Source organism: Dipteris shenzhenensis, chromosome 12 (assembly GCF_047967505.1).
Source record: "Dipteris shenzhenensis isolate YYH24624 ecotype China chromosome 12, Dip_SZ_1.0, whole genome shotgun sequence".
Classification (NCBI taxonomy): Eukaryota; Viridiplantae; Streptophyta; class Polypodiopsida; order Gleicheniales; family Dipteridaceae; genus Dipteris; species Dipteris shenzhenensis.
In genome coordinates, this window is record NC_141607.1 from 33,316,597 (window position 1) to 33,460,775 (window position 144,179).

Genomic DNA, 144,179 nt, shown 5'->3' on the forward strand with positions numbered 1-144,179 from the left:
TATCTGTAAAGACTTCTAAATTCTTCTCGCTTTGCTATGGCAATTACTTAATCTCGATTTTTTGCTGGTTTTAGCTCCCTCCTCTCTGCATTTTATGAACATCGTGCTGTTCACGACTGAGGCAGACTGCCAGATCAACCCCACCATACAAGTCACGACTACCACTCGTGCAGGGATCATGCCGTAGCTTCCATCTGAGTAATGTTTTACTTGTGAGCGCCTTTGATGAGATCTGTGATCACGTGGCCGCACCTAATTTAGAAAAGAGGCAGGTAGGGATTCGGGAAGCTCGGGGCGATGGTGGACAGGAAGCAAATGAATTTAATGTACAACGTCGGTTACTGGGCAGATGAAAAAAAAATTTCTCACTTTGCGTCGTGGCGGTTACTCATCGAGTTTGATGGACAGAAACTGAACTATCGGGAACAGAAGTGTCTAGTACCCTCTGGGTAATTCTAGTATCCTCACATGTTGATCTGTCTTTCACATAAGGTTGTGACTTGTAGATAAGAATATGCTGCTTGCATGCATTGAGTTTGGTAATACTTAAAATTACGCATTCCGAATTTAAGAAAGGCAGCAACACGTGAGATCGTAGATCTTTTAACAGTCCGAATCGTTTGATTTACAGTGCCATAAAACGATAATACAAATTGAAAGGAATTTGACCCGACAGACCCTTAATCTCGATGATTCGGTTGATTTCTATTGCTATAACGAGATGTGCTTGCATCCTTTCAGATCGAGTGCCATCAACGATTCACACACACAGATTCGTCAATTGTCACAATGCAAACTTCATTGATGCTCAAAAGAAGACGGGACGATTTTCATTCAAAATATCGATCCCGCCATCCAGCTGACCTTTGCATAGTTGCAACGGTACTTGGCCTGGTCTATAAGTTACACAGCTGTGCTACGTGTTATCGTTAGATTCAGCCTCTCGTTCAGCAGCACTTGTCCGTCACGCGAGTATCTTCGGTGCAGACAGTTTGTAGTCCAAAGACCAAAGCTCGAACGAACCCTTCACGAAATCGTAATAGCCTCCATGAAGTGAGAGTTTCTGTTCCGCCACAGCGTTTTTGACGAAAGGGTACGTAATGCAGTTCGCTAGAGAACTGTTCACAGACTCCTGTACAGATCCATGGAAAATCAAGCATATCGTCACTATACACAGAAAAAGTTGTACGCTCTACAACAGACTAGATGCATGGCCTTAGCGGCTTGAGAGCAGGGGGTAGCTGAGCATCCGAGATTCTCTCTGACCTTCGCGCATGTGGTGCACTGATCGTCAAAGGGAACCGAACTGTGGTTCGTCTTGACGCTTTTGGAAGCGGGCTTGCCAATGCTGATCCAATCTTCGATAAATTCACTGTGGCAGGCAACAGTACTTAAAAGTTCAGGGGACTCCGCCGTTGGAGAGTCAAAATTAACGCCACCCAAAATGGTAAGTATTATGCGAACCTGAATCTGTTGGATCCGTCATCCTTCATACCCATGAGAGCCTTAATACCTCCGCATCGGCTGTGACCGATTACCAGAATATGCTCTACCTGTGTCCGCAGATCTTACTTGTCAACGTGGGATGGGGATGCGTCAAATGACTCAAAACTTAGAAGTCCAAAGTCCATAATCTATTCATTTGAGAATTGGGCGTACAATCTGAAAGTACCTTCAAGTGCAACACAGCATACTCGATGGCCGAGCCAGCAGAAGAGATTGGACCCTGCAAAATGTACTTGTTAAAACCCAGCAGTTTAAACTGCCAAATGGAACGCTATCGTTGAATCCAAAGCGAAGAATTCAGACGGCACAGTTCATCCAATCCTTCTCTCGTCTCCACTCTTACTACCTCAGCCGAATAAGACGGAACCAAGTTGGCTACGTTGCGCACGATGAACGCGTCGCCAAGGTCGAGGCCCAGAATTACAAGAGGATCGACCCTAGAGTCGGCGCATGCAAATATCATGAACTGGGGAAAAAACAGTGGACAATTAAGGCGAATGATCTTCGAATTAACAACATTTTCAGCTTGAAATTCTTCAGACTTTTACCTTAGGATGTTGAGATTCGGCGAGGGCCTTAAACAGGGCCTGTTCCTTCCTGCAAAGGATAGGCAACGATCGTGCTGTCAGACAGAGATCTTCCTACAATTTGCAACAGAGGAGAGATTGCGAGAGAAAAAGGGAGATACTTGAAGTAGAACTCTTTGAATTGCCAGAAGCCTTTCTCTATCTTCTCAAAGGGTTTCAATTCCTGCGAGACTGCTTTCCCCTTGTCGGCTGCCAGATCAACCTTGGCCTCCACAGAAAGCTCCTTGGTCAGCTCTTCAATTTTCTTTGCAGCAGTTGCTTTCAACTGAGGGACTTGCCTGTACACAATACAAACACAATTTCAGCCTCCATAATTCAAACACGCTCTGAACAGAAGATTACAGAGATGACATGGATTCATACTTCAAAACTGTGTTCAGGGACTCGATGGCTTCGTCATAGACGCCTTCGCTTTCGTAGCGACCCATGACCTGAGAAAACAACGCATCGCTCGTGAGCTTGTCAGCTGCGTAAGATTTGAGTTTAACACTCAAAAACCACAAACAGTTTAGAGAATCCTGGATGATCCTCAAACTGTTACATTTTCCGCACCGTGAGGAGCCATTATTTTAGAGATATGGTCAGTCAAGCAAAGCGTCAAGGATACACTTAACCAACAAGGCTGTAGTGGTGCACTTGGATGTGCGCGACAGAGATTAGCCACATTAGAGAAAGAGGAACAAAAAAGAAAGGGGTGCGCCGTGCGGCGAACATATCTGCATTGAGTGGCGTCAATCAGGCGATCAAAGGATCGACAAATGCAACCTACAGGGTCCAACATCGAGCGGAGGAGATAAATTTACTGCAATACAATTCGAGAGAGCGCATGCGGGGGCGTGTAGAGGGGTTACGCAGGAAGGTTACGATTCCTGCTGGCGGAAGGATAATAAATAACTAAGACTCGATGCGAAGAAAAGCTGCGAGAAAAACTAGATTCACAAGGGTGAGGAAAGAAATCATCCCATCCACTGAGTCACTAGAAAGGCAGAAGAACACTTGCAAACAAAGAGAAGGCAAGAAGCGTCAAGAAGGGGTGAAGGAAAAGCGAGGAAGGCGATGGGCTGATCGCTTTTGTGATGCGGGACAAGGGTCGCTAGGGCAAAGCGAGTGAACTGAGGAGGGCGAAGAGAGAGAGAAGTACCGTGGATCAGATGGCGATGGCGACCTCGATCAGGTACATGTAGACGAAAAACAAAGAAGATGAAGATGAAGATGATGAAGAAGAAGACGATACAGCTGTGGAAGACGAGACATGGAACAATAGCAGCCAGAAATTCTGGATTGATTTATACAATATTATTATAATTGACCTTTTCCTTTTTAAATCTACTTTTACTGTAAAATAAAAAGACCCCTATTGGAAAACAACCCCCTTATCTTCCTCCACCCCTTACTTATTATCTTTATACCATACATAGAATTCTTCCTTTCCAAGTATGTCCCTAAAGCTGTTGAGACTCGTACATCCGCCCCGGTGCTCGCCCGGGTGCTCTCCTCCGACGTAAGGATGCCTAGTGACGAATTATGTTCTCTCTCTCCTCTCTCTCTCTCTCTCACACACACACACAAACTAACTAACCAACCCCCCTCTCTCTCTCTCTCTCTCCATGTACTTCCTCTCTCTCCCTCTATATATGTATATTTCTCTCTCAGAAACACTTTTCCTCGCTCCTCCCTCCCTCCACCGCTCTCCCAAACACACAATTTTTCTTCCCTAGCAGATTTCGCGCCCGCACTATCATGGACGCAGATGTCCATGTATTGCGTATGTGTATGTGTGTGCATGTTTGTAGGTGCGCACGAAATACACACGTACCAAGATGCACAAACATACACGTAACACGCATGCGCGTTCCAAAATTCACAAACATTATACATGCGTGTGGCATCTTGTATATGTGCACCCGTTAGGCCATATAGCCTCGCTTTTCAACCACATCATTGCTCTCTTACATCTCATTTCCTGACTACTTTTTAAAACCTTGTGTATCTGTAATGGAACAGCCTGGAGGGAGATTCGCCACATTGGAGAAAGAGAAACAAACAAAAACGGGGGTGCGCTACAATTGAGTGGCGCAATCAGGCGAAACAATCAACAAATGCAACCTACACGATTCGACATCAAAGAGGAGGGGGGATAAGTTATCGATATACGATTCGAACGAGCGCAAGCACGGGCGTGCAGTGGAGGGGTTACGCAGGAAGATTATGATTCCTGTGGCCGGGAAGGTCGCATTACACGGACTTGATGCGAAAAGAGCAATGAGCAAAACTGGATTCACAAGGGACGTAAGTACCGAAAGTATACCATGCAGTCAGTCAGAAAGGCAGGAGCATACTTGCAAACAAAGAGAAGACCGTAGGGAAGAGAAGCGGCGGGAGGGAAGGCGAGGCCAAAAGCGACAAGAAGGGGTGAAGGAGGAAGACAAAAGCGAGGAGCTCATCGCTTCGCTCAAAGCGAGCTTGAATTGAGGAAAGGGGAGGAGTGAGGGAAGTACCGTGGAAAGGAGGAAGAGGAGAGAAGGATAGAAGGGCAATTGTAATGGAGATGGTCATAGCGTTGGCGAAGCTGATCCACTATTTGTAGATAGAAAGATGAGGAAGATGATAATGAAGACGAGGAATCCTAGCCAGAAATTCTCCATTGCTTAATTAGTTTTCATTTGTTAAAGACCCCTATTTTTATTGTAAGAGTTGCTTACATAATAAATACATTTCTTCCTTTTTGGCTCTTCTTCTACCCCTTCTCATACGTGTCGTCCCTGTGCTCGCCCTAGCAAGAGAAGCGGTAGGCAATGTGTGGTTACTTACACACATAGTGCCCATGTGTGGATTAAAAAGACACCTAGTTGTAATTAAGAGAAGAAGAAGAAGCTAGCCTAGTTGGTTAAGGAAGGAGCCTTTACATCGTCGGCCCCAAGGTCCAAAACCCAATGTTAGCATGACTTTTTGATGGATGAGGCTTGGGTAGGGATTAAAGCTACCCAGGCTGATGGGTGCTCTTGTTTGTTTGTAGACAATGTAAGGATGCCAAGTGGTGACCACGTCAAGGCACACCCTTGCTGCCCATACTTGGGCACTTGGTTTGTAGCCCGCCCTCACCTTTTTCTTCTACCTTCTCTTGTTCGCCCCCCCAGCCATGCGTCATCACATCCATCACAAACACCATACACTCTAACCTTATGCCCCTCTACCAACTCCCCTATAATTCCAACATTGACCGCATGCATGTGCACAATCTCGTGTGACCCCAATTTTATTACCCTCCAGCACTTGCTTGTCATGCAGTCGCTTTTGAGATGGTTGCAACCGATTCGCTTAGAAGGGACCATGGACTCATGGTTTTCTCCCTCTGCACATTACAATCACTTTCAAATTGACAAACCTCCTAGCTTCATTTTGCTCTCTCCTTGTTGCCAACATATGCATGTCATTCTAAAAACCCATCCCAATTTAATACTTCTCAACCCATAACTCTAAAAAGGCTCCGTGCCCCTCTATCCACTTAACATACCTTCCGCATCTTCCTTGCACTCCCTTCTCTCCCCTAGTCCCTTCTTCTCCCCTAGCACATCTCTCTCTCTCTCTCTCTCTCTCTCTCTCTCTCTCTCTCTCTCTCTCTCTCTCTCTCTCTCTCTCTCTCTCTCTCTCTCGGAAAGCATGGTAAGGTGTCTAGCTATTTTAGCTATATACATAAAAAGTAGCACACAATATCTATCATAATAAATCAAATTCTTTGAGTTTTTGATGCATCTTATGAAATAAAGATACTATCGAGTCTAAAAAAGCACATTTTAGTACTGAAACATTATATAAGACTCTAAAGATGAGTGCTTTACTACTCAAACAGCACATGTCTGGGTCACTACTATTTGGACACCTTATCATGCTTTCACCCCTGAGCTCTCTCTCTCTCTCTCTCTCTCTCTCTCTCTCTCTCTCTCTCTCTCACACACACACACACACACACGCACGCTTGCATAAGTACCCTCATGCACACACACGCACATGTACACGCACATGTGCATGCATACACACACGTGCATGTGCACACACACACACACACACACAAAGGGAGAGACAGGTAATTGCATGCATGAATTCACACACAAGTGCATGAATATACACATTTTGTGCATATACATGCAAGTTGTGTGCACTCATGTGTACATGTGCACTCAACATGCCTTATTATTGGTTCACTTTTGAACCACCAATTGGCCCGTGTCATTACTCTCTCCCATCTCCTTTCCTTATTACTTGTATTTATACATCACCCTATTGCCTTCTCTTCTCCACTCACATCTACTATTCAAGTTGATTGTTCTTCTCTTCCTTTTGAAAGCTTGGTTTACCATTTTCTTATCTCTTATGCATTTATTGAAAGGGTCAGTTATCACATTCTATGTATTGATAATTATTTTGTACAACTCCACTCTCTACTCTTTAAACACTGTAAGCTTTTTTGAATTGTGTGTACCCTAGGGGGTGAATACTAAGAATTCCTAGATATGACGAGTGTCCAAAGGGGTATTAGAATTACCCCCTACCTATAAAATTTTTAGGATGAAAAGACCCCTATCCATAAACAACCATGTGGATTTTTTTTTGAAATTTTAATTTTAAACACCATATGTAAATATATTTCTATAAGTTTACCTTACATATTTAACTTAAAAATCCCTCCATTTAAACCACATAGTATACTTAAGTATATAGTGAGCCCCCTAGGTGTACCTCAATTCAAGAAATTTCAATGATCATAGGTTAAAGAGTAGAGAAAGCATATAAATGTACTAAATAAATGTAAAAGGATACAAGAGCAATTGAGCCATCACTCTCTCCATCATTTTGACTTATCTAGCCCATTTGTCATGTAAGGTTTTAGTTTTAAAAATCTCTCTCCAAGTGGACCCATGGAATGGCTCACCCTCTCTATCATTTTAATGTATCTAGCCCATTTGTCATGTAAGGTTCATAAAAAATACCATCTCTAAATTTCTAAAAAGCTCTCTCAAGTGGACCCATGGAAGACAAGTAGATGAACTCCCCCATCCTCTATCAATTGAGAAAAGAAATAGGAAAAAACATACTTGAGGTAATGGATGTGGATGGGTTACTTAGGGGATGCACTTAAAGCTATGTAGCCATATGAGGGTTTCTTAATTAACCCAATAAATTCATAAAAATGCATACATAGAAAGGGCTTTTAATTCATAAAATACTTCAATTCAATTTTTTAATCATGGAAAGGAATGTAGTCTTGGTATGTAAGGAAAGATTCAAATATTACCCCTTGAACACATGTTGTATGCAGATTTTCCTAGTAGTCCCCCCTCCTAAGAAAGCTTAGTATAAGCACAAGGGAGTCATTCTTTAAATAAGCCCAAATAGCTTATCCATGCAAGCATCTTTTACATCAAATTTAAGTATTACGATTGTCTAAATCTTGTTCCTGTGAACTGCTGAATCATCTATTCTTATGAAAGTTTAGAATTTGTTAGTTAGAATTGACTTGAAAGGACCCATTCATCCAAGGAGGCTAGATGCATCATGGTGTGTATGTCCCCTCAATGCCTCCAATTCATGCATAGTATAGGGACTAGATTCTTCCCCTCTAATCATTCAAGTGACTCCATCTAATCTATTTTCCTCCAAATTCACAATATAGAGACTAGGATGCATCCCCTCTAAGAGGAACCATTCATTCAAGTTCTTGTACCTATATAATATTTGAGCGACCCCATCTAATCTATTCTCCTCCAATATGAGTCATTCTGCACAACTACATACGAGGTTGTGGAAAATGGCACAAGTGCCATTCTCGATATGGGATTATTGCATTGCAGTGGTGCCAATTTCCTTATCAATTAGTTATAAGGGATAGGAGAATAGATTATCTACTATTCTTAACCAAATTAATATGAGATGCACGCCCAGTACAGCGTACTTGAAGTTTTTCATATTGTATACAAGAGACAAGATGTAGCTATTTGCTTTAGGTGATTGGTGTGAAATCTAAACCTAGTGCAATGTCACAAGTACGTAGTACACAAGGAAAGCACGAGTATTATCACAAAAGCACACTTCTTTTATTGCATGAAGAAAGTGACTAGATAGAGATCTCCACGATGGATCCTCCTCATCCCTAAGGGGCTTGTTAAAGGATATACAACTCACACAGAAGACATGGTCCATGAAAACCTTCAGCGAACGATGACTACCTGACACCCTAGAATACTCATTACATCGAGCCATCACACAATTTAAAGAAATGATCACCGCCAAAGTTGTAACTAAAAATCATGCCATTGATTTTGGGGAGAGTGATACTAGTGACATTCTCCACAACTTCATATGAGTTCAATCTCCACAATCCCATGGGGAGAGTGGTACTACTGACATTCTCCACAACTTCATATGAGGTTGTGAAAAATGGCATTGGTGCCATTCTCTATGTGGGGTTGTAATGATTGGCACTTGTGTGAATCTCCACAATCACAAGGGAAGAATGGAACTAGTGCCATTCTCCACAACCTCATATTGCCAATCTTCACAACCCCATGGGAAGAATGGCATTGGTGCCATTCTCAAAACCCGTAAATTCCCAAATGAGGTTTAGGAGAATGACATCAGTGCCAGTCTCCCCATGGGGTTGTAGGATTGGCACTAGTGCCGTTCTCCATTAGGGATTAGAGATTGGTAGTGGTTCTCCGTTTTCCACAACCTCATATGAAGTTGCGCATAATGGCACCAATTCCATTTGCTAAGTTGGTTTGTGGATATTGGCATTTGTGCCATCTTCAATGTAGCGTTGTGGAGGTTGGCGACAGTTTCATTCTCCATGTAGGGTTGTGGAGTATGGCATTGGTGCCAATCTCCACAACCCCACAAATTGGTGCCATTCTCCAAAACCTCATATGAGTTTGTCCCTCCAAATTATATCCACATCTTTGAGAGTATATCTTTCACTTGAAGAGAATAATTCCTCTAAAAGAAAATTTTCAACACTTGGTCCATGTCTTTTTTGTGCTAGCTACCCATCTATGATTATTTGAAATATCTTCAAATCAACAAGCAGTGAGAAATGTTCAACAATTGTCTACTAGAAAGCGTAACTTTGGAGGCAGATAACTCTTGGAGGATTGCCCCTAGTTAACTCTTTCATTAGAGATGGCACCATTTCTTTCATTAGTGATGGCACCACTTGATTGCCATAAGAGGATGCATTACATGAATCCAAGCATCATCAAAGATACTCTACCCACACCTTTCCATCCCAATATACAAAGTGATTCATTCAAAGTATCCCCATCCATTTGAGTTGGAGTAAGGTTGAGGGTGTACTAAGGTGGCCATTTTAAACCCTACCAACTGGAGTCAGGGATACCGATATGAGAGCAATTCCTCCCACATGAAATACATTCTCTTCTCCATAATCTCGATGTATCATTTGAGTAGGGCGTACAAGCATCTAAATGTTACATGTGTCACTTTAAAGGTGCATTCATATACAAGAAATCTTTATCCTTAACCTCACGCACACAGTGTCTTAATAGTATGTGGCACCGCCATGTTCCTCCCTCCCTAACATGTGGCATGCACCATATGTGGAAGAGGGGGGAACATATGGCAGCTTGTGCCATATGTTGGGAGGGGAACTAATTAATTTATTGATTTTTAAAGTTAAGTATTCCATTAACTTATTTAATTAATTATTGATTAACTTGTTGATTCATTATTGATTTTTAACTAATTAATAATTAGCTTTTTAAATTATGTTTAATTAACTTTTATTAGTAAGTAGTTTTGATTAATTATTAATTACATCCTTAATCAATTAATAATTACTTTCTATTACTAACAGATTTCTTGATTAATTATTAATTTATTTTGACTAGTTAATAATTACTTATTATTATTAGATAATTATCAATTAATGAATATCTTAATTAAGAAGTAACTCTATAATAATGATTTTCTATTAACTTTTTTATTTCTTAACTATTAAATAAATTCTATTACTAATTGTTTTCTTTAGTAATTATTAATTAATTAATTAATTACTAATTCAATAGTAAACAAAATTACTTGATAATTCAAGAGTTGTTAATATCAACCTAGAGGTGGTATAAAAGACACACCACTTGTTGAAATGATATATAGGATATCTTATCTTTTGCTTCTGAATCTCTTTCTAAGTCATTAGACTCTATTATTGCTTTTCCATAAGGATAAAGTCTATGTAAATGATATTTAATATGTGTGAGGCTACTTTCAAGTATCGTTGTCTCACAACCAACGTGCAGAGACACAACCAAAAATGTATCTATTCTTGCTTTGTCTCAACCAATTATCAGCCTATATAGGCAAGATGTGAGATAAGCATCCACATGCATTCTCGACCTTTCGTATTGCTTTTATAATAGACGTCACCACTTGGTTCAATCCATACATTAGAAAATATTTAGTATTTGTGTATTAAGACTTCACATAGTGTGTTTTTAGTCCATGTTCAGCCTTCGATTGAGTTGGGATGCAGTTGCCATATTCTCATCCATCATCATCAATGGTGATGCACATAGGCTGATTGATACTTGAAATAACTTTCTCCCTTCAATAAGTATACAATTTTATTGCATTTTATACATGATATAAATGGAATGCTCTCCATTTTATATATCTTCCTAAAGTTTCTTGCATTTACTATGTTCAATGGCATTTTTAATTCATCACATATCTTGCATTTTGACATACTTTGCTTTAATGCTATTTTCACATTGCAAAATTGTCCACGCTAAACTTTGTAAGATCTCTTTCTCCTCTGTCTTGTAAAGCTCTATTAGCAAACTCTAGCATGCATTCCTAGAGTAAGATGACATTGACACACATGTGATACTTCCATCTAGCATTTTTTGTTGAAGATGAGGCTGTGGCAATGCATTGTCTTCAAAGATTTGCTTTAAGGCCACAGTATCCATTCAAGGTTCTTCTTTGTCCTTGTAACTTGTGTACCATGTACTTTATGAATCACTATACCTTTCACCTCTACCCAAAAACACCAGCAAGTACCATGTGATAACCTAGCTAATAATTGATATCCTCAATCAAATTAACCATTGGATAGCCTCACAATCTTTATTCTAATGCAAACTTGTATTATAGTTTCTTGTATATTCTATGTAGATAGCATTACATGCCTCTTGAGTTCCAAAATTTGTGCTATGATTTATCGCTTATAAACATTTATACAGTTTCCTTTTGAGACTATTTGACTCCTTGAAGGCGCTTTCTTTTACCATTGGTGGCACCATTGTCCATTGATTGCATTTCATTTGCATCTTCGTCTATAAAGTCAAATGCTCCCCTTGAGAACTATTTGATGCTTTGTAATATCTTGGAATGGTAATCTTTTAGACAAGTTCATTGGAGCCAATAGTTTTCCAAAATCATTGAATGATTGAGTATGCTATTGAATTGTTTCCATTTTAGTGCGAACATCAAGACCAGTATAACATATAGGTCTTGGGTCATTTATACTTTGATGACTAGTGTCACTAACATCATCGATCCTCCTACAAATGGCATCTTTGTCCTCCTCCCCAGTATGAACTTTATCGACAATCATGTTGTTATTATCATTGAACCTAGCTATCGCATCGCTTACACCACATATGGCATTGATATCCTCAACTAAGTAAGTACTTCATGAACAATATCACTACATTTACCATTGGTCCATGTTATTGCATCGCTTGTCCCACAAACAGCAGCGGTATCCTGCTTCAAACAATTTGATGGTTTCTTCTCCTTGTTTGAGGAAGAGTAACTTTCTTCCCAAAATATTTTTAGAGGAGTAATACAACTCCATAAGTTTTGAAAGTTCTTGATAACACTCTCAAAGTATCCATACAAGGGATGACCTAGTATCACTGGACATCGACCAAAGGGATCCGCTACTATGATCATTGATCAGACATCTAAAACATGTCTTAATTCAAGGAGATAAGGCATAATTTTTCTATGGGTTTAGCATTGCCTTGATTATGGCATGTTTGTCTAATCATATTGTCCTTTCCATGATTCCCACATGCTATAAAGTGGCTTGAATAATTCTTCTACATTCTCCTTGTCCGGTCTAAACAATGGAGGATTTTTCCTCTTATAACATTCCTCTTGTCCCCATACCATGAAGAAAGGCAACTTTTTATTTGCTACCTCTTCTAGTAATTCAATTCTCTGCTTCATATTCCGCCGCCTCAAGGCACAAGACCATATGCCCACATTAAAGTGTTCTAGAAGAATGTGGAGAAACTCCATGCATCCATTCCATAGCAATATCTTCTCTCTCCCAATGTTATAACACTTATTATCAGAGAAGCTCTTATCAACCTTGCATAGCAATAATCCATTTAAGTCTAGAATGATGGCTCGTTTATGAATTCTATGAGTCTCCTTTGTATGCGATGAACCATGTATGGATTCTCGCATTGAATAATTTGTTTTGGAGGACCATTCTATAGTTTCTCTTGAATCCTCTTTGGAAATTTCCATCTCAAGGTCCTTTTGTACTAGTAGAGTATTTGCATCATCCACATCATGGTTAAATGACTCATGTGAGCAACCACTAAATATATGCATAGATTCCCTTTGTTCATCTTGTTTCAATTGAATACATTCACTTAATGTGCAAGGTCCAATATGACTACTAAGGGTATTTCATTGACTCTTTTGGTCCTTTTTTGGGGAGTTCCATATGAGAAACTAACTCCCTTCCAGAACTCTAGTGCTGCCAAAAAGGTCCTCCTTGAAGGTCGGTATAATCATTGCATCCCAAAGTAAATTCCTTAGTTGTAAACATCAATCAATCTCACCAATATTAACTTGCCAAAGATATTAATCTGCAAACATGGCTGAGAAGTGCTCCAATTCACCTGGCACCATCACAACAAGATGCATTACATTATAGTTGTGGAAGCCATGCTTCACTCGTGGCACACAATTGTTATTCATGTCACTCAACTTAGATTAACAATATATAATCCTTTGGCATTCATAAGGCTATGAAAATCTATTGGTATTCTGAAAATTGAATGTGTTAAAATCACTACTACCATTAGGTCCTTTTATGATGCTTTTTTTCAACGCATATTAGTTAGTTTTTTGGCCAAGAATCGTTTCATCAATATTACAGCCAAAAAGTCATAACGTCCATACAAGCATCAATATTAGAGTCTATATTAGCATTATCTTATGAATTAGGGCCGATATAAGTGTCGCTATTTCAATCGAAAAGGCCTCTGAAAAAGCAGTGTCTAAAAAAGTGTCGAAAGTCATCCTTGGTAAACCTTCCAAAATTCAAATCAAATTAAAATGTTTCCACATTGTAATATATATTAGATCAATGTTGTTCTCCATTTCTTAATCAATTGAAGTGTCACTAGAATCCTCATTGTGAGATTGATGCTCATCCTCTTGATCATCCATGGCCAAGTATTTAAGGATCTCAAACTATCTTCACTTTCCAAAACTTTGGTAGAAGGGGTAGGCTAAAAGGCATCTATTTTTTGCTCTTCCATTTTATTCTTTACTTCCACATCTTGAAGTACATGTCGGTTTCTAGGTGCAACTTGAATCACAAACCACCACCCGATCAACTTGAAAGACCACCTAAAACAAAAGTCCATGATATGTTCATACAATCTTTGATGAAGTTGAGCATCAAATGATATCCATACAAGAAATTATTACTTGCTTGCAGTGCGTGGTAGCACAAATGTGTCAGATAGGTCATCCCAAGCTTTTTTTGAGTCAATGGCAAAACTTCCCTTGGATCCTTCCTGATCGTAGCCTGAGCATGTCTACAAATGACTTTGAACCATTTCACATCAAATATAAATACTTGGAATTTTTGAAAGTTCACTTGCAAAATGTCTTGCATGGTTCCAACATAATCCATTTCGCCTGTGATGAGATTTGTATCCCTTGCACTAGCTCTACTCTCTTGTGAAAAATTGGCCATGACTCCTTGATCAAATGTGTTGTGCCTCAATGTTTTCTACTCGGTAATGATTACCATACGCATTGTTATGGATAAATTTGACCAAGGTAAAAGGCATAAATATGTGTGTGTGCTTGTATGTGTGGCAATAGTATAATAAAATATGATGTGCATAGGGCCCAAGGTTGAGGTGGTAGGGCATGATCATGTGCCACCCTTCCACATAAGAGGACCCATAGGTGTGTTGTACATAATCCATGATAGTAATATTATAAAATGTTGAGGTGGCATGGTTCCTCCATATGCCACCCCTCCACCTAGGTGGTCCATGCCTACATTTAGTGAGACATGGCCCAAGGACCATGGGAAAAGTAATATAAAATAGGTGGAGATGGATATTATATTGGATTATTCCCTCCATGTAGGATAGGCCCATGTGGGTTCAAATGATCACATGAAGAAATGGATATGAGTGCCTTCAAATGATCACATGAAGAAATGGATCTTAATTGGAAGTTACAATGATTTAGTGCTTGATCGCCATGGCACTGGGCTATTCATTGTGTTGTGAATGTAACTCCTGCCTTTTTTGTTGCGGAGATGGGTTCGGTGAGAAGCATGTGAGAGGATGGAAATGGTAAAAGGCTTGCACCTCAAATGATCAATTTAAGATCATTGAAAATTACAACGGAGATGAAGAAGAGGAGATAAAATCCGATGCCAAAATGCAGACTAATTCGACTATACAGAAAGGCGTATATCCAATAGCCTAGGGTAGCAAAAGAGGCAGCGCGTTAATGCACTGCCTCTTTTGCTACCCCAGGCAGTCCAACTACCACCACTGCGAGCCACCCTAGGCTTTCTTGCTTGCACTCTTACTGTTACGCTTGCGTTCTTATGATTTGCCTCCCTAGGCTATGGTCGTTGAATTTCTAAAGAGAAAAGAGGAGTACTTACCTCAAAAGCTCTTTTCTTGCTCATTGAAGGCCGCAAGGAGGTCGATGTTGTTGAAGTTTGTTGAAAGCCGCAAGCAGGAAGTGGGGGTATGAGAAATGTAACAGCGATAATCGAGTACGGGGATGTCTACCAGGCAAGAACTCTTCTCTAGCAGCTCTATCACATAGCTTCGCCCTTCGGTGACTCCCTCCAACGCATCGCCTTCTGCTTTGCTCAGGGCTTAGAAGCTCGCCTCACCCAACATCTCGCCCCCTCGCATCACTGCCGCTTGCCTCCCCCCGTTTTGACAGTCTTCGAGGAGATGCAGCACATCGACACCTTCCAGCTGCTCTATGAGGTCTACCCCTACTTGTCGTTTGGCCACTTCATTGCCAACACTATCCTCCTGGAGGTTGTGGAGGGAGCAGACGCCATACATGTGATCGAGCTCGGCATGGGGTAGGGGACACACTGGCCACCATTCATTGAGGCTCTGGCAATGCGACCGGGCGGGGCACCATGGCTATTGAGGATAACAGGAGTGGGAGGGTCACAAGAGCGGATGAAGTGGGGAAGGAGCTGATGCAGGTGGCGGAGCAAGCCAATGTAGAGATGGAGTTCCGAGCTATGGAGCAATCGTTGGAGGGCATGGCAGCATCGGCACTAGCCTTAAGGGGGAGGCCGTGGTAGTAAACAGTGTGCTACAACTACATTGAGAGTAGGGGTTCGCTCAACTCGGTCCTGTGTGCCATATGCACGAGTTGGAGCCCAAGGTGCTAACTCTCGTTGAACAGGATGCAAGCCACAATGGACCCTTCTTCCTTGGTCGTTTCATGGAAGCCATGCACTACTACTCCGCCATTTTCGATTCGCTCCAAGCGTCCTTGCCCCGCTACAGCATGCAGCACATCAAGATCGAGCAATTCCACTTCGGGCCAGAGATCAAGAACATTGTGGCATGCAAGGGGCCCGGGCGGGTGGTGGCATCGGATGAGCCATGCGGGCTTCCAAGCTCTGCCATTGTGCCATGGTAGTAAATAGTGTTTCAATGCTTCATAACATATTATGAACAAGCAATAGGTTAGTGTCTTCTAACCAAAGCCGAGCTAGTATCAGGAGTTAGGCAAACAAAGGAACCTCATATGAGCTGCCGAATCTTCATCAACGTCGTTGAATTGAGAAGAACGTCAACCATCATGATACAAGCTAGAGATTACTTAAAGCTTCAGAATTAGATACTTGAGTTGGCAGTGAGGGGTAGATATGGTGTCATTAACTACATACACATGCTTTCTATATAAAAACATTTTTAAGGGAACGAAGTGACGCAATAATTAAGATATGGCAGGTAAGTGAGGCTCACCAAAATAAGGCAGGTATATGTGGTGGCAGTGAAGGGTATGGATCAATAGGGATGGGATGGTGGTGGGTAAGATAAAGTGGTGAGGTGATCACTTAAACTAGTGGGTAAAGGAAGGTGATTAGTAATTACACGGTGTTGCTTTTGATCATTAGTTTCAATAAAATAGATAAATTAAGAAGACAAATTGTTAGGACAGAGAGCTACAGTCAATAGCACCTCGGAAAGGAAGGAGTCGACATCGCTAAGCTTTTGAACTGTGGGAAGATGAGAGGGCAGGAATGGAAGAGGGTGGGCATTTGGGGGAAGCTTTTGGGGGAGGAGATGGAAGCATTAGGGAGGGACCTGTCATAGAAAGAGAAAAAAAATCACTTCAAGGCTAGATAGAAAGAGAGACAGAATCTGACCCAGCCCTTCCTCATAATATCTCCAGATTTTGCAGGTGATTTTGTAGTAACGATTTTGCAGGCGATGGCAAGCCTGGTCATTATTAGACGGTAGAGAAGACGTGGGTATGGGTAACGCCAGAAACCGCATAACCCTTGTAATAGTGAGGAGAACACCTTGTAATGACTCATGATGGAAATAGTAATATTGCTCGTTCATGCAAATGTGAAGTAAACTAACACATTTTGATAGTTTTCATTTTAGATATGGATTTGAAGATACTACTCATTCTAACTATTGCTAGTAAAATATAGTAATTATAAATCTTTAATTTTTTTCTTGATATTTTAGTCTTTCAATACCAATATATAAATTTGAAAGTTACTTCTCTTTTTATTCATTTATATTAAATGTACACCCTTACTAAATGAAATGCATGGAGGCATCATTCAAGTTACTATATGCATGAAGGCATCTTGTTCAAAGATTACCATTATTCTAAATTCAATAAAGACTTGTAGTTAAACGACCACCTTGGATGCTAATAGTGACATCCATTTGCATTTGACACTTACAGAGACGAACTTGCTTCTTCTCTTCTCTCCCATAATCCCTCTCAGTGGCTCTTTCAACACTTCTCTTTGCTCCATTCTCTTCGGTCTCCAACCCATCTATGCCATTTCTTCTTTTGCCTCCCTGCTTCTGAACCCTTTGTGTAGCTAGCTTTTCTCTTGTTCTTTGGTTGGTGTCATCTGGTGCTACATCTTGGCTCTAGCATTTGAATCATGGCTTTCTTAGTTTTCATTCGCTTTGGATAACAAGAATCATTGACCATTCATTTTGACACGCCTTTCCTGGAGGTTTCATTGGTGGAGCTTAAGGAACACTTTCACAGTGAGAATGAGGACATTGAGTGCATCAAGAAATCGGAATAGATGAGCTTGCCATTGTACTTCCAGTGGTGAACTTAGAGGATGGTCAAAAAGGGTTCAAGATTAGTGGTAGCCAACAATAAACCTTAAGAGTTCACATGCCCTATAAAAGAGGTACTCATGGTGACTTTATGAATTGTGAACTGAATAGTGTGGTTTCACTTATAGAGAGGATGCCTTTGAATAGTTCTCTTCATGTTGCGCTCAAATCTGCACTTCAGGTGGAGAAGGTTACTGAGCTTCCTCTAACTTATGATGGATATATTGTCTTCGAACTTCCACCTATGCCTAAGGGTTCACTAATGTTTGGAATGGAACAAAATGCTAATGGTCATGTTTGGACAAAATATTCCACTTGTTCGCAAGACTGCTTCAATGGTATTGTGAGAATGAGTAGATGTTCAAGTTATTTGAGATGTTGTAATTTGGATTGTCCTTTCCTTGAACGAATGGGAGTTTTAAATGATACACAATGGAAAGGAAAGCTTAGGAGACCTCCTCTACCTGGTCCCATTGATCCAGCCTTGGGGTCACTTGTGTGCAAGCATTGTGATGCAATACCAGAGTGTGTTTACCTATGCAGTGCTATTATATATTATTGATTTCCCCATGAATGAGTGAAGACAACGAGATGCACAGTGCATGTGGGTTTCCATGACCATCCAGTTGAAAAAGGTAGAAGTCAAGCAAAGGAAATGCAAGTAGAGCATCTCATTTCAATGCGTGCTAGGTTGAATGGAAATTCCTCTTGCAAAAATATCAAGGTGTCTGTGGCACAAGACCTTGTGATGGAGATGATGCTAGAAAAGGATGGGGTTGTTGTGGAGCCGCTAGATGATCAAAAGTTCAAAGAAGTGCTTGAAACCATTACACCAATGACCCAGAGAAGGAGGCTTCAGAGAGTGCTGCAGAGCGCAGGAAGTGAGGCTAGAGGAGGGGATGGTGGAATGGATTCAATACTTGATTTAAAGAGGAGATGTAAATATCCATACCTACAAAGTATCCTATTTCCTGAACAATTGCAAGATGAACAACAACCACATATCTTCAAAATGTCGACCATTGGTCCAGGATCAGGAGTTGATCTAGTGAATCGCATGTGGCCTGGTGGAAGCTTGGGATCACAATGGGTTCATTTTGACCATGTGCATCGAGTGAGGGGATGGTCAACAATGGGTTCTCATGTGTATGACCCATTCATAAGGGAATTATTAACTATAGCAATATGTGAATTCAAGGTAGAGGATAACCATGCTCAAGTTCGATTCTAGGAGCTACTGAACAATACAATGGAGAAGAATGGTTTTAAAAAACTTGAATTCCATGGATTCATGGCAGATGGAGCAGGAGCAAATTGGCTGGCTGTCCGCACTATTTACAATCGTGGACCTGAAAATGTGATGGATGGTAGAGAAAGGACTTGTGTTTTCCATTGGGAGATGAGCATGGTTGAGCACACCAGACGATGCATTAAGCCACAATTGCAGGAGGAGAATAAAGTTCTATGTCGGAAGTGGAGAGAGGCAACAACTTCAACTTCTGTAGACCAATGCAAACAAACATTGAATTTGTATTGGTCCCCGATTCATGTGAAGGAGGGTGAGCTACCAACATTGCATATGTGGCTTGCTTGGTGGGATGTTAGAGTCAACCAGTAGGGGGGAATGTTCTTGCAACAAGAAGAACACTCTGGATTTTTTCCTACAGTGAACCTTTCAGAGACAAAACATTCTAGCATGAGAGCAGCACATGGATATGCAAAACACATAACATTGTATGATGCTTGTGCATCAGATTTTGCAATGACTATCCTTCAGAGTGCCCACTATAATGCCATTATGAATGGAAGACACTTGGGTACACGACCAAATTTGGATGCTCTCCGGTGAAGAAGACTTGATGGTAGTGGGTCTGGTAAAGGGGACATAAATAGGCTTGTGGATTTATCACACAGTGGTTGAAAAGGCTAGGATACAATCTCCTGAGATGAATAGGCCAATAACAGAACTAGTGAGCATAAAAAGAAAGAGGGGTTCAAAATGTTCAACATCGGTCCATGCAAACGATAGTCACATCAACCAGAATACATGACAGTGAGCAAGGAGAGTGATAGGAAAAAGAAGACAAATTGATTTTAAAAGTCCATCATAGGATGTGGTTTGTAGAGAGATAGATATTCATGAAGCCAATTGGGCGATCAGGAGAACCAAACCACATAGTGTTGTCACATGCTTTCACTACTTGGCAAAGAGTCGGAGATGATGTGGGGCACTAATCAATTCACTTGGTAGAAGTGCAAGTTATGGTGTGCCAGCCCCTTGTTTTAAGGGAAGAAGGCAACATTCTCATGGAGTGACAGAGCAGTTTGTATGGTTTTGTAATACTTCTGTCACCCATACATGGAATGTGGATAAATCCATTCAAGGTGTTCCTGGGGTCTCTCCAGGTGTATGGAAGGTTGCAAGTGGGACATCAATGACTGTAGATGAGAGGGGTGCCCTTGTAAGGGCAGGGTTCATATTTAATAGTGATGATTCTATTGGTGTGATGGGACCTCCTTATGCACAGCAAATCCATACACCTAGCCATGTGCGCCCTTCTCATCATGATGGAAAGCTTGTTTCATGGAGAAGTAAGTTGAATAAAGATTTCAAGGAAAGGATACACAAGGTAGTTATAGAAAATGGGGAGGTGGTGAGAGAGAACATCATTATTCCACATGAGATGCATGTATTCCATGTTCGTACAACAGGATCAATGTCCAAGGGGCTAACATATAGTGTCTTGATTTCAGAGTTTCCACGTTGCACATGCCATGCTTTCACAGAAAGGGAAGCAAGAAAAAGTCCCTACATGTTGCAAGCACATATACTTCGTGTCTATTGTTGTCTTGGGCTTAACTGAAATGGTGCATCAGTTTATGCATCAGGCTACATTGACAAAAGTTGAATTGTTTCAAGTTTTGGGTGGTAGAAGAAACCCATCAAGTATGTAGTGTATGGCTTGGATGCCGTTTTTTTGCATTTCCTTCAGAATCGGATAATATATGTAGGTGTGCTTCCTTGCATGAAGTTGCACTAAGTTGTATTTTTTGAAGGTGGAAGAAACCCATCAAGCATTTAGTAGGCATCCTAGATGTCCCTTTTTTATATTTCCTTTGGAAGCAGATGATATACATAGGTGTGCTTCCATGTTTTGGCAATGCACGAAAAAACATTTTGTACAATCATTCCAAGGGTTGGAAGATATTTTGAAGCAACAAATTTTTATATCAATTTTTTTTTGTATGACATATGCTTTTTGTGCTATGAGTTAATAACTTTTAGAAAAAAGGTGTCTTCTGACAACATGAAGAGCAGTTAATGTAATATGTTACTATTCTCAATATTGAAAGCATTCAATGTTTTATTTTATCATTACTTTTTCACAGCAAAGGAAACATGATTTGAACATGTACTTCTGGAAACATGCTAGCCAAGATGCAGGCGATGTGGGTAAGCTTTCTTGGAGCATAAATTGTGGTAATTGGCTATCCTGGATGAATATGATGTGGTTGTTATTAAACAAATAACACCTTGCATTGTTGTTTGTCGACCGGCCGATTACATGCCTACCAGTAATTCCATAGTAGCAAATGACTAGCATAGCAAGTGATTCCATCGCAACAAATGAGTAGCTGCAAGTGATTCCATAGCAACAAACAACTAGCATGCTATTCCATAGCAAAAACCATTCCATAGTAGCAAACTATGACTAACAGTGGGACGACTATTTCAACTACACCAACAAACAACGACTCAACAATTTTGCTCAATCAAGGATGCATGAACTCACACCTACTCTCCCTACTCAAACGGGCAAAGCAACTACCATGCAGTACACTAGAACTAACTACCCGTGTGCCGATTGACCAAACACCTTCAAAGAAACACGCTTGCATGACTACACAATGCTCCAACCCAAAGCGACATATGACTAAGAGACCTTTACAAAGCAACGAGCTGCACTACAGCATTTAGTAGCATGCCAGCCACCTCCAATGTCAACTCCATTTCTAAACAATTAGCAACCATGGCATATGCAACTCTAGAATAGTCACCGATAATGATTAAGGCGGACCTTGCATTTGCACTCAAATAGGGCCACCTTAGTAGTGCTTGACATGCACAGTAATCTCTTTCTAGGCACACTATGCATGCTATGCATGTGCACCCCCACCTCACACACAGTGCTCCATAGGAACACTCCTTGCTAGGCATAGTTTTCATGTGAACATAGGTGCCACATCATCATTTTCAACCTTTTTTGCCCCTCCACATACATGAAGTTGTATCTCTTGATCCAGGAAGAATTTGAGGGTGCTCCAAAAAGGAAAATCACTCATTTTTTCTTGCTCTACGTTCTCGTCACATAATGTGCACATTTTGACACTTGTATCACACACTTTTCCACTTGTTGCTCCCATTCAAGCTGTTAGAATATGAAGCCAAGTTGAGTCAGTTTTGTGTGTTCTAGTGTGTTCTAGTATGAGTTCTAGTCTAGTGTGTCCTATGGATGCCATGTGTCACATTGGGAGTTATCCCATATGCATAGGTGTTCATATGTGTGTGTGTGCTCTTATATAAGAGCTATACTTGGTCTAGTTCAAATCAATCAAGTATCAAGGTACAAGCTCTTTGGTCTACATGTGAGTACTCTAATTTTTGTTCATTGCTCGTAATTTCATTTCCATTTCATTATGTCTCCTTTTGAGTATCACTTCCTTTCTTCGTAGCCTACCCTCTCTCTGTCTCCCTCTCTCCACCATGTTCCTTCATGTGGTATCAGAGCCACCTCTCCTACCTTTCGTCTTCCCTTCACCTAGCTCAACCTAGAGGATGAGGGACGCCCGCAAATGGAAGCTACCCTCTCACTCCAAGGTAGAGCTACCCTCCCCTTTCCTTAGCCTCTCCATTGAAGTCCGATGCTACTCCAGCCCACCATCACTTTGATCTTGTACTCGAACCATCTCTTCAGTGATTATCGCCCTTCTCTTTGCTGGTCCAGCCTTCTGGAGAGATTTTGGATGAGTTTCATTGCGAGAATCGCCTGCTGAAATAAGAAAACAACTTTTCAATTGGATGGTTTTGATCAACTCCAAATTTTCTCGCATATCTGTGGTCACTAGAGCAGGGCGCCTCATCCCGGTGCAAAAGCACCTTCAAAATCAGCTCCCATCCTCAAAACCACTGCTGGTATTGCCAAAACCACCTCTGGTTTTAGGGTTCTAGCCATCTTTTTTATGTTTTCTGCTTCAGAACTGGTCACCCTACTGAGGAGAAGCTTATCCAATACTCACAACAAGTTTCCAGGTTCATTTTGTCCTAATATCTGTGAAAAACTGTCAAAACTGTGATTTTTGACCTAAAAATCAACTTTTGCAATTGTAGCCCAGATTTTCAATATTTTTCGGATTTTGGCATATTTAGCCTGTTATGCACTAGGGCTTACAGTTTTGCATGTTTCTAAGAATATATCAAAAACCCTAATTTCAAAAATTAGGGCTTTTTTGATTCTTTGATTCCTATAGTTGTATTACAGCCTCCTCTATGTAAAACTCTTGAGGCTTGCCAAGAAATTTTGTAAAATCGTCACTATTTTGCAACATTTGTTCGGGGACATTGTAAAATCAAGTGAAGTTACTCGACATTTGTAAGTCCTTCCGACACATTGAGAGTCGTGACGTGATCTCCCTTGGTAGCTGCTCCTATGGCCTTCATCGACACATCATTCGAGGGCATTCTCGCTTGGTTCTTCACCGACAAACCTCTTTGCATCAGGATGTGTGGTAGATACTTCGGGCTCATGGGTTCTCTACCCTTGCTATGCATAAAATGAATGAAATCTTTTATATTTTTTATATGTTTGAGTTAAAGGTTCTCTGCCTTGAGTAGTCCCTCTAAAATGAATGTTTAGAGCGTCAATAAAGGTCCTATGCCTTGGATTGTCCTCCTAAAATGATGTATTATCTCTTATATGTTTAGTGTGTGACTCCATGTTCCTAGTTATTAGTCCCTGGAGTCAAGAGGGGGATGTATTGCAGGAGCCATGTATTGGCATTGTTAGGGTCTAGTTATCAGGCCTAGCATATGAGTTCCAGGATGTTGGTGCATTGGTCTTCTAGACCTCTGAGTTGTTCATGCATCCATGCTAAGACATGAGCCTCTGAGTCATGTTTGGGACGTAAATCCATGTGAGTGCTCAGTCCGACCTCTATACCATGCTCAGATTTCAACCTCTGAGTTGCCATGGGAGCCATGTCTAGTTCAGACATTGCATAGTTTAGTAGTCCTGTCACTGTCATGTTCTATCCTTGGTTCCATTCCAGTAGTCTCTCACCTTGCCCTCATGGGGGGATGTTAGAATATGAAGCCAAGTTGAGTCAGTTTGGTGTGTTCTAGTGTGTTCTAGTTTGAGTTCTAGTCTAGTGTGTCCTATGGATGCCATGTGTCACATTGGGAGTTATCCCATATGCATAGGTGTTCATATGTGTGTGTGTGCTCTTATATCAGAGCTGTACTTGTCTAGCGTCAAATCAATCAAGTATCAAGGTACAAGCTCTTTGGTCTACATGTGAGTACTCTAACTTTTGTTCATTGCTCGTCATTTCATTTCCATTTCATTATGTCTCCTTTTGAATATCACTTCCTCTCTCTGTAGCCTACCCTCTCTCTCTCCCTCTCTCCACCATGTTCCTTCACAAGCCTCTACATCGATGCATCTAGCCTCGCACTTAAAAGGAGCAAAAAAAAAGAAACTATTCGTTGCTTTTCATCGCTCAATGGTTAGTCTAGCTCTAGATTAGTGTATATTAGTTTGTCATAGAGGAGACAAGTCCAAAGTAGCCAATCGAAGCCATGCCCAAAAATTCTTGACTAGTTCCTATTTAGAGTCAGCCCCTACACTCACATGCGGTTTCACATCATCACATATCCTAAAACCTATGATCTACACATCAGTGAGCAAATTCTAGAGTAATCGAAGGTATTGATAGAATATTCAGTGGGCAAATTGCATGTCATTTCTTTTTGCAGATTCTAGAGTATTTAGAGGTATTGACAGATTGTTCAATGGGTAGATTGCACATCATTTCTTTTTGCACTCACATGGCACCATTGTAAAGCATTGTTTTCTATTTTCCCACATTTGTGCATATTAGTTTTAGCCTTATAAAGCCTCTTGACTATTCTCATATGATTTTTCGCACAAGCCTTGCCATAGATTGGATGATATATTGCAGCTCTATTCACCAATAGTTCAGATTGCCAACAGATTTAGATAATGTATTTCACAGGCACTTTGAGTACATGTATTGCATCATGTATACTACTAGCAACCTCAATTTGTTGGCATCTTCTAAGTTGGACAACTCTAATTATGACATATGGAAATACTGAATGGAGATCATTCTTGTACTTCAAGACAAATGGGAGTATGTTGATAGGTCTACACCTCGACCATGTAGTGCATGAGTGGCAACACCATGCCCACCATTGCCCAACCACAAGTAGAAGGGTCTACACCTATACCAATAATGTCCACACCTACAATAGATCCTGCCATTGCCCGAGCACATGTAGAATGGGACAAGAAAGACAAATATGCATATCATTTGATTAAACAAAATGTGTAAGAGGTTATGCTTGGACAGCTCAACACAGTGAAGACATCCAAAGAAGCATGGAATATGTTTGCAGCTCTTTATGAGTCTAAGAGTGCATCCAAGATTCTCACACTAACAAACCAGATCAATAAAATTTTCCACAACAGCTATGAAACCGGTCATGCTTATGCACTCAAGATCAAGGATTACAATAATCAACCTGCAGTACCAAGAGTGATCATAAATCTTGCATAAATGGTTCAAGTCATTGTGAATGGACTTGGAGAGGGATATGAGAATCTAGTCCACAGTATTGCCATCCAAAGACAAGTACCAAAACTCTTTAGCTACAGTCAGTGTTACTTGATGAAGATCTAAGGACTCAAGCCAGTCAAGCATGGAAAGATCAATCCAATGACCAAGCATTCGTAGCCTCAAATAGAGATAGAGATAGAGGTAGAGGAAGAAATAGAGGCGAAGGTAGGGCATCTCATAAAAGTGGTCAGCAGCATCAAAATCAACAACAACATCACTAGCATTAGCGTCAGTATCCAAGAGGAAATCACTCCAATAGAGGAAGATTTCAAGGAAAATGGAATGCATCCACCAATGTGTCAAACATTTAGTGTAACTATTGTCATAAGTTTGGACACTATGAAAGAGATAGTCACTAGAAGTAGTATGACCAAGGAGGTCAATCTAGCAACAATAGAGGGAATTTTTGTGAAGAGGAAATCACCATGGTGTACATTCAAGCCAAAGTAATTATGCCAATGAACCTCAAATAATGTATCTTGCCAGTGAGGATATGCAAAATACTGACAAGTGTACATTGACATTGATTGTAATTCCAAAGTGGAATGTAGTTTTAGAGTTGATCAAGCAAATTAAGATCCTTGGTACATCAAAAGTCGTTCTTCATCACACATAACAAAACATTAGGAATGGTTCATAGAGATAAAATCATTAGAAGGAGCCAAGAATGTTATCTACATGGAAAATAACACTCCAAATATAGTCCAAGGGAAAGGCATTGTCTCTATGAAAAGTTTCATTAGTAAGAAAGGATTGGTAAAAGATGTACTCTATGTTAGCTCTATGTTCCAAAGCTCGACAAGAACCTCTTGTTAGTTTGGAAAATGACGGAACACAACTATTGAGCCATATTAAATGGAGATGAATGTACAACCAAGGATAAATCTAGACGATATCAGCTAGTGGGAAAAGTAGTCAAGGAAGGACGCTTGTTTTGAATGCTTGCTTCAGTACCAAACTTGCATGCCATGTCAGCTTAGTAGCAATTGATGCTACTTTCAATTGTATGGCATAAGAGATGCACATGTCAATTTAAAAGCTTGATGCAACTAAGAAAGTAGAATGTGGACTTGGAATTCCTAAGCTATAATTTCTAGGAAAATTTTACAAAGCATTGTTGCTTTGGTAAACAAAAAAGAACCAAGTTTGGCAGAAGCACTTCTCAAGCAAGAGGTATTCATATAGATGTATGGGATTATGCACAGACCCATAGCATTAATGCTTCAAAGTGAAGTGCAATAGAAATGGAAGCATTCAAAGATACAAAGCCAGACTAGGTGCAAAAGGTTTTGCACAACAATATGGTCAAGATTATGATGAGAGTTATGCTCCAATAGCAAAGATGGGCTCCATAAGATTTTTTATATCACTAGTGACCCTCGGAAAATGGAATGTGTACCAACTGGATGTCAAAAATGCAATTCACAATGGTTACCTAGATGAGGAAGTCTACATTCAACAACCAATAGGGTCTGTTGAACCAAGGAAAGAGCATCAGGTTTGCCAACTCAAGAAAAGTCTCTACGGCTTAAAGCAAACACCCAAAATTTGGTGTATCAGAATTGATAAGTATATGCTAATATGGGATACTTGAATTCCAATGTAGATCATACTCTTTGCTACAAAGTTCAAGGGGAATACATTACTATCGTACTTGTATGTAGATGATCTGATTGTGATAGGAAGCTCTCATAGCTTCATCACAGCAAACTTAAACAAGACTTATCTGCAAAGTTCAGCATGAAAGATCTTGGACTTATGCACTATTGTCATGGTATTGAGTTCTAGATAGACTCAGACAGCACCTTCATGAACTAGCAAAAATATGTCCCTAGTCTCCTAAAGAAGTTTCATATGGCAGAGTGCAAGATTATAGCCACTCCCATGGAGTAGAGTTTGAAACTTACAAAAGATCCAAAAAAGCCTACATTCAATGACAAGTACTACCAGTAGCTCATTGAATCTCTTATATATCTGACTATCTTCAGGACAGATATTTGTTATGTAGTAAGTCCACTTGCACATTTTATGGAAAATCCAAAACAAACATCAGAGGTACAATACAGTTTGGAATAGAATATTGTAACTCTAATGTATCTAAAGGGGTGTTATCGAATGTAATGTTCATTACCTTATTCCATTTCCCCTAATCATCATCTTGAGGAAAGGCCTACTTCATGATGTTGATCTTGAGGGAATGTGTTGAGGATTCATCTCAACATCATGTGTTATCATATGTGCATAGCACTAAACATAGAGTGCTAAAAGGCACAAGGGTTGGAAACCCTAACCTTAACCCTAAAGGGGTTTGTATATATTCATTATTTTTAGTTAAATCTAGCTACAATTAGTCATTTGTGGTGTGCTCTCTAGTTGTTCCCTCTCTCCTCATCATCTCCACTCTTCTCCTCTCCCTCTCCATATTAATTCAGCATTTGTCCAAAGAATTAGCAATATGAAAGACGCTAAATTCCACTCATGAGAGCAAAACTTTAGTGACCTACCTTAACTAAATCTAAAGTTGGACACTATCAGAATGAGAGATGAAAAATCATCTAAACGACATGAAGTTATCAAAGGTAGAATGAATGAAAATGGAATTTATTTGGAAAGCACATATTCTAGAGTCTGTCCCGATCCTTTAAAGGCTTCAAGGTGGCAATATTGGCAAGGCATGGCTATCAAGTCATATAACTGATAAGCCTATCGATCTAAGAGGAGGATAAAAGAAAAGGAGCTATGGAAGACTCTGTGGAAGGTACATTGGTTGCAAAGATGTGCTACAAATAGATGCAGTTCAAAGATAAGAAGCCTTTAAAAAATGTAGGTATACTGGTAGCTCATGGTCTAATTCTAGACAAACCAAGAGCAATAAAAGTCAACAAAGATCACAATTTAATGCAAAACAAAAGTCACGTACAAAGATCAAGGTGAACTGTCTTATTTTTGGCAAGTTTGGTGACATTGCTAGAGATGGTTGCAACAAGCATAAGATGGGCAAGGCAACAAAAGGTAACATGCATCATAGGGCTTATATAGTGGAAGTTGAATGTGTCTCTAAAGGGTCAGGGAATGAAGATGCCTCACACAAGGTGTTGTCAATGGTAAAAGAGTCAATTAAGCCCAAAAAGTCAAAAAGGATCTAGGACATCTCCAAACCATTAGGACATGCACAAATTTGCTAGTATCAAAGGATTTTGTGATTGAGACATATGGTTTGTGGTTTCAGGCTAATCAAAGCACATGTATTGGGAAGGATTGGTTCAAGACACTTGATCTAATAGAGGTATTACATATTTTCATCTATGAGACAACCATTTACATCCAATTAAAAGGATTATTAATATCCCAACTCAAAGCTTCCAAATGATAACATCATCCATTTTTTTTGTGTTATTTGTGCTAGGACTAACTATGAGTCTCTTATCAATCTTTAGCGTGCTGAGATAACAAGACTTCAGTTTTATGTGATGACGAGAAGATCATCCCAATATGCTCACAAAAAATGAAACCATAACGCATGGATATTGTGAGATGGTGTTTGCTATACAAATTAGCATGCATGCACATAATAGTTTAATCTATGGCACCGAAGGTTTACCCTCACTTCATAGACATGCAATTTCTTGCATGTGAAAACATGGTCACTAGCTTCCTTTAGTCAAGGGTTCGATTTGGGTGAACGATGCAATGAGCTAATGAGTTGTTTATAGTGCATGTCATTGCTTGTAGGCTTTTCTTATTCTTTTGTCGATCTCAAATTCTATTGCATATGTGTTGCTACACTTTTGCATTCTTGCATACAAAATTTCTTCAGTAGATTATCTTTGTATTAACTCATGAAGGTGCTTTTTGAACCTGTCCAAAATTCTATGCTAGGACAATAATCCATGATTCCAAGATCTTTCACTTTAGTCTTGAAAAATACATCTTGTTTCTGTTTCCTGATGAGGTTTTCATTACTTCATGAGACTATCAAATTATCTAGTGCAACGTTGATATCTTCCCCTTGAACTTTGTATTAGAAAGTATGATCTACATAAGGGTTTGTGTATCCATGGTTAAGAAAATATTTCTCACATCTATTATACCAACTAGTTGAAGCATGATTCAAACCATAGAGACTCTTCTTTAGTCTGCATCTTGATTTGATTTTCAAGTTTCAACATATCATTGAGGTTGTTGCATGTAAACCTCTATCCAAATATCCATTGAGAAATTAATTCATAACATTTAATGACGCATATTCCATTTTCTATTGGTTCCCAATGAAACCAAATACCTGATAGTATTCATTTTGGCTACTAGAGAATAGATTTCTTCATCATCTTGTCCATATTGTTGTGCAAATCCTTTTGCAACAAGTTTTGCTTTATGTCTCTCAATGCTACCATCTATAATGTACTTAAGCTTTTATACCAATTCATCTGCATTTGCCTTCTTTCTTGGTGGCAAATTACACAATTCCTAAGTGGCTCTCTTATACAATGCATCCATTTCTTCATTCATTGCCTTGGACTGTTCTAGCTACTGAACTATATCTTCAAAATATATTGGCTCTTTTTTTTGCATGATTGTTGTGATAAGAGCACAACTTATCCTTTCAACTTGGATTGCTCTTTTCCATTCTAAATATAAGTCAAACTTGCTGCTTGGTTTCTTTCCTCTGGTTGATCTTCTAAGCTCTTATTATTCTTCTGGTTGTTCTAGTAGCTCTTTGGTATCTTCTTTTGTTTGTCCTACCATTCTTGGATCCTTCCGAAGTTTACATGTCTGTAAACCAAACATTATGTCTTATCATATGAGAAGATGCACCACTTTCAAAATACCGTGGACCTTGATCATTTTCTTCTGCATCGTTGGCATGCTAACTACAATTACATTATAATTATGTGGTGAACTACATTTGATACCCAAAGATGCTCAAAACTACTAAAATTTATGCGAAAAGAAGTTACTTTTTGTTTATTGAACCCTAGTTCAAATAAGATCCAAGTCGGATAGATATTCACCACGATATGATGCACTTAAAAAAGGTGGTTTTCAACTTCGAAAATAAACTTTCCATCACCACCACCTTGCCACTCTACCAACAGGCATCCATAACTAAGTACTACTGTCAATCTATATAATTGAAATTTTGTGAAGTTCATTCTTTAAACTGACCTAAGGTCTTAAAAAACTGGTAAATTTTCCAATTCACAATGCATTAAACAAAGCACAACATTTGAAGCAAGAAAATGATGGCAGGCACGCATTCCAGATTGATGAGATCTCCCCAACCTACCGCATACAGGGTCAGAGTATTCAGAGGATTGCACTCCACGAGGCAACCCCCGCTGATGCCCTAGCTCCTCCTTTCCCTAGGAAAGACACTGTTTGGGAGGTGGTAGCCAACATCACCGCTTGGAACATTTGGGTGGCTCGCTACAATCTCGTGATGGGAGAGCACCCGGTTTCACCCTCGGCTACCTTGGTTGCCATCTGGCAGGATATCATTTACACTCTACGGTCCACCTCGGAGCGTGGGACTCCAAGCTCCAAGGCGACTATTGACAGGCGTGCTCGTTTCTGCAAGGCTTCACCTGCAAGTGTTTTCTACATTTACACTCCACGAGGGATTCGCTGGCTGTATAGTCCCCCCACTTGGCTATTAGCCCCAGTTCCCGAGATCCCCTAGGCAATGAGTTGGGCTTCTCTGAAACTGGCCGATTTTTCTTTCAACCTTTTCTGATTTTTTTATACTCAACACCTTCGGGATTGTCGTCTTGTATGAAATCTTTCAAGCATTAATAGAAGGTTCCTTTCTTTGGAAAAAAAAAAAGAAAGAAAATGATGACAGGGCTTTCAAATATACGTGCAAATTGCTTGTTAGTAGAGAGGTGTGCCTAGTAAGCATAGTGTTGATGTGGCAAAGTACAAAGTGCAAGAAAATGATGACATGGCTTTTAAGTATACATGCAAATTGTTTGTTAGAAGAGAGGTGTGCCTAGTAAGCATAGTGTTGATATGGCACATTGTGCTAATGTGGCAATTAGTTGATGGGACTAGCACGTGTCTTATGATGTGACAAGATGTGGCTTCCTGACATGGCTTGTCGACATGACAATACTAACGTGGTTACTGGCCGTCCATGTGAGTTGGTTGCTTGCCGCTAACATGGCACTTTGACACATGTACCATATCCTATCTACCACAAGTCACTCGATCTGCCACATCAAAGACTTCATGGCTGTGGGTTGTCTATGCGGTTGACTTGCTACTTCTTGTTGATCTCCATCTTTGTGTCACTCTTTGCTTGGGTTTGCCTTAGCTTCCTATTAGCATTGCTTCTCTACGTTTTGCACACCGTCGTCATCATGTGCCTTTTGTTGCTTGGTTTGCAGGCTATTGTTGTAGCTCAATTCCTACTGTAGTAGTAGGTTTAGTCCTGTCTACATTGCTTGTTACTATCCATTGCTTGTTGATATCCGACATGCTTGTCTATTGCCTAGCATCTGCTCAAATCGACCATAAGAAAACAAAGCATCTGCATGGGACAAGGTAAGATAGTATTGGAAGTAACATCCAATTAGATCATGATTACCTCCATGCAAAAGCATCTCAATTGCTAAGCTAACAAACATCATAATCTAATTGATAATTAGCAAGGAGGGCAACCCTTGGTTAGTTCAACCAGGAGGAGATGCAAATTCAAAGTGCAACGACTCATAGCGCAAGGACTTCTTTCCCTCTTTTCACCATTTACAAAATCCGCATCTCATCTTCGCTAACGCAACTTAGGGTTAGGCCTCCTAGTCAACAATCCACTAGTATTACTTGCCTCATTACTGATTCAATTCACATTTCAGGTGAGTGGAACCGTAATAATAAAGGAAGACCAAGATAGTGACGGGCACCTTATTGGGATGACACATTGGAAAGCATGCCGAAAAAACTCAGCCTAGGGAGCCACTTCGAGCACAAACCCCACACCATCTGTTCCGAAAACTTCAAATTCCCCAAACAATGGGTAACCAATGTATTTGAGAGCGAGAGAGAGAGAGAGAGAGAGAGAGAGATTTAACAATGGTGAAAATCATCCAGTACCTATACCTAAAGCATGTGCGTTTCAACCGATTTTACCTACAAATAAGTGTCAATTCACACAAGTACATCCGATGCTAACCGCAAAGCATACAGGGTTCATCCTATCTTTTGCCATCACACAGCCCAATAAATGCACGTTATCCTTGGCTAGTCCATACCCGTGGGATGATATGGAGTCTGTCTAGGGTTTCATTTCAGATCTTTGTATAAAACTGTGTTTATCTTTAAGTCTGCCGGACCTTTTAATTTGCACCTTTCCTACCGTGTTGTATTATATTTTCTTCAAGGATTGAGCCATTGTAGCACTTTTTTTCAGCTCAGCAAAATCATTTCTACAGGGATTCTCTTCCAGGTCAACCCATGGTATCCTCTTCCACAGGTTTTACAGAAATTCTCTTCCAGAAAATTTCTCCAGCTGCGCAAAATTGTTTTCCCTACTCCAATACCCTTATTACATGCATAACAAAGAAAAAATGTGTAATTCAAACATTAACTAAACAATCAGACAGTAAACCACCAGACTTGGTCCTTTGATGGGGCTACATGCATGACCATTAACTTGCATGACAGAACTGAAATAGAAGAAGAGGAAACTAATTGACATCACCACCACTTAGGACTCCTAGAAAGTACTCAGCTACAAATATTAAAACCAGAGAGAAGAACCTTTCCAACATAAGCATAAAATTATACCCTGTTCTCTGTGGAAATGTTAAAAGCAAGTTGAGCTCATTCATGTATCTTAAACTCAGCTATAATTTACAAATTCCTCAAATTGCAAAAATGATCCATGTACAATAAGCAAATGAAAAAAACCCTCCCACTCCTGCCCCCCCCTGGGAAAGACGACTGGGACAAACTAAGAGACAAGGAATGGAAAAAAGGGACTTATCTTGGCTCCAAGCTAGTGTCTAAAATGCCTAACACCTGTGGTAAGCATAGTTACTTCATACTTGTTGCAGCAGTCTATTGCATCCTGATCCTTCACACTCCCACCTGGCTGAACTATGACACCCACATTTGCCTTGCATGCCTCTTCCACAGCATCATTCCAAGCTGCATAGCTCCCGAAAGCAAAGTCAATCAGAAGCTTTTATTGAGCCAGCACTCGGCATAACATTCCGTGATTGGAGTACAAAATTTCCACATCAATTTAAACTTAAATCTCACCAAAAGGGAAGAACGCATCACTGGCAAGGGCAGCGCCCTCAGCCTCCTTCCCGGCCTTTTCAAGGGCGATTTGCAAACTTTTAACACGGTTCGGTTGCCCACTGCCCATGCCTAGCATACGATTATCCTACAAAAGGCCCAGCATGTGATCATCATCTCTTCCACCCACTCATGTACAAGCAATTTGCAATGTGCTCAATTGAACATACTGTTGTGCTGCATGTGCAACATTGTCCTTTTTAACAATCATTAGCAGACACGGTCGTCTCAAGACTGAAATAAGGGGGCAGGAAGAAAGGTAAAAGGGAAAAGGGTGACGATGTATTCCTTTATGTATATATGTCCTTGTTTTACACAAGCGCAAGCGCGCGCCTCCGTGTGTGTGTGTGCGCGCATGCATGGGTGCACAGGTGCATGAAAGAGAGAGAGAGAGAGGGGGGGGGGGGGTTGTTCAAGTTCACGAAAAAACATCATTGTGAGATCAAACTGAAAAATTAAGTGCCCTAAATATGACGATACAATCATATTTTGCTTACTACACATCAGGAATGCCATTTAAAAAAAGCAATGACCACATGGCAGATGTCTTTCGTAAAACACAGAAGTGTACATGGATGCAGTAACACATGTTCGATAACATTATCGTGTTAGCTTCTCAACACAAAAATTATTACCTACCCATCCTTCTCTTCATAAGCCGGGAGGACACAGTAGTCCTATAACTATACTAGGAACAACGTTGGCAAGGAGCCAAGATCCGATTCTAGTACATGGAAAAAGAATGCACGTTACATTGAAGAAATAGAAGCCATTGCAACAGGAGTATTGAGACATGATTATTCATGGGTAATTCTAAGCAGTATCGCTCATCAAGTTTAACTTTCAAGTCCTGCCTATCGGAAGTACAATGCAATGACATTTTCACCCTGCGACAAAACCTGCTTACTCGTTCGTAAGTTCATCTTCTTTTTTCGTTTTCCAAAGCAAAGACCTTCAGTGAATGCGTGAGAGGAACCAACCGTACAAATTACTTACCCATGTGGCACTGATCCTGGAAGAAAGTACAAGAAAAAGTCTTGCCCGTTGTCCAGCCGGCTTCTAGAGAGCCCAACTCACTGCCTACGGAATCTCAGCACCTCCCATCCACTCGCATCTACTGCCACATGCCTATGGGCAGTTCCCAGGGCCACCATCCAAAAGAAATACATAATATTCCATGGACGAAGGCTGGTCTACATGTACGCCCAGAATCCGGTAATGACCTCCTCTGGCACATAATGCTCTACCCAATGCTGCTCTCTTGAAGGGATCAAGGCGGCCACATCTAGCTGTACACATTGATCGATGCGTGTAGTGAATAAGAAGAAGGGCACCTCTGTAATTCTCTTTAAGTGCCCTACTCTAGAAGGCCAGAACCACTCACTCCCGTCCAATGTACCTCTCGTAGGGGCAGCTCTCCCACAACCAAAGCCGCTATCCAGACTGGTCTTGCCCCAAAATGACCAGTACAGGGTCAATCGTCCATCCCGTACCGAGGTGACCCAGAACCCTGATCCGTTGCCACTCAAGCATATCGAAGGCCTCGTCCAGCCCTGGATCTCCCTCTAAATCTGTAACCAACCTTCAAAGAATTAAAGGGCAGTAGTCTTCATCTAAATGGAAATGCTTTACAGCAGGGGCTCACCCCTGCACTGATCTGTCTGCAAATCCTCTAACTGTCTTCAGAGCATCCAAACCAAGTGCACCACTAGAATCCAACTGGCAAGGCAGTCTCAACCATCCACTTCTGACTTGACCCAACTGAGAGGCATCCAGGCATCCAAACCATTGGCAAGCTGAGCTCAAGCAGCCTCAAGGTGCCACTCTACCATCCTGCATAAGTACCCCTCCTACGTTGTTCCGACATGCATCTGCTTGGACAGCGAAGGGTTTGTGAAGATCTGTTAAAATATTAACAAGATCTGAGCAGATTTTTTCCTTCAAAGGAAGTGGATCTCATGCATTAAAAACTCGCTTTTCTTGGCATTGACAAGCAACTTATGCTTCCACAGCTCCTCAAAAACAATTGCCAAGTGCTTCTTATGTTCAGCCTCATTCTAAGAGAACACGATGATGTCATCAAAGAAGGTGCCAACAAAGGCTCAGTGTTCTCTAAAAATCATGTCCATCATTCTATTGAAGGTGGCAGGTGTATTGAGGGCTCTGTAGTCAATGCAAATCCGCCAGGATCCGCCGTCCTTCTTCTGGACCAAGAGCACAAGTGACCAGTAGGGTGAAGAGCTGGGCTGAATCAACCCCTTCTCCAACACGTCCTTGACCTGGTTCATTATTTCCTCTTACTTGGCTGCACTGACCCTGTAAGGAGGTCGGTTAGGAGGGCTGCTACCAGGGATTATATCTATCGTATGGTCTTCTGGAGTTTCAGAGAGCAACTCTTGTGAACATTCCTTAAACGGAAAAAGAAAATCTGTCCGCTGTTTTTCCAGCTTAGAAAAATGAGACTCTTCTTCTACTGACTTCTTTTCAAATGCAAGCACTATGTACGCTGAAAGGTGCTTTTTCATTACGTTGCAATGGCAGAAGTAGATACAACAGGGATGGATTCTCCCTTCAGCTTAGCATCAAGAACGTGGGTTTTGCCACGGTGAGTGATTGTGATTGTTTTATTCTTTGTATCCAAAACAGCCCTAGCACAAAAGTGCCAGGGTATCCCCAGTAACACATCACAACCATTCAACGGCATAATATAGAACTCTTCCATGTCCACGTAGCTCTAAATATGCATCCTCAACTTGCATATCCCGACTAGCTGAGCCCCGGGCAAGCCATATCAGCATCACACAAAGGACCCATATCTTCTGTCTCTATTCCCGACTTTCTAGCCAGCTCTGGAGCAATAAAGTTGGCCTTGGCTCCTGGATCAAAGAACATCACAACTGTTTGGTCTTCTTATCTTGCCCCATGCCCCACATAGCTCTGTAGCATCTGTATTCTGAACAGCCCCAATCAAGTCTGGCAAAAGACTAGCAGTAGGTTTGGGCTTCTTATTCCTCTGATCATTCCTCTTCTCTTCCTTACGCTCACCCAACTCAATCAGAGGGAACTTTCTCTTCTTGTGTGGGCACTCAAAAGCCCTATGTATTAGAATTATTATTATATTCTAGGCAATGGCCAATGTCTTGTATTAAGTAGGTTAGGGGGACTTTTCTCTCATTGAGGTTTTTCCCCCTAACCACCAATCCCTAACTACGGTTAGTGGATAGGATAGGGTTTTGTCACTTAGACAAAACCCCTCACTCTCATTTTATACTCACTCATTCTATTCACTTATTCAGTACACTTACGTTTGCTCTCACTCTTGCTCATTGCTCACCTTTCTCTCACATTTAGTATCAGAGCGGGTTTTCCTTGCTCTTGCTCCTGCTACACAACTACCCGTCCTCCTGCTCCAGCTCGCGACCTCCATTCCGTACAGTCCGTAAGATTGTATGGATTTCGTACCACCGTACAATTTTGCGCGGCTCCATCGCATTCCTCACCTGTAGCTCCTACAAGCATTCCGTACAGCACCACCGTCCATACACCCGTACGGTTCCGTACCAATCCAACGCCACTGTCTATATTACAGTAGTGCAGGTCGCCCTACAAGCTTGCAGAGTCCGTACTAGCTTCGGTATCCACAATTCCGTACAACTCCGTCTGTCAGCCGTACTGCTTCGTACGTACTACCGTTCTGCATTCCGTATTGCACATGCCAACCATACAAGTCGTCGTACTGCATACCGTACAGCTGCATCAACGCCACCATTCCGTACAGGATGTACAGTCCATATTGTACTTTCCATACAGATCGTCCTTACTCCGAAGTACCCGCCTGCAGTCAACGTGCGTACAGCCGTATAGTCCGTACTGTACGGACTGTTGCAGTTTTTCACAATAGGGTGTCTTTACAGGGTACTCTAACAAGGTGGTTATTTGCCGATTCTCTTTGCATGTGGATCTTGGAAGGTTATTTTGTCAGGCATTTGTGCAAAGAGCCATTGTCTGGCCTGCATTTCGGGTGCACATTTGGGGCTTTTGCATTTTTTACAAAGAATTGTAAAAATTTGGGGGTTTTTCATTTGTTCCTTTCAGGTGCAATTTCTTGCAAAAATTTGGGGCTTTTGCATTTCAGATGCAATTTGGCAGTTGAAAGAGCATTAGGGAGATTTGCAAGCAGTTCTGGACTCAGTGTGAGTCAAATTGCAAACTTTTGCCACTTTTTGCAAATTTTCTTTACAGATTTTTGGGCATTTGCAGAGCATTGTGGTGCATTTCAAGCCTTTGATAGGCTGTAACAATAATTGTCACTGTGAGCATATTTTCTTTGGCAGACTCTGGTTGTGTATTTTACATCCCAAGAAGGGATTCTACTTATCCAGTTTGCTGTGTTTTCTTGTGTTTTTTGGCAGAAATGGCTCAGAACAACCCCAATGAGGTGTTTGGAGTCCTCACACAAGAGGATAAGTTGGATGGCACCAACTACTCCTTGTGGAGTTTTATGGTTCGCAACATCTTGGTTGGCAAACATCTTTGGAATTATGTCAATGGAGATGAGGCAAGGCTGGATTCTGTAGCTACACTTGTCACTCCTACAGCTGGAGGCAGAGGTAGAGGTCAAAATACAGCACAAGTAATTGGAGCAGCTGCTGCTCCAGTGGCTCCCATAGCAGAGCAAAAAAAAGATGGGATTCTAGGGATGCACAAGCTCTTTCTGTGATTTCTCTTTCTGTCAAGAGGTTCATTATTCCTCACATTTGGTCATGCAAGACCTCAAAGGCAAATTGGGAAATTTTAGAGAGTATGTTTGCAGCAAGAAATAATGCTAGAGTTTCCTTCTTGAAGAGAGAGTTATCTCATACGCATATGGTGCACATTTGGGGCTTTTGCATTTTTTACAAAGAATTGTAAAAATTTGGGGGTTTTAGTTCATTTGTTCCTTTCAGGTGCAATTTCTTGCAAAAATTTGGGGCTTTTGCATTTCAGATGCAATTTGGCAGTTGAAAGAGCATTAGGGAGATTTGCAAGCAGTTCTGGACTCAGTGTGAGTCAAATTGCAAACTTTTGCCACTTTTTGCAAATTTTCTTTACAGATTTTTGGGCATTTGCAGAGCATTGTGGTGCATTTCAAGCCTTTGATAGGCTGTAACAATAATTGTCACTGTGAGCATATTTTCTTTGGCAGACTCTGGTTGTGTATTTTACATCCCAAGAAGGGATTCTACTCATCCAGTTTGCTGTGTTTTCTTGTGTTTTTTGGCAGAAATGGCTCAGAACAACCCCAATGAGGTGTTTGGAGTCCTCACACAAGAGGATAAGTTGGATGGCACCAACTACTCCTTGTGGAGTTTTATGGTTCGCAACATCTTGGTTGGCAAACATCTTTGGAATTATGTCAATGGAGATGAGGCAAGGCTGGATTCTGTAGCTACACTTGTCACTCCTACAGCTGGAGGCAGAGGTAGAGGTCAAAATACAGCACAAGTAATTGGAGCAGCTGCTGCTCCAGTGGCTCCCATAGCAGAGCAAAAAAAAGATGGGATTCTAGGGATGCACAAGCTCTTTCTGTGATTTCTCTTTCTGTCAAGAGGTTCATTATTCCTCACATTTGGTCATGCAAGACCTCAAAGGCAAATTGGGAAATTTTAGAGAGTATGTTTGCAGCAAGAAATAATGCCAGAGTTTCCTTCTTGAAGAGAGAGTTATCTCATACGCATATGGATGAGGGAGATTCCATGAATGCTCACCTCACAAAGCTTCAGGATTTGAGGGAACAGTTGCTGAATATAGATGAAGTTATTCCGGATTCAAAGATGATAACCACCACTCTGAATTCCATTCCTCGGTCTTATATCATGGTTTCCATACCTCGCTAAATTTGTCATTAAGGGAGGGCAGCAATCCTCTCTCTTTCACGAGTTGGTAGGACTTCTGTTGCAGGAAGAGGAGACAAGAAGAAATATGGCAACACGGGCCGACGAGCATGCCATGCTTTCTAAGTTTAAGCCCAAAGAAAAAGGGTAGCAAAAGCAACATGCCAATCAGCCCGCACATCAGCATAAAGCTTATTCTAGACAGCCCTCTTATAAGGCTAACGGTGATGCAGATAAGCCTAAAAAGAAGGGCATTTGTCACTACTGCAAGAAGCTAGGTCATTATATTGGTGAATGCAAGAAGTGCATAGTAAAGAAAAGAAAAGAGATTCAGGTATGGCTGTGTCAGATGCATGAGCTCATAATGCACATGATGGAGGAGATATTACAGCCAACTTTGTGGAAGACCACTATGCTTTTTTGTCTTGCATTTCAGATTTTTCAGTGGATAGTTCAAATACTACAGCCACTATTGAGGATACACTGAATACTTGGTATTTTGATAGTGGTGTTTCTTAGCACATCACTTCTACGAAGAGCCTTTTTGCATCTCTACATCCACCACCTACTAAAAGGAAGGTGACATGTGCAAATAATTCTTCTTCTTCAGAGTGTGGAGTAGGGACATCATCCTCACATCCACGGATGGCACAGATTTCAAAATCACCGATGTTCTTTATGTGCCAGGTATAAAGAAGAATTTGCTTTCAGTATCCTCTCTTAATAGAGGAGGATTTCAGGTCATATTTGATGATGCTAAGTGTGCAGTCAAAGACAAAGAGAATGACTATGCTTTGATGTTGTCTGGCACTGTCTTTTTCAGCTTGACATATATGAGAAAAGATCCGATCTTGCAATTTCAGTGAGCACTCCCACTGCTGCGATGCAAAATGCGGAGTTATGGCATGCTAGGTATGGGCACATGAGCTATGGCATCTTAATGACTCTTCAAAAGCATGCTATGGTTGATGCATTGCCTCCTTTGGAGTCACCTCCTCCTCATGCATGTGAGGGTTGCATCCTTAGCAAGATGCATAGATTTTCTTTTAAGAAGGATGGTGCAGTAAGAGCTACTCGAAAATTACAGCTCATACACAGTGATGTCTACGGTCCCATGAGGACACCTGCTTTTGGTGGTTATCTCTATTATGTTACATTCATAGATGACTTCACCAATTATACTTGGGTCTATGGTCTTAAGGCAAAATCAGAAGTATTTATGCATTTCAAGCACTTTGTGGCTATGGTTGAGAATGAGACGGGACTCAAGGGACAGACACTTCGCACAGAGAGAGGGGGGGAATATATGTCTCATGAGTTTGAGGCATTTTTTAAGGAGAAAGGCATCACGCATCAACTTACAATGAGGCTTACACCTCAGCAAAATAGCAAAGCTGAGCGCAAGAATCACACTCTTATGGAGATGGATAGTACATGCTCACTAGTAAGAAGTTGCCTCACACGTTTTGGCTTGAAGGCCTCGTGTGCAAATTATGTTTTGAATCGGGCTCCCACCAAGGCTTTGAAGACAATCACTACCTATGAGGCATGGCATGGGAGAAAGCCTTCAATGGATCACTTCAGAGTTTTTGGTTATGTTGCATATGCCACGTGCCTGTGGAGTTTCGACATAAGTTGTCAGATGAGGCACTTAAATGCATTTTTGTAGGGTATAGTGCACAAAGCAAAGGCTATCATCTCTACAATCCTGCTTCTCGCAAGATTTTTGTGAGTAGAGATGTTATATTTTCAGAGAATTCAGCACATACACATGCTGAATTTACTATTCCAGCTTCTTCAGAATAGGTTTTTGAGGGGATGCTTCCTATAGCATTCGGTTCCCCAGCTGAGGTTCATGCTGAAAATCAGAATTTACAGCAACCTCCTCCTAATCCACATGCCATATGCTGATTTTGTTCCTCTACAGGGTGTGGATGAAGTTGTCAGGCAAGATATTCAAGAGATACACGCAGCCAAAACAATTCCGAATTGGTTGCTACAGACTCTCAGGGAGAGTAGGCTTGAGGCACCTTTGCCTAGCATAACTCGTAGTGCAGTAAGGCACGCAAGGGGGACTCTTTCTGTTGAGACAGCTTATGCAAGTACTCTTCTTGATGAAGAAGAACTTAACTCCTTTAAAGAAGCCAAAGATAATGTGCATTGAATGCATGCCATGCACAATGAATTGAAGTCCATTGAGAAAAATCAGACTTGGGATGTTGTGGATTTGCCACCAGGTAAGCGTGCCATTGGTACCAAGTGGGTTTTTAAAGTGAAAAGGAAGCCAGATGGGTCCATTGGTAGGTACAAGGCAAGGCTAGTTGTCAAAGGCTATGCACAGAAGAAGGGCATAGATTATGAGGAGACTTTTGCTCCTACATCCCGGATGACCACCAGCAGGTCAATTATTGCCATGGCTGCAAAGTTTGTTTGGAATGTCCATCAGTTGGACATAAAAACACATTTCCTTAATGGGGACTTGCAGGAAGAGGTTTATGTCAAACAACCTCCTGGATTTGAACTTTCTAGCAAAGCACTTCAAGTTTGCAGCTTAATAAAGCTTTATATGGGCTAAAACAAGCCCCACGCGCATGGTATGCCAAGATTGATGCATTCCTGGCAAGGGGTTACATAATAGTCCCAAACGTAAAGAACCCTCTACATCTAGAAGGATGGGGGGGATATTTTGGTCATCATTCTTTATGTAGATGACATGCTGGGGTCAAATGAGGAAATAATTGCATATTTCAAAGCTAAGTTGAAAGCTGAATTTGACATGACAGATTTGGGCATGTTAATTTTTTATTTGGGGATCCAGTTTATACAACACAAGTGTGGCATCATTATGTCTCAGTGAATCCAGGGCTGCAGCAGGCCCAGAAAGACGACATGGTAACTGGAGCAAATAGGTAAACGTGTGCACGTTCACATGCGAGAGAGAGAGAGAGAGAGAGAGAGAGAGAGAGAGAGAATCTTGCAGGATCCAGTAAACTACAAAAAATTAATTGTATGCTCATAACATAGGTTTTCAATAGTTCAAACTTTGACCAAATGTGCTTTCACAAAGCAACACAAGATGACATTTCTGAGGATGGGTCTAGAAAGCCTGTGAGTAAAATATCTCTACACCTCTGAAAGAAAAAATAGACAGTCAGAAACACTTAAGAAGGGCCAAGGGTCACTAACAAACTGACAGAAAGCTGAGGATGTACGGCTGTTGCACACAACATGCACACACATGTTATAGAAATCAAGTAGAGCATTCTTCATTTGCAAAAGCATCAACATAGATCAAACCATACCTACAAAACTGCATTGATTGGAATATAATCAGCAAAAAAGCCAACCTTTGCAACCACGATCGCATTGCTCTTCACATGTTTCACACATAACCATGCAAACCTTGCATCTTCAAGCTGTGAATCTGTTGGATCCTTGCCAGCCACAGCCTTAAAGCCTATCTCATCAGGAGTAATATCATCAGCTTCTTGCACTAACCAACCTCCTCCAATTTGTCGCAAACTGCGTCTTCCTTTTCTGCTTTTTTTAGCTTCAAGAATTCTTAAAGCTTTAGATTTCCCTTTCAAAATCTCTAACCCCTTCTCTGTGTACTTAGGAGCAACAACAATTTCATAAAACATCCGAGTTTCCCCATCCGTTGGACTTCGGAACTCCCTAATCTCACGTGCAAGTACCTGCACCAAGAATGCACTGATTAGTAGTGACCATTTACAAAAACATTCAGAGCCAGTAAGAAAATCCTGTCACAAAACTGGGCAACACACATAATTCTACAACTCATTTTTTTCAAAAAATGGGTGAAGAAAAACAGAAACATATTTTCCCAAGTCCATACATTTGCATGCGAAAAATACCTTTGAAACTTAAAAAACTTAAGCATGAAAGCTTAGTCTCAAGTAAAATTCCAGGAACAGGAAAAATAGTGCCACTCATAATCATAGTTACGGGAAACGCGCGTTTCAGGAGAAAAAATAGGCGAAACGGCATTTCGAGGTTGATCTGGAACAGAAACGGCGTTTCTGTGGGAAATGTTTCCCCTTGGGGGAAACAGCGCATTTCCCCGTTTCACCCCTTGACAAAACAAAAAAATTCCTGCGCAGCCCGTCACTTTTGTCGCCGCCTGTTCGCCGCTCCTTCCTTGCTTGCTGCTGCCCGTTTTGTGTCCTCCCCAGTGCCCAAGGCTCAAGCCTCAAGCCTCAAGCCTCAAGCCGTGTCCTCCCGAGTGCCCAAGGCTCAAGCCTCAAGTGCCCTCAGTCAAGCCATTGAGCCTGTTAAGGAAAAGTGGCACAAGTATGGAGTGACTTTGGTGGCTGATGGCTGGAGCGATGTACAAAGTCACTCATTGGAGGGCATTCTTGCATATTGTCGAGGGTCTTCACTATATATACACTCTTTAGAGTGTGGAGTGCAGCAAAAAACAGCCAAGGTATTAGTGGAAATGTGGGCAGAATCTGTGGAATATGTGGGGCCATCCAATGTTTTGCAACTTGTTTCAGATGGTGAAAATACCAACAAGGCAGCAGGCGCATTATTGGAACAAAGGTACCCTCATATTCAATGGAGTGCATGTGTTGCTCATTGTTTGAATAATCTTTTGAAAGACATTGGCAAATTGGATTGGGTGAAGAATATTATTGCAAGTGGAAGAGAGGCGGTTAACTTTATCACACGACATCACTTTTCTCTTTCATTGTACCGCAAGTTTGCAAGAAAGGAGCTCCTAAAGTATGCAGAGACAAGATTTGCATATAATTTTGTGATGCTTCAAAGGCTCATTGAAATGAAACCTGCACTTAAACAGGTTGTGGCAAGCCCTGAGTGGGATGCATGGCCCACTTCAAAGCAAGCACTTGGGCTGTATTGCTATGATTTGTGTATTGGCAGTGATGATTTTTAGGGTGATGCATCACGCGTCATTGATTTGTGTATGCCTATTGTCAAATTGCTAAAAAAGGTGGATGGAGATGTGCCTTTCATTGGTAAGGTATATGAGGGGATGGATCGTATGATTGAAAATATTAGAGAGAAAGAGAAAGATCCCCAAAGATTAAGGGAGTTGGAAGAGTTGGCTGTGAGTAGGTGGAATCAATATTACTCTCCGATTCATGCAGCTGCCTTTGTGTTGGACCCAAAGTTTCAACACAAGGCAAGTTCACAACAGAGTGATGCAGAGGTGGTGCGTGGTTGGAACCTCACTCTCCAAAAGATGGTATGAACACCGGATGCTCGAAGAACGGTGAAGGACCAACTTGCAAATTACCGCAATAAGGAGGGCATCTTTGGATGGGAAGATGCACAACATGACAGGTAATCATAAATCATTGTAATTTTCAGATTTCAATTATAGGTTGGATCTAGTACTAAATGCAATTTACATTGTGCATGCTTAGTACTACATACATCTGATTTTTTTTTGTTTTGCAAATTCAGATTTAAAGTTGGGGCCGTCACATGGTGGGAGGATTATGGAGACGATTCCCCTCAGCTACAACGGCTTGCCATTCGGATTCTTAGCCAGGGTTGTAGCTCCTCTTCTTGTGAGCGCTTGTGGAGTAGCTTCGCCCACATCCACACAAAGAAGAGGAACTGTCTCGAAGTACATAGGGCTAATGATCTTGTCTTTGTTAATGCAAACTTGCGTTTTCTTAATAAGATGAGACAGGAGTATACACATGACAAGTATATTGGTTTTCATAGACCAGATGGGACCAATGGTACTGATGATGATGATGATGATTCCATGCCAAAGGAGGAGGTTGAGGTTGAAGAGGAGGATCCCATAGATCCGCCAGATGTTGATGTATAGGTCTTATGGGCCAAGGCTTAGGGCCTACACTTTTTGGGCTTTTTACCTTTGTAGTATGTACTCTTTCATTTTTGTCCTGGAGGCTGAGATGGAACTTGGAATTTTGCAATGCCATTTTGTTACTCTTGAGTCATTAGGCAAATTGTAAATGCATGACACATGTGGTGTATATACTATAGTTTAAAATGTATTGGAATTTAGCATTGATGATTGATCATTGGTCGAACTTTAATGTTGTCTTTCTTCATGTATTCTCAAATGTGAGTACTAAATGGTGGCTCCTTTTCCCTCTCGTAAAAGCCCCTTGCTGACGTGGCGTTTCCCTATTTCAGCCCTTTCAAAAAATCCCGAAACGTTTCCGTTTCCCCCCTTGCCGTTTTCGTTGCCCGTAACTATGCTCATAATAAATCTTCAGACTCACACAGCAAGCAGTCGAGGTAAAAAGTGAGGATTTGACTAAAGTAGGCAGTCTGCTCTCCCATTTTTTGGATGCTTGCACAATTTTTTCAAAACAGCACAGCTAAGTTGTTGTGCTTTCCTTCCAGTTTTATCTTGTGAGATACATTGGAATTTGCAAAAGAAGAGCATGGCACAAAGAGAACAGATGAGGTGAAAGCAGAAGCACAATTTATCTAAGCAAGAAACAGATTCTTAAGATGGTTCGTGCAATCTGCAATATACAAAAAGAGTAGCCGCCAATCAGAGGTAATTCATCATAGCTCTTCACCATCAATCAAAATGAGTCTTACACTGCCCTACATGCTCAGGTCCTGAGGGATGAAAATTTAAGGTTATGCAGCCTCTACTCAGGTAACCCCACACCGAACACATTTAGACGTGGGCAACATTATGAAGACAACCAAGGAAAGAAGTAGACCATCAAGGTAGTATATAAAGAGAGAGTCAATGAAGCCCAACTTGCATATCATTGAAAGGAAGTTGAAGGCTCTCTACTCTAGAGAGAAGGAAGCTCTACAATGCGAGGTATGTCACCACCAAGTGGCCTATCTTTTTTAATGCAGCTGTGCAAGGGCCATGCAAATGCAATGAAAAAGCAAATCTACATGATAGCTAGTCTCATGCACTTTTCCCATTCCCTTCTATTTGTTATGCGTCAATGGATACCATCCCAAGGTTTGGGGATTCAGAAACGCTCGACAGAACAAATTATCCTCTTTGGAAAATGAAGATCCGGAGCAACCTCGTGTTGAGGATGATTTGGGAGATCATGACAAGAGTGGAGCTAAGGCCGAGGACATGCAGGGATAGGGGTAACACCATCAGATCATGTTGCAGTTAGGGATTGGGTACTGCATGATGTAGAGGCCCTTGCCATTATCATTGGCACAAATGCATACTCCGTTCTCCTGCACATTCAACTTGCAGACACTGCATTTCAAGCATGAACATCTTGAAGGAACATCTATGAAATCAACAACGCCGCAAGAATCCTCGACCTTGAGACAAAGGTCTACAACATGCACATGAATGAGGGGGACCCAGTTCACAATCACATCACCAAGATGAAGGTGGTGAGAGATCACTCTCTGCACTTGGTCAATAGACCGATTCGGCGCGGATTGCTAGACTTTTGCTTGGCATGCTCCCTAGAAGCTACAAGGGTTTCGTAATGACCATGATTGCAAAGGCAATGGTCGACACCAGTCAGTTTTGAGGAGCTTGTACCCCTCCTCCTGCAAGAAGCAACTCGAAGAAGTTCAACAGATCCAACGACAAAGCCTTTCCCATGAAAGGACAAGAAAAGAGTAAGCCATAGTCTAATGGAGACTCCAAGGAAGACAAATCGGATGATCAAAGAGAAAAAGAAAGTGCTTCCACTGTGACTGAAGGATCGTTTGAAAAGAAAAAGTGCAGGTTGCAAAAGAGTCGATGGATTAGCCATCACGTCAAACTAGAATAATGAAAAAAGGAGTACAAGGTACAAGTACCTAGACCTAGGACTAAGTGTCCTAGGTGTCACATAGGACTAAGTGTCCTATGTGGCCTAAAAGGTACTAGCACTACAAGTGCCTATATTTATGCCTACAAGGCACATACCATGGTTTATAGGGCATCACTAGAACCACCAGGAGATAGCCTACAAACCCCCCTCCACGGGATGGGCTCAAGTACTCTAGAAACGTCTCAGAATACCTGGTATTTTCTGGTCATGGTGGCACATGTTCATCCAAAAGGATATAGCCACCTATGAATGTACAAGGGATGTCAGATCATGTAACAAAGGGAACCAAGTGTAAAGCCTGTCGAAAGACTTCAAACTTGGGACGAGGAAGTGCCTTTGTAAACATATCTGCTATGTTGTCCTCTGTGGGAAGATAGGACAACTCTATGTCTTCTGCTGACAACCGCTCCCGAACATAATGATAGTGAACTTCAATATGCTTGGTACGCGCATGAAACATTGGGTTACGCGCAATGGCCAAAGCACTCTAGCTGTCAGTGTAGACCCATAGTGGAGGATGTCTGGCGAATACCAAGATCTGTAAGTAACTGGCGAAGCCAGACACACTCTACTGTAGCGGTGAAAGCTGCCCTGTACTCAATCTCACAGCTAGATGTGGCAACTGTTGGTTGCTTCTTGCTGAGCCAAGAGATACATGAATTGCCAAGCAAAAAACAATTGCCAGTATGTGACACTCTGGTGTCGGAACATCTTGCCCAGTCACTATCCGTGTAAGCATGCATGGTAAGTGAACCCTGATCACCATAGAAGAGGGCTAAATCCTGAGTGCCTCTGAGATATCTGAAAACTCTCTTCACTGCCTGCCAATGCTGTGAACTGGGCATGTGCATGAATTTGCTGAGCTGAGATACTGCATACTGTAAGTCAGGTCTGGTGTGACATAAAATAAATAAGGCATCCAACAGCCTGCTGATAAAGAGTGATATCACATGGCGGGCTCCCATCATGAGCTTAGAATTTGAAGCCAGGGTCCACTAGAGTAGAGATCAGCTTGCAATCTTGAACTGAAAACGATCAAGGAGCTGTCCAATATACTTGGACTAAGACATCATGATACCCCCCTCAACATGAGCAAACTGAATGCCCAAATAATAATGAAGCTGTCCCATGTCTGACATGTCAAAAATCTGCTGCAAATCAGCCTTGAAAGCTGCAATTCGCTGAGTATCTGGGCCCGTGATGAGCATATCATCCACATATAAAATCAGCATTAAAAAATCAGATCCACTCCCACCGACATAAAGAGTGGGTTCTGTGAAACTATTCTCAAAACCAAGGGATAGTAAGTGTGCATGACTTTTGGCATACCATGCCCTGGGTGCCTGCTTCAAACCATAAAGGGCTTTTCTAAGCCGGCATACCTTATTTTCAGAATTAACAACCTCAAAGCCAAGAGGTTGTGAAACATAAACTTCTTCCTGCAGATCCCCATGAAGAAAAGCAGTCTTGATGTCAAGTTGGTGCACCAAGACGGGCTTTGTATCAATCTATGGTGCCATCAGATTTCCTTTTTAATTTGTAGACCCACCGCGTTCCAATGGCATGCTTGCCGGGAGGGAGATCTACTAATTCCCATGTGTCATTTTTGGCAATGGATTGTAACTCAGCTCTCATTGCATCCATCCACTCTTTGCTGTCAAAAGCATCTTTATGGCACAAAGGCTCTTCATTGCAAGCTGTAGCAAGGAGTGCAAACTCAAGAATGTGACCATGCTGTCTGTTCCCTGATCTTGTCCGGGCAGCAAAAGGCTGATCTTGTTTGCTGTCCCTCAATGTATCAAGAAGCCATCTGAGAACTTGCCTTTGCTGTCTATTGACAGCTCTTTCTTCAATGACTGCATCATGAGTAGTGGGATTATTTTGTTCCGGAAGAGAAACCTGCAAATCAGCATGACGTTGTGGCTGATTATTGCTTAGTGGGGGGCCTGCAAGAGGCTCATGTTGCTGGTCAAAATCCTCTTCTGATGATGACAGAGGTAACCAAAATTCAAAGGCATCAAACATGTCAACATCTGGCTTTGCTTTGCAGTCCACAAGAGGAGAAGCTGAATGTTCAGCAAAGATTACATCTGTACTGACAATAATCTTCCCAGTATTTGGTTGATATGACCGATACCCTCTGCTCTCCTGGCTGTAACTAATAAATATGCATTTAATTGCTTTGTCATCAAGCTTATGTCTCAGCTGAGATGGTACATGAACATATGCAAGAGACCCAAAAACTCTCATGTGTGAAAGTTAAGGCTTCCTGCCTTTCCATGCTTCTTAAGATGTAACAGTCTTCAATGCTCGTGTAGGTGATCTATTCAGCACATAGTTGGCACACATCACTGCATCGAGCCAAAATTTATTGGGCAAAGACTTGGCCTTAAGCATGCATCTGGCCATCTCCATTGTGGACCTGTTTTTCCTTTCAGAAACAGGATTCTGCTGAGGAGTGTAAGGAGTACTGCATGAGTGAATAATGCCCCTGGGGGAAAACCACGGAAACAACAGACTACTCGAGAGCTCAGAACACACAGCTCAACAAGCAAGTGGAAGGGAGCACAAGGGAGAGGATGAACTGCTCAACTACCAAGACTGGGCTGGCTCTAGTCCTCTGCCAGGCCCCTACAATGTGTGATGATATGCTCCACAAGAGATGGTGAAACAACAACGAGGGGGACCTATAAGTAGCCCCAGCCTCTCCCTATTCGATCAGTAAGAAGGGGAGCCAACCAGCTGCTCTCCCTGGCCGACTCATATAATGGGCGACCGACCCCCCTCTGCCCTCTATAAAGGGCTAGCTGGCAGCCCTACTGCACCTCCTAGAGGGCCGACCACCTGCCCTGCTCATGGCACACAGCCTATAAGAGGACACACCCATCTATGCCTGGGGGGGCGACTCAACAGGCCCTACATAAGCCGAGCACGCTTGCTGCTCCCCTATAAAGGGCTCACCTCCTCCAGCCTACAAGGAGGCTGCCTAGAGCCGACTAGATCTACTCTCATGAGGCGGGCACACCCACAGCACAAGCCCTCTCTCCCTAACCTAGCCTCACACTGGGCGGGCACACTCACAAGCTCTCTCTACGGTGAAATCAGGAGATGTTGACCTCCAACACCCCCTCTCAGCTCCTGGATGGAACAAAGACACCACACAGCTGGGTGTACCGCTGGAACAACTGGAGGAATCCGTCGTGTGATGCTCCACCAACCGCTGAAGACTCCCACAAGTATTATTGAAGAAGCCCCCCCCCCCTCCCGAGGGCACGAATTGCCTCAGCACGATCACTGGAAACCTGGACCTATTGCTCCCAGGCCATAGGTGCTAGGTACACTCCTCTGATCTGATACTGGGTCATCTGGTACAATAATCCAACTGTTGGTACTGGTACATCACGCCAACAGAGGATCCTGGAACAATAATCAAACTGATACTGACTCCGATGCAAGGTCTTCTTTCCTGCATGGGCACCTGTATAGCAAAGCTAGATAGCGCTCTTTTGAAGCCCCTTCTCAAGTCCAAACTGGTACACTGTCACCAGATCGATGAGCTTCAGTGCTCCGATGGCAATGGGCATATAACAGCTTACAATGATCAATCTACTGACCCATCAGGATGTCCAACAGCATTAGACAATCGCCGCAACTGAACACTAGGAGACCCCCTCTGAATCTACCAAGTCATAACGTCCAAACAAAATAGAAACTGGTAACAAAATGCCACCTGAGTCAGCAAAAACAAATCCTCGTGGCTCAAGGTCCTACCTGAAAGCCTACCTCGATAAATAACTCCCTCCTCGGTGCACCTGATCGGCAGGTCCACCTGCCACAGACAAGCAAGCAATCCTCCATCCAGATCCAGAAAGCCTGCTGCCAGCGTCTGCCTCGTGCTACTAGAAGGATGGAGTATACGTGGTCACAACTGGTTATTGGACCCCTCTGTGTTCCTTTGGAGACACTCATGCCAATACTGACCTTTCTAGCCACATCGGTTACACGTACGGGATGCCTTGAGAGCTCTCGTTCCTCAACTATCAACTTCTTTCTGCCTTTCTGATCAGCTGTCAAAGCCTCAGGCTGACTGTCGTAGGTACGATCGACAAAGCGCTCCTCATGGTCAAGCACCATGGGGACCAATTCCTCCCATGTCAACTCATTCACCCTACCACTGGTGATCATGGATGACTAGAACGCCCCGTACTGAGAGGACAACTGGGATAGGAGAGTTATGCCCATGTCCTCTAATGAAATCTGCTTCCTGGTCCTTCTCAGCTCCATGAGAGTCGGACGACTGCCTCTTGGTGATCTCTAGGAGCTACATGATGCACGTATGCTGCCTCTAATGTTGAAGCATGATTGGAGCGAGCTGCTGGTCTATGCCGACCTCCAAAGCCGGTCAGGAGATGGAGCCTTGCATATAGATCTACTATGAGCAGTCCAGCGATAGTGCTTCTTGTGTAGAAGCATCTGGTGTCTAAGGCATGTGTCGCCATCTACTGTGGAGTGCTCTCGGCCTGTGTGGCCTTTGCTAGAGTCTTAGTATGGAGCTGCTTGTGTAGCAGCTCTCTATTTTCATTGTTAAGGGAGAGGTTACGATTGCGCGTCGCCTCCCTAGTTCATAGTCTTGTGTGCCTGTGTGGCCATCAATTAGAGCTTGTAAACTTCCGCAACAAGCTCAGTAGGGATGCGTGGAGGTCGTTATTTTTCTCTCTAATACAAGCTATATATTTTGCACTTGGCATGCAGTTTCAATTTAGTCTAAGTCTCGTCATTTTATGTGAGATCTCTTATCATTTCATGTAAAGTTTTGTGAGTCTCTATATTCCTTCAATTGGTATCGGGAGGGTGAATTGAGGCGTCCATGTCCAAGAGGATATTGCACAGCCAATCAAGGTTTCGTCCATTGCCTGTCGTGCAAAGGGAGCTGAGAAGACCACGAAGTAATCGGGGTGCTACTAGGAGACGTTCCGCATTAGTTCTATTAGCAGAGGCGTGCTTCCTAGAGATTTTAAACCAGTGATTATGGAGAACGAAAAGGCTGGTGGGATACTAGTGACGTTTAATGGCAGAAACTTTCCTTCTTGGCAACTGGCAACCCGACTTCTATTCATGCAAAAAAACTTATGGAGCGTGGTTGCTGGGACAAAGAAAAGACCGAAGGAGAGGTCGCATGATGCTGACAAAATCCCAGCATGGGAAACAAAGAATGAAAAAGCCATTGGCTATATGGGAAGAGCCTTGGGTTTTGAATATTTTCATCATCTCGACGTGAAGCTGACAGCAGCTGAAAATTGGCAGATTTTGGAGTCTCTATTCGGAGTCCGGTTAAAGCATTCAAAGGCTAATCTCAAACAAGACTTGTTCAATTTGCAGATGGACCACTCTAGGAGCCAAAGTCGAAGATGAGAAGATAAGAAAGCGATCTTGTTGAAAAGCCTACCAGTCGAACAGTTTGGTGACACAATAAAGATACTGCGTCTGGATGATAGCATGGATTTCCTAGACTGTGTAGGATTGTTACTTAGCGAGGAGAAACGTACCTGTGCAACTATCTATGACTCAAGAGTTTATTCGGTTACTGACAAGAAGAAGAAAGTGGCTGGTGATACTCACAAATGTACCTACTGTGGTAGAGATGGTCACATAGAGAAGTTTTGTTATACAAAGAAGCATGATGAACTCTTAAAATCAGAGGAGCAAAGACAAAGCATTAGCAGCGGATAGCAAAGAGGAGACTACTATGATGGTGGAAGCGAATGACAACAGTGATCAAGGATGGGCTTTCTGATCACGGGAGGGGAGTATCAACTGCTAAGCTCTGTGTGAGCAAGTGTTTAGTGTTCTTGTTGTTTGTAGAGCTCTCTGTGAGCACATGTCGCTCAACTTTAATTTGCTCTCCCATTTTGGCTGAGGGAGGGATTGTTAGGAATTCACCCTCATGGGAGATCCTTGGGTTAAGTGTAGTCTAGGGCACGTGGTGCATGGACATGCAAACGGTGATCATAAGGCCTCCCTTCCATGCTTCTGGGGCATTTTTCACGGATCCTGATCCTTCCGACGACTGCCTCTTGGTGATCTCTAGCCTGCTCCTCAGGTGCAAGACTGGGCTGGCTCTACTCCTCTGCCAGGCCCCTGCAATGTGTGATCGGCTTCACAAGAGATGGTGAAACACCAAGGAGGGGGGCCTATAAATAGCCCCAGCCTCTCCCTGGTCAGTCAGTAAGAAAGGGAGCTTACCAGCTGCTCTCCCTGGCCGACTCATATGCAGGGGGATCGGCCCCCCTCTGCCCTCTCTCTATAAAGGGCTAGCTGGCAGCCCTACTGCACCTCCTAGAGGGACGACCACCTGCCCTTCTCATGGCATACAGCCCTATAAGAGGGCACACCCCTCTATGCCTAGGGGGCTGACTCAGCAGGCCCTACATGAGCCGACCAAGCCTGCTGCTCCCCTATAAAGGGCTCACCTCCTCCAGCATACAAGGAGGCTGTCTAGAGCCGACTAGATCTACTCTCACGGGGCAGGCACACCCACAGAACAAGCCTCCTCTCTCCCTACCCTAGCCTCAGACTGGGCGGGCACACCCACAAACAAGGCCTCTCTCTCTACGGTGACATCAGGAGATGTTGACCTCCAACAATCTTATCACCTTGCTACGCCATTTGGACCCTCAAGGAGTGGCATGCGTACTTAGCTTGCCTGGCCTTCATCATTTGAAGCGCAAGTCACCGTCACTCATACCTGTCCACTATCCATGATGAACCGAGACCTTGCTCTCAAGCTTCGATGCAATCCTACCAAACACTACAACTCTCGAGGGAGTTGTAGTGGCTGTCCTAAGCGAAGCTTCTAGCCTAGAAGCTAGAAAAGAGGATCTGATCCCAAGTGAGAAAGATGAATCCAGGTAAATCCTAGAGTGGGTGAATCCGAGGATTGGGGACGATCTGCATGACCAAGAGAAGAGCCAACGACAAGGCAACGCAAAAGGGGGTATGCTCAGGAAGCTTGATCCAAGAAGCTAGGGACAAGGACTGCTATGAGGACAAGAGGGGAGGGATAGGTGGAGGCTGAGTTTTCTTTCTTTTTCCCCCTTTCCCTCTCTCTCTTTTTTTTTTGTTTTGATGACGATCAGAACCTCAAAGACCATTTGGGGGGGGGGGGAGGGGGAGGGAGGGGGGCAGGGGGGGTGTGATCTAGAGACAGTGGGTGGAGAGGACATGCAAAAGGGGGCGGAGGGGTGATCCCTCCTACACACGAGTCTAGCCATCGTTGAAGGCTCCTTCGAATGGGAACTTGACCCAAAGTTGAGGCCCTTCTAGGAAGATCAAAAGAAGCCGGTCTCTTTGATATTGCTCCGCATCCACTATAGGTTGAATCATCGGCCACTCACGTGCTTGTTGATGCTAGTGTGCTCTCTGTTTAGCATTCTTTTTGCATACTTTCCCTTCCGTTTCCACTAATCCAAACTCCACCCATAAGGTCCTTGCCTGGGGTTTGAGACTGAGGGACTTGTGACTCGCAAGGATGCCAAGCTAATGTGGGGGGTACATTGTAACCATCCTCTTCCCCTACACAGGTTGTACCAGGGGATGAAGAAAACTAGCACCCAATGACACGGGTCTCTCCTCAACAAGTGCCCACATGACCTCTGGCGAAGGTAGTGGATAAGACCCCTTTCCCATAGATTGTGACCTCTTATATATGGTCACCCTCCACCAATAGATTCGCCTCTATCCAATCTGAACCTCGGCCCAAAATGCATCCCACGCGTGCCTTGTCATGTAGTTTTATACTGCCTTTTGATCCTATTCTTTGAGTGAGAGAGCTATCCTTGACGGTTGTGGGTGTCAAGGATGCTGCCATTAGACCTCCAGCCAAACCATATGGTCACCCTCTGAAAGCACTCCACACAAAGTGAAACTAGGCCTTTCAACCAACCCTTGCTTAACTAAAAGGAAAAAGCAGAAGAAAGGAAGGATAGTAAATACTGAATCTAGGGGGGTGTCTAGACTCTAAAAAGAGAAGGGGAAAGAGAGAAGGAATCTAAGGAGTGGAAGGGGAAGGAAAAAGAGAGAGGGTAAAGGTTCCACGGGGAGGCTGGGGTCAAAGGAAAATCCTTACAACTTCAGGCTACCCTGAGGCCGCCGCTTAGATTGCTCATCAAAACAAAGAGGAGGCAAACAAGGGGCCAGGTGAAAGTTGCAATGCCTAAACCCCTGAAGCACTGCAAGAAAACGCACAGGCAACTGTGCCAGCAGCTAACAGAGAAAATAAGGAGGAGAGGATAAGAGAAAAGGCATGCAACTGGCTCCAAACTGGCTGTAGTTCGAGCTTGCGATTGGCTATAAATTGGCTGAGTGTGGAGCATGCAACTGCCTGCAAATCGGCTGTAGTTACAGCATGTAATTGGCTGCAAACTGGCTGTAGTTGGAGCTTTAGCTCCAAAGAGGGAGGTGAGAGAGCGCTGTAGCAGCACTATGCAGTAGGCAAGGTGGCAGCAAAGGCTTCAATGAGGCGCATAGTAAGTGCTAGATGAAAAGGGAAGGCGAGCCACGGGCCCCTCCTTTTAAAATCTCCGGTAAGGCGGGATCCGCCCCAAAAAATGGGGCTATGTTAGGGAGAAAAGTAGGAGTGGCTTGCCTCGAATCAGTATGTAACCTTGGTTTTGGGAGCTATGGCCCTGGAAACTCTATTTTCCCATTTGATTTGGAGAGTTGTAGAGGTTTCCCATTCAAGTTGGTAGGCTGGATGGACACTTGGTCCGTGTGCCTGCCATGTGCCAGGGATGGCCTTGCCACTTTGTCCAAGAGGTGAGGATCATGTGCACATCTTGCCACACACTTGCCATGACATGTGGCTGTCCCTTGCCGCATGTCATGCCACGTGTCAGCCATATGTAGCTGTCCTTGACAGGTGTCAACCATGACATGCGGCTGCCCTTGCCATGTGTCAAGCACCATGTAACGCATGCCACGTGGAATATATGCCACATGTCAATCATGCCACACATTGTGACGAGTGTCACTAGCTGAATTTTTGCCATGCGCTAAATCAAGGGACCAGGGTTTTCAGACTCGAATTTCATTAAAGGCTTAAGAAGTTTTGTTTAATTGATCAATACTACTCTGATTTACCTTCTGATTTCACCATGGGTTTTCTGGTAAATAACCCTATCTTTTGATTCTAGTCTAGAACTAATACTAGACACGTGCATACATTTTGGCAATCATTCTAAATTTGAAATTTGAAATTAGAAAATTCAAAATTAAGCAATAAATAATTATCAAGCCAGTGTATACACTTTGTGAAGTTGTATGATAGCACCAAAGCATAGACTTTATGAGTTCAAAACAACACATTCTACAAAACTACAAGATTGTGTTAAGTATGTGACACCTGCATACCTCATCAACTTCCACATTGAATGCGACAATCCCACCAAATGCACTGACAGGATCAGCTTGCACAGCCAGCCGGTATGCTTCAAGCAAGTTCAAACGACTTGCTACCCCACAAGGATTTGTGTGCTTTACTATAACACAAGTTGGACCATTGAATTCACAGACACAATTCCAGGCAGCATCTGCATCAAGATAATTGTTATATGACATCTCCTGCAAAAATAAATAACATTATGCCATTTTAGTGAGTAAATGCCCAGTCTAAAATTGAAAACAAAGATCAAAAGATTCACAACCACACCCCATCAAAAACACACTTATGTAAGATGTACTAAACATCAAGATACTGCAGTGTTTCTTGCTGCAGGCAGTATGCAGTTCATGTACTATGGAAATGCCTGAATCTTACAATTCCAAACAGAGAATTATTCTTGTATCCAAACACTCTGCAAGAAACAAGAAGGGAAACCTTCAAATATCTTACATGTTGACATAGATGTATAAGAGAAAATCAAACAGAAACAAGAGTAGATCATTCTATCCTGTAAAAGGAAAGGACAATGATGCCCACTATATGTCGTTCAATACGTCATGACACCGAAGTTTTAGATGACGTACATTCAAACTATTTGGTAAACTTAGTACTAGCTTACCCCAATGCACCCTCCTTTCCACCAACTTGGGGCTTTCTGTCTCTGCAACGATGCAGGGATAACTTGGATTTGTCACATGCAGGTGGTTGTTCTACAAGGTCAGACTTTGTTCATCTCTCACTCAGACCAAGCATGCAACCCATGCTTAGATGGTTGGTGGTTTCAGGGCATACATTCATCTAGAGAGGGCAACCCCACATGAAGCGTTGGGCTGGCAAGAAGTTCCAGGTCTCTCCTCACCACAACGATTTAGAGAATGTCTGTGAAGTAGATCAGATCTCTATTAGTTGAGAAAATTCTAGAGTCGGTGAAGGAGAAGAATGCTAAGGCACAAGAAGCTTACAAAACACAAGCCAACAAACAACGCAAAGATGTGAAGTACGCTGAATGGGTCTATCTCAAGATCATCAAGAAGAGACTATAGCAAACTGGGAAGGAGTGTCCAAAGCTCTCACATCAGAGTTTTGGTCCATTCCCAGTCATTCATGCCATCAATGGCATAGCATTGAAGCTTCAATTGCCCAAGATGTGAATCATGCATTCAGTGATTGATGTGTTGTGGTTACGCCATATGTGGGACCACCTTTGACAAAGATTTTATGAGGTGGAGCAGCCTGAGATCATCAATCATGCAGATATGGTTGAGCTAGAGCAAACCTTGCTTCACAGGGTTCAAGAAGAGTACCGGCAACAGCCAACGCTTGTACAAAGTCAAGTTCGAGCATCAAGGCTCTTGTGTGGCACTACGGGTCAAGGAAAATTCTATCTAATCATCCTCACCTCCTTGTAGCTTATACGGAGGCCTTCAATCTCTCTAGTATGTTTCAGCTTCAGCAAAAAGGGATTTCAAAAGCATGCTTCTATCCATGAGCATCTAATAGGCTAGGTCAAGTCAACTCACAGACATATAGCAAGGTACCGCTTCCACATAGGTTGTAACCTCTCTAAATAAAAACACTTTTGTTGAAAAATGAATAAACGATATTTAGAAAAACATGGAAAACCTCAACCAAGAGACTATCCTGCTCAAAAAGAGGTTCTTAAAAGTTTTCATGAAAACTTACTGTTTGTGGAAACCGACTAAACTTGGACATTTCCAACGATGCCCACATCGTAGAGATGAGCAAGAAACATAAATACTAAATTTAGCAAGGATTTACTAAAAATAGAAAGTAGCATCAGGAGACTCGTCCTATAGACCTTAAGTCCAACAGTATTGAGAACAGGCAGGGTTTCACTACAACTATTCTAAATGATAACATTTTCAATCTCAACAAGAGGTTGTGAAAACAAAAATTTTCATGGAATCTAGAAAAGCATTTGATATGCTCACTTTATCACAAAGCTAAACGATTTATCGATACCAAATAAGACTATCTAGGCTATAGTGGTGTTGTATCAAGGAGTTACAGAGCAGAGCTTGTATCACTAGAGGTTTGACATAAAGATTGTCAGCACTATATGGATCAAACAATCCTCAACCATCTTATTAAAGTTTTTCATACTTTGGGCAGAAAGTGGTATTCATAGTCCACAAAGAAAGAAAGTTTATTAAGGTTTATGAAAGACCAAAGGGTCTATGAGATTTTTAAAAACCAATTACAATAAAGCTAAGGGTGGGGCCATTAAACGGGCACCCATACCCAAGGCTGCTGTCCGTGGACGAGAAAAGCAATACATCGTGTTGTGGCTGCCAGAGAAACCCAAAAGTGGAAACACCAAGGGGGAAGCCTGTGGCCGCCTACCAGCCAGTAAGCTCTCCATCTTCTGAAAAAACTTTATGGGGTTCTGTTTGCGATCCTTGTAGCTCTCAAGTTGTTTGCTCTTGAGAAAGTCTTTTTTTTCACTTCTCACCTTTTGTTTGTAGACTTTAGCTTTATTCCCCTTTTCCGTGTTGGCTGCTGTCCATGCTTTTTTTGCTGTCCTACAATCGCAGTCATACCAATGGTAGCAAGGCATACATTTGCTCCTTCCTTGCTCTTTGGAGGCATGCATGGGCCATTTTTAACATAAGTTCTATCATACAATTATTTATGTCTTGGCATGTGAAGGCATTTGACATTGTGCTATCTCTGTTTCCAATTAGACATTGAGAGAGAGAGAAAGAGATGTATAAACATCTTCAAGAGGCCTCACGGGCCTATGAGACAAAGTACAAACCAAAAAGAGTAGCTAGTGCATCTCTTGAGTATCAAAGAGTCAGGGCAATGCACATGGCATCTCCTGTAGAGTGCATAAAGCAGCTCCACAATTACTTATAAAGCATAACTATGTTCTAGTCCTACATAGGATAACCTTCATTACATCACGTTAAGATTGAGAGTCTTTAGGCTTGGATTTGAATTCCTAATCAAAGCTTGTCCCTCCCTATAAACCGCTCATTTGTCTGCTTTCCTGGCTTTCTTCACTTTGGTAAGTTCAGTAGCTCTCTGTTTGAGCTGAGCCAGAGTGAGCTCCTCAGATATCCAGATATTTGTTCCCTTCAATTTGTGAGTTTGTCTATGAATCTTTAACCTTGCTAAAAAAGACTTATGCATGTGTTCTCTTATGATTGATATTTCATATGTCATCTTGATTCCATTCAATTTGTGGAATTTTGGAACTTGATCATTAAGCACGCAAAGTTGGAGTATCTCTTGTTCTTGAGTGTCTAGTTCTGCTTTGGTGTGCACAAGTATCTCCCTTGATTCCATGCCTTCCTTATCTAGTGCTTGAATTTGATGTTCACCCTCTTTGAGGCTATTTTGCAACTCATTGTTTGTGTCTAATGTGGCATGGAGCTGATCCTCTTTAAGTAACAATCTTTCATTTAATTGCACCAATTCTTTTTTGATATCATCACAAGTGGCTTGCATATGGGAGAGGGATAACTCGACCTTTTCCTTTTGGTTCAAGGCCTTAGATAGCTGTAGGTGTTTATCTTGGAAAGAAATCGTGGCTTGTAGGGCATCCTCTCTACTTTCTGCTAGAGCATTTATGTCTTCTCTGTACTCTCCCTCCGTCCCACCCGCCCACCCATAGGATCAATCGATTACTTACTCTAGCTTCTTGTTCTTTCACTTTGATATAAAGGTCAACTTTTTTCACTTTGTTATCAACATCAGCGATCATCTCTTGTTTCATTGACCTCACCTGAGTGGTGATTATTTCCTGAACCATAGAAACAAGCTGTGGTGCTGGTGGATGTATTACATTTGTATAGTACCTCTTTGACAACTTAGTACTTTCAATGTCAAAAACTCCCCTTTCCATAGTTGCAACTTGCGAGTTGAAGCTTGAGCACTCAGATTTCGCCAATATAACAAATGTGCTCTTGTGGGTCTGAAATAGTCTTCTATCTTTGATACGTCTTTGTGTATGGGGCGGGGCAGGGGCAAGGGCAGCTGCAACGGCTGAGTACAAATACCGATTGGTGGTGGTCGATGTAGCAAAGGTCTTAGTCTTTGGGAATTCCATTGTGGCTTGCAATTCACTAGGCAACCCCTAGCTTCTCTAACCCTTGCGTCGGTTGGGGTTTCAGCTCAGACTCAAGGTGGGAGAAGGCTATATCAAGCCTGATATTGGATGAGAACTGACAAAGCACTCCTACTGCAAAAGCTATGTCAAGCCTGGTATTAGTTAGATACATCAAACTACCAACCATTCTTTGATAGACGACTACATCAACCAACTAAACGTGTTCTCATTGCTCACGTTTGTCCTAACCTTCATTGGAGTTGGTGCATTTTGTGTTATTGCATCTAAAATCTTTTCAGCACCCCCTGACAATACCTCTCCTAACAAAAAAGAATGCTATCATTCTTTTGCCAGACTTCTATACCAAGAAAATAATGAGAAAGTCCTGAGTCTCTCATTTCGAACTCCTGCATCAAGACTCCTTTGACTTCTTGGATCTTCCTCCTCTAATCACATGTGATAATTAAACCATTCGCATAAAGGGTTATAATCATGGCCTTACCTGCTTCTGTGAAGAAATAGAGGTTAGGATCAGATGGACTATGAGGTAATCCAATCTCATGGAAGGAGTCATCTACCCTCTGCTACCATGCCCTCAGGGCATCTTTTAGCTCTTGAAGTCTCCTCCTGATGCCTCTTCCTCTAGCACTCCTGCTGCTGCTCTTCCAACTCAAGAACAGTCAAGATGGGATGCAAGAGATGCAAATGCACATTCATGCATTGATTTATCATGCACATCCGGTCTTGCAGGACAGCAAAGGATGCTTGGGATAAATTGGCTTCTCTCTATCACATACGCAATGAAGCTCGTGTTGCATATTTGAGAAGGCAATTACAGGAAGTGAATATGAATGAAGGTGAGTCAATGGATGCATATTTGACAAAGGTCAAGGACCTCATGGAACAGCTTGCCAACATTGATGAGGTGGTGCCAAATTCACAGCTTGTCAGTACCACATTGAATGGACTGCCAGATACATATCAAGGTTTTGCTACAACCCTTTGATTAGAGGCCATGGGTAATCCAGACCACTATTCTTTTGACCAGCTAGTTACTTTGCTTTTGCAGGAAGAGCAAAGTAGAGCTAACAGACAAGCCATTATTCCTGATCATGCATTTGCTTCACAGCAGACAGGAAGAGGCAAGGCTTCCAAGCCTATGGGCAAGCCAAAATCTGCGCACAGCAGCTGCAATTCCTCTACGCATAGCAGCTGCAATTCCTCCCATGCATCTAAAAATACAGCAGATAAGGGAAAGAAGAAAAGATGCAACTATTGTCGCAAGCCTGGACATGACATTTCAGAGTGCAGGAAGCGCATTGCTTCAAAGAAAAAGAAAGCAGGATTGACAGTTAATGCCTCACATGCCATTGAATCCCATGAGCCAGCAGATGCTTCACATGCACATGCTCTTCAGGATGATTGAGCATGGGCTGTCCATTGCTCATTTGATCCCTTCAAAGCTGATGCACTCTTTACTGCGTCACATCTTGCAGACAGTTGTTTCATTCTTTAGCTGATGCACCTCGAGGGGGGACTGTCACATGTGCTAATAATGCTTCCTATGCTGTAAAAGGAATTGGAGATGTGCAGCTCACATCCATTTCCAGCCATCTTGTCACTCTGACAAATGTTCTTTTTGTGCCTGGCATTGAAGTCAACTTGATTTCAATTTCAGCAATTGCTACTTCAGGTTTCAGAGTAATTTTGTATGGCTACAGATGCCTAGTATATGATCTTCGTGATGACAATGCCATAGTTCTCACTGGCACTTTGCAAAAAGGGCTTTATCACCTTGATCATCATTCAGCTGCACTTTCTATTGAAGCATTGGCTATTTCAGATTCACAGCTTGCTGAAACTCATCTTTGGCATGAGAGAATGGGCCATCTCAATTATAGAGCTCTTGCAAAGCTACATTCACAGCAGATGGCAAATGATGTACCTCAGACTCACACAGTTTCCAAACATGTGTGTGAGGGTTGTCTTTTGGGTAAGATGCATCGATTTCCTTTTCAAAAATTTGTCCAAAACTCTCACAAAGGAAATTGCAGCTAGTACACAGTGATGTCTGTGGCCCAATGAGGACAAATGCCACTGGGGGGTATAAGTATTTCATGACTCTTATTGATGATTTCACAAGATATTGCTGGGTATATCCTTTGAAGGCCAAATCTGAAGTTTTCTTATGCTTTCAGAGATGGCTGAAAATGGTTGAGAATGAATCAGGATGAATGAATCAGGATGCAAGCTTGTCACCCTCAACACAGATAGGGGGGGGGAGTATATGTCAAAGGAGTTTGATGTATTTCTATCCTCACAGGGCATTATTCACTCATGCACTACTCCTTACACTCCTCAGCAGAATCCTGTTTCTGAAAGGAAAAACAGGTCCACAATGGAGATGGCCAGATGCATGCTTAAGGCCAAGTCTTTGCCCAATAAATTTTGGCTTGATGCAGTAATGTGTGCCAACTACGTGCTGAATAGATCACCTACACGGGCATTAAAGACTATTACACCTTATGAAGCATGGAAAGGCAAGAAGCCTTCACTTTCACACATGAAAGTTTTTGGGTCTCTTGCATATGTTCATGTACCATCTCAGCTGAGACATAAGCTTGATGACACGGCAATCAAATGCATATTCATTGGTTACAGCCAGGAGAGCAGAGGGTATCGGTTATATCAACCAAATACTGGGAAGATTATTGTCAGTAGAGATGTGATCTTTGCTGAACATTCAGCTTCTCCTCTTGTGGACTGCAAAGCAAAGCCAGATGTTGACATGTTTGATGCCTTTGAATCTTGGTTACCTCTGCCATCATCAGAGGAGGATTTTGAGCAGCAACATGAGCCTCCTGCAGGCCCTCCACTAAGCAATAATCAGCCACAACCTCATGCTGATTTGCAGGTTCTTCCGGCACAAAATGATCCCACTACTCATGATGCAGTCATTGAAGAAAGAGCTGTCAATAGACAACAAAGGCAAGTTCCCAGATGGCTTCTTGATACATTGAGGGACAGCAAATCAGCCTTTTGCTGCCCGAACAAGATCAGGGAATAGACAGCATGGTCACTTTCTTGAATTTGCACTCCTTGCTACAGCTTGCAATGAAGAGCCTTTGTGCCATAAAGATGCTTTTGACAGCAAAGAGTGGATGGATGCAATGAAAGCTGAGTTACAATCTATTGCCTCAAATGACACATGGGAATTAGTAGATCTCCCACCCGGCAAGCATGCCATTGGAACGCGGTGGGTCTACAAATTAAAAAGGAAATCTGATGGCAGCATAGATCGATACAAAGCCCGTCTTGTTGCAAAAGGGTATGCCCAACAACAAGGCATTGACTTTGAGGAGACATTTGCTCCCACATCCAGGATTACCACCATTCGATGTGTCATTGCCATTGCAGCCCATCGTCATTGGCAAGTGCACCAACTTGACATCAAGACCGCTTTTCTTCATGGGGATCTGCAGGAAGAAGTCTATGTCACACAACCTCCTGGCTTTGAGGTTGTTAATTCTGAAAATAAGGTATGCCGGCTTAGAAAAGCCCTTTATGGTTTGAAGCAAGCACCCAGGGCATGGTATGCCAAAAGTCATGCACACTTACTATCCCTTGGTTTTCAGAATAGTCCCACAGAACCCACTCTTTATGTCCGTGGGAGTGGATCTGATTTTTAGTGCTGATTTTATATGTGGATGATATGCTTATCACGGGCCCAGATACTCAGCAAATTGCAGCTTTCAAGGCTGATTTGCAGCAGATTTTTGACATGTCAGACATGGGACAGCTTCATTATTATTTGGGCATTCAGTTTGCTCATGTTGAGGGGGGTATCATGATGTCTCAGTCCAAGTATATTGGACAGCTCCTTGATCGTTTTCAGTTTGAGGATTGCAAGCCAATCTCTACTCCAGTGGACCCTGGCTTCAAATTCTCAACTCATGATGGGAGCCCACCATGTGATATCACTCTTTATCAGCAGGCTGTGGATGCCTTATTTATTTATGTCACACCAGACCTGACTTGCAGTATGCAGTATCTCAGCTCAGCAGATAGATGCATATGCCCAATTCACAGCATTGGCAGGCAGTGAAGAGTGTCTTCAGATATCTCAGAGGCACTCAGGATTTAGCCCTCTTCTATGGTGATCAGGGTTCACTTACCATGCATGCTTACACGGATAGTGACTGGGCAAGATGTTCCGACACCAGAGTGTCACATACTGGCAATTGTTTTTTGCTTGGCAATTCATGCATTTCTTGGCTCAGCAAGAAGCAACCGACAGTTGCCACGTCTAGTTGTGAGGCTGAGTACAAGGCAGCTTTCACCGCTACAGTACAGTGTGTTTGGCTTCGACAGTTACTTACAAATCTTGGTATTTGCCAGACATCCTCCACTATTGTCTACACTGACAGCCAGAGTGCTTTGGCCATTGCGCGTAACCCAGTGTTTCATGCGCGTACCAAGCATATTGAAGTTCACTATCATTATGTTCGGGAGCGGTTGTCAGCAGGAGACATAGAGTTGTCCTATATTCCCACAGAGAACAACATCGCAGATATGTTTACAAAGGCACTTCCTCGTCCCAAGTTCGAAGTCTTCCGACAGGCTTTACACTTGGTTCCCTTTGTTACATGATCTGACATTCCTTGTACATTCATAGGTGGCTATATCCTTTTGGATGAACATGTGCCACCATGACCAGAAACTACCAGGTATTCTGAGACGTTTCCAGAGTACTTCAGCCCATCCCATGGAGGGGGGTTTGTAGGCCATCTTCTGGTGGTTCTAGTGATGCCCTATAGGCCATGGTATGTGCCTTGTAGGCATAAGTGTAGGCACTTATAGTGTTAGTGCCTTCTGGGCCACATAGGACACTTAGTCCTATGTGACACCTAGGACACTTAGTCCTAGGTCTAGGTACAAGTACTTTGTACTTGTGTATTTTCATCTTATCTAAGTTTTGACGTGACTGCTCTATCGACTCGTCTTGTACCTGCACTCTCTCTCTCTCTTCGTTCCGTACCTTCAATGAGTCTCTGTGTAGAAGGCAATGTCTCATCCTGTGTATGACTCAAAGTTCCCTGGCTTTGACATAAGGTCCCATTACAGTTCTGAACAGTATAGGTCACGATCTCAGTCCTGTGAGTCTCACAGACTCCGTCTCCCTAGGCAGGTATGTTAATGGGCCTCGCCTAGGGCCAGTCAAAATGGAGTTTAAAGAGTTTGACACAAGCAAAGTTAAAACCAGCCACACCCATTTGTTGATCAACTTGACTCAGAATTTGCAACAAATGCCAACTCTTGTATCAGGCATGACAAGGAAAATAACTACCATAACCATCTAAAATAGTTTTAATTGCACGTTAACATTCAAGAAAAGAACTAGATCTAGCACGTTGGGAAAACTAGACACCAAAGCATGTCCTTGTAAAAAAGAGATCACAACAACCGCAGAAACAATCACATGCTTGAGGTGAACATTGAGGTCTAAAATTATATCAAAGAACATCTAAAAAACATTGCAGTATAGGCATCTTATGACAGGTGCATAGAAGCAAATCATCAAGCTTTGTCCCATCTTGGAGTAATTCACTGCTTACATTAGCCATTCATTGGGTCATCACAGACTAATGCCAGTATTTTTTGCTACCGTAAACTACATGAGAAATGTAACATCATACATGTGTTCCATCCACAGTATTCCTCCCTCTGCTATTGTTTACATGTTTTGATCATCACCATTATCACAAGATAAGTATTCATAAATCAAGTTCTCCATATATAGAAACACAACTTAGCACACTAACTTTTCCTGTTCACTCTGAGTCTGACATAAAATGTGCCAACATGCCTCCCAGCTTTGAAGTCAGCAGCCAATAAATCATCCTTCCTCAACAAGGCAAGAACTTACCTTCCCATGGTGTTGCACAGCAGTTGCAATGCCTCCAAAATCAACCTCTGCTAAAGATTCATCAGCATAAAAACCTGCCTTCTGGTGTGGGTTCTCACCATATCTTAACGATGATCGTATTGACAGAGGCACCGTTAGGCTGGGAGCAAAGCCTTCTGCTCAGGAATACACAATGAGACGTAAAGCACAGAACTTGCTGGACAACATTGCAGACGCGCATAACTCCTAGATAGTAAAAGAGGCATCTTGTGAGAAAAAGCCATGGAAATCATCGTATACCAGATCCTGTTTGTTTCCACAACCATTCAGCAACTGCAGAGTCATAAGATGCAACATGCTGAAATGCCTTCCAGGCTAATTTTTTCCTAAACATTTGGTCATCTTCTCTTCCTTTGCCCTGGAGATGTTCCAAAAGAGAAGGATAGTCTGCTGGGTCAACGACTACTAGAACATCCCTATGATTCTGCAGAACAGAACAAGAAAAGGGGGGGCGCAAACCCACCAATGTCAAGTTAATTTTGCTGACTTTAAAAAATAGGTATAACTTTGCCAGCTACACCATGAAATAGTAACTTCCAACTGCATGGGTTCAGAATACACCATACCTTTGCTGCTGCTCTAATCATGGCTGGCCCACCAATATCAATATTTTCCACACCATCTTCAAAAAGGATACCTTTAGAAGCAGTGACTGTTTCGTAAAATGGATAAAGATTCACAATCACCAAGTCAATTGTGCCTGCCAGTTATCAAAGAGGAATTATTGAATGTGAACAGATTTTGTGAAGGTCAACAATTGCCAGAAGGTAAGTTAGAACTGACATCTAGAATGAGAATCAAATAAGATGATAATACACACAAGGCCCCCCAAAAAAATATCTGAAAACAATAAATAATAAATAATAAAAGTCCACGTTGTAACTTTAGATAAAGCACTTGCAGTCATTATTTTAGTTCATGTTAGCTTGGCTCTTAACTCACTACTTGCAAGTTGAGACTCAAAATCATGGATCGCTCTTTTCCTGCTTCAACCTAGGGCTCCTGTTGAATGATTAAGAGAATGATTAATGATCCTCATTCGAAAACATTGGGTTCCATCATGCATGGGTCTATATAAAAGCCAAGATCTTGAAATAATTTGTAGATTATCAAGAAAAGACATATATTTACACTATGTTATTGAGACGGAAAGCTTCAACGTCAACTTTTCATCAAAACCCACTTTTAGAGTCTATCATCATGGATCGCTCTTTTCCTGCTTCAACCTAGAGCCCCTATTGAATGATTGAGAGAATGATTAATGTTCCTCATTCGAAAACATTGGGTTTCCATCATGCATGATTCTATATAAAAGCCAAGATCTTGAAATAATTTGTAGATTATCAAGAAAAATACATATATTTACACTATGTTACTGAGACGGAAAGCTTCAACATCAGCTTTTCATCAAAACCCACTTTTAGAGTCCATATCATGACATAATTGACTTACGACCCTCAACATCAGCTTTCCATCAAAATCCATTTTTAGAGTCACATATCATGACGTATTTGACTTACGACCATTTAAACCATTCCTTGGAATTACATCCACCAAAGTTGCTCTATTTGCAAATAACAAATGATCTAACGTCATGAGATAAATTAGATCAGCCAAAAGTGTGATAAAAGACAATTTCAGACTCCCCTATGAGCAACTTGTACATCCCAAAAAAGAAGTTGCTATTAGAATGGCTCTCTGAAACTTTAGACCACCATCATACATCATGGTGTTACCCAACTCTCTCTCTCCTCGTATCTTAATGAGATCTACAAAAAATAGTAATTTTGGACACCACTAGACCACCAGCCAGGGTTGGTCAGCATAGCTGAGGAATCGGAATAAGCAAGATTGAAATACAGTTCCTTTGTCTCAAAGACCTATCCTAATGACTGATAAATGAGGCCTATAACACTAGATAAAAGCCTTGGAAGGGGGTCGCCCTTAAAGAAGGCTGTGAAGAATGATAATGAACACGCATATCTTCATTTTCGTCTCTTTTTCATTGTTTTAGTCATGGGCTTCTTTGTTTGGACCTCTATTTCATTATCTGGGCTACACTTTTTTTCAAATTTTCAATTCTTGTCTTCCAATCTCTCTATCTCAATTATCATACACCTAATCTTTTTTATCACACATAGCAATGATCTGAAGTGAGGAGACCAAAATGGCGACATACATAGCAATGATTTGGGTGGAATCCCGAAGAAGGGTCCTACACGCTTGAAATATGAGACTTGTCATACATTGAGAGCTCCTTTTTTATGTTCTACTTTTTGCAATCAGGTGAGTGTTATGCTTTTTGGTGCATTGAGAAACCCATATTGATTTTGTATCATAATGTGTCACAATACATGTATGAGGCAATCCTCACATGCAATAATGGTGACAAGATTTTTGCTCTCTCTCAAGATGACTCAGAACTCTTAATATGATGACGAGTATAGGAAGCTGAGATCTCTCTCTCTCTCAGATCTCACACCTATGCAGGTAGAGGAGCGGCGCATCCTACTTCAGCAGCGAGATGCAGCCCGTCAGGAGGGGAAGTGGGCTGTCGTCCGAGATGGCCGCCTGCTAGTTGGCCCCCGCACCGAGCCCCACCAGGTACTCAAGACACGGTAGCAGGCTCCCCCCCCAAATAGGGAGACATGGTCTATGAGATTCAGACTCAGCACACAGTACCCTTGGCATGCACCATATGGAACTGTAATGGTACCCTATGGTCTGACCCTGGGAATTTCTCAGAGTCATACACTCGACGTGACATAGTTTTCTATACAGAGACACACCAGAGCCCCGAGCGCCCTCTCCCCTCGGTCAATGGCTATACCTGGGAGTCAGTATTCCGTGAGGAGACCAAAGATATTGGGGGGGTCCGAGGCTCAAGCGGAGTTGCGGTACTCTTCCGTTCAGCACTCATTAGTCTGATATCCGTGGTCAGACGGGATGTTCACGCCCGTTACCTATGGCTCTGCTTACGACGGTCACCGTCGCTCTCGTTCTTTAACATAGGGCCTCCCGCCGCCCCCGACGACCGAGCTCGACTAGGCAACATGACGTTAGAGGCCAATCATCCATCGCAGGGTTTTTTCGACCTCCCATTTAACAGGCCCTCTATGATTGGCCTCTGACGATCACCAGAGGCATATATATATATTTGTATCTCCCCCCTACTGCTCCATTTTTTTTGTGCCATTTTTTTGTATCATCTGGAGATAGATACACATTTTTTGCACCAGGACTAGACACACCGTCCTTCATAACTTTTTTGAAGAAACGGTTGGCCGGACCGTTTTGAGACCGCCACCGTTATGCTCATTGTACTAGTTATCTTTAGTCTCATAGACCTTCACGGTCTCCCGAAGACTTTAATAAAATCTCTCTCTCTCTCTCTCTCTCTCTCTCTCTCTCTCTCTCTCTCTCTCTCCAGATGACCCCAATCCACAGCACATGCCCCAATTGGAAAGATGACTCAGAACTCTTAATATGATGACGAGTATAGGAAGCTGAGATCTCACCTCACACATGAGAGCCTTGGGCAATATGACAACACAGAGGCACAGCGGATTTCACGATGTTTGACACGTCATAAAGGCGGGCCTTCCTCACACACAGGATGGAGGAGATCATCTGATCATTTCGAGGGGGAAATCCTACCATTGGATGGGCACTTCTATCTGAGGGGAAGCCGCCTATTCCCATCACATATCCAGAGGTATGGCACACATATGCGAGCTCACTTTATGATGACCTCTTCACCTTCAGATACAACACTCCACCCTAGATCACATCTTCACCTTGAGGGCTATCATTAAGGAGGCATGATCAAGGCACCAGAGAGTCTATGCTTGCTTTGTAAGCTTCCAGAAGGCCTTCGACGACGTTCCACGATCCCGTATGATCAGGAAGCCTAAAGAGATGCACATTCCAGAGGTTATGATTTGGAGGGTGATGAGCCAATACGAGTTTGTCAGAGGGAGAGTTGGTGTCCCACTAGGCCTATCATACTGAGTTGAGCGCACCATCAGGGTGAAGCAGGGATGCCCTCTGTCACCGACTCTCTTTGAGCTCTACATTGATGAGATCACATGCTTTACTGCTAGGAGGCGAAGGATCACTGCTTTCTGACTTCATGATACAAATATTATTATATGAGGATGACATAGCCCTTATATCATCTTTAGCAGAGGAAATGCACAAGCATTTGGAGGCCCTAGAGGTGTTTTGCAGGGAGAGAGACCTGACAATCAACCTTGGGAAGACCAAGGTCATGATCTTCAACACCTCACGCGCTGTGCCACACCAACATAGATTCACCTACCAAGATGAGCCAGTGGAGATAGTGTAGTCTTACACATACTTGGGGGCAATCTTCAGAACGCCAGTTTTCAAGATGTCCATGCAAACAAAGCACGACTCGCACATGGATAAGGAGCTATGACCCGACTAGAGAGGCAGTGCTTTCAAGCGCACTTTCAAGATCCGCCGACAAAGGGATGGATTTTCGACACCCTAGTGAGTATGATGCATCTTCTTGGGGGAGCGATCTTTCAACGACAAAGTGGAGGAGATTTGAGCGGCTACATGTGATTATGGGATCTAGGATGACTCAGAGTAAGCCCTCAATCCCCCATCAGATAATACAGGCAAAGTTCGCCATGACACCTCTCCAGGTTGATGCCATTTTCCAGACAGTGACATTCCTCCACAGAATTTGGACCTTACCCCACTAGAGATTAATGAGGCTAGCACTAGAGTCATCCAGACGGTTAGCAGAGATTGGGGTCAGTAGTATGTGGTATGCAAACCTATCCACTTGGTCGGACTTGGGGGGGAAGGGAGGGGGAGGGGGGGCCATGAGTTCCCCACCAAGATCCAATGTTATCACGACCACTTCTTGAGAGTATCGGAGGATGGACTCATCATTGGACCCCAATACCTCGAGGACAAAGGAGTCTCACATGCCCTGAGGATTGCCATTGGACAGATGTGGGTCTCGTCCCATCAACTGGGATTGCTGCAGGGACGGCTACAGGCATACCCAGAGAGCAACGGTTCTACAGGATATGCATGCTAGGGGAGGTCCAGATAGAGGAGCATTTCTTGTGTGTCAGCCCAGCCTATTATGAGGTCCCAAGGCGATATCACTACCTCTTTCAGGGGAGGCACGGCTGTGGCCCATTCTCACGATTGATCCACTTCCATGACCAAGTCTGCATTGGGCTCTATATGATTGAGATGTGACAATATAGAGAGACGCTATTGCGACAGATCAGATAGCAACAAGAGGTGACCGCACCACACGAGGCTGAGGTAGACCAAGCATAGCGGCATGTCACGGCTTTCTATGCATTTGAGTCAGAGGTAATCTGGATTTATGCTTGGGATATAATGTCGCGGATATGCTATTTGTTGCAGACCTAGCTAGATGGAGGACGGGTTGAAACAGACCCTAAGAGCTTGGGCTTGAAGGACTTCCGGCTGATCACCCATCATGAGGGTGGCAATTGGAGGATACTGGTACCTGGAGTGCTCAAGTTCGACGGCGGGTTCGTGACTGAAGGTGGTGGTACCATCAAGTGCTACCAAGGATGGACATGTGTACCAGATTGGTGTCCTAAAGCACAACCGGACCTGGCGGAGCAAGAGCCACTAGATGAAAAGCCAGAAGACGACGACGACACCAAAGTCTTCCAGATGGCTACGACACGAGCTACTAGAGCATCCTCATCGATGGATTGGGATCAGCCCAGTGTGGGTCAGTGAGAGGGAGTGTTGGATTCGTATATGTCACCTCCCAACCAGTGAGCCCTCAAATGAGGAGAGCATGGGGAGGTGAACCTAGGGTTTGAAAGAATGGCACACTAGCAGCATTGTGGCTGCCATGTGGGCAGCAATCAGACAAAGACACAAAGAGAAGTCACCATTGAGGCCATTGAGGCCAGATCTGAGGCAGAGACGCCAAGAGGCTGTCCATGCTTGGAGAAGGCCTGTTTGTGCAGGGTTTCCAGCAAGCAAGGGATGTGTGGACAGGGCAGATGACGCCAGGTAGGGACGAACTGTACGGAAGCTTGCGTCAGCAAGTACAAGCTGATTGGAGCAAATCCAGAAGGTTGTAAAAGGCCTGGCAGGAGGCAGAAACACCAGCAGGAATATGGCGAACTGTTTGGCAAGGTTTGGGGCAGCATAGGGGCAGATCTAGGCCGCTAACCTTGGCTGGGCCAGTGCCTGGATGCCACATGGCCAGCAAGGGCCTCCAAATGGGAGCGCTGGAGGGAATTTATAGACCTCCGGGCTGGCTGGTCGGTTATTTTGAGAGGGCCTTGGGCCCTATAAAAGGGGGCCCTTGAGGCCTCCCTTTGGTCACTTGGAGCAGCAACCTCACAGCAGAAAGGAGCAGCAGCAAGGCTACCCTTTGGCCTACAGCTAGGAGGCAGAGAGTCTACATAAGCTCAAAGGAGCCCGCAGGCTAGAAGTGCCAGGCCAGCTCATGATTCTATAATTAAATGGGCTTGCATGTCAGTGATTATTTTTGGAGCGGAACAAGTAATCTAGATCCACTCTATTGACTACCTCGCGCCGAAGGTGTTGATTCTAGTGTTGTAGGTAATTTTTGGTACGATCGGAGGACCATGGTTTAGTGGGACTCCGCATCTCTTTTGTATTGTGTCCAGTTTTGGACGGAAACATATCATTGTGGATTCTATATTTGTCTTGGATGCACTATCTATTTACTAGCCTGCACACACATCTATGGTCATAGTTTTTTCCATACGTTACCATACGCATACGTCATACGAGTACGGAAGTATGATTGGAGTATGGTTCAGCCCTTGGGGCTGAAACATACGTGACCCTAGTTTTACCCAAAAAATTTCAGAAAAATATAGATTGATCATTGATCATTGTACACATTAAATTGACATAGAGGTATTAAACTGAAACTTGAAACTTGTATTAATTTTAAAGTCATCACTCATGAGTCATGAGTCGTGAATCGTGATTCATCATTCATGAAAGACTCTAGCCTCCAGAGACCCTAGTCATCTGGATTCTAGATTTTGATACATCATGATTCATACATGATACATAGTGTCCACTGTCAAATGATGGAATCATAGATCATAGATCAATAATCAATACTACACCAAAACATCATGATCAAAGGAAGTAGGTACTAGTAACTACACCAAAACATGAAAGCCAAAACATCATAAAGAAAAAGCTGCCAGTGTGCCACAACCTGGAAATAAAGCATGCATGACAATTCACAACCAATGAGGCTCAAGCCTCAAGCTGCATCTTCATTCTCATCCTCTTTCTCATCCTCATCCTCATCATCATCTGCATCAATGCCTGCACCCTCCTCATCCTCCTCCTCCTCCTCATCACTATCATCCTCATCTGCCTCGCCATAGAACTCCAAAAGACTAGAGCTGCTTGAAGCTGCAGCAACATCCATCGTTCCTGTAAGTGTAACAATAGGAGCTGCAATGTCTTCTCCCTCTGTATCTGCTTGCCTCGCTAGCAGCCTATCATCATCCTTCTCCTTGTTGATCATTTCTAGGGTCACTTCTATCTTCTCAAATCCCCTTTCCTTGATTTTGGAAATGAGACATCTCTTGATCTATGCATACTGCTTCATTAGTTAGCTCCGTTGTACGCAAAACATTATAGGATGGAGGCTTGAAGGTAGGCCCAACTTGGCCAATGGCACGAACCATCTCCAAAAAATAAGGGCTCCTCACCTGAGAGCAATGTATGCATCCTTCCGTGCTTGTGACTCCCATGCCTTTTCCAAGGTTCCCTTTGACATCTTCAACTTCTTTTGCTTTGGCTCATATGCACTGCCAGATGCATTTCCACTTGCAGTACCACTCACTGAGGCATCTCCCAAATCAGCCACATCTTCAACAAGCTGTTTTACGACAGCTTTTAGGGCCGCCTTTGCCTGCAATCTTCGACAAGTATCTTTCACATTTTCAAGAGGAGCGGTACACTTGTCAACCCCCAAGCCTGTAAGCCCAAGAAAATGTGCCCTTATACGGGTCGATCCTCCATCCCATGAATGAGGGCAATATTTACATTTACAAGTGTATTGGCCCTTCCCCAAAGGCTTTAAGGCCTCTACAAATTCCCATTCTGGTCCTTTTTGTCTTCCCATTTGCAGATCTGCAAGCTGCAAATTTGCAAAAGAGGGCAAATAAGGCATTGGGCAAAGGAACAATTTCCAAAGAGGGCTTGAAGCCCTTGCAAGCTGCCCTGTTAGATGGCATCAACTAAAGAGAGAGCACTTGCTGCAAAACAGGAAAAAAGAGCAGCCATTGCAATTACCTTGACGCTTGGAGCAGGTAGAGCATAGAGGCAAGCTGCGGGCTGCAACTGTACGGTGACCACTCACCTCCAAAGCAAGTAGAAGAGGGCAAAGGGCTGCCTAAATAGAGGGCAGCAAGGTGCTGAAGAAGAGGGCAAACTGAAGAAGAGTGAAGGGCTGAGGGGACTCAGGAGTCGGGACTGAAGAAGAGGGCAAAGGGCTGCCTAAATAGGCTCTTGAGAAGAGGGCAAAGGGCTGCCTAAATAGAGGGCAGCAAGGTGCTGAAGAAGAGGGCAAAGGGCTGCCTAAATAGAGGGCAAACGTCTGCCTAAATAGGCTCTTGAGGCAGCAAGGTCGGTGTGCAGGCAGAGAGTCGGTGAATCGTGATTGGAATTTGGGCATAGATTGTACTATGTAGTACGTACGGCCTTTCTTGGGATCCTTCACAAGGATGTCGTACGGATTCAAAAATAGAAGCCAAGCAATAATATAAGATACGCATCCCGATTCCCCCCCCCCAAAAAAGGCACATACGAAAATCCATACAGACGTCCGTACGTACGGCCGTACGGAATCCATACGAAAAAAGGACCGTACGCGTACAGATGCAATAGTGTCTATGGTTGTGAAGTATACACAAGTAAAGAAGTTTGATTCCATAGTGAAACACTTCCGCGTGTAATTCCTAGGACGCTCTATCAATCTTCAGCTGCAAGATACCCTCTGTAGGGATTTCATTTCTAACAAACACTGGAAGATCGTGACGGCTGGATTGTTCGAGTTCGAAGGCGGGAACGTGACTGAAGGAGGTGGTGGCAGGAGGTGCTACCAAAGATGGACCTGTGTACCAGGATGGTGTGCGGAAGCAGAACCAGACCTGGTGGAGCAAGAGCCACTGGATGAATAGCCAGGAAAAGATTTTGACACCAAAATGTTCCAAAGGACTGCGACCAGGGAGGAGTTACTGGAGCATCGTCATCGACATGTCGCCAATGGGCCAAGATGTGTCGGGGTAAGAGGGAGTGTTGGAAAGGTCACCTTCCCATCTGTAAGCCCCCAAATGACGAGAGCATGGGGGAGGGAGACCTAGGGCAAGGTATGCCCAGAGAGGGCAACAGATGGTACAAACAGGCCATGCACGTGGTGACACATGGCGGATGACTACAGCAAGGGTACGCCACTGTACGGATCAGTACGGGCTGCTGCTGCAGGGCAGTGTACGGAAGGTGTGCAGGGTGCCCCAAGGTCCGGACAAGGGCTGAGCAGAGGCGGATCAGTAGCAGCATGGAGTCGCACAGTTGCAGCAGGTATTGGGCAGGTCTATGGCCTGCAAAAGGGCTGGCAGGTGGCGGGGTAGGCAGTCCAAAGGGGCTGGAGGGCTGCTACAGACCAGCCAGTCGGCCCAATTAGGGCTGGCTGGTCGGTTGGTTCTGGAGGGCCTTGTGCCCTATATAAGGAGGGCCTTTGTGCCCTCATATCTCATCTTCTAGAGCAGCACTTCAGGGAGCAGGAAGGAGCAGCAGAGCAGCACCAGTTGGGCCTATGACCAGGAGATGAACTGGGCTGAGGAGCTGCAGACTTAGCTCACAAAGGGCTGCCTACCTAGGCTGACACTCAAGGCAGCAAGGTTGAGAAGATCATTCTAGACAGAAAGTCTATAGACGCTCGAGGTGGAGCACGCGGGCTCGAGTCTAGAGATAGCCAGCAGATAGGAGAAGTACCTTGTGGTAAGATCAGAGGACCACACCATTGGTGGGACTCTGGATCTCTCTCTTTTGTATTGTGTCCATAGCTTTGGACGGAAATATATTATTTTGGTGGTTTCTCTATCTGGCTGGTTCATTCTCTATTGATGAGTCTGCACATCTATTTTATGCACATAAGTTAGAAAGTTTGTGATTCCACACCCCGCACCACATTGTGTGAGCTCCTGGGCATTACTATCAGTCTTCCGCTGTGCGTACCCTCTGTTGGGTCTTTTCTAACAAGAACTGAGGGAGAATATGATGAGAGAGAATGTGCTGAGAGGAGAATGTGATGAGAAATCTGAGAGATAGAACTGCTGAAACAGCTCTGGACCTGCCCCAAAACACTGCTGTCCACGGCACCTTTCTGCTGTGAACTGATCCGCTCCAAAGTGGCGAGGCTAGGGAGCTCATTAGCTGCAATGAGACGCTGGTTTTGGGCATGGAGGCAGGCTGGAACAGTAGGGCAGAAGACCAGGGCACTATATGAGCAAATGGGGCTGAGTGCCCCTTAATAGGGCCTGAAATGGCCAACCTGAACAGCCAGTTGACAAACCAGGCTGACCGGTTGACTGACCTGGTTGGTCGGTTGTTTTACTACAAAACTGCTCTTCTACCTCCAAAACACTCGCAGCCTGCGTACTCTCCTAGAGCTTCAATGGGCTGAGTAGTGATGCCCTGTAAACACTTCCCCTTGCCGCTCCGGTGGACAGCCAATGGTGAGACGTTTGCTCCGTGATCCTTGACGTCCTTGTTGCTTCTGTTTGCAGCCAATGGCAAGGCACAAGCCTACCTTGTTCCCTGTCCTTCTTGCTGCTGTGTAGGCAGCCTTGTGTGAAGACCTTATGTGGGTGTTTGGGACCTCCCTGCTACTGTGTAGGCAGCCCAATTTGAGGCACCTAGAACCCTGAGCAGTAAATAAGCAATGCCCCCCTGAGGTCCCTGATATAGGGCTTGGAAGCTGCTGAAACATGCTGACCAATCTACAGACTGGCCTGACCTAGTGCTGCAGTCTGCCCAAATGTTGCGCCTTGCTGACACTCGCTAGCTCTGCACCTGGCACCTTTCTGCTGCAGGTTTCCAGCCTGTTCTGACTTTTCTTTCAGCTCCAATTGGTCCTATTTGCTGCGCAGGTCTTCAGGTCTGTCTGCAGCCTTCTGACTTGGCCTGACAGTCCAGCTTGGCTGTCCTTGCAAGGTCTCCTCTGCTCCAGGCTCTGCTGCCACTGTCGCAGTCTTCTGCTTTCCTTGCTATCAATGCTGCCCACATGGAAGCTTTCAGGCGGCCCATGTGGCAGCCCTGCACATTCCCTCAGATTTGGCCCCGTGGAGCACCATTTCGTTAGAGGCCCACGTGGCATCTCCCATATGCTGCAGTACACCTCCCCCATATCCTCCTCATTTGGGGGCTCACAGGTCTAGAGGTGACCCAGATAAACCCAACAGACTCTTCAAGACATCATGGTACATTAGCCGCTGATTTTTAAATGCAAGCAGTTCATTTTTAAAACTTGCATTATCATAGTTTCAATTAATGTGACAATGTAAATAAGAAACAGGAGCTGATGATAGAGGCTTTCAAACCAAATTATACATGCATTAAAAGAAAAAAGGCATTTCTTGCTTTAAAGACTAATCAGGTACACAAACTCACCTATATGCCATTTCCTTAAGGCTTCCATATGAGTGTCCAAATCTCTCTTTGCAAGAATGCCTCCATGTATTGCAGGATGCAAGGTTTTAACACGACCATCAAGCTGACCATGTTAACATACACACCTTATAAGCCCTGTGTAAACAAGATTAATTCCTGTACCAACAAAATTGCAGAACAGAAAGTCACAAGAATGCAGCCATCGAAGCAAAACAACAGGATCCGTCTCAGAAGGTAAGTAAACAATGATTGACGTATGCAAGATAAAAGAGATTCAATGCCATTTCCATAACAAATCCCATCTCCCTCCATTTGTCCTATGCATACCGTATTGTTCAAGCCTTCCAAAATGGTATCAGTAACACGTAAGGAAAACGGATTCATTTTTTACGTCCTTACCTCCCAAAAGGTAAATATCCATTTACATTTCAGTTTTTAGAACTGAGGGAACGTAAATTTACTTGCCATCTCTGGAAACGCGGTGAGCTCATCGACCTTCGTAACAGGAACTCCGACATTTTCCAAAGTCGTGGCGGTGCCACCAGTAGAGACGATTTCATATCTGCACGTAAAATAGTGCAAGCGAAAATGAGTCGTCAAAGGCTTATCCACTACCAACGAATGGGTTCGTTGCACGAGTGACAAAGCTTACCCAAGATCAACAAGACTTCGTCCCAAGAACTCCAAATCTCTTTTGTTCGACAAGGAAAGAAGCGCTCGCGTGGATCCTGCATTGTGCACACACAAAAATGGAGAGTGAACTGGGTTGTGAAGCAAGGAATCCAAAAAAAAAGAAAAAAAGGAGAGTGAACTGGGTTGTGAAGAAAGTAATCAGAAACAGTGCGAAACGAGGAGATAGGGAAAAGATGATGCCTGAGGAAGGAGAGGCAGGGGGGGAAGCTGGTTGAGGAGAGGCGATAGAGGTGTAAGGCTGCTGGTCTGCCATGGAGGCGATTCTCAAAGGAGTGTACGAGGGAGGGGGGTGGAGGAGAGAGGAGAAACTAAGATGAATGCGGTGGAAGGAGAGGGAAGTGGGTATGGGTGTGGCTATGGCTTTGGTAGAAGCAGAAGCAGAGGCAAATGAGAGGAGGGAGGCCGCCATAGATTTTGCAACACTAAAAGCTCACACAAAAGAGACCTTTTTGTTTTTGTTGTTGTTGTTGTTGTTGTTGCTTCCCCATTTTCGAATTCTTCCCTTTATGCCCCCCACACCCGGGGGCCACTTACTTCGAAGCAGCCATGGAGTGCCCTCGAATCGGCACCTCCATTCTCCAGGTTGCAAAATTTGAGCATCTGTCCACGATTTCTCTTCCAAGCAATCTGCCTTTGCCACCTCGCTCTCAGTAGTGCCTTCAATGTTCCTCCAGGAACCCACAACCCTCCCCTAACATTTTGCCTATGGAGGAGGAAATAGAATCGAAAGATGATCGGCGTGTTTTGTGGTTTACACCGCCTAACATTCATCAAACTGTTGATTTATGTCACCAATGTGTGATTGGTCTAGCGATTGCAGGAGAGGGAATGGGCCAATCATGTAGCGGTTAGTAGACTTTGCATGTAATGGGCTGCCTTCATGGACTAGATGCAAATATTTTGTGTCAGTGTTCGAGCCTGTCCCTCCTATTGGGCCAACTAGGATGGCAACCCCTTTAGGAGGATGGCCAACAAATGGTTTGAACCTAGCCTATGGGATGATTGACAAACATCGGTCCATGGCTCCAACATAGGGGCATACTTCACATGGCAGCCTTTAATAGGCCATTCAAAAGTTTTTGTTGTCCATTAGAGAAATTGAGGGGCAGTCTCCCGAGGTGCGAATGTCTAAATAAGTGGGCCATTGAACCAAGAAGCCGTTGCTAGCTCAATAAACAATGTCTACAGCTCATCAAACAATGTCCACACTCTATGAAGCCAATAGTGCCCAAAGGCTACAACAATCGAAGGATGTGCAAACATTTCTCAATCCTCCCTATTTATAAGAGCACCTCCATGTGGCTAGCTCTCCCATGGAGGTAGGACCTTGATGTAGTGAAGAGGTACCTCCAACCAAGAATGCAAGCTTCGTTTGGTGCAAATGGCCACATGTTCAAAACGCTTCACTAGTAACCGGCACCAGTCACCTCATGTTTGGTGGATGTCAATCTGGGATGGAATCAGCAACTTGCATGTGTGATCAAAATGATATGTGGCTCCTGCATGGCTGATCCATAGTGAATAGGAGGGTTTTGAGCCCTCCCATCCTTAGCTATCAACAAATGTTATCACCATCGTTTATGTATCATTGCCAAATATCAGCTGCAACAAATGTTATCACCATTGTTCAACTATCAGCTACAGCGACGACTGTTATCACCACTGTTCAACAAGGAAATTAGCATTAATTCTAGATTACACCTCCAATTAATGCTTAGTGCAAATGACCACATGCTCAAAACACTTCACTTGTAATAATCAGCACCATCACCTCATGTTTTGTGGTGGCTATTAGTCGGGGATGGAATCGGCAACTTTGCATGTGTGAATGGAATGAGCATTGCCTCATTTGTGGGCTGATCATGGTGAGTAGGAGGGAATGCAAGGCATGATTTGAGCTCTCCATCCTTTCAATGTTAGTTGCAACAAACGTTATCACCATTATTCAACTACGACATTGGCATTCTTTCTAGATTGCATGTAAACAATCGCATCGGCATTCCTTCTAGATCTCATTTAAACAACCCTATGACCTATTGTTCAATTGTTTGCCCTCCATTGGATAGATTAAGGGAGCTCCTTTCCTGCATCCGTTGGCCTATGATCTTACGAATAGATCATGGCATACTATGGCCCTCCTGCCCTAACACTTTTACATCTTGTTTCTCCTCATGAACATCTTGTTTTTTTGTCTTTTCCCTATCATCATTTGTCTTTTCCCTATCAGGATACCCCTATCATCATTTGTCTTTCATCATTATATGTGTGCATGTAAGCCTCCCATGAGAGTGTAAGCATATCTACTTAAAGCCCCAATTCGGAATGCAACCCAAAATTGAAGGCTACTCCCTAATGAACATATGCATGCCACCAGTCAATAGGAAAATGGAAAAATGACGCAAGTGGTCACAAAGCTTCATTGATCAAGGCCTCCGTTGAACTTGAATCCATCCAAAGATGAGTGTGATTGGTTGTTGGAGGCTAGAAGGTGCAACGGAGGGGGTTTGAAGAAAACAAAAGGCCAGTTTGGAGCCCTCCATTCATGAGTGGAGGAATGGTGACACCCTTTGTACACTTCTACATATGGCCATGCCTTCGTTCAATTGTTACCCATCCATTCCAAGGTTGACCCTCCAAACAAGCTCCAAACCTCTATGCATCTGTCCATTCTCTTATCCCAATGAAACATAACCTAGGCAGGCAGTTAAATTGAACCCCTTGAATGGGCCAAAAAGTGAATTCTTTCAAGTCCAAAGTCCACACTCTAAGAATTGCATACTATATTGGAGGCAACTTTTCTTTGTTGGCCTGATGGTGGCAAGTTAATCACATCCACCAAGAAGCTCTTGTATCTATTGAACCCACACTTTTCCCCAACTTGAAAAAAACCCTAAATTACATTAATTAGTTTAGATACATTGGGGTGGTTTAATTACATTGACTTGTTGACCTTTTTTAGGTTTTATTTGCATTGCTTGATTTTTTCGCATCTATTGATATTTGTTTGAGGTGGGATATGTAGCATATTGCTTTCTTGAGCAACATCTCATTTTCCTAATGGCCAAAAGATATGACAACCCATTTACTCTTCTACATGTTAAAAGTAAGTTTGAAGCTATGAATCATCAATTCAATCCATGCATAATTTAAATTCCCCTTTTGTTCATCTCTTTGGCCACTATTCAATTTGAATTCTTTGATGAAATTACAATGCACTCTTTGATTATACTGGATCAATCTTTGAATTTCATTGGTGTGATTGTACCATCCAAATGGAAACAAAAGCTATGGATCTATGTGGTGTGTCATTCTACTCCTGATCTAAATTCGTGGGAGGATAAGGAAGTGCTCAAAGAGAATATGATTTGTCAAAGTTGTGTGAATTTTATATGCCTTAGGAGGTTTGACAAACTTGATTTCCTTTTCAATTGCTTTGGTGTGATTGTTTTGGCTTGCAATAAGCAACTTAGGTCTCTCCTTTGATGATGAAATATTTCTATGTCTCATTAGTTTAACGTGGAAGTAGTAACAATAACAGTGTGTAGAAGAGAATGTTGATAGGCTATCGATATTATGAGAGGTAATTGTATCATCATAAAGGCAATTGTTGAGTAGTCATAAAGCTATCTCAAGAAGTTCATTGGATTACAAGCTATCTAAATATTTAATTTGGGTTGCAAATCACAAGACAAAGGGTCAAGGTCACCTTAATAGCTAATCTACCCTAACTTTGATAAAGTTTCTCCGGATTTGGTGATGTTTCCCAACAAGACCTCTATGTGATTCAAAGGTCAACAAAATGAGCTTATCATATTGCTTAGAATGTTTCTCAAAGATGTGAACTAATGCTCTAATTTTTTAAAACAAATGAGCTTGTCATAATGCTTAGAATGTTTCTTAATGACTTGAATTAGTGCTTCACGTCCTCAAACTCCATGATGCACCCTCTCCACATCACACTCTTCCACACTCTTCCAATCACACAACCTCACTCTATCCTCCATCTTGCTTGCTGCTAATATGCCAACACACACTTATCCTTTTTCTCAAGTGCATGCTTTGACAATCTTCTCTTCCACTCATTGTCCCATTCATTCTTGTCACCAATCTCCAGCAAGTGAATGACAATAGAGTAGCTATGTGAGACTAGGGATTTTGCATAATCTTTCTTGTACTTTCACACATTCTTTGCATGTTTGTTTATTGAATGCATGTCTGTAATTACAAAGGAATCTATATGAGACAACAATTGTATGCATTACCAAGCCCAAGAGCAATTGCTATCAAACTGTTCACCTCTCCTTCTAGTGCATGTGGTTATCTCTAATACCTCTATCTCTCTCAATCGAAAAGATGGTTTTCTCTCACACAAGGTAGAGACCTCTCTTTCTAAACTGTTAGTCTCTCTCAATATTGAAACCTATCTTTCTCTCAAATTTATCTAAAGAAGAATACCTCTCTCTCACACAAGAAGAATGAATACTTTGTCTCTCTCTCAGTGAAGAAGATTGAATACTCTCACTCTTGCAGCGGAGATTTTATTAGAATGAACGGAAATTTTCTTTCATCAATGGAATGAAAGGATGGAAGCTCAATCTCTCAATCACTCTCGATCTATCACACTCTCTGACAATGATCGTGATGCCTCAGCGAAAGGAAAGGGAGCTCTGATACCATGACAAAATATGAAGAGGGGAGAGGAGAAGAGTGGAGATGAGAAGAAAGGGTATAGCTAGAGAGCACACCACAAAGGACTACATCAGATTTAGTTGAAAATGTAAAATATATATAATCCCTTTTAGGGTTAGGGTTAGGGTTAGGGTTAGGGCATCTAACCCTTTCCTTTATAGCACTCTGTGTGTTAGGGCTAAGAACAATATCTAACACATGATGTTGAGATGGTTTCTCAACACCTTATTCCCTCAGGTGATGCGCTTATATGTATGTATCCAAAATCTTCATGGTCACCACATCCAGTCGAAGAAATGTTTGAAAATCACTTTTGGAAGCCACTACAACCATTTTGCCGCATGAATCTTCCAAATGTTGTTGTAATTAAACTACACAAATGGTGTTTCTTAGCACCACCTTTTTGGGAGGATGGAAAATAACTTCTTTGTTGTAAGCTAAACATAGGATCATTTTTTTATTCCTAATGTAAACCATGCACATTTGTGAGTTTTGGATGAATGGTCAAATCTAGGGGAAAAATCAATTGAGTAGAATCAATGTAACATAGTTGCAACACCTCTAAAATTCCCAAAGATCAGGGGCTAGTGTTGGGTTATCATTTTTCAATCAAGATGAATCTTACAAACATAGTTGCAACCAAACCATAAAAGCATTGTTTCCCTATTTTACAGGTCAAAAAGACAAGGTCTTTAGTTGTTGCAACTTCTCAACGCCACCCTTTTTTAGAAGGAACAACAACTTGTAGATCAAAACCTAAGCATATGATCAATTTAAATTACTGATGCAAACCATGCAAACATACGGTGTAGACCATGCATATTTGTGACATTTGGGTGCATGGCCAAATCTAAGGGGGAAATCAATTTAAAACACTAAATGCAACATAATTGCAACCCCTAAAAATTTCCCAAATTATCAAGGTTTTCCCAAATTTCTAATATGGTGCTTGAAATGGAAAGAAATTCCTATGTTAGATATCAATGCTCCACTCTCATGTAACTATGCGGGAACAAGCTAACTCTACTTGTAAGCCCCCCATATGAGGAGAAGGCATTTGAGTAGCTCGGTTATCCGGTAGGTCCTGGTTTGGACACCAGATGGGGGCTATGTGTGACCTGATGGTTGGACGGCTTCAGATAGAGTTGGCACACTACCAACTAGGCTACATGCAAGTGCGGGAAGGCATCCCATGACTGACTGCATTGAGGGTAGATGGAGCATTTCCTGGGGCAGCCCACTCTCGGGTTGCGGGACCCGTTTGGAGCCCTAGATGATCCCGGATGGCTCTGGGTCGAACGGTGACCATAGGAGGGTTGCTCTATTCTGCACCACGGTTCTATCGTGTGGTCGGTGGCCTATTCCGACCTCTAGTTGGCCGTTTTGGGCGGACTGGGTCGATCACGTAATTGGGTCTAACCGACTACGACTGATGGCTATATAAGAGCAAGCCCGTGAAGCCCATTATCATCACTGGCTACAACAACCCTGATTCCTTAGCATCCAGCCTCCGTCCTCTACTGTTTCTAGCATGCCATTGAAGCTTCTCACATAGGAGCGGATGGCTGGGAGGCAGTGCATCTATTGTATCAGTTTTACAGTAATCAAAATTTTGATTCTCCATACTATCTGCTTTTCTCTCTTGCATACGAGATCCTGTTATCTATTGAGCGCAGACATTGTATTGTTTTCTTACATGGTAGAGAGGTTTGGTCATCTAAACCTTAGTTCTTTAAAGGAGATGCATAAAAGTGGAATGATTGCAGACCTACCAGAAATTACAGATTTGCCCAACGTATGTGAAGCTTGCATGATGGGCAAGTAGCATCGGCAGCCCTTTCCTAAAGAGGCCAGTAGGGCAAACGCTCCTCTAGAGCTCGTTCACACGGACCTCTGCGGAAAGATGGAGACGAAAGCTTTGGGTGGTTCCTACTACTTCATGACGCTGATCGACGACTACAGTAGAAGGATATGGATATACTTCCTGAAGACTAAAGATGAGGCTTTTAGTAAGTTCAAAGAATGGCATGTAATGGTCAAGAAAGAAACGGGGAGGAAGGTGAAGAAGTTGAGATCAGACAGAGGTGGAGAGTTCACATTAAGTGAATTCGAAAGTTACTACAAAAGTCACGGGATCAAGAGGCAGAAACCCCGCCACATATATCACAACAAAATGGAGTAGCAGAGTGCAAGATGCACATCATCTACGAAATGGGCAGGAGTATGATGAACGGAAAGATTTGCCAAAGACTTTCTGGGCTAAAGCATGTAACACGGCAGTTTACATTCTGAATCATAGCTACATGAAGGCTGTGAACGGGATGACTCCACTACAGGCCTTTTCTGGTAAGAAACCTTGAGCTGCACATTTCAGAGTTTTTGGATGTGACTGTTTTGTGCATGTCCCTGATGCTAACAGGACCAAATGGGAACCAAAGAGCCAGAAGTGTATTTTCTTGGGCTACAGTGAAGAGGCGAAGGGTTACCGTCTCTATAATCCTGTTACCAAGAAGGTAATAGTAAGTCGCGATGTAGTCTTCTCAGAACAGCCGCATCAATTGGAGGAGGATGCTTCCTTCCCAGACAACCAGGACTAGAATATCCATCCAGTACAACCACCAACAACAGACCGAACTCCCCCAACGGTGCTTGGGAGGATTCAAGATAAAGAAGAGGAAGAAGAGCCTGCAGAACCACAACGGCAACGGCCATTCCTGAAGTGGGTAAAGCAGCTTTTGGACGGCAGAGAACCTCTAGCCATTGAGGAGGAACCATCCGAACACTGCCGGTCCAAAAGATTAGAGGAGCAAAGAAGGGCGCAGGAACACTTGGTCAACTACGCTTTGATGATAGAGGTGATCCATGCTAAAGAACCCAAGTGTCTTGAAGAGGCACAGGGTGATGATAGGTGGATGGAGGCTATGCAGTCGGAGTATGGCTCCATAATGAAGAGCAACATGTGGGACCTTGTGGATCGACCACCAAAACGCAAGGTAATTGGCACCAAGTGGGTGTACAAGACCAAGTACAAGTCCGACGGCATGTTGGATAAGTACAAGGCTTGGCTCGTGGCAAAAGGATTCGCACAGGTACATGGTTTTGATTATCAGGATACTTTTGCTCCCACAGCTCGACTAACCACAATCCATAGTGTTTTGGCCTTAGCAGCACAGGAAAGTTGACCCGTGTTTCAGATGGATGTAAAATCCGCCTTTCTGAATGGAGATCTCAAGGAGGAGGTATACGTGGAACAACCACCACGATTTGTGATCCCCGGTTTAGAAGGTAAAGTCTGTAACCTGAAGAAGGCACTTTACGAGCTAAAACAGGCCCCACGAGTGTGGTACCAGTGGATTGATGCCTACTTTCTGCAAAACAGGTTCAAGAGGAGCCCATCTGATGCAAATTTGTATATCTATAGAGAAGGAGGCAGGTGTATGATCGTGGTCCTTTATGTGGACAACCTTGTCATAACAGGGAATCATGAAGAGAAGATCTCGCAAACAAAGCATTTGCTAGGAAGAGAGTTTGAAATGATAGACCTTGGTGGACTGATGCATTTCTATTTGGGGATTGAAGTTTGGCAAGAGCCAAAACATATCTTCATTTCACAGCTGAAGTATGCTAGAGAGATATTGAAGGCATTTGGCATGGTTGAGTGCAAGACAATTGGCACCCCTATGGAGGTTGACGTGAAGCTCTCAAACGAGGATTCATCACCACTGGTGGACGAAGCAAAGTACAGAAGGCTTGTGGGCAGTTTGATTTACTTGTGCAACACGTGGCCGAACATCAGTTTTGCGAATGGTGTACTAAGCAGGTTTTCCAATAAGCCCCAAGAGAACCATTGGAGGGCAGGGATGCGGGTGCTGAAATACATCAAAGGCACACTTGATTATGGCATCACCTATACCAAGGGCAACATCTTGACCGGATTCTGTGACTCGCGGATTGGGCAGGAGACATGGGCAGTAGGAGATCAATGACGGGTTACTGTTTCTCACTTGGATTTGGAGATTCAATATCACTTTGTAAGCGAGCTCATCATAGATGGAGAGGTCAACTTGGTGTACTGTCCGGTCCGACTACCACTCGGTAAAGATGTCTGCAACATTCTCTTTGCTATCACAATGCTGTAGTGTGATGTCACCAAGTAACACTTTTTCTCTGATAAAATTCTCTCTGACATCAATGTGCTTTGTCCTGGAGTGATATACTGGATTTTTGGCCAATGCTTGAGTTGATTGATTATCACAGTATATTAAACATTGTTGGTTTTGACTGATGAAAGTAATATGTTTTTGACAAAAGTCTTCTGAGCCATATAGCCTCACATGCACTTGTAGTGAGTGCTCTATATTCTGCTTCAGTCGAAGACGAAGAAACAATTGGCTGTTTGTTTGAAAACCATGATATAGCACCTTCACCAAGAAAAAATGCATATCCTTGTGTGGATCTCCTGGTCTCATGATCTTCGGCATAGTCAGTATCCATGCAACCGTGGATGACTTCCTCTATATTCTATCCCAAACTGTCTTGTACCTCTGATGTATCTCAAGACTCTTTTGGCTGCATTCTAGTGAGACTATTTTGGATTTGCCATAAATTGTGCAAGTGAGCTTACTGCATAATAAATATTTGGCCATGTGATAGATATATAAGAGATTCGATGAGCTGCTTATAGTATCTGTCAAACTCTATTCCATGGGAGTGGCTGCAATCTTGCAATTGTAGTGCATAAGTCCAAGATCTTTCATGTCAAACTATGTAGATAGGTCTTGTTTTAGCTTTTTGATGAAGCTATCCTTGCTTCCGGTCACAATTAGATCATCTACATACAAAAGTTCAATAGTAATGTCTTCCGCTTGAACTTTGTAGTAGAGAGAATGATCTGAATTGAATTTCATGCATCCCAAATCAGCAAAATACTTGTCGATTCTACTGTACTAACTTCTAGGTGCTTGCTTTAAGCCGTAGATTCTTTTCTTGAGATGGCAAATTGGATTCTCCTTTCAAATTAGATTCTCCTTTCCTGGTTCAACATAATCTATTGGTTGTTGCATGTAGACTTCCTCGTCTAGATAACCATTGCGAAACACATTCTTGACATCAAGCTGGTACACATTCCATCTGCTGAGTGTCACTAGTGATATCAATTACCGTATGGAATCCATCTTTGCTACTGGAGCATACCCAAGTGCAAACCGATGAGTGATAGTGCTGCTTCGTCTTTCTCCTTCTAGGCATCATTTTCTGCAATGGGTATGTCTTCTTTTATAATCTTCCAAAGCTTTTGATGCATCAGGAGATACCTCATTTGTGTAGACCAGGTGTGGAATCCTTCCCCAGTGAACTTCTCAACAGTTGGGGAACGTATAGCCATTGTAAGGTCTTACCAGTTGAATATACTTTCAAATCTGGCAGTGTCTAATTGCATAGAAAAAATCTGACTTGATAGTGTGTAGAGCTCGCAAAATTGGTTATTTTTCCTTTTTGGAGCATGTGCAAATTCCTCCTAGATTGCAAGTTATGCCTTGTCGAAGTTTCTGTGAAGAAGAGAAGGCTTTTGCTAATGTGGCACTGTGCTTAGCAAGGGTTACTATGTGCTTAGTTGGCATGATGATGTGGCATTAACCTAACCTTAAGCCTTTAACCATGGTTTAACTTAACCACAGTTAGTTTTACCCTAACCATGGTGAACCTTTACCATAGTTATTTTGACCAAAACCTAACCATGGTGCATCTTAACCACAGACTTGACTAGCCTTATCTGCCATGTGGCATTTCCATGTGGCTTAGGGTAGGCCTTGGAGAAGAAAGAAGCTTCTCTGCGATGATGATTTGTGGAGAATGGAGGCGATGACAATCATTGAAGGGCGGTTGGAAGCAGGTGCTTGCAAATCTAAAGCTTAGGAGTCAGCTGAAAATGCTGGGGACTAGCTGTCAGAGTCTGCTTGAGGGATGGAAGGTCGTTGCAGAGCTTGCTTTCATGTAGACACCCATCAAGGGTGGAGCTTTGCTTTGGGTTGATGGCAGCTTAGTGAAGCTTGGCGTAGGCAGGTCTGGTGGCTTAACTCAAGTGTTGATGTCAGGGCTAGATAGCCAAGCTGGTTAGCGTTGAGCACCGCTTGCTTGAGTTTGTCGTTGATGGCAGTGTTTGGTCGAGACTATAGGTCATGGCTAAAGCAAGGGTCGACTACTAGTTGTACTCCTTTTGCTTGTAGGTGCCTGAGACCCAATGGACAGTCGAGATGGTCATTTGGCGAGGACATGTCGGCTAGCCTTAGAGGTCGCAGTGAAGGCAGCGCATTCAGCTGAGTCTCTAGCATGGAGTCGAGCTTTGCTAGCTAAAGCTGGTTGTTGAAGTCCGCTTGCTGTTGCAGGTCGCCTAGGCACTGAGTCGATGAAGCCTTATGTGGTTGGTAGCTGACTTTAGATGGAGGGCTAGCCTTAGTCTTGGAGTTATAGGCTGCTTGCAAGTCCTGTCAAACCAAAAGTACGTTCAACCCTCAATATCTCTTAAGGAACCTTAGAGATCCTCCATAGATCAAAGCAATGAGAACTCTTTCACAGTGAGTCTGAAACCACATGAGGATTCTCTCACTCTCTCTCGAAAAGTAGAGGTGTCTCAGAAATCTCTTTCACACAAACTCTCAATAGAATAATGAATCTAAATTTCTTGCTCTCTCATGAATGGAAATGGATGGAAATTTTTGAAACAAATGGAAGTTTTTTTTTTTCAACACAATCTATGGAAGTGAACTCTCACAAGGACACTAGAGAAGCTCTCAATCACTATCACACTCTCACAAAGATGGCGCCTCAACAAAAGGCAGAATCATGCTCTAATACCATGACAAAGTGAGGGATCAAGAAGGATCAAAGCACCACAAGAGAGACATAGGGTAGCAAACACTCAATTTATTGCAATGTGTGTGTACTCAACATGATAGGCTTCTTATATAGAGAGAGCCTTTAGAATAGTCAAACCATGTGGGATCCTCTCATCCACATCTCTCCTTGTGGATATCCTCAATCCACATCTCCACATCATGTACTCCACATCCTAGGGTGGCTACTTTGATTCTTTCCTATACCATACCTTAGCCTCTAATTATGTGCTCATGGCACCACAACTCTCAACAGTTTCAACTTTGTGAACCATTCCTGATGATTTGTCATGTGAGATGATGCACCGCTATTGATGTACCAAGGATTCTGTTATGCTTGGTTGACTTGATAGCTGAAATCCTCTTTTGAATTGCAATCAGTGTCTAGGTACATTCTATCAACCTTCTGCATTTCCTCATTTGTAAGAAGCATATTCCCATGTTCATTTGTAAAATGACTGTGACTAGAATGTCCACCAAGATGATTTCCTCTTCCGTGGTGGAAATTCCCTTGATTACTGCTAGATTGATTGCCTTGGTCATACTGCTTCTTGCAACAATCTCGGGGGGTTCACCTAAAAATATGTAAGTATACCACATGAGTTCAAATGGAGGGGCTTTTTAATTCCAAAATTTAAGGTAAATTTATAGAAATGTATTTACATAAGGGGATTATTTATTGATTTTTGGAAAAAAACCATAAGTTTGTATGGAAAAAGGGGTATTTTTATCCCTGAAAATTTTATAGATAAGGGGTTTTATAAATACCCCTTGAATGCATGTCATATATAGGTTTTATTAATAGTGCACCCCCCGAGGCAGCAATCTCATTTATAGTGTCCAAACTTATGACAGTAGTTGCACTAGATGTTTGACATGTTGGTGGATGCATTCCCTCGTCCCTTAGAATCTTCCTTGATTGGAATGATTTCCTCTTTGTTGATGTTGATGTTTTTGAGGATGATGCTGATGCTGATGTTGACTTTGCTAATGTGACTTTGTTGCTGATGATGACCACTTCTTTGGAATGATCTACCTCTTCCTCTGCCTCTGCCTCTGCTTTTGTCTGAAGCTGTGAATGCATGATCATTAGAATGGCCTTTGCATGCATGAATGGCTTGCATCCTGAGTTCTTCACCAAGTAAGACTGACTGAAGTTCTTCCAGTGTCAAAATTTGCCATTGGATGGCAATACTTTTGACTAGATTCTCGTATCCCTCTCTTAGTCCATTTAAGATGACTTGAACCATTTCTACTAGATTCATAGTCTCTCCTGCTGTTGTGCAAGTTGATTGTTGTAGTCTTTGATCCTGAGTACATAAGCATGATCGATTTTGCTGCTGTTGCAGAAACTCTTGTTTATTTGGTTTCTCAGTGTGAGAATCTTGGAAGTGTTCTTGGACTCGTAGAGATCTACGAACATATCCCATGCTTCTTTTGATGTCTTGACTGTGTTGAGCTATCCTAGCATGACATCTTGCACATTTTGCTTGATCAGATGATATGCGTACTTATCTTTCTTATCCCTTTTTGCCTGTGCTCAGGCAATGGCAGGATCTGCTATAGGTGCGAAAAATATTTGTGTAGCTGGAGATCCCGTTGTAGATCCCGCTGCTGGTGCTCAGACAACAAGTGGAGTAGAGCTACTACTTGCTGGATCGTCCAATGGTCTAGGTGTAGATCCATCTACATAATCCCATTTGTCTTGAAGTACAAGAATGGTCTCCATTCGGTATTGCCATGTGCCATAATTGGAGTTGTCTAGCTTAGTAGATGCCTCTAGATTGAGGTTGCTAGTCGTAGACATGGTAAAAGAAATGTACTCAAAGTGTCGTGAAAATCACTATCTGAATCAATGCTGCAGACATCTTCAGGAAGGCTCTTGGAAGAGACTTGCTGGAGAGGAATCTTCATCGACTTGGCATTGGGCCGAAAAAGTAAGTTCACTTGCAGGTGGACATTGAGGGGGGGTGTTAGATATCAATGCTCCACTCTCGTGTAACTACGCGGGAACTAGCTAACTCTACTTGTAAGCCCCCCATATGAGGAGAAGGCATTTGAGTAGCTCAGTTATTCGGTAGGTCCTGGTTTGGACACCAGATGGAGGCCATGTCTGACTTGATGGCTAGACGACTTCAGATAGAGTTGGCACACCACCAACTAGGCTAGATGCAAGTGCGGGAAGGCATCCCATGACTGACCGCACTGAGGGTAGATGGAGCATTTCCCGAGGCAGACCACTATCAGGTTGCAGGGCCCGTTTGGAGCCCCAGATAATCCCGGATGGCTCTGGGTTGAACGGTGATCGTAGGTGGGTTGCTCTATTCTACGCCACGGTTCTATTGTGTGGTCGGTGGCCTATTTCGAGACCGACCTCCAGTCGGCCGTTTTGGGTGGACTAGGTCGGTCACCCAATTGGGTCTAACCGACTACGACTGGTGGCAATATAAGAGCAAGCCCGTGAAGCCCATTATCATCATTGGCTACAGCAACCCTGATTCCTTAGCATCCAGCCTTCGTCCTCTACTGTTTCCAGCATGCCATCGAAGCTTCTCACACAGGAGTGCATGGCTAGGAGGCAGCGCCATCTATTGTATCAGTTTTACAGTAATCAAATTTTTTATTCTCCATACTATTTGCTTTTCTCTCTTGCATACGAGATCCTGTTATCTATTGAGCACAGACGTTGTATTGTTTTATTACATCCTATTCATCAATTGAATATGTAGAATTCCATTTTAAAATCACATTCACTACTAATATATTTCCTCTTATTTTCATAGGAGACTCATTGACATAAAGAACAACAAAGAAATATGTACACCTAGTAACATTGACGTTGCAATTGAGACAAAGAACCATGTAATTTTCAACACACACACAACACAATGATATTCAATTTGGTTGTGGGACGATGTAAAATTGGTTGTACCTAGTCATGGAGCTATTTTGGGTTTTTAACCAATGTATTGATTGCCACATTAGTGTAACGATGAGATGAAATCTATCACAACTTGCTAGTGTAATCGCTCTGAACACCATACAAGGCTCAACATAGACCTTTACTCCATGAGCACGGAGTCATTTTAAACACCCTGTTGAGCTCAACACGCAAGCTCTCATATAGTTATTCTAAATATCATGCTGAGCTCAACATGCAAGCTCTCATATAGTTATTCTAAATATCGTGCAAAGCTCAACACTCGTTGCCTTTACTAGATAGTAATATCAATGTGTGACACATGTGGCAGTTTGTAGAATAGTGGGACCATCGCACTGGTCCTTGTGTATAACAACCATGCTGGGTTATCATGGGGGTGACCTTCACCTCACTATATCGCAACTCTATGACCACCATGATTGTATAACAAGAGAGATACTATAGATTTTTTAGGTGATTTAAAGCCAGTGTGGTGGTCATGCTTGCCTATCCCACTAGTTCTTGGAGAATTGGGGAGCTGTTTTAGCTTTTTTCATAGCCCTTTTAGTGCAAATAGAAGTAAATCAATCACTATTTTTTCTAGAGCTTTCATATACTTACAACAATAGGGATTTTTAAATTTAAAGCTATTCTAGTGCATGTTCATGACCACTAATACACTAATATTTTAGGCTCAAGAGCTTTCTAGATCTCTTGGCTATATATTCAAAAACTACATTATCATGTGCATTCAAGGGGTATATTTGAAATCCCTTAGCATCCCAACCACCATGATGGCTCATGATTACAGAGACACTCATAAATTTAGAGATCTTCTAGCGCATGCTCATGATAAAAAATACACTAATATTTTAGGATTTAAGACCTTTCTAGATCTCTATATAAAAAACTACACTATCATGTGCATTAAAGGGGTGTATTTGAAATCCCTTAATATCCCAACCACCATTATGGCTCATGATTGCACATAAATAGCCATACATTATCGCTCATGATCGCACATAAATAGCCATACATTAGGATTCAAGCGCTTTTTATAGATCTATCGACTATATCAAATTAGTAGACTATCACTGTGTTCAAGGGGTATATTAGAAGCCCCTTAGCATCCAAACCACACTATGTCTAGAATGTACTTTTGGGTACTTGTTTAGCAATATTTGTGCACATTTTTGGGCACTTTTCAGCACTTTAGAGCATTCTTACGATCGCACAAAGACACTCATATGTCAAAAACTAGACTATTATGTGCATTGACTGGGTATACTAGAAATCCCTTAGCAACCCAATAATGGCCCAAATGATGTACTCTTGACTTCAAAATTTGTCATCTTATACTCTTCCACAAAAAATTTATTGTAACAGTCCAAGCAGATTCACAATTTGGCAACAAAGTATGAGAAAAGAGAAACGTGTTTATATTATTACAAAATTTGTATTAAAAAATTAGCAACAAATGTTCAAGCTCTTTTGAAGGAGAGAAGGCATTTCTTTCCTAACACAAGAGAAACCATGAAGTTTTTGTAGGTTCAAGGAGTCATAGAGCAACTGAATAGCTTACTCAAGGGTGATCTCTAGGACCGTACTAAACAAATTATAGGAATGTAAAGGATGGAAAATCCTTAAATGGCATATGAGACTACCAAAGTTGGATTGCACTTGAGGGATACTTGCCTAAATATACTCTTTTCTAATATAAGAAACATATGAGGAAATTATAGAGGGAAGTCACCCATGCAACATCAACTGTGCAACTCTCAAAGAGGACGCAAAGGCCAACATAGATATAATACAAGTCATGGTAGAGGAGGAAAAAGCAAAGGCTATGCCTGCATAAGAGCAAGTTGAGGCCACTGAGACCCAAGAAAAAGAAGCTAAACAAATGTCCAAGCAGGAAAGGCAAAGAAGAAAAGAAGTAGAGAGGTTGGCCAAGTCTCTACATCATTAGCTTAAAGATACTAGAATCCATGAGAATAGAAGCTAATCTAGCAAAAAAGAAAGAACAACTTGATGCTCAATGAGTAGAAAAGGAAGTTCTTCACCAAAAGATCTACAAGATGTAGAACCCATTGAACATGGAGACAAACAATATTATAGCTTAGGTAAAAAGGGACAATGTAACACACTTAGGCAGTGATGCAAGAGAAACAAGGGAGACTTAAATCCAAGAAGTACGTAGCTCCAGAAGAAGAGAGAAGGAAGGATGTAGAGCAGGTAGAGAACAGCCAAGGTGGAGCATAGACGGAGAAAGAGAATGTGCACTATTGGAAAAATAAGACAATATTAAGATAACCATAATTTCGTGTGAGTTAGGTTACAATACCACTTTGGATCTACATGCCATTGCTCTTGAAAATTTAATGAGGTAGTGAAGATCCTTTCTAAAACCCAAAGTACTTTGGTGGTCTTGTGAGAGGCCTATGGTGAAGTTTTGAAAGTTTTGCAAGAGGCCTACGGTGAAATTTTGCAAGAGGCCTACGGTGAAATTTTGAAAGAATTTAAAGAGGTTTGATTGTAGCTAGAAGAGTTAGATAGAGCTATCATTGTTAGTAGTGAGAACCAAGTAGAGAAGTTGAAGGAGAACATATCGGTATTGTCATGATGAGATAGGAAGGGATAAGAAACATCTTGCTCATATACAATGTGAGATCATGATATTGACAAGTGCAATAGGTAAACTAGAAGAATATTCGCTTCAAATGTGATAGGATCATATGTGCACAATCTGTGGCGGCGGGCATATTATAGATGAGTACGTAATCCAATGGCCTAGCTAGTGTGTCCACTCTATGCATGTGTTTTCTTTGGGTTGTTTGTGCATGAAACCTCTATCTGCAGACCTTATTTTATGCCAATTCTCAAGTCATGGAGAGACCAACTATGCCTACCTACTACAACTATCCATCTAGAGAGAGTAGCGACTACACATACATGGCCACAAAAAGAAATGCTCTCTTTGATGAAGGAAATATGCATTCCCCTTATGAAGGGAACCAAACCCTCTTATGAAAGGAAGAAGAAGACCAGAGGCCTGAGCCATTATGATGGTTTTATAGCACTTTTTGAAATGTATATGTTTAATTTTTAATGAAGCCATTATGTTTGAGTTCTTGCATGTTTAGCAATGAGAACACAAGTCTCCTTTATAAAGCTATTTTAATATCATTTGCAACCATCACAGTGGTTACAAAATAGCGGTTTATGACTAACTTCAACTAGTATAATGATTGTACAAGTTAATTGATTCATGATTAATTGGCAACAAGCGCGATGGTTTTATGGGATTTAAGGTCTTTTTGTACCATTTTTAATCACTATTTGAGCACTTTTTGACACTTTTAACACCTATTCGACCAATTTTTAGCATTATTTAACCCTGCTAAGTTTAAGAGTTAGATAAGCATAACTGGAACAAGTGCATTGGTTTTAGGATTAAATGCAACCAACACAATTGTTGTATAAGTTAAGTGATTTAGAATTAACTACAACCAGCGTGATGGCATTATAGGATTTATGATCTTTTTATGCCACTTTGTATAAATTTTTGAACACTTTGGGAATCTTTTTAAACACTTTAGATAGCACTTTTTTGTGTGCTTTTCTAGCACTATTTGATCACATTTCAGCACTATTTAATCACGCTAAGTTTAAGATTTACTAGATTAGCATAACTGCAACTAGTGCAATAGTTTTAGTATTTATTGCAACCAGCACAATTGTTGTACAAATTAAGTGATCTAGGATTAACCATTCCCAATGTAGTTAAAAAGCATGTTGAACGAACAAGGCATCAAATTCCCTGTCATGCAAGATGTAGAAATGGTACATGCATTGCACTTTCTTGAGCTCTTGCGAGGGGGCTGCGAGTCAATGAGAAGACTGGTATCAATCATAGAAGAATTAAGTGGATGACTATACATGATTGCACTAAAAGTGTTATCTACTTGTTATATTAGTCAGCACTATGTATCTCATTTCGTTCTTAAAATGAATAATTTTTTAGCAAAGTCTATCATAAAGATAATTGTGTCATGGGAGAAACTAGCAAGACATCTCTTGAATTGCTTGTCTTACCAACTAGCCATGAAATTGTGAAGTATGTATTTTGGGATGGATTTAACCAAGTGATCTATAATTCAACCGGACCAAAGTTAGTTGGTCGCACAATACGAGGATCGACAAATGTAGGAATTCCTAAGCCGTCAACTATGCCTCTAGCGAGCGGATCCTTAGGACAAGGGCAAAAGGGTACAAAGAGTCCATCTTGGTCGATGACCTCCCAGGTGACGAAACGGTCATGGTTGGCCCCATCCTAGGAGCCCAAGCTATTTTGACAACCTTGTTGCACCCCAGGTCTCGGCCTCAACAACAACCCACCCTTGAGAGACCGCTTCCTTCATCACCGGCACGTCCTCCTCTCCATGGGCAAGCCTCACAAAGGCTCTAGAATTTTGCAGTGCACCCCCCTATTGGGCACCAAGTGGCTATAGCCACATGACAGCCGAACAACTCTCTCATGCCAACCAGATGGAGTAGAATTTATTCAAAGCAATGGCACAACTCCCTCAGGTGGCACATATAATTTTCCAACAGAGGCAGGAACATGCCTCACAACTCTCAACAACCCTCCTCTAGGCGCATCTCTGTGCACGATAGCTCTCCGTGCACAACAGCCACACCATGATGGTCATCGCCCAAGCCACAGGGCAAACGGCCTTAGATAGAGTAGAGGAGTACCGAACAAAGACTGAGGAGCTAGAGCTGGCAGTCACAAAGCTCTAGGATGAGCTCTCCTCCAGTGAATCCCTGGTCCAAACGCTTATGTACCAGGCCGACAAAGTAGAGTCCGGCCTAAGAACATCATTAGATTAAAAGGCGCAGGCAAAGGCACAGCACGTCAAGACTCAGGAGAACTACGAACATGAGATCCAAACATTACAGGATCTCTTGACAATGTAGGAACGGGCACTGACAGTGTCCCTATAAGAGCAAAACGAGCGATAGCGTACCCTTGGCCACCCACCAGAAGACTCAAGGTTGGAAGACCATGAGCAACAATAATTCTAAATATACATGGAGGTCTCTGCACAACTAGCCACATATACACTCGCACCACGCACTATCCCCCAGATCTCACAGCTACTTCGCTGTAATCCCGATCATTGTCGTCCCATTCTCGCCATGTCCTACTTTTCATTAGATCTTCAACCATCTAGCCTCTCTCTTCTTCGCCCCTCTGACCTCCAAACTCTCGCCGCGCATCCCATTTTGCTCAATTTCCAAGCCTAGTGCCACATCATCACAGAGTCCACTAGTGGATGATGATGTGATGCAATTAGCAAAGCGAGGAACTTAGCCCATGGGTTTGCACCCTTGAAAGTTTGCACACTGACATTAATTGGATGCAGACCTACAGCTGAGTCTTCGCAATACAATCTCAAGGGCATCTTACACCTTACCAGTCCACCACCTACAATCCCCTTGGCATTATAATCCTCTTTAACTGGGTGCTACAAGCTCTCCAAGACTCACTTGAGTCCTTGGTGAGCAATTTTGAAACAATACATGTCGCATATCCCGGGGAAGCAGCCGAGGAGGAAGGCCAAGAAGCCATCTCAATATTTAATTCTACCGCCCCCCTCTTGCAATCCCACAACCACCTCCTTTGGATCCCGCCCATCCCACCCAACAAGCCACCCAACCTCCCTCGCCTCCCCTCCCTCACACCAATCTTCTCGAATATTCTTCCAATGCCTCTAACACCACCACTGCATAGCATAGGACCTCCCTGTCCATCTCATCTATGGCTCCAATCGACCTCCCTGAAGACGCTCTCAACACGCTGCTCAAGGCATCCAATTTTGTACAAATGACTCACATACAATGCCCACAGGCAGAGCAGAGGAGGAACCCATGCCCATTGAAGATGACGAGTTTTCGCAAGCTCCTCCCTCCTCCCCACCCGAAAATGTATAGTGGCGCCCCGACTTGTAGTCGTTCCAAGAATTGCCAGATAGTGCACTCATGCACCATTGGAAGCGCCAACTCGGAGGCTCCCACCTCCACCTCCACGAAATCTTGGAGGTGTGCCCCCTCACGCAATTCATCACCTAGTCTTTCGATGACCAGCGACACACCCATCCAAAAAGCACAAGAGGAGGATACCACCTTGCCCTCGATGCTCCAGTCCCACAGACCAATGCCGATACCGGTCTACAACTTCACTGGTGCATTTCCTTCCTCAAAATGGAGTAGTTTTGGCAGTACTACCGCAGTGCCCTCATCGATCGTCGGATCCACCCCTTGTACATGCCAATGGAACGATGCCAATGGAACGATGATAGACTTGGGCAGAATTCCGAGAGCTCCAGTAGTAAGAGCCTAAGATGTACAATTTTCCAAAGTACAACTTTCCTAAAGAAATGACTTAGGAGGGATTTTGCTTTCGCCTCCAGTCATTCTCAACGACATGTACAGCTCAGTACCTGATCCTACCATTGTAATAGTGGTCCACTTCAATCGCCTCCTCCGTGACCTCCTCGCCCACAGTCACCCCATTGACGATCGCCTCCATAATCTGAACAATCGAATTGTCTTCAACCTCGACATCGGCCCTACGTAGTTTCAAGACCTTTGCCTCTACCTCCATGTCCGCAATCTCCACGGCCACCACATTCGCACGTACGAGGATATGCACACCACTCACTTTTGGACGTACCACTCATACCTAACTCGGCTAACTCCATGCCAACTGGACCACTACGTAGTCCTCCATATAGTCCTCTCAACACACCTCCTCCAGTGCGGCCGAGGACGGCCTAGCAATAGGAAGGGGGGCATGTTAACATCCATGGAGTACAACCGTTGAATGCAAGGTAACCAGTGATTAGAGGTGGTTAGGCTTCATGATTTACTTCAACGGTTGCAGCTATGGAAGGAGTATAGCACAAGCTCAGGGAGTTTGAGCCCCAAATACACCCAATGGTCACAAGTTGTAGGTTCCAGCTGCAAATTGCCAAAAAATGTGGCTAGTGCGGCTAAGTGCCTTGTGGGAGTCAAGTCGCAAGTAGCCCAAGATCGGCCTCGCCACTCTAGGTTTTGAGCCTCATACAGGGGGGGTTTGAGCCCCAAATAGCTTAGGGCTTGGAGGTGCAAGGCTAACACAAGCACTATTTGGGAGCACCTCCTAATGCTAGGCTTGTCCTAAGTGCTCTTATATGGTTAACACAACTACTATTTCCAATAGTAGGGAGAGATGGAAAGGATAGCAATATTCCTTGGCATGCTACGGGCCTAAGAGGCTTTTAATGGAAAGAAAGGGAGAGTGCTAAAAGGAAAAGGGTTGGCCCTCCCTTCAAAAGGTGACATGTATAAAAGACCAAATGGTTGACTTTCGTCTTCATTGTTGTATGCACAAGTTTGGAATACAGGCTCCCTCTTCTCTTTCAAGAGTGTCTTTGGGTGCTATCTTGTCTCCTTCGTAGTGCCTTTGTGTTTGCCACTCCATCCCCCTTCCCTCTCCCCCTTCCCTCTTTCTCTTGTGGAAACACATAGCGACAATTCGGAAGCGGCTTGCGTGACACAAGTGGATGGCTCGTGCTTGCATTGCTCTCATAAGGAAGTAGCTTGGAGTTGAGGCTCCAACGGCATCCCTTCAACATCCCCACAACATGTGAGTCACCACCGAGACCACATAGAGACATAGCTCTTCCTCAATTCTTTCTATCTCATTTGTAATTTTTTATGGTTTGACTCATTTACTTATTCTTTCTCTACTTGTTATTTTCTTTTTTTTTCCTTTTTTTGCAGTGTTGCATTTGATGTTGGAGGTCAGATGTACTGTGCCAAAAAATATTCTTTAATGGAGCTTCAAGTGTAATGAAGAAACATTCAGTCCAGTTGCAAGGATGGCAACCGTAAGAGCAATCATTGCTATGGCTGCATCAAAGGGATGGTCTTTACATCAGATGGATGTAAGGAATGCCTTCTTGCATGGTGATTTGCAAGAAGAGGTCTTTATGGAGCAGCCACCAGGTTATGTTCATGCTATTCATCCTGAGTTTGTTTGCAGGTTAAAGAAAGCCTTGTATGGCTTGAAGCAAGCACCTAGAGCATGGTCTGACAAGATAGGACAGTATCTTGTCACTATTGGCTTTCAAATTTTCAAGGCAGATTTCTCACATTATGTGAGAAAAACAGAGAAATGTATTATGCTGCTTGTCATTTATGTTGATGATTTGATCATCACAGGTGATAGTGATGAAGATATCCTTCATGTGAAAATGCTATTGAAGCAGAAGTTTGAGATGAAGGTTTTGGGAGAGCTGCGTTATTTCTTGGGCATTGAGGTGATTAGATCACCAAGTGGTATACGGCTCTTGCAGAGGCAGTATGGATTGGACATGCTATCCAAATATGGGATGACAGGCTGTAAGCCTATTTCAGTTTCTTTGGAGCAGAATGTGAAGCTGAGCGCAGATGTAGGTGAGCTTCTGGAAGACCCTACTATGTACAGACGCATAGTAGGAAGTTTGATTTATATGATTATTACCAGGTCAGATTTGAGCTATGCTGCTGGATTGGTAAGTCAGTTTATGCAAGCTCCAAGGAAACCGCATTTGGATGCGGCTAGACACATACTCAGGTATGTGAAGTCCACATTGCAATATGGACTATTTTATAAGGCTAGGGTTCAGATACAGTTGCATGGATACACTGATGCTGATTGGGCTGGTAGTATTTCTGATAAATGATCTACCAATGGATATGTGTTCTCTTTTGGGAGCGCTGCAGTCACTTGGAGCAGCAAGAAATAGCCTACAGTTGCCTTGTCAAGCACAGAGGCTGAGTACAGGGGTGCAGCAATGGCTGCATGTGAGGTAGCTTGGTTGCATAAGCTACTTTATGATATGCATCAGTCTACAGATGGGCCAGTTGTCATTTATTGTGACAACATGAGCAGTATACACTTGGCAAATAACCCAGTCTATCATGCTAGAACAAAGCACATTGAGGTGCATTATCACTATGTGCAGGAGAAGGTTTTACTAGGTCTTATTGATCTAGTTTATGTCAGCACAGAGGATCAGGTAGTTGACATATTCACGAAGGCATTGGGCACAGAGAAGCTGCGCAAGTTCAGAGACCTACTTGGTGTGCAGGAATTGGGATTGAGCTCGAGGGAGAGTGTTGAGATATCGAGCTCCACTCATGATATGCCAGGGTCACTATTGTGCATTTATGTCACCGACTTGTTAGCTACAGATGCGGTTGGTACACTACCCATGAATAATAGCTGGATGACAGCTATCCTTATGTACTCTAGTTCGTGGCTCAGTTAGGATGCCACCTTAGTTAGCTGAGTTTGGTTTGAGACCCACATATAGGGTTCTTCTATTTCTTTGTACTAGAGTTCTTTTGGCTTTCACAACTAAAGAGGAAAACTATTTTTAGCCTCCACCTTTGTGTATATTCCCCCATTATGTATGTGAGAAAGCTGCAAGTGAGACTCCTTCCTTCTCTCCCACTATCTTCACAGTGTTGTACTTGCAGAGAGCTCTTTCTTGAAGCCTTGCCATTAGTTATCAACACTAATGGTTCCTCCCATGCATGGCTGTACTAGAACTAATATTAGTATGAGGCAAAACTAGATCGGATAGAGCTTATAAAACATCGAAGCTCATCAATGTCCTGATTTGTTGAAAGGATGCTTGCTATTATAGTCATGCTAATGCTTACTCATTCAGCTCGCTTTCTACATTAGGAGATGCCTGCTATGGACTCTAGAGGCTCCCAAGGAAATGCTTGTTTAGGACTCTATAGTTAAACATTGCCAGAGCCCGTTTCATGCCGTCCTATAAGGAGATGCAGGCCACAATGTTGCACCTACACCCGGAGTAGTTTGAGCGAGTAAAAAACCAAACCAGATTCTTCACAAGGGATGGATTTTGAACTTGTAGACCAGAAATGTGGTCATCGCCATTATTCACTCGGATTTGTCATCTTGCAGATGCAAGAGGTGCTTTTTGAGACAAAACAAAATGGGAGCTGTAGCGTGCCCCAACGAGGTGCCAACTGGGAATCCGAATAGGGTCCTTCACAAAGTCCATTGCAGAGAAGATGCAGGAGCATTAGAGGGCCAACAGGTGAAGTGTTGTTGTGGCTGTAAATGAGAGCGGCATCAAAACTCCTGGCGGGGTTGATGCCAGTGCCTATGATAGGAATGGTTGCAAGACGAACCAGGAATACTGTGAATCCAATGAGGAGTGTTGCAAGGACTTGAGCAATCCATACATCTGCATTAACATATGTATAGATATCTCCCCTATTCGTCTATAGCACCTCCCCTAACATAGCCAAGTCATAAGACAAAAAACAAGAAATTTTTGCTCAATCTCAGTACCAACATGACATTGTGAAGTAGTCATCCTAACATGACCGTTCATAGCACCCAACAAATAATCAAACTCACCTCCTTCCGCCAAGACACCACATAACTCCACTCATCATTAGGCATCACAATCATATCATGAGGTTTGCTCATCTGCACTTGAGCCATAGCCTTTGTGATCACCTCCACAAGTATAGATCCTTCTGGCTCATCTGCGTAATCTGTAGTATCCTCAGACACATGACTTGAGTCATCAACGAAAGCCAAGAGCAAATATTCATTCTCTATATTTGAAGAGTGCTCATAGAAAAGACCTAAAGGCACCCACCCTCAAGCACATCATCACACTAACTACTATGCATCATACCCCTAATGAGAGCACTCACATCCCTTGTCAAAGCATTGCATACCAATATCCAAAGGAACGTAGGAGAAAGGCAAGGAGGATAAGCAAGCAACTTTCTCTCTTCTAGATCAATGAAAGTGAAGGGTCTCAACCTCAGTATAAATAACCACGATTTAACCAACTTTCCACTTGCCATCCACCACCTATGTCATGATTAATTTCATTGTCACAATTAATTTGATATAAGTGGTCATAATTATCAAAAAATCCACTTTACTCTAGTCTTGTTGTCCATCAACCAATTTTTATACCCTTTAATAATACCTTAATCATCACGTGGTCCAAGTCACATAATTTTAACCATAATGATGCATCCCTAGTGATCATGTTCCCATGCATAGTAGCTTTTAAGTTAACATACCCTCCAATTAGTCCAATTATATTTCACCACTTTCTATCAGATGCCATTTTCTTTTGTTTTATTCCCCATAACAGGTCATTATCATACTTCTAACAAGTCTATATGTTGCTATAATAGAGCCTCAATCAATATGTCCTCACCAACTGTGTCTTTATCTCAACATTATCAAAACATTGGAACATTTGTTACAAGTCATTGTGTCTGTATCATATCAACACCACACCTTGATTACACATGTGTGTATATGAGTGTGATTACACGTGTGTGTATGAGCACGCGCACATTCACACATGTGAGTGAGTGAATGTGTGTGTGCACGTGCGTGCACACGCACATGCTGTCTATGCATGGGTTGTGTACACGTGTGCATGCATGCATGTGTGTGTGTATGTGTGCATGCATGCATGTGCATGTGCATGCGTGTGTGTGTGTGCGTGTGTATGTGCATGTGTGTGTGAGAGAGAGAGAGAGAGAGAGAGAGTGAGAGAGAGAGAGAGAGAGCGGGGGGGGGTGGAGAGAAACTTGCTCATGTGCGTGGAGAGTGTGAAGGACTTGTGAGATACCACCATCTTCTTCTCTTTCAAACTTGCTTCTTCCTCTACAACAAAAGAGCATAGAGTCGCATCAATGGAGCATCGATGAAGCAAGGGAAGAAAGCATGAGGAGCCTTGAGAGTCCCATGGAGCAAGGTGGTTTGTCCTCTTCAACAAGTACAACAAAGGGAAGTCAACTTGTTCCATTGAAGAGTACATTTTTTCTACTTGCCCTTTCCAACCACTAGTGTAAGAGGCTAGGGAATATGTTTGCAAGGCCTATTGAGCGATAGTAGGAGAAGGCAGCCTTTGTATTTTTTAATTGTGCATCGAGCTATCAAGAAATTAGTTCTTCACCAATGATGGTGTATGCATGAGTGTGCCTATTTGTAGCCAAAAATGATTAATTCTTGTATTTCTTCTAGTAGATACATTTTTTGAGGGGTTGGAAGAGAGAGATAGAGAGAGCTCCAATTTGTTCAACACTCAAAACTTCTTGCTCCGTTGAGGCTTTTTGCTCATCCTTAGTGTAAAGGCACTCACCCTATCTTTAACCTATTGGAAATGCACTCGGTGCGACAACTCACATCTATTGATTGGTGGCAATGTTGCAATCTTCTATAGCTACAAAATGGTGCTCGATCAGGACTCCACCTCTTTGAGGTCGGCACTTGATGATCGTACTTAGTCCTATGGCTCCATGTTAGCCTAACCTGAGGGCTTACATTCCTCCTCGGCTACCCTTAGCCATGTCCTCACAGACTGAAAGGGATAAACCATTGCTCTAATGAAGAGGCTCTAGGGTTGAAGCCACATGGTCGTCGATGTCCGTTCCTTTGCCATAGTGGGGATGCGGATGTGAACACGTGGACACGAAGGGCTAGCTTTATCCATTATAGAGGCTCGAGGAGGAGAACTAAGGTGCTTAGCTTTAGAAGTCTGCCCTCTGGGTGGAGATGAATATAGAGATTTGATATTAATAGGAGGTCACTCTGGGGGTTGCCACTCCATGGTCCATGCCTCGGCCACTGGGTCTTTAGAAGGCTCATTGATGTCGAGTACCATTGCAAAATTTATTCTCTAGCATCAGACGTGGATCACCCTCTCCTACCACTTAGTGCCTGGATCTTTACATAGGTCTTGTATGTTATTTTGTATCGATGCAACCTTGATAATGTGATTATTGAGATAAGATTTTCAAGCTCTTGCAAAAGGTTAGCATAGTAAGAAGGGAGATCAAGCTTGGGCAACTATGGCGAATCCAAGCGTCAATCAACCGGAGGTCTATCTTGAAGATGTTATGTTGAAGTTGGGCATGCTCTTCAACAATTTAGAAATTGTCAAGTCTTGTACATGTCCTTGCAAATGGATTTTCATGCCAATTCCAAATTTGAAAGGAGTAGGAAGTTGTCAACTAGAAGCTTGATTGGGATATTTTTGGCCCTTTCTTGTTCCTTTGACCACTGTTGATATTGGCATATAGTATCATCATGCTTTCTACCTTTATTTGCAATAACAAAGAGGTGGATTTTTGTGCCTTATCGGCAGCAATACTTTTTTTATTTGGATGTCAATGGTCCAAGAACTTTTAATTGGCAAGCATTTTATAGTATAGAAAACACTCATTAAAAATATCTTATTAATTAAGAGATTATTGCCATATTTGTTTGGGAGAACCATCAATCTTGAGATTGCATATGATTCAAAGGAGGATGAGCAAACTGCACCCACATTTTACTACATCATGATAATAGACTTCTCCATCATCTTGGCATAGCCTCGACATCAAAACATTTGTGTGATTCTTTAGAGAGGCCACTTTCATAGTGACATACATTTTTCCCTCTATTTTATGCTTGTGCCCTCACATTATATTGGCATTTTGATGTAACAAGTATCTGTATATTTCTCTTCATTTTTTAAGGGAGTAGACACTTGCATGTCATGATAAATGGCATTGGTAAGGCCCTCCTTCCTTCTTGTGGAGAGAAGCCATTTGTGCATGCTCACATTAAAGTGTTGATAAGTGATTTCAAGCATTATCTTGGATGCTTGAAAGCAAAGCACACGCTTTAAAGAACATCATGAGATTTAAGTCATAGTGCACACTTTAAAGAATTGATCAAGATTAAAAGCATGGATGTAGCTTTAAAGCGTGGATCGTTCTTTAAAGAGTCATGCCATGCTTTGAAGCACAAGTCACACTTTAAAGCAAGGATCACCCTTTAAAGCCTGTCTTGCACTTTAAGCATGGATCACCCTTTAAAGCGTGTTCTGTACTTTAAGCATGGATCACCCTTTAAAGTGCAAGTCACACTTTAAAGCATGGATCACCCTTTAAAGTGTGTTTTGCACTTTAAAGTGTGACATGTGCTCTAAAGCATGGCATGATGCTTTAAAGCATCATCCATGCTTTAATGCAGTATCCCAGCTATAAGAATTTAATTAGAGACACATTACATGCCGCTCACAAGCTATAACATATGTTTATATCAATCTCATTACCTATGCAAAGCAGTTGAAAGCTTGTTCTACTTTTCCACAATGCTTCAGACCTGTTAATATGTATACTCATTTGTCTATTATTGTTCACTTGTCTATTATTGTTCATTGACAAAAAAAAGAATTAGGTGATGTCCAAAGCCTAAAGCAGAAGCCTTTGGACATAGCTATTGGAGGTGGCAAAGTGGTTGAGGTTGAGGATGCTATAGACAATGAGGATGACCCTTAGCCTCATGATGACATGAATGAATGGCCGTTTGTGAAAATAAACTTATTAGAGAAAGACTCAATTATACAACAGACTACTACCATCCCTATGGATGACCCTTAAAAGTTGATTGAGTTCTCTTCAATGGGGAACATTTCTCACCAAGTAGAGCAGGGCCTAGTGGATGATCCTTCCCATATATATGTTCTTTCTTCTAGAGGACCTAATCTGAATGAGGAGTTGAACAAGGATGAAAGCATGCTATCATTAGAGTTATTTAAGGGTATGTAAAAATGTAGGAACCCATATTTCTAGCTGGTTTGCAGAAGCCTCTGCGATCATCACAACATAGGGGATGCCACCTCCCCATGTCTTGATCCCTCCCACTTCTTGAAATTGTTACACACTAAACAAGGGGGTTGACTACCCATTACATAGGGATAGGTGGATATGGATATTAGATCAGATTTGGATTAGGAGATGAGGTCTTGGTTTCCTATGTGAATGTATATTTGAACCCCTCTAAGCATCCTCATGTAGAAATATCAACAAAAGAAGCCTTGAAATTTTTTCCTAAACCGGCTTTGTAGGAGCCTCTGCGATCATCACAAATGGGGGATGCCACCTCCCCTATGTCTTGATCCCTCCTAATAATGCACTATTATTGAGGTTGCATATCAATTTGACCAATGACAACCTACTAAGCCTGTAAAGCTACTCGCATGAGTTTTTAGTGTGGGGACTTCCATTTCTTAGGGAGAGAAGAAGGCAATACGATGAACAAACTGGGTATCACTTTTGATATCACTATGATCTTTGTGATTTGGAGATCTTTCCTTTGTACATTTTTTTTTGTTTTTGCCCACACTCATGCTCCCAAAAACACTCACACAATGAAAGGAGAGGACATAGTCCTATACACAGTGAAGCTCAAACAACCTAGAAAATCAAACACATGCAACCATCTAGGTGCACAAATGCCCTTGTCATCCTTTCTACATGTAATGACTCGTGATTTTGTGTTTGCTACTTAATCCCATTACAAGTACTTGATTCCATGTATAGTTACATTTCAAAAAAGCCTTGTGGAGACCTTTCCTATCTACACATTGTGTGTCATTTGCCACTCAATTCCCTAAACATACATAGGTTTAGGATAGGAAACTTTTTGCCATCCTTACTCCCATTCTAAACCAATTTAGACCATGGTATCAAGATCCATGGGAACCAAAATGGGATCCCTGTTTCTAGGGATTGGAAAGAATAAAATCATTGATGACATGTGTCCTTGTCCCCACCTCCTAAACACATGAAACAATGCCATGTATCCTCCCCCACTTAACCCATCCCTAATTCTTTGATTATTAGAGTGCATTCATGCATCAGGGAGAGTCTAAGTGCAATGATCATGGCATAGGGGATGGTGGCTACAAAGAAGACTTGTTGTTCCGCCGTGTCCTGATCCCTCCCGAGGAAGGTCAAGAAGCGAGGTTTTTTGGGCAACGAGCATGTTTTGTTCCACCTATTCCACTTAGGACATCTCTCTCTTTGCGGCATCTCTCTCTCTCTCCTCTCTCTCTCTCTCTCTCTCTCATATTGATCCTCATTGAGTCTACATGGTGTGTAGTTTGTATAAACACAAAAGGCTTTCATTTCATTTCTACAGCTTCTCTCTCTCTCTCTCTCTCTCTCTCTCTCTCTCTCTCTCTCTCTCTCTCTCTCATCCTCAATAAGCTTGTATGATACGTAGTCCGTAAACACAAACGCCCTTTATTTTATTCTTAGAGCTTTCCAATTTCATCCACTTGAAGTCTCTCTCCCTCTCCCTCTCTCTCTCATTTCAGAAATCTTCGTTCTACGTGTAGACCCTCTATCTCCGTCAATGTCTTCTGTCCCACCAATTTGGGCAAAATTGTTTAGCCCAAAAGGGCTTCTAGAGGAGAGTTGGCATGCACAGAATCACCACAAAGATGAAATTTCATGAAACTAACAAGAGGAATGAGTTCATTTGACGTATTCCAATAGTTTTGATACTAAACATGATTATATTTGGATATTTTTAGCAAAAGTTATGAATTTTTTAAAGCCAAAATTGGTATCTAGAGGATGGAAGTTGGTCTTAAAATTTTTACTTTAAACCCTTCTCTCTCTCTCTCTCTCTCTCTCTCTCTCGCTGCTGCCTTGATAATTTGTCTTTTTTTCCCACCATTTTGGGCAAAATTTTTAGTCCAATAGGGATTCTAAAGAAGAGATGGAATTTCATGAAACTAACAAGAGAAATGAGCTCATTCAAGGTGTTCCAATCGTTTTGATACCAAACATGACTAAGTTTGAACATTCCTAGCAAAAGTTTTGAAACTTTTGTTAACATAAACTGGTAGAGAGAGAGAGAGAGAGAGAGAGAGAGAGAGAGAGAGAGAGAGAGAGAGAGATAGATGTTATAAGTGGAATAGGTGGAACAAAACACATTGGTTGCCAAAAAAAACTCGCTCCTCGCACGCATTCCTCCCTCCCACTTCTCATTCATCATGCACTACTATCAAGTTTGCATACCGGTTTGATTGACAGCAACCTACTGATCCTTTCCACTTGCTCACAAGAGTTTTTGGTGGTGGGTAATTTCCTTTTCTTAGGAAAAGAAATAAGGGCAATACGATGAGCAAACTGGATGTCACTTTTGATATCATTGTAATCCCACTTCAAACAAATAGGAAAGTGCGCTTTCAAATGATATTGCACTCGTGTTAAGTGTTACTTGCTCCCTTTGTAGGGAGATAGCATCCATGGTCTTTAAGGATACTCATAATCCCCCAAGAGAATACTTTTTGAGCTCTGCTACTTCACATGTTTTTCCTAGTGAACTTCTTTGAAAGAGTGTGTAGTCATGCTTGGACCCTGCCCACTCGGCATCATAGTCCCATACTAGGATATTTGTGGCCATAACCATTTGAAGAACAATGGAATAGAACCCTTTCAATCAAAAGTAATCAACATGGAATATTCTAAGAGCTATCATTAGAATATTGCTCCGATCCATTGCTCCAATGATGAATGGTATGCCATGCAATTCCTCAATCGCATCGGCCAACTTCATCTTGGACACTTGATGTATGCATCATGCAACCCAAATGAATTCAAAGCATTATAGAACTCAACAGTAATATACTGAGCAGATGTAGTGCAAATGCCATAATGGTCAACGAATGCGCTGGAAATGCCATAAAGACAAGCAACTACTTGTAGTCGAAAGCCAATAGATGTAGTATGAATGCCATGGAGATCAACAAATGCAATAGAAATGAGATAAATAGATGGAGTGGAAATGCCATAAAGATGTAGTAGAAGCCAACCTATGAGTGCAATGCATATACGCTTTTGCAAACTAATGGGTTTCTTGAACATGTATCTCATCTAGTCATGTGCAAGCTCAACATACAAAAATAAACTCTGTTGGTTCATAGATGGAGCAATGAGGCACAATGAACAAAACTTTATTTATGAGTGGTTACATATATAGGAAATTGCCTTCATGTTGGTAGATTGCAGATCCACAATTATCTCCATGATTATCTCAATCAGTCACCTCCTATGATCACTCACACATCACACCAACCTGACATACCTAACTACCAAGTCACTAGAACCTTCTAGCACACCTACACTCACACACTCCTTGCATAGGATTCCAAGCCCATAGGTGCGCACACACACACACACACACACACACACACACACACACACACACCAATTTGCCCTTCAAACTCAAATGTATGTCTCCTCACACATAGCCTTGCTTTGAACATGTGGTTTGAGTAAGAGCACGTTAAGAGCTATCTTAGCAAAACATTGTGGCCATGCAAATGCCCAATTTCTATGTTATGGTGGCTTCTTTTAGCATGACAAAGTTTACATGCAAGCAAGGTCTGCACTATACCTGTTATGAGCATGCACATGCACTGCCTCTTGCTTTTCATAATGTGTCTGGCATAGCATTTAGGACATAAGAGCATAAAGTTTAATGAAATTAAATATGACTATCTGAATTTCATCCATTGCCATGTAAGACAATTCACAAATTTTATTTACATTGATTGAGACCAATAAGCATCAATAACATACTCCTGCGCACATTCTTTGTACAAAACCCCCCAACAAAAGTAATTGATTTCAATATGAAGAGTAGAGATACAATGGAATTTCCTTGCTTACAACCCCAATGAATAAATTTAGTGATTCAACCCAAATAAAAGATACACATACAAAATGTAGGAAACGAAATTCTAGCAATGGGCTTATCAAAAGCCAATACAAACATATAAAGTACCATTAGCCACTACAATTAATAATAGATGGTAAACTGCTTCTTCACAATGGCTTGCAAAACATCCATAAATCCAACCATTATGCCATTTCAAGTTTACACTAAATTGGCCCTTTTAGATTCTCATCGGGGTTTCAAATTCCTTCATGACAACAATTCTTTGCCAAAGTTTGCCATGTCTTTTACTACATCCTCAATGATAACACCTTTCTTTTGGCAAGAAGAAATAGACATTGACAGTCCATTGCATCCTTTAACGGCATGTCAATTGCTGCTTGTGAAGTTCTTTGTGTGTTCGATGAGGTCCCTTCACCTCTAGTGATCCTCCATTGCTTATGCATGGTTGTAGCACTTTACATGTGTTCTACTTGCATGTACTCATCAACTAGATCATACCATTTACATGTGATTTGATGGTCATTCCCATACACAACATTGTACGATTTATCAATTTGGTAATCCATGTACACCCTTTGCCATTTCTTCATGCAACCCTCGAAATCTTTATCAAAATTTGGATACAAGCCAGCCATATCTTTGTCCATAGGTCAACTCCTTGATTTGGTGTTCTCATGAATTCATCATTCTTGGAACCACACAGATGCACTAGGCTCACTACCCATGAATCCTTCCATAGACCATGTTTCTTTTTCCTTTAAGTCATCCAAGTAGTCACTAGGATTTGTTTTGGTGGCTCTTCTTCTCCGCTTGGTCCTTTTATCTTGAGGTGGATCAGTTTTTTACTTGCTTAATTACCACCATCCAAGGACTTTTTGATGCTTGTTGTATTTTATTGCTTCCTTTTGTAAAGAGGCTCCTTAGGACCCAGCACTAAAGGAGGGAATGAAATTTTTGTTGGGCTGAAGACATGATTTTGTGGTGTGGATGGAAATGGAAGATAATGTTCGTACAGAGGGAAAGGGTGCATAAAAGTGGGTATGGGAGGATGAATAGCCAACAGTGAGCCAAGTGGGGATACAAGCAGCTACTATAGATGGATATAATCTATTTGGTTTGGGCCTTGATACTGGAGTGGGATGAGCATAGATATCATGGTTGATTGGAAAAGTGGAGGTAGTGCATGAGTAGTTTGAGGTTTGAGAATCTGTCACATTAGCTTGTTGGGACTGAAGTTCCTAGAACTCCTCAAATGGCTTAGATGGTACGTAGAGTCCATGAGTGCTAGGTTTCTGAGAACAACAATCCAAAGGGAGAATCAGAGAATGGCACCAACATTAAATAACATACATGGTTTCTTGAATAACAACTTGAATAGACTACAATGCATACCTGATTGGTGGACTCCCATGCAATTAGCAACTGCATAGGAGGAGTTATAAGAAGGGAATTATTGCAAATCGCAAGGCAAACAAGTCAGGATTTATAGAAGTCTGGAGTGTAGTATTTTGAAAGAAACACAATAATCCTAATTCATATACATGTAACAAAAGCATCTCAACATTAATCACTAGGCTAATCCAAAGAAACACAATCATTAGAACATAGAAGTGGCAACACACATGAGATTTGAAATGGCTTGCATAGGCAGAGAGTGTGGAGATTGCCAAAGGATTTAGCAATTGCAATGAGAGGAAGTACAAGTGCTGCAGGATCCGATTGTTGCAAATGATGGAAATTGTTACCAAATCATTAAAGAAATTGGCAGGTGTAAAGGAGGAGTTACAAGAGGAAATTTATTGCAAATTGTGGGGCTGCTAGAATGAAGCCAGACGTTGCAGATGTTTGGAGTGCAATATTTGTAAAGAAACACAATGATTCTAGTTCGTGTACATGTAACAAAGGTAGCTCAACAGTAATCATCACCAAGCTAATCCAAAGAAACACAATCATTTCATAGGGGCCCGAGTTGGTAGAAAATGGCATTAGTGGAAGATGGGGGGAGAGGGGGGAGGGAGGGGGATAAACACAACCATCCACATGTCCATGGAGACAGGTGTGCATGCACTCCTAATTAAGCATGTGTACATGCAGCCACTCAATCCCTCCATGAGTCTAGATTTTTTGATGGGGGTCAGTTAATCATGCGGCACTGTTAATCCCTGTGATGGATGAATTGGAGAGAAGAGGGAATTATGAGTGGGAACGTCCATGATGGCTTGGCAGGGAGCTTGTGTGATAAAGTTGTGCCTGTGGAGATGAAGCTTGCGATCGAGGATGAAGGGCAAGAGGTTGGCTAGGGTGCGTGGGACATTGCACGAAGAGGAAGAAGAGGATGAAGACGATGGATGAGAGGTAGATGGAGGCTCTATTGTGGATTGAATTGGATATGAAGAGTACGTTTTTGCTGGTCACGGTGATCATTCAGTATTGGCAATGATGCTGTTTGTTGTTTTGATGCTCTTTCAATCTTGCAGGACCAAGAGGAGAAGGGGAAGGCCTGCAAAGAATAGTGGGAAAAGAAAAGAAGGTCCAAAACTCATGGAGCTGAGTATTATAATGGGAGTGGGGGGTGGAGACGTTGACGTGAAGTCATTGCTTTTGAAGATGCATAAATTCATGCATGTCTGGCTTTTGCGTTGTCAAGAGGGGAGGCATGTTGTACCATCTACACTTTCAAATGGCGGTGTGGATAAGCGCTCGTAGCATACAAACCATGAACAGGCTGATACAGAAGTACATTGGATGGGATGCAATCCGGCCACTCGGTGGGGTGTCAGTTGCTCAAGCAATAGAACTTGCATACTTACCAAGGCATGCTGGGCTACTGCATGAAGGGCTTTGGCTAGGTTCATTTAAGAGCATGTGTAAGAATGTGACTTCAGACTCAGTTGCAAGCTGGAATCAAGTTTTACATGTGTTATGGAGTTGATGAAATGAAGAATCGGTTCTATCTGAACAGCGGTAACATATCCAGCCATTCTTTTATATTCTAGTAAGTTTAAGTTGGGCTGTAGGTATGCTACAACACTTATAGTAAATGCCTTTTCAAAATGTTGTAAAGTGGAACCTATTATCCCTAAGCCGCATGGGTCATTCCATATCAAGGAAAGGGAATGGATATTACATAAGCGCAATGCTTGTGGAAATCAATGGTTATGATGTATGTAGTGACGCCAAGTGATATGAGAAATATTTTTCTGCGATGCACGAACAACTCGGCCCAGGGCAGATGAACATATAAAGGGTGCTATTGAGGCTCAAGATACTACAAGTTTGAACTGACAACAACGAATGCGAGTGATATTGGGACGACAACAAATGTGAATGATATGACAGACGACAACTTCTTGTTATGTAGCAGGAGTCCATTGGAGAACACGAATGAGAGCCCTCCATCATTGCCAAAACATCACCCCAGAAAAGAACCAGCCAATAGTCTTGCTGAGATGTTTGATACTAGCAGCACTAATGTTGGCCGAGTGCCTGATAATAGTTTTTGTCAAAATCCTTTTTGACAAGAAAAGAACTAGCCAATAGTCTTGATGAGATGTTTGATACTAGCAGCACTAATGTTGGCCGAGTGCCTAATTAGAGTTTTTGTAAGCCCTTCGGGCATAATACTTTCTGCTAATAAATAAGAAGTCACATGTTTTGTACAAATGGAATTTTCAATCATTTCGTCCAAACTGTTTGATTTTTGTTGATCAAATGCAATTCTTGAATCCCGATACAATTAAGACACAAATTTACAAATCTATTGCAATAAATCCCATGGAAAATTGATGCCGGAATGTGTAGATAATGAATTTTTTAAATTAGTAGCAACAACAACACATATCACGTGTGAAATTGTTTGCACAGGTAGAGAGCATGGACATCACCATTTCTTTGGAAGCAACCATCCTAATTGATGTTATTCTACCCAAGTAGTCTAATGCAATCTCCTAACAAGCAAGGCTTCCACCTAGTGTGTAACTAATTGAAACATGGGAGGCCTTATCTTGGACACTCATTGGCTATGAGACTTGGTCTTCCACTCTAGTATGTAAACACCTGAAAGAGAGGGTGTTGCGTGGGAATGCGCTCTTAGCAAATGGTGGGATGGGAATATATTCTATACATAATTGACCTTGTTCTCTATCTAAAATTAGAAACACTTTGTACATGTGTCACCTTCATAAAGGAAGTGGCATCCACTCCCCGTCCCTTGCTAACTCCCGTGCATCTTCCTCTCCCTCACTTCACAAGCCAATAGAGACACTCTACAAAGAGTATGTCACACCTTTGAAGAGAACCACAATGGGAAAATGAGAAACTTGGCATTATAAAGATGAAATAGGCTGTTTCATCCCTGCTAGATTTCATGGAACTCAAAGACATTTCATTCAGCAGTTCGACAAGGAAGACGACTATGCTGATACTAATAGTTTCTTTCGTTGCTTTATTGCTTCCGTTTGCTTGCGGTATCAATAGGAAAACTAACTACAGAGACAAATGACCCGATGTTGCTAGCCCCCCCCCCCCCCCAAAAAAAAAAACGACCCCCTACTGCTAGCGAACCAAAAAGGCGAAGAAGGAGAAAGCTAAGTCTAAAAAGGCTTCCACGTCCTCGGATCTCGAGAATCTCATCGAACATGGGTTGCAGAAGCTGGGGGTGTGACCACAACTTCAGTGCGAAATTTACAACAAGAATCACCCCCTCTGATCCATCTCTCTGAGAAGTCATGGTGTGCTCCAAAAAGGACCACTCTACTCTGTCCTACGCCTTCTTGAAATCCAGGAGAAGGATGATGAGAGGTTGCGACTCTTCCCTAGACCAGTCCACTGCCTCCCAGAATGTAAAGATGTCAATTTGAGAATGTTGCGTTTCTTAACAAAACCAGTCTATGTCTCATGGATGATGTCTGGTATGTGGGGTCTTAACCACAATCTCGTGACCTTGGCCGAGCTCTTGTAAAGCCGTGTTGAGCAAGGTGATTAGTCTCCACTTGCGAATATTTGATTTATCCCCTGCCTTCAGGATCTAGCAGATCTAGCCTTTGCTTAAAGAATGTGGAAGGGAGCCTGAATCGAAGATCTCTTGGCAGGCTTACTTGAGCGAAGTCAGACTGTCCTCTCTAGGGCGTGCAAGGCCGCTCCTCATAGGTGAAAGGCGCCTCTAGCCCCGTGCAAGAAAAAAGGATCTGCATTGGTTGTGGCTACAACAAAGCTTCCAGCTTTATGCTTTAGGCTAGGTTCACACCACCCACCAACCATCCTCCAAAAGGTGGTATGCAAGGATGTTGTCCTAGTTGGCCCAATACGAGGGATCAGGCTCCAGCCGGTCAATCAAGGGTGCCCACTCATGGCCAAGTCCTTCGACCGCCACATGATTGGCCCATTCCAACCACTACACCAATCACATGTTGGTAACATAAATTAGCCGCCTGATAACATTGCTACTTGATTGGTGTGAACCCTGATCAACTTCCACTTCTATTTCCTCCTACATGGGAGGGCGGGTGGTAGGAACCCACATTGGGCCCAAAGGCAAAGCAAAAACTTCCTGCAAGATACTAATACATTCTCAAGAGACCTCTCTCCTTTCTCCATTCTTCTTAAGGCCCTTACACACAATAATAGCCTCTCATCTTTGAGAAAGTTTCACTCTTGGTTGCCTTGAGTTTTCTTCGAGGGATGAGCCCATTCAACCGCTACATGATTAGCCCATTCCAACTCCTCCAACCACTACATCCGTGTTGGTGACATAAATGAGCAGGTTGATGACTGTGATGAGTGCTGACTGTGATGAGTGATGAGTGCTGAGTGGTGTGAACCAACACCTGCGAGGTGATGACGTTGCAATTGTGTGTCCTCGAGAGTCCATTGGCGTGGTGTAGGAACCCACATTGGGCCCAAAGGAGGTGGATTCAAAGCAAAAAGGTGCCCTTGCAAGATGGTAATACATTCTCAAAATAACTTTCAAGTTTCCAATTCCTCTTGGCTTCCCCATTCTTAAAGGTCCGAGGTCGGTGGAGAACGAATCTTCGTCGTCCCCGATCCTAGCCTTTTCTAATCGGGAATTTGCTCCTCCCAACCGCCCACAATTTGTACTGTTATTTAATCGATGTGATCTGACGGTTCACAAATGGCGCACAACTCGAGCAACACGGCAACTTGTCTCTTGCCTTTGGATCGAGCTTCACATTCAATGGTCTACAAATGGCACTTTTCGTGAGCCCTTTGATCAAAATCCAAATGCACGATCGTCGTTGGATCAAACTATACCCTTGAACCTAGAGCCCCTCCCGTCGGCGTTCCACACCGGGGAATAATCCGGCGTCGGCGATTCTGGCCTGGAAAGAGCCCGGAATTCGACCACCGCTTGCTGGATTCCGGGCCAGGCCGGAATCGCCTCCCCCGATCATTCCCCATTACTTCTTAGCTTTTCTCCATTCTTGAAGCTAATACATTCTCTTAACATTCAAGCTTCCCAGTAATACATTCTCTTAACTTTCAAGCTTCCCCATTCTTCTTAGTTTCTCTCTGATCTTGGTTCTTTTCTCTGCAAGAATAGCCCCGTGAATTGCTTGCCTTAAGCTGCTTCTTCTTCTTCTTCTTCTTGCGGGGATCGATCTCCTCATCCTCAGCCAATATGTCCTGCCTTGCAGTAGCTCTGCAGCCTGTCAACGGTCCCGATATCCTTCTTCAGACCCGCGAATGGTTCCCCCCCGCCCGAGCTCTCTTGGCATCCTGGGATTTCAGAACAACCCGTCACGCTCATTCCAGCGGTTCCCGAAGCTTTGGTACCGAAGTGGATGCAGCTGGTCTCGGCGATGACGCTCTTGCCGCTTCTGGCGGCCAGGTGGTCGTCGGTAAAGAGAGCAAATATCGGATCGTCTATCGCCTTGTCAACAGCATCTACGTATTGGGCATCATGAGCTTGGATCGGGATGATATGGTAAGCAATGTCTTCGAATGCACTTCTGTAGTGAACCAGTCTGTTAGCGTGCTCGTAGCGGCTTGCAAAGGTGTGGATGTAACGTCCGAGAAGCTTCATCGGAAGTACACCGAAATCTACATGGCCCTTGATGTAGTCTTGCGTGGGGTGAGCTCTGCTCGCCTTGCAACCATTCTTGCAACGATGCATAGTGAAGGTATTGCCCAAATGGTTCTCTCTGCCACAGATGCAGAAAATCGGGCTCGTGGGGCAGAGAGTTGGAATCAAGTGAAGGGGCACTCAATTGAACATCTTGCAAGCGTCGATGTGCTGTCGAATGCCACATTCGAGTTGCCAGAAGAGACCCTTGCAGCTGGTGACGAGGTGGCAGCAACATTAGCGCCAGTAGCTCAGAGCGCTACGCCTCAGGCACCACAGCAGCCGGTAGAAAAACCTTCCCCTGAAAGCCAAGACCCTTTTGCAGCAAGCGATAAAATTAACCAACCTGAAGGATTAGGAGGTGAGTTCAAGAAGAGCAAGGAGCCTGTCTCTGACGTCACGAAAGCTTTGGCAGAGCTCGAAGTTCCCAAAGTGGCACCAGGCACCAGTGCAGAGTCCATGTTCATTGGAGTGGAGGGCTTTGAAGGGGACTATGGGGGACTGGACTTTGGAGAAGACAGCGCTGCGTTTGGGGGTGCCTTCGAAGGTTTGGATGATGCTTTTGGTGGGGGCCTAGATGCATCAGAATTCGGAGCTGTCCTGGAGAACAAAACCACGAAAGGGTTGGGCGGACTTGAAGAATTGGATGGGTCAAAGCCAGCAGCACCTCGGAGTGGAGTACAACAGACTCAGGGTCAGGGAGATACTGTTTCCAGAGAAGGGAAAGCACCTGAAAACCAAGGGCCATTACTTTATATTTCTGAGGAGATCAATGCAGAGTTCAGGGGCTCAAGGCTTCTGCGTACAGGACTTCAAGGCACGCTGTACTTGAAAACTGCTACCTCTGGAGGGCAAGATTCTGCATTTTCGTTCCGTCTTGAAGGTAGTGCTGGAATTAGACGAGCTGTGATGCGAGGCAACTTGGTAAGCAATTTAGGGCAGGGTCTCTTTCATGTCCGTTCTCCACCAACAGAGGATCCACTTGTAATTCTGAAGTATCGTCTGCTGCCCCGTTTTACTCCATTACCCCTAAGGTTAAGACTTGTGACTCGGCAGACTGGTTCTTTGATCTCTTTCATGATACAGTTTGTGTCTAACCCTTATCTGCCTGGCCCACTCAAAGATGTTACTTTTATTGTACCTATACCATTTGTACCCTCATTGCTCAAAATGTCCCCAAAAGGGTCACTAAATCGCACGACTAGAGAAATAAGGTGGCAGGTTCCAGAGATCCCATTGCAAGGTGCCCCAGGTTGCCTCCGTGCACAGATGCCACTAGAGTCTGACAACAAAGATGGAAAACCTGAAACTGGTAAGCTGAAGTTGGAAGCTCGTGTGGAGTTCTCAGTCAAAGGGAGTACACTATCTGGTATCACAGCTGTGCCTGCCACTGAAGGTACAACAGATTTTTCTGTCAGTGTTCATACGTTTAAGGTGGGAAATTATCTGTGTTCTTAGGGCATATAGTGAGAGATGATGTTGCGCAAAGAGGAAAGCTTATACGAATATTTTGCAAATAAATCTGCCACTTTTTCAAACTGGGACTCCAAAGAAGATTCTTGATAGTGGCCTTTGAGGGGTTGTAATAGAAGTTATGCCACTTCTCAAAACAAAAGGCATGTATTTTCGTTTGAGAGCTCCAAAAGAGGTTTATTAGCCGGGTTGAATAAGGTGGGCCTGTGGACTCCAAATTAGGCTAGAGTAGTGTTCTCAGGACTTTATATTAGGTTTAGCTAGAATACATAATGCTTATCACCAGCACGTTTTTATGTGGGACATCTCCCAAGTGGAATAGTTTGAAAGCTTAAGCTTATTGCCAACCTATAAATAAGGAACTCTCTAAACATGAAGGCAATTTGATCTTTGTGGAAGGGAGTGAATGTAGACATATGTTTGATGATATGGCTCCTATAACCATGAGTACCTAATACTGTCCATAAGTTACACATACAAAAATCTAAGAGAATGGGAGCAGAATTGATTCTCCCATATAGAAGTGCCTCATTTGCTCGGGGGGTTCACTATATGTAAATCCCCTATATCACGTGCATTCAAGGCCTAATTTAAAATTCCCTATAATGAATAAGACACACCCTTTTTCTATTCAATGTGTGAATACCCCCTTTAAATGGTACCCTTTTGTGTGTAAGTCATTTAGGAGTATTAAGTGTGAGGCATTCCTTCAGCCCACGTCAGAGGCAGTTTGGTATCATAAGGTTTCACTCATCATTTGCAAAAGAGAAATTGGAGCTCCTCCCCAAATTCTATGACATACTGACTTTTGAGCTAGGATACTGCCATGTGGTAGCTTCCTCATGGGGCTTATGCAACCACTCCATCATTGTGCAGAGTTTGGAGGTGAGTATCACAAGATATACATTGTGTCGTTTTGCAACGATGATTATTGAATAAACTCCCTCTCTCTCTCTCTCCCCACTCTCTTCTTCCTTCTCATTTTCCCCTCTCAGCTTCTCCTTCCCCCTTCCTTTGCCCACCTTCTGCTACCTTCTCCCCTTCTCCAAATCTGTACTTTCCCATTTCTTACAATAAATAAAGGCAAGCAATAGGACTCTCCTCTAGGAATTCTATGGAATTGTAACATCAACCACACCTTTGGCTTGCCTAGGGAGGGGCAGAAGACAGCCTTTAAAAGCTGACTTGCCCAGCCCATTTCCTTTGCTGTGGAGCTGCCTCAAGGTTCCTTCTGAGGCTCCTTCCTTGGCTGCTCCTGTCCCCATTACTTGGTGGTCCAGCCCTTGGGGGCCCTTCCAGGCTCCTACCCTAGGCTGAGACCTAGACCTAGCAAAACCCTAAGATGGGAACACTAACCTACTGTTCTCCAGTGGTTACTAGAAGAACATGGACTTGATTTCTAACTTGACCTAAGGCTGAGAGATTGACCTACATAGCTCGTTCCTGACCGTCTCTGAACAAGGGCTCACAATGGGGTCATGGCATATGTCAAAACCACCTACATTAGGGATCTACTTGCACTTGTCGATGAAGCCAGTTGTCATCTTGCACCCCCTGACTAGTAATTTACCAGCAAGGAATGTGCCTATGAGCTTTGGTTTACACTGTACTTTCATGTCAGAGAAGTATTGAGTTTATAATTAAGACTTTCAGTTCAGTTTCTAAGCTCTTAACTAAGCATTTAGGGAAATCACCTGCCTTAAGGTGAAAATAATTGCTGGCTGCTCTTCCCCAGCTGCTTAGCCTTATCCTCCTCAATTCCGCATTTATTCACGATCAACATAGCATCATTATGCCATATGAGATCACCCTAATTGATTGCCTTTATATGTCATGTTCCTGAACCCCCCTTGAGTCTGTTGTGGCATTCTGGTATCATTACCATGTGTATCCTTAACTTTTATAAGCATTCTTTTTCTGCTGTGCACAATTATGCCGATGGGAACAATGAATATCAGCATCGAAATGCTTGTGCAATGACTGCTCACAATACACATAACTTTGCCCCTTGCCCTTCTACCAAAGCATCATTCTTCCAAATGCGTTGCTCTTAAAAATGTCATAACTTCTATCACTTGGGCATGAATCAGAACCTTTGAGCATTTACTAAACAGGTCTTTCCTGTGTATGCTCTTCAAGACTGGCAAGTCCTTGGTGACTGATGTGTTGGTCATTTTCATGCTTCTCATCAACAATTTGTTCATAGCTGTCCTCACCCATTCACATGCGGGTGTGTATGTGCAATTTCTTTTTTGGTATTCCCATATGATGCTGTTGCCTCCTGACTATCCATCTTTGCATGCCGAGTAGTTGAGTGGCATTAGGAGCATGAGCTTCTCCGGACATGAGCTTGTGAGATGTAGAAACCTCTTTATCTTGCTGGGCTTAAACTTTATGATTTGTGCAGGCATTATGCTGCTGGGATGACTTGGATTTGAAGGCTGGGTCATCTGTAGGTATCATCAAGATTATGGTGCGTAGGAGAGGGTGTGGGTTATCTGTCAAGGGCTTTCTTGTTTACTTGCTTTAGCTCTTTGACATTGTCCTTTGTTTGCTCAAGCATGTTCTGGATTCTTTTGTCCTTGTGCTTCACATTTGACCATGCAACCTCTTATTCGTCATTTCCTGGACCTATTCCACATCTTAGCAAACAACTACCTTTTGCTTTTACCATTATGGCCAGCAAATGCATAATGCTGCTAGAACTTACAGTATTTGAAAGTGCTGTTGGCAAGGAGCTCCCAATGGGCATAACTAGCATTTGCATTAATGCATTATTCTTAGATGTTGAGCGGCCGCTTTCATATGCCTTCTTGGCATGTTTCATAAACCCAGTAGGCACCATAGCCTTAACCATAGTTTACTCCTCTATTGCGTATTCATTTGCACTCTCTGCATAGGATAGTCATTAAAAGAACCTGGGTGTTATACTTGCATTGATTTTGGAGCTTCTAATCCACAAGCACCAACATGCGGCTAGAAAGAAAGAAAGAAAGAAAGTTTATTAAAGTCTTCGGAAGACCGATGGGTCTATGAGACTGAAAATCCTGATACAACAAGCTGTGGTAGTGGAGCTACTAAACGAGCGTCCATACCAATGCAAAATGCAAAAATGCAGAAGGGCAGTACTAAGTCCTAAGTACAACATAGTCATGTCGATGGTCGACTATATATCAATCTCAGCATCGTCATCAATATCATCATCATTATCGGCAGCAGCAAGATATCAGGATGGATGAGGCAGTGGAGGCATGAAGTCAGCAATAGAGTGCTGTCGGCCACTCAGAGGTGTGGTCCTGGCACGTCTCCTGGTTGTAGCTCTGCGTTTGACTAGGGCTACTGTGACCCCCGTCGGTCGGACTCCGACTCTAAACAAGGAGGGGATGTCCCCAAGTGTGATCTGTGTGTCGACCCTCTGTCTGAGCTATCGGGTCATAGGCTTCAGGTCACGGTCATGTCGAGGCCTCGTCTTGTGGGGGTCTATGTGATCTAGCTGAAAGAACTCTGTGATAGAGCTTTGAGAGGAATCAGCCGAGGAAGAAGTCTGCTTCTGTCTCCGGAGTATCCTCTCACGATGTCCAAGTGCCTCATGAATGAAACCTGCCAAACATCGCTGGTTTGGGTAGGAGAGGAAACAAGCCAAAATCCCATAACTATCCTTGAAGAGGCAGTGGAAACGCCCTCGAATCTCATAGAACACAGGACACCTGAAGATGAAATGCTCCTCTGTCTCAACCTCCTTCATGTCACACAGTGTGCATATGCGCCTCTCCCTAGGTGGTCGCTCTGCTCTGCCGCTCTCGATGCGAAGTTTGTGTGAAGAGACCCGGAATTGCCCAAGAGAGATCCTCAGCGAGTGGGGTAGGTGAGTTTGCGTCTATCCTGGTGGGTCAATGAAACCCTCCACTGTGATATGTAAGAAGTGATCTCTGTAGAAGCTAAGCTTCATTGGGAGTTCACTCGGTCCCAACCAGGTCCGAAATGTGTGTAGCTGTAGTAGATCCTCACGGATAATCTGGTTGACCTCGTGTAATAAGAGGGGAGAAAACGGAGCATCCATGCTGTACTGGAAGGGAGGTAGTCTATCCATGTGGAGCCCCAATCGCTCAAACCATCTCTCTATACGTGCATACCAGCACACCTGTCTCCTCTTGCTGCAAGTGCCATAGAAGAGGATAGAGCTATCCATGGTAGCCTGCTACGCCCCGAGGTATAATCCCCATATGCCCTAACTTGGTACAGATACGTGATGACCTGAAATGCAGCATCTAGCTATAAAGGGGGTGACCCAAACTCAGCCTGAATGATCCGGTGAGGAACGGATGACTTACCACGAATCATCTTTGATAACATGAGAACCTGTAGCCGCTTCACACGGGCCCACTCTGTATCCGACAAGTCTGGCCCCCAACAAGGGTTGTCGTACATCCCCGCTGGGCGAACCAAGGAGTCAAAAAGCAACCCCTTGGTGTGTGGATCCTGAAAGTGCGAGCGGAAGCATTGCCTCTCTAGTCTAGCCAATGAAGCATACCCTCTACTCAAGCATCCCTGCATCACGGGTCTCATAGTGAAGCTGGGTCCGGAGAAGATAACCTAGAGATAAGTGTATGATGAAACTATCTCAACAGATGACCCTGCAAATGTGAACTGCTCCTGGTGCATGATGGCTCGAGATGTATTGAAGGTCATGACCTTGGTTTTACCCAGGTTGACCTTCAAATCATGAGACTCACAAAAGGACTGTAGTGTGTCTAGGTGTCTCTAAGGCCCCTCTGCTGAGGAAGACAAGAGAGCCGCGTCATCTGCGTAGAGCATAATTTGGATCAGCGTGCCCGCAAGAGAGCAACCTACACCCCCTTGTGTTTGCATCACTGTCTCAAGCTCGTCAATGTAGAGGCCAAACAAGGTAGGCGACAAAGGACACCCTGATGGTGCTCATGATCTCGTCTGTCCACCCAGATCCTTGCCAAACTCTGCTTGAAACTCTCTCGTAAAGTGCCATGATAGCCCAAATGATCTCCTGGTCATAACCCAAGTCTTGTAGGCGCCGTATGAGGCGGGCTCTCAGAATTGTGTTAAATGCCTCGTGGAAATCCACAAAGCAACAATAAACCCTCTGCTTCCGTGACCTCGCCTCCTTGATGATACATCTGAGTGTGAGAATGTGGTCCATGGTTCCATGATCACGCCGGAATCCGGCCTGTCTTGCTGCTCTAAGTCCTCGACACTTTGCAAGTCTGCTAACCTCGGAGTCAAGTACTGATGCATAAATCTTGGACATGACATGCCCTATCATAATGGTCCTGTAGTTCTCCGGGCTCATGAGATCCGTGCCTTGTGGATGGGTGAGATAGTGTTAACCTTGACCTGGCCTCCTTGATGATACATCTGAGCGTGAGAATGTGGTCCATGGTTCCATGATCACGCCGGAATCCGGCCTGTCTTGTTGCTCTAAGTCCTCGACACTCTGCAAGTTTGCTAACGTCGGAGTCAAGTACTGATGCATAAATCTTGGACATGACATGTCTAATCATAATGGTCTTGTAGTTCTCCAGGCTCATGGGATCCCCTGCCTTGTGGATGGGTGAGATAGTGTTAATGGTCCAAGTGTGTGGAAATCCCAAACAAACAGCTTCATTAAAAAGCTTTGCTAAGATCGGGGTTAGGAGGTTAATCCCATATGCAATGAACTTAGTGCATAGCCCCTCATGATCCTTCGCTCGGCCATTATGAAGTTTCATTACGGCATCCTTTACCCCTCCTCTAGTGAAGAAGGTGCAGGATGTGGGACAAGGCATGTGTGAGAGGTTAGGGATTGGCTGATTTGGGATGTCATAATAAAGTGTGCGTGCATAATCAAACCAGATCTGAGTGTTAGTGAGTGGCGGAGGGGACCGTCCTTCTAGAAATCTCCGCCAGAAGTCCTTAGAGTTGTTACTAAACAAAATGTTCAGTAGCTCCTCCTCGTTCCGACGAACAAAGTCTAGTTTCTTCCTCCGTACTAGTCTACGGTATTCGCGTAGCGTATCTGGTGCGCTCGGAAGATTGTTTTTGGTTTCGAATCTGAGTTGACGGCGTGAAGCCTTACACTCATCATCGTACTAACTATTACAGGGTACGGTTCCAGGGGGTGGTGGGCAGGTGGAGCGGGTGGTGTGGGGGAAAGCGTGAATGGTAGCCTCGTGTAGTGAGCGGGTGACAAAGGTAGCACGATCCTCTAAAAGGGGTATGAAGTCAATATAAGCGAGAAGTATATACAGACGGCCAGAGTAAGAAGGTGAGTGATCCCGATCAAAGCATATATCGTGGTAGGTGGAGTAAGCATTGAGTGGGGTGGAAGGTGCTGTGCGAAGGGAGGTGGAGATGCTAAAGAAAAGGTATGTGTGATCAGCCCTTGGGGGGAGAGGTGCTACAGTGAAGTCAGTAATGCGAGATGTGAAGACAGGGGATCCCATGATGTAATCAACAACACTGGAGCCCCCCCCATGTGGAAAGCATGTGAAACCACCTGAAGCGGGCCATCTGTCAAGACCATTATAGATAATGAGATCATGTATCCTGCCGAGGTCTAACAGGGCCCGCCCATAAGATGAGAATGGACCTCGCCTGCCAGTCGAAACCCATACATACCTGCCTCCTCAAGGTCAATATCTGGTAGTAGAGTGGAATCATCTTTGAAGTCAAGAAATGGTACTTGACGGGCCCTTGTCCTCGCGTTGAAGTCCCCCACTAGGAGGACTTCTCCGCGGCTAGAGAAGTCAACGATGGACTGATAAAGGGCAGCAAATGGGGATGTCTCATCATCACCTCGGATATCTCTGGCAAAGTGGGAGGTCTCAGGGGGGAAGTAGCAAAGTCGGACAAACAGATCCCGGCTGTCCATGTGTCGAATCCGGATCCAAAGAAATCTGGAATGTGTCTCTCTCTGTTCTACTGAAATGGTCCCCCGAAGTGTGGATCTGAAAAGGACTGCAACTCCACCTGAACCTCGAATTCCTTGTTAGAAATTACCCAACAGAGGGTATGCACAGCGGAAGACTTATAGTAATGCCTAGGAGCTCACACAGTGTGCGTGTGGGGTGTGGAATCACAAACTTCTTTACTAATTGGAGGGCCAAAGGCCCTAGAAGTTTGGGCCAAAGGGCCCCGGTTTTAGAGCCCTTAAAGGGCTGGACCAGCAGCAGACTGGTCGGCCAGTATGAAGCTGACTGGTCGGTTTTTATGACAGGCCCTTGGGGCCTATAAAAGGAGAGGTTTGATGCCTCACAAATAATCCAACAGCTCAGTAGAAAGAGGAGCAGACAGGAGCAGCCTGAAGACATTCCCTTGGGCCTCATCTTGGAGGTGAAGGAGAGTTGAAGGTGAGCTGCAGACTGAGTTCCCTAGAGGCTGGACCTTGGCTGTCTTCTAGGGCAGCAAGGTGTTGTGATCATCACCTTCTGGAGCAGCCATTCACAAGCAGGTTGGAGCAGTGGAACAGCTATCTTGGGGCCTACATTTAGGAGGACCAAGGGGACCTGTGTGCTGCAGACAAAGCTTGGCAGGGGCTGCCCACCTAGGCTGATTCACAGGCAGTAAGGCGGAGAAGAACACACTGTGAGAGTTTGGGGAGAGAGAGAGAGAGCAAGAGAGAGTGAGCTTGAGAGCTGAAAGCTTGATAGCTTGGTTGCAATAGAAGAGTGTAAAAGAGTACAACAGAAAGAGTTAGAGATAAGGTTTTGTCCTAGTGACAAAACCTTAGTAGTCACTAACCATAGTTAGTGAACTAACTGCGGTTAGGGGAAAAAACCTCTTAAAGAGGGAAAAGTGCCCCTAACTAGCTTATTAAATTACATTGGTCACTGCTGAATTATATCTATAATTCTAACACCCCCCTGCAGTGCCAATGTCATGTACAAGGCTGATCAATCACCAAACGGATATAAGTTCAGGGCACTGCGAAATGCCTCAAACTTTTCACGTGGTAGTGCTTTGGTGAAAATATCTGCAACGTTGTCATGTGTGGACACAAAGATCATACTGATCTCTCTTGCATGCAACTTTTCTGTGACGTAGTGATAGTGAACCTCAATGTGCTTCGTGCGAGCATGAAACACTAGATTCTTTGCCACTGCAATGGCACTCTGACTATCAGTGAGAATTGGAGAAGGACCCTCCAAAGACAGATGAAGATCAGCAAATAGACGTCGCAGCCAGACACATTCAACTGTTGCTATGAAAGCTGCCCTGTACTCAGCTTCACATGATGAGGTAGCCACTGTAGATTGTTTCTTGCTCAGCCAGGAAATGCAAGATTTACCCAAAAAGAAACAATTGCCACTAGTGGACTGCCTAGTGTCATAATCACCAGCCCAATTTGAATCACTGTAGGCATGCATCTGCAAGTCACCCCCCCTGGGAAATAACAAGCCAAAAGACTTCGTGCCCTGCAAATAACGGAAGATGCGCTTAACTGCCTGCCAATGCATAGTTTTTGGTCTGTGCATATACTTGCTCACCTGAGATACTGCAAACTGAATATCAGGTCTAGTGTTGCAGAGATATATGAGGCATCCAGCAGCCTGACTGTAAGATGTGGCATCAACTGATTCTCCTGCATCATGCATTGTGAGTTTCAGCCCCGGCTCCATGGGAGTGGCTATGGGCTTACAATCATGCATGTTAAATCTGTCCAAGAGTTTCTGCACATACTTGGACTGAGACATAACAGTGCCACGTCTCTCTTGAGAGAATTGGATCCCCAAATAAAAGTGAAGCAGCCCCAAATCTGACATGTCAAAGGTGGTCTGCAAATCAGCTTTGAAATCTGCAATTTTATCTTCATTGGACCCTGTGAGCAGTAAGTCATCGACATAAAGAAGGATGACTAAAATCTCCCTCCCATCCATCTTGATGTAGAGGGTGCTCTCAGTAGGACTATTGTGCAGCCCCTTGCTGGTCAAAAAGGCATGAATCTTGGCATACCATGCACGAGGGGCCTGTTTCAGCCCATACAAAGCTTTGTTTAGCTTGCATACCTGAAGTGCATTTGCTGTAATCTCAAAGCCTGGAGGTTGTTTGACATACACCTCTTCCAGCAAGTCTCCATTTAAGAAGGCTGTTTTTATGTCCAACTGATGAACATTCCACTCAAAATGTGCAGCCATTGCAATAACAGATCGGATGGTGGTCATCCGGGATGTAGGAGCAAAAGTCTCCTCATAATCTATGCCCTTTTTCTGAGCATAGCCTTTAGCAACCAGCCTTGCCTTGTATCTGTCAATGGAGCCATCTGGCTTTCGTTTCACCTTGAAAACCCATCGTGTGCCAATGGCATGTTTACCTGGTGGCAAGTCTACAACATCCCAAGTCTGATTTTTTTCAATGGACTGCAACTCATCGTGCATGGCATTCATCCACTGCACATTGTCCTTTGCTTCTTCGAATGTTGCAGGCTCCTCCTCATCAAGAAGAGTACCTGCATATGCTGATTCCACTGAATTAGCACTTTCCATGTGCCTTGCTGCACTGCGAGTCCTGCCAAGTAATGGAGCATCAATCTTACTCTCCCTGAGAGTCTGTAACAGCCAGTTTGGGACTGTTTTTGCTGCATGTATGTCTGCAATTTCTTGCTGCACCACCTGTTCCACTGCCTGTGGAGGTGGCAAGACATCCTGTGGCTGAACTAAAGCATCGGGAGGTGGCTGTAAATTCTGATTTGCATCAGAAATATCAGCAGGGGAACCCAAGGCAATGGGTAGCAACCCCTCAAAAACATCCTCTGAAGAAGAAGGCATATGAAATTGAGCTTGAGTGTGAGCTGAATTTTCTGCAAATATCACATCTCTACTGACAATGATCTTGCATGTAGCAGGATTGTAGAGACGGTACCCCTTGCTTTCTGCACTGTACCCAACAAATATGCACTTAATTGCCTTATCTGACAACTTGTGCCTAAATTCAACTGGCACATGAGCATATGCAAGGCATCAAAGACTTGGAAATGATCCACTGAAGGCTTTCTCCCATTCCAGACCTCATAGGGAGTTTTTGTTTTCAAAGCCTTTAGTTGGCACACATAGACCTTCAAGCCAGAATTTGTGAGGCATGTGTTTGCTTTTCAGCATACATCTGTCCATCTCCATAAGAGTTCTATTTTTCCTCTCAGCTTTGCCATTTTGCCGAGGGGTCAGCCTCACTGTGAGTTGATGCACAATACCCTTGCCTTTCAGCATCAAAATCTGCAGACAAGCATTTCCCACCTCTATCTGTGCGCAATGTCTGTATCTTGGGTCCGGTTTCATTTTCAACCATGGCTGAAAAGTGTTTAAACACCATGAACACTTCTGATTTGCGCTTCAGCCCAAAGACCCAAGTGAAATTGGAGTAATCATCAATAAAGGTAACAAAGTAGAGATGACCACCCAATGATGGAGTCCTCATGGGACCATAGACATCACTGTGTATAAGCTGTAATTTGCGGACAGCTTTAACTGAACCATCCTTTTTGAAGGGGAATCTATGCATCTTGCCTAAAATGCACCCTTCATAGGCACGTGGAGGAGGTATCTCAAGAGGTGGCAATGCATCAACCATAGAGTGCTTCTGAAGTGTCATCAAGCTGTTATAATGCATGTGGCCATATCGGGCATGCCATAATTTTGCATTCTGCATGGCAGCAGTAGGGGTAGAAACTGCAAGAGCATGGGTTGCTCTTTTCTAAAAAAGATCAAGCTGAAAAAGCCCACGCAGCAGAGTACTAGATAATCTTAAGGCATAATCATTTTCCCTGTCTCGGACAGCACATTTGTCATCCTCAAAGATGACCTGAAATCCAGCTCTGTTAAGAGTGGACACTGAAAGAAGATTCTTGGTGATACCAGGCACATATAAGACATCTGAAAGTCTGAAAACTGAGCCATCAATGGCAGTAAGCTCAACTTCTCCTGTGCCATGTACTGAATATGACGAGTTATTGGCACAAGTGACTTTCTTACCAACAGGAGGTGGATGCAAGGAAGTAAAAGACACTTCCTAGAAGTGATATGCTTGGATGCACCGCTGTCAAAATACCAAGTGTTCAGTGTTTCATTGACACTGAAAGCAGATGCATCCGTAGAAGAGTCATAACTGCAAGTCAAAAATGCATGTGTATCATCATTACAAGTGGCTGTACTATCTCGAGCATCTGGAGCAGCCAGCCTAGAATCTGAAATGCAAGATAAAAAGGCATAATCCTGTCCAACAAAGTTGGCTGCAGCATCCCCACTGTTAGATGCATAAGGAGCTGAATCTGAAACAGCCATACGGGAGCAGTAATGACAAAAACCCTTCTTCTTGGGCTTACTTGCATCATTTTTAGCCTTTTGTGAAGGCTGTCCTGACCACTGGAAGGCTGATTTACTGATGTCTTTGCCTGTCCCTTTGTTTTTGACCTAAACTTTGAGAGCATAGCTTGTTCACCTGCACGTGAAGCCAAGTTTTTCCTGGTCTGCTCTTCCTGAAGCAGAAGTCCTATCAACTCATGAAAAGTGAGAGGATTTGCACCCCTCCTTAATGATAAGTTCAGCGAGGTATGAAAGCTGAGATAAGACTCAGGAAGAGAATTCAGAGTGGTAGTAATCATCTCTGAATCAGGAATAATCTCATCTATGTTCAATAATTGCTCTCTGAGATCCTGTAGCTTTGTGAGGTGGACTGACATGGAGTCACCCTCTTCCATATGTGTATTACTTAACTCTCTTTTCAAGAAAGATACCCTTGCATCATTCCGGGCTGCATACATGCTTTCTAAGATATCCCACGCTGCCTTTGAGGTCTTACACGACCGGATATGCGGAGTGATAAATCTTTTCACTGAAAGAGAGATGCATGACAAAGCTAAGGCATCCCGTGAATCCCATCTCTTCTGCTCTGGAGTAGTGGCTATAGCTGCACCAACAACTTGTTCTGCAGCTGCACCCTGTGCACGACCTCTTCCACCTCCTTGCTGAGGAGGGGTATTAGGTGCCATACCTGCTGGTCGGATCTCACCCCCATTCACATAATCCCATAAATTGCGAGAAATCAGAATATTGCATACCATAAAACTCCAGAGGGAGTAGTTGGTACCATCTAACTTGTGTTCCTGTGAAAGACCATCGAATTGGAAGTCACTCTGATTTTGCTGGGCCATATCTGAGAAAGAGATTTAAGCAGATACAAAACTGAATTCCCTTACTGAGAATGAAATGCACAACTCCCAAAAAACACAGCCAAGCACTGGCTGTAAATGCAACTCAGATTTCTGCACTTGCACTGTCAGAAATCTGTCCAAGCATCAAAAACTCTCAGAATTTGCCAAAAGTGCTGCAAAACACTTCAAGAAAGGCAGTATGAACTGAAATCTCCAAAATTGCTCTCCCAACACAAAAGCCCCAAAATAGGCTGGAAATTGCAATTGGAAAGGGGCAAATTGATCAAAAGCCCCAAATGTTGCAAGAATTGCGCTCTGTCTGCAAAAGCCCCAAATTTCACTGCGAAATTGCAATGTTATCACAAAATCCCCAAATTTTTGCAAGAAATTATACTGCAAAACTGAAAGCCCCAAATTTCGAGCTTGAAATTGCAACTAGAAAGGGGCAAAAGCACAGAAAGCCCCAAATTTTGCAATTTCAGCAGAAAGCCCCAAATTTTTAGGCTAAACCTGTGAATCTGCTTGCAATGTCTGCTTCACAAGCAACTACGAACCCGAAGATACCCAAATGACTGCAAAAGACTGCAAATGTCTGCACAAATACTACCAGATCTGCTAGTACGGTGACTGTACGACAGAGTACGGATGACCGTACTGTACGGTCGATGCAGGTTGGTGCCACACGTGTGGTACGGAATATCTGTACGCAGTTGTACGGAAGCAGGTACGATTTTTGTGCGCAGGAGCTGTACGGAAGCAGGTACGTTTTTTTGTACACAGGAGCTGTACGGAAGCTTTGACGACAGATGTACGGAATATGGCGCAGGGCTGGTACGGCGATTCAGCGTACGGCGTCACACGTGCAGTACGGCCTACGATCTGTACAGCCGTACAGTCGACGAGACTGCAGGTGCGAGTAGGTACGAATAGCGATGACGCAGTTGGTATGGTACGTGCAAGGTACAGATTTCGTACAGTCGTACGGACTGTATGGACAGTCTTTTGATTGCTTCGAGTTGTACGGACGGGATGTAGCAGCAGGAGCGGTAGCAGGAGCATGGGTTGTAGGCTGGAGCTAAACGAGGCTCTGATACCAAATGTGAGAGTTTGGGGGGAGAGAGAGAGAGCAAGAGAGAGTGAGCTTGAGAGCTGAAAGCTTGATAGCTTGGTTGCAATAGAAGAGTGTAAAAGAGTACAACAGAAAGAGTTAGAGATAAGGTTTCGTCCTAGTGACAAAACCTTAGTAGTCACTAACCATAGTTAGTGAACTAACTGCGGTTAGGGGGAAAAACCTCTTAAAGAGGGAAAAGTGCCCCTAACTAGCTTATTGAATTACATTGGTCACTGCTGAATTATATCTATAATTCTAACACACACTAGACAGAAAGTCTACAGACGCTCGAGGTGGAGCACGCGGGCTCGAGTCTAGAGATAGCCAGGAGATAGGAGAAGTACCTTGTGGTAAGATCAGAGGACCACACCATTGGTGGGACTCTGGATCTATATCTCTTGTATTGTGTCCATAGTTTTGGGCGGAAATATATCTCTTGTATTGTGTCCATAGTTTTTGGCGGTTTCTCTATTTGGCTGGTTCATTGTCTATTGATGAGTCTGCACATCTAATCTATGTGACGCACATTCAGCCCTATATAAGGGCCCTAGCCAGGCCCTTTTGAGCTGCTGCTAGGCTGCCCTTTGCTGCTGCTGGAGACCCTATTGCAGGCTGTACTCCTGCCCATAGCCTCTGCCATCTGGCCTGTATCTTTCTTCATGCAGGTGCCTTCCTGCTGCAGCATCCTTGCCTCCTGCCAGGCCTTCACCAGCCCCGTACAGCCACGTATGCATACCGTACCCTTCCGTACTGCTGCGCCGTCTGTCCTTGCTGGAAATCCCTGCGCAATCAGGCTGCTGCAGGTCCCTGATGTCCATGTGTCTGCCCTGTACATCAGGAGCTCCACGACTTGCCAGGTACCCTTCTTGCTGTGTGAGAGGTGCTGCCCATGTGGCAATCCCCCTCCCTCTCTCTTCTCTGGGCATCTTCTGCCCTAGGTCTCCCTCCCTCACGCTCTCCTCATTTGGGGGCTTACAGATGGGGAGGTGACCATTCCAACACCCCCTCTCACCGACACATCCAGGCCCAATGCCAACACGTTGATGAAGATGCTCCAGTAACTCCCTGGTCGTAGTCCTCTGGAACTTTTCGATGTTGAAATCTTTTCCTGGCTTTTCATCCAGTGGCTCCTGCTCCACCAGGTCCGGTTCCGCTTCCGCACACCATTCTGGTACACAGGTCCATCTTTGGTAGCACCTCCTGGCACCACCCCCTTCAGTCACATTCCCGCCTTCAAACTCGAGCAACCCAGCCTCTACGATCTTCCAGTTGTCCCCCTCATAATGAGTGAACAACCTAGAGTCTTCTAGGCACCATGCTTTGAGGGTCTGTTTCAACCCGTTCTTCCTTTGGCAAGGTCTGCAACAAAAGTACATCTTTAGATAACCTGGACTGCGAACTTTAAACGCACGTGACTGAACCTGAATCACCCTCCTTCTCGCAACGGCACAATCCTCCAGTCGTGGAAGTTGATTCCCTAGAGCTTCTGAATCAGGGTCGTCCTTCAGCAAGGTGCCTGCCTTCAGGCTCCCACACCTATGAGCCTCCTACTTGGGCTCTGATACCATGTTAGAAATTACCCAACAGAGAGTACGCACAGCGGAAGACTTATAGTAATGCCCAGGAGCTCACATAGTGTGCGTGTGGGGTGTGGAATCACAAACTTCTTTACTTAACGTGCGTCACATAGATTAGATGTGCAGACTCATCAATAGACAATGAACCAGCCAGATAGAGAAACCACCAAAATATATTTCCGTCCAAAACTATGGACACAATACAAGAGATATAGATCCAGAGTCCCACCAATGATGTGGTCCTCTGATCTTACCACAAGGTACTTCTCCTATCTCGTGGCTATCTCTAGACTTGAGCCCGCGCGCTCCACCTTGAGTCTCTGTAGACTTTCTGTCTAGTCTGTTCTTCTCCACCTTACTGCTTGTGAATCAGCCTAGGTGGGCAGCCCCTGCCAAGATTTTTCTGCAGCACACAGGTCCCCTCGGTCCTCCTGAATGTAGGCCCCAGGATAGCTGTTCCACTGCTCCAACCTGCTTGTGAATGGCTGCTCCAGAAGGTGATGATCACAACACCTTGCTGCTCTAGAAGACAGCCAAGGTCCAGCCTCTAGGGAACTCAGTCTGCAGCTCACCTTCAACTCTCCTTCACCTCCAAGATGAGGCCCAAGGGAATGTCTTCAGGCTGCTCCTATCTGCTCCTCTTTCTGCTGAGCTGTTGGATGATTTGTGAGGCATCAAACCTCTCCTTTTATAGGCCCCAAGGGCCTGTCATAAAAACCGACAAGTCAGCTTCATACTGGCCGACCAGTCTGCTGCTGGTCCAGCCCTTTAAGGGCTCTAAAACCGGGGCCCTCCAAACTTCTAGGGCCTTTGGCCCTCCAATTAAGGCAAGGGCCCAGCCCTATATAAGGGCCCTAGCCAGGCCTTTTTGGGCTGCTGCTAGGCTGCCCTTTGCTGCTGCTGGAGACTCTATTGCAGGCTGTACTCCTGCCCATAGCCTCTGCCATCTACCTCGTATCTTTCTTCATGCAGGCGCCTTCTTGCTGCAGCATCCTTGCCTCCTGCCAGGCCTTCACCAGCCCCGTATGCATACCGTACCCTTCCGTACTGCTGTGCCGTCTGTCCTTGCTGGAAATCCCTGCGCAATCAGGCTGCTGCAGGTCCCTGATGTCCAGGTGTCTGCCCTGTACATCATGAGCTCCACGACTTGCCAGGTACCCTTCTTGCTTTGTGTGAGGTGCTGCCCATGTGGCAGTCCCCCTCCCTTTCTCTTCTCTGGGCATCTTCTGCCCTAGGTCTCCCTCCCCCAGGCTCTCCTCATTTGGGGGCTTACAGATGGGGAGGTGACCATTCCAACACCCCTTGTCTCATCTCTGTAGGCAGACTCCCATGTATATCCGCTGACTATTGGAAGAGGGCGCTCTGGACTCTGATGTGTCTCTGTATAAAAGACTATGTCGTGGCCTGTATAGGATTCCGAGAAGCTCCCTGGTTCTGACCATAAGGTACCATTACAGTTCCAAATGGTGCAAGACAGGGTCTCGGATATTTGAGTCGCATAGACCCCGCTTCCCTATGTAGGGGAGGGGACAGGTGCCCTACGTCGTTCCTCTCGTACCACTGCCCACTTCCCCTCCTTCCGACTGGCACAGAGTTTCCACATAACATCTGATCGGCATCCAAAGCCCTGCCCAACTCCTCCGTCTTTGTTCCCAGCCTCAGGGCTAGGTCCTCTGATATGAAGTTATCAGTAGCCTTTGGATCAAATAAAATCAGCGCTTGCTGGTCTCTGACTTTGCCCCATGATAGCAGCAATTCTCGTTCTTCTGGGTTTGAAACATGACTCAGTATGTCAGGAATTCCTCCTGCCATTGGCTTTTGCGGTCCCCGGGGCTTCTTTGCCTCTTTTCCCTTCGAAGTTGAAGGCTTTTTTGGGCCCTGGGCAGCCACATGCCCCTCTTTGCCACACTTAAAGCATTTCCCATCTTTGCGAAACTCAGCTATCTATTGAGGAGTGAATGGGGATTTGCCTTTATATGTCTTTGAAAACTGAGTACCCCTCGGCTTCTGAGGCTGAAACCCTTTCTTTTCAACCTTGGGATACTCTTTCTTTTTTGATTTTGAAAAATCAGTTTTCTTCCTTTCAGCACGTCCTGCATGCAAGGATAGTACTGTAGATGGATCTTGTAACGGCACAAGACTAGCTACTGAAGCTGAATGCATAAGGTCTTAAATGTTATTTGCTCCCAAAGCATTCACTACTGCCTGAATTCTTGGACTGAGACCTGCTCTGATACCAATGTAACCTTCCTCGTAAAAGACAGCAGAGACACTCTCATTTCTCTCTTGCTCTCAACAGAGACACTAGGGCCCAGGACAATCGTTGGGTTGGACCCCCCCGAAGGTTTTTATTCATCAGAGCTCATGAGTTCAGCGTGGAAGCTGTTCATACATAAATCCAAAACGTGAATGAATATTACATGAGCTGTCAGGCTCCCCTTCTTGGCAACAAGCCACTTGTCAATTTCTACATTACTTTCCTAATTACATGCCACTAAGGGCAACTTTGGAGTCTTCGAAGCACTTGGTCACGCAAACCGCCTCCTAGACTCTTGTTAGGCTCCCGTAGCGCTTAGGAAAATAACTCTTCTTAGTACCTGCAACAATTAATTAAAGCGCACCACCATGGCACCCATTAATTGTTAGCGCTTTGCATGCAAATAACACACTGTGGACTAATTCTAGTCACGGTGGGCGTCCCCACTGAACACATGTGCACACATAATAAATATAAAAATATATATTTATTCTTTGGTTGACTGAAGTCAATGCTCTTGATCATAATTAAGGGGCTTTGACCAAGGGTCGAGGTGCCTTAATTATAGGCAAGTCTCTCCAACCGAAGTTGGCACATCTTGGTTAATGGTAGTTAACCCTCTTGGCACATGCCAAGTCTCGTTGACCGAAGTCAACACTCTCTGACCGTAGTCAGCTCTGTAGTTCTTTGGTTAACCGCAGTTAACCCTCTTGGTAATTAACCAAGTCTCCCCGACCGAAGTCAGGTTTACTTGACCAGAGTTAAGTCTCTTTGACTGAAGTCAATTCTTTGACCATTGAAAAAAACTCTTTTGACCATAATTAACCCAGATGGAAAACTCTTTAATTATGATCAAATAAATGGTCAACTGTACTTTGACTTAGGATATTTACATTGTGGTGACAGATTTGGCAGCAGTGGAAGGTTGGACACAGAGAGATGCGGAGGCACTCTGCATGATAATTGGCATCATTGCAGATGCCGTTGATAAGGAAAAAAAGAAAAGACAACCAGGAATTATGTACTTCACCACGTCAGATAGCTGAGACTTCATAGGGATCAGCTGCAATGTGGGCTCGTGGATGATGAGCTTATGAACCAGATTCCAGAGTATGTGTCTTTGTAATAGGCACCGAGACAAACCCCCACAAAAAAAAACTGACTAAGGATGGATCACACAAACTCAAAGAGAGACAAAAGACTACACAGCCCGAAACAGACTGAACTTAGAATACTTCCCCCCAAAACTCAGAAAACAGTCAGCCTCAGAATACTATGAACCCACAGCCCACATGAAGGCTATCTTCGTGACTCTTCAAGATATCAACCCACAAGCTAATCTTATCATATCTTTCCCAAGATCATCATCGAGCACTAGCAATGATGCAGCCCGCCATCTCTGGAGATTCTATCAGTTGAGGTCTCTGCAGCAACACCCGGCACCCGCATGTGGCCAAAGGCCTCACTATTTCCAGCTTTGAAGCAACTGAGTGCTCACACCATAACTAGCCAACCCGTGTGCACATTGCAGCACCCTCTTACGCACACACAACCTCCGTCCAAGGACCTCCAGCCAGCAGAAATGACGCCACAGCCATATAGCTCCTTCCAAAGCAAACTGCCCGCATAGTCATCCTCCTCAAATCCAGCAGCTCCCAATAAGAGCAATAGCCATTGCTCTCCACGTTAGTCTGCTACAGCTCGTCGCTCATCTCCACCTTCACGACTTCTCTCATGCTCATAGAGCTCATGGAGCTCACGCCTCTTCAAGGTCCTTCAGCCTGTGTAGTAGCGATGCCTTACCCACGAAACCAAGAAGCGCATTACTCTCTGTCGCTCACAGGCCTCTGCGTCGCTCTGAACCTCCAGCTAGCAGAAGCACCTCAAGCAACTGCCACATAGTTTGCAACAAGACTCCAACCAGAGCCAACTGTGCCACAAAGTTCGTCAACACGAAGCACTTGGAGCCCATATACTCGAAGTTCCTGCAGTCGAAATCCCACACCCGTCACGTACACAATCACCACCGCAGCTTCCTTGGCTCACAAAGCTCTCTTCGTCACACACACGATGTCTTCATGCATAGGTTTCAGCTTCCTGCTCACGCACGACCTCCCATCAACCACTGCGAGCCTCTCCAACCTCTCTGGTCGTTCCACCACCAACTCTTCCAGAAGCCCCTCGTCAAATGCAGCCAAATGATCCTTCCAGTAAGCTCCCGTCGTTCAGCTCCCAGCCGCCACGTTGCTATCTAGAAGCTCCCCTTCTTCCTCACGTAGCCACATTCGCATGAGTAGGATGCCTTCCCAATCAGTCCAGCCACCTTAGCCTAATTTGCCACCTCATCAGTGACATTTTACCATTCTCAAGACATTTCCCCCAAATCACATTAAATGCACATTTTGGACCTTTAGTCACACAATTCCCACACACATTAGCATGCACATTAAAGCTTGCATGCAACCCCGTACACACACATGAATAGCCCTTTGACATGGACACCATAACAAATCAAATTCCTGTAACATGCAAGTGCACATTGACTCAGGAAAATATCAAAAAACCCTTCATGACTTGACTTTACAGGACCCCAAAAACATTTCGCTTGACCACACACTGGACACCCTTGCTCTGGAAGTTTGGTACAACCACATTGCATTTCATCATTTCCCATGAAGTCCCTGCAAAACATACTTTATTATCTCAAAAAACTATACATCAGTCCATCATGCTTGTGAAAGAAAAATCCACAAATGCCAAAAGCCCACACCTACCCTAGCTGTGTACAACTATGTGCCTACCCACAGCTATATACAATGCTCAAAAACTTGATACAGATTTTGTCCTATCATTTTGCCCATCCCCCAGTCTGCAGACATTTATGTATTGCAGATAGGTGTATATAAGATTTGCATTTCTTCAGAGATATCCTCATCCATGAGGTCTTCCGGCTTGTTTGGTTTCATCACAGTAGGTCCACAGCTGCCTATACTCATGATCCTATGAAAGTATTTCTTTAGTTTGAAGCCATTGACTCTATTCTTATGCTGCTGACCATCCAAATCCTCAAGTTGATATGAGCCATTTTTGAATTTCTTCGTCACACGAAAAGGTCCATCCGATTTGGTCACAAATTTCTTCTTGAAGGTAGAATCTAGACTACTGTTGTATCTCAAAACTAGATCACCCTCCTTGATTTTCTTATCCCTGAATTTCCTGTTTGCTCTCTTCTGATTCTCCTCTTGAATTAAAGCATAATGTTCCACCGCCTTTTGTCTGTCTAGTTGTGCTTCCTGCAAATCCAATAACCAGTTCTGGAAAGTAGAATTTGAATCCTCGTTTATCTTCATTAACATCTGTAATGCAGGAATTTCTACTTCCAAGGGTAATAGAGCTTCTTTCCGGTAAACAAGATGAAATGGTGAAAACTGGGTGCCTTCTTTTACTGCAACTCTGTAAGCCCATAAAGCCCAGTGCAAAGCAAGATCCCACTCCTTCTCATAGGTTCTCATGATCTTTCCCATGATATTAGTACACACACCATTAAATTTTTCATTCATCCCATTACATTGAGGGTAATAGGGACTTGCATATCTGTGTTTAATCTTCAGCTTTCCACATAATAAATCCATCAATTCACTCCTGAAACCTGGACCTCTATCAGAAAGCAACTCCAGTGGTAACCAAATCTACAGCAGAAATCCTCATACGCAAATTTACATACAGATTTTGCATTGACAGCCCGTACGGTTCGTGCTTTAGCCCATCTCGTCAAATAATCCACAGCTGTCAGCACATAACAATTTCCCCTGGTTGTCATGGGTAGAGGACCGATGGCATCTATTCCCCATTTCTCGAAAATATATAAACAAGCATGATATTTCTGAGTTTTGGATGTAAGATCCTCTTACTCATTTGCTGACACTGTAGGCATGACCTGCACCAATGTATGGCCACACATATCCTTCTGTAAGTATTTTCCTCAGCATGATTTTGAAAGCAAATGAACAAAGTCTGCTGTATTTTGTGAGCAAGGTTTCAGTGTATGTGCACACCTATCTTGTGTGAGAGATCGGTGAGAGTTTGAGAGTATTCTGCTCCATAGGGTTACTGTTCAGTAAACCCTTCAACTCTGATGCATGCCGTACTTGTGCATCCTGATCACCTTTGCAATTGTATCCAGGAGACTTTATAAATCCAATCACAGCATAACACATGCCAGCATCCATCCTTGCAGCACTAGCTGTACATACTTAATGTAGCAAACTCCAGTCTTTGCTTTGTTCTTTCGCTTGTTCTACAAAAAATTATAATTTGTAAGATTGTATATATTCTAGTCTTATGAAGGTGCATACATAGATACATACATACATACATACATACATACATAGCATATAGAAAAATGAGAATGAGAAATAAAGCTTTAATCTGCCAAACTGTTTAGATTGAGCAAAATTGTTGCCATTGTGACTACGGCTGGGTGTTGCTGTTTATGTTGGGCTTGGTCTGTTTTGTGAGGGCTGCTAGGTTAGTGCGGACAATCAGGGCATGCACGCCTCTTGGGACAAGTAGGGCATGTTGGGGTAAAGGCACATTGCCAACCCTTCATTAAAAGATAGGACACCTATGACTGTCTTAAGACAGTCATAGGGTAAACCTAATCCTAATAAAACATAAGTGAGTTTGTGGTGTGGCTCATCATTCTTCACACCCGCACTAGAGTGTCACTCTCTCTCACTCTCACTCTCTTGCTCTCTTCCACTACTCTCTCCCCCTTTCAACTGGTATCAGAGCCTACCTTAGCTTCCCTTGCCTCCCTAGTCTCCTCTCCCTAGCCTACCGTACGGACGTACGGACAGAGCCGTACGGCCGTACGTCGTCCGTACGGTTGTACGGACGGATCTGGCGCAGGACTACACACAGTACGGGTACGGGCACAGCAGATCAGGGCTGCGCGGCGTGCGCGACGAGAAGGCGGCGTGCGAGGAGTGAAGGGGGCCTGCGCGGCGTTCTTTCGCAGCCTCCAAGGGCGGCGCATTTCGCAGGGCAGCTCCTAGGGCGGCACATTTCGCAGTTCAGCTCCTAAGGCGGCGCATTTCGTAGGGTTGCAGGGTTTTTTGTCGCGGGCGCGGGCGTCGTCAGTCTGCAGCTGTACACTACAGCTGTACAGCAGCTGCTGTACGCTGCATCAGGCAGCTGCATAGCTGCTGTGCGCAGCTAGTTGTACGACAGTTGTACTGATTGTCCGTACAGTCGTACGGACTGCCATACAACTGTGTACGGGCGTCTTCTTCACCTGCAGGTACAATTTTTTTTTGCTGCAAGATTCGATTTTTGGGGGAAGCGTGCCTGCTACAGGCACCGATAGTACACAGGTACTCTGCAGGGACAGAAGTACAGCAGGTACTTTGCAGGTACTGAAAAGTACAGCAGACATTTTTTGTTGGAAGAGGAATAGTGCTGAAGCACTCTGTTTTGTGCATGTGCGCGCAGTACATGAAGCATTTCTGATACATTCCTGAAGCATTTCAGTTGTATACTGTGCATTTGTTGAGGTACAGCAGGTACTCTCGTGTCACTCACGCTTGAGGTGACTTGTGCCACAGTGGTGGTGTTTGCGCAGTTACTTGTCTTTCAAGAAGGTCAGATGCTTGTTTTGCAGAAGCTTCTATGCATTTACTGAGTGCAATTCTCAGTTTTGGGTGACCATTTCAAAGGGCTTTTGCCTGGATGTGTTTGCAGTATATGCCTTGAGGCAGTGTGTAGCCAGGGAGCACACATTTGCTTTATTTCCGCAGTGCATTTGGTGACATTTGTTGCAGGTCACATTCCTTGTACGCACTTTGAAAATCTCAGTTGAGCCACGCTTGGTCAGG

General features: G+C 43.3%; 3 protein-coding genes and 1 pseudogene across 8 annotated transcripts; 2 read left to right on the forward strand and 2 right to left on the reverse strand.

Moving 5' to 3' along the window:
- Positions 1-773: 773 nt before the first annotated feature.
- Positions 774-4,743, reverse strand: LOC147896110 (carbonic anhydrase 2-like). Of its 5 annotated transcripts, none has more exons than XM_087382110.1 (9): positions 4,592-4,743; positions 2,457-2,524; positions 2,195-2,371; positions 2,055-2,103; positions 1,853-1,972; positions 1,673-1,726; positions 1,465-1,553; positions 1,267-1,372; positions 774-1,132 (listed from the first exon to the last, which is right to left on the reverse strand). In XM_087382110.1, exons 2-9 carry the CDS (start codon positions 2,519-2,521, stop codon positions 965-967), a joined length of 828 nt encoding a protein of 275 aa, XP_087238236.1. In that variant the 5' UTR covers positions 2,522-2,524; positions 4,592-4,743; the 3' UTR covers positions 774-964. The 5 variants fall into 5 exon arrangements, with proteins under 5 accessions (XP_087238236.1, XP_087238233.1, XP_087238235.1 ...); XM_087382107.1 differs by having other exon boundaries at positions 4,433-4,640; XM_087382109.1 differs by lacking the exon at positions 4,592-4,743 and adding an exon at positions 4,402-4,540.
- Positions 4,744-33,401: 28,658 nt separating this feature from the next.
- Positions 33,402-79,984, reverse strand: LOC147896111 (AICARFT/IMPCHase bienzyme family protein). 2 transcript variants are annotated; one of them, XM_087382385.1, is made up of 11 exons: positions 79,692-79,984; positions 79,471-79,546; positions 79,284-79,380; positions 78,819-78,921; positions 67,673-67,806; positions 67,347-67,530; positions 67,068-67,222; positions 57,036-57,245; positions 43,185-43,532; positions 33,926-34,052; positions 33,402-33,811 (listed from the first exon to the last, which is right to left on the reverse strand). In XM_087382385.1, the coding sequence occupies exons 1-11, from the start codon at positions 79,918-79,920 to the stop codon at positions 33,660-33,662; spliced, it is 1,815 nt and encodes a 604-aa protein (XP_087238511.1). In that variant the 5' UTR covers positions 79,921-79,984; the 3' UTR covers positions 33,402-33,659. The 2 variants fall into 2 exon arrangements, with proteins under 2 accessions (XP_087238511.1, XP_087238512.1); XM_087382386.1 differs by lacking the exon at positions 33,402-33,811 and having other exon boundaries at positions 33,978-34,052; positions 43,140-43,532.
- Positions 43,652-45,697, forward strand: LOC147896112 (uncharacterized; annotated as a pseudogene).
- A 39,143-nt stretch (positions 79,985-119,127) lies between the features above and the next one.
- On the forward strand, positions 119,128-121,721 carry LOC147896113 (muniscin carboxy-terminal mu-like domain protein). Its single transcript, XM_087382961.1, has one exon. The coding sequence runs from the start codon at positions 119,288-119,290 to the stop codon at positions 121,187-121,189; it is 1,902 nt and encodes a 633-aa protein (XP_087239087.1). The 5' UTR covers positions 119,128-119,287; the 3' UTR covers positions 121,190-121,721.
- The last annotated feature ends 22,458 nt before the right edge of the window (positions 121,722-144,179 follow it).

Coding starts and splice junctions, on each gene's coding strand:
- LOC147896110 (XM_087382107.1), bottom strand. CDS start 4,537: ATGAGCTCCTCGCTTTTGTCTTCCTCCTTCACCCCTTCTTGTCGCTTT. Junction 2,372..2,456: donor TCCCTGAACACAGTTTTGAA/GTATGAATCCAT, acceptor TATTGTGTACAG/GCAAGTCCCTCAGTTGAAAG. Junction 2,104..2,194: donor TTCAAAGAGTTCTACTTCAA/GTATCTCCCTTT, acceptor TATCCTTTGCAG/GAAGGAACAGGCCCTGTTTA.
- LOC147896111 (XM_087382385.1), bottom strand. CDS start 79,920: ATGGCGGCCTCCCTCCTCTCATTTGCCTCTGCTTCTGCTTCTACCAAA. Junction 78,922..79,283: donor TCACCGCGTTTCCAGAGATG/GCAAGTAAATTT, acceptor TAACATGGTCAG/CTTGATGGTCGTGTTAAAAC. Junction 43,533..57,035: donor TCAATGTGGAAGTTGATGAG/GTATGCAGGTGT, acceptor TTCTTGGTGCAG/GTACTTGCACGTGAGATTAG.
- LOC147896113 (XM_087382961.1), top strand. CDS start 119,288: ATGTCCTGCCTTGCAGTAGCTCTGCAGCCTGTCAACGGTCCCGATATC.